Genomic DNA, 144179 nt, shown 5'->3' with positions numbered 1-144179 from the left:
CACGTAAGGTTTACACATTTATACAAGCATTATAACGGGATGCTGAGTGCATTTAAAAGGGTTTTGGTTTAAGAGGGTGGGTTGCCATACCGAACCATCAAACCCGAAGTCTGTGGAGAGGCTCGTGCCAAACAAGAGTAAGGCCGATTCCTAGTCCATTTCCTCAAGTAGTGAAGGCCCTTGATACAAACAAGAGTAAGCATCATGGTATGGATGACGTCAATCGCTATCCATCCTTAGGCCCAAATAAGAATTAGGACCGTTTAGACGGGACGATTGGTCGAATGGGTTGGGTTGGGCCTAGGAAGGCCGAATAAAACGGTCTAGGAAGACCGAGTTATGAAAACCGACAATTGTCTTGTACAAACTTATTCCCTAACCTTGTTCAAGTTTCACCCTAGCTACACGTAAGTGTAATATCCCCAGCGGAGTCGCCAAACTGTGGACAGCGGGCCGCCCACGGGGGCGCTTGGTGAGAAACGGGGACAAGCGTTTGCATTTGTATGGAGTCGCCACCAATTTTTATGGGAAATTGGAACCGTTCGAATACCTCGTGTCATGTCAAGACACAAAGTAGTGACATGAACACTAAGCAATCGTTGCCCTTAGCATTCTATATCTAGAATGACTCTCGTGGATGCCAATGAACACGGGTGCTCACGGAGATCTGGAGTAAGGGGTGAGGGTACGTATTAGGAAGCTCTTTTGATCGAACACCTAATCCCGCCCGCCTCGATAGCGGCCTCTACTAATGATTAGGGAAGTTATTCGTACTCGATATATCGTCGACTATATGCATGCAATGCAACATCCATAGATTAATCCTAGCATGTGAGAATTAGACTAAGTCGGTGAACAATCATTTAGACATACAATTAATGTCGAAGTTGGATTTAACGTTAATTGACATGTGAAAGCATACAAATGATAAAAGAAATACAAAAAATACAATAAAGAGAATTACAATAATAAATACAATAATTACAATGGAATAGGCGATTTATGTCAAAAATACCTTTAAAACGGATGATTTGAGAAAAGAAAGAAATAAAAGAATAAAATGAATACATGACGAACAGAAATCAGGTGATAATACGGATATTAGTTAATTAATTACGTAGACTAATTAAACTAGGTCAAAGCAGAAAGGAGTTCGTGAGAGACGAGCTCAACTCCTGAACAGCGCAGCAGATCGCGCCCTCGAAGAGGCGCAGCGATTCTTTGCGTTTCCCAAGGGTGAGTTCTGGCTGTGAAGCCGGAACTGCAAATTGTTAATGTTAATTGTTAATTTTAATGATTAATTAAATTATTTACTCGGATGAAAGTGGTTTAATGGATTATTTACATATGAATGGGTCGTAAAAACAGTAAAACATGGATGAGACGGAATTAAACGGATTAATTACATGAAGGGACGATGTTAATGAATGAGTCCTCTATTAAGATCAATTAATTAGGCTAAACATGATGAATATACAATGAATTAACAATGAATACGGATGCAAATATACCAACAATGAATTCCGAAACTCAATATGAATGAATTGAATCTCTAAAACCCGGATTGAATATTAATAACGAAAACCCGCAAATATTGATTATAAGGGATTTAAGTCGGATCAATGATGAATTAAAACATGTGAATTAATGATGATGAATATATACATGTGAATTATATGCTATTATTATGAACGAATGATTAAGGACAACATATGAAAACGAATAAGAAAGACGGAATTTACAGAGGATTTAAGAAGAAGAAAAGAAGCGAGAATCTGGCGGCCCTCAAGAGAAGAGGCGCAGCAGAACTCGCGCTCCTTCAAGAGGCGCAGCAGTTGCTGCGTCTTTTCTCGACGTCTGTCTACTGGAAATCCGCGAAAACAGGTTTTAACAAAGGGTTTTAGAAATCGATTTTAACGGTGTTTTCGACATAAACCTTACATTAGTGATACAAAAAAAAGATAAAAAATACAATAAATAAAAGAGGAATTATACACCCTCAGACTTACATGTTGACGGAACGAGATGAACTAAGTATCGACTAGTGAATGCTCGACGCGAATGCAATGAAAGAGTGCCCTCGTAAGAGGAAAACGATTGATTGATTAATGTTGATTAAGTGTAGTTGGTCAAATTGGTCGGTCATGCAACGGAGAGGCTGGTACCCGGAAAGATCCGAGCTTACGTGGTCGGAAGTCCAAGCACGTAGGCGCCAATTAGTAAGAACAAAGTCTAGAATGCAAAGGGAGAAGAGAAGGGCGGACACTCGCGTGAGAAATATGAGGAACGAAAGCTCCTATTTATACTAATCACGCGGAGGAATAGGGTTTCGGAGACTCTTTGGAAGTGAATCTCGGAAAGATATAAAAAAAAGATACGTAAATCATGCAAAGAAGGGCCTGGGAAGAGGCGCAGCAGCCACTGCGTCTCTTGGAAGAGGCGCAAGACTGGCTTGCGTCTGTTCCCGGAGGTTTCCTCCCCGTCAAGAAAGATTTCCGCGTTTGAGTTATGGTAGGACGGAAATAATCCGATTATCTTGTGAATATTACGGATATTATTTGCCAAAAGATAAAATTTGTGAAATATGGAATAGAAATATCCTAACATTCCAACATTCGACTCGGGATTTAACAAATGACTATCGAAAAATGGAGACGGTTTTTGACCCGACTCGAATGTACTCTAATTACTGCCAAAACGACCGTATCCGGACGTAGATGACAACTAAGAGGTTGACATTAATATTTGAGTAATCACTTGACGATAATCTTACGAACTGTCACAAATCGTTCCGCGAATCAAACATGCGGCCCAATCATCACCGGGTGGTTTGCGGGAGGTGCAGAAACGAGGTGTCTACAATTAGAGTAATAGAAATAGTCCAGACGACTGTTGCTTTCACAAGTAAACAGCTGCTTGGATTATTGCCACAACTCGTAAAACTTGAATTCCCTTTTTATCTTTCAAATGCTCTCACGTGACTCTTATTTTTCAAAGATAAAAATCAGATTTTTATTAAGAAGATGGTCTTCATTAAAGAGTGGTTTGAATTATTATTTTCAAAATGTTTCCTCTTTATGCAAATTCAACCCTTTGGCTCTTTAAGAAAACAAAGAATGCTTTTTGCCATTTTAGTGTTAACTTGTCATCATGTGACTTGTCTTTTCTCTCTTTGTTTTCTGAATTTGCATGAGCTTTTAAGGATATCTTTCAAACCATCTTTCTCTATTCTTACCTTTGCAAAAGAAGCCTTTTTGGTGCAAGTTTTGGGTGGTTGCAAATGCCCTTCACATGTGAGGTCTTTGACCCTTCAAAACCCTAGCAACCCCTTCACTCACCTCCTCTATATAAACCGTGCCCCTCCTTCACAAAACTTAAGACTTTTCTGAATTAATTCTTCCATCTTTGCAAATTGTTTTTAAAACTCAAAAATCGTGTTTATTTGCAAAAACCTTTAAAAGTCTTCAAGTGTCTTCAAGTTGTTACAGTCGTGGCTACTGTTACTTTTCTATACTAAACTCTCTTGCTTATGAATTGTTGATCTTGTAAAAGTTGTCCATCTCTATTCTTTGTTAAGAATGTGTTAGTGGAAACTTGATCCTATAACATTCTAAGTGTGTTAGTAGAGTTTAGGACGGAGTAGTCTTTAACTCTTGGAAACCGGAGTAGGTTGTGAGTTGGCAACCGGAGTAGGTTGCGAGTTAGCTTGTCATAAGAACGGAGTAGTTCTTGTACTAGCTTTACAACCGGAGTAGGTTGGTGTCTTTTATTATAAGGGTCTTTTAGTTATTGGAGTAGATCACTAAAAGAAAGCAATAAAATGGTAGATTGGACGTAGGCACTTGAGTTTCTTGCCGAACCAATTCAAAAATCTCGTGTTCAAGTGTTTACTTTATTTCCGCTGCAATTTACTTTGTTTGTTTGTTTTGCTTTGCTTAACCTTAGAAGTAACAGTTCATCATACTGTCGCATTTGGTCTGCAGTCATATTCCACAAACTGAGACAAATAGATACAGTCAGAACGATTGTTGCTTTCATACTTCAGCAAACATTCATCGTGATACTTGTTCAATCTTTCAATATTATTCAAAGTATCTTCTCATCTCTTTTGTCCTCGTAACTCACTTTAATTCAATAAAGTTGGAGTTATAAAATTTTTAAATAGTACCTAACTCACCCCCTCCCCCTCTTAGGTACTTGAATCCATAAACTCAACAGTAACAATATGAGAAATTGTGAAGCTTTATAATCCAAGTTATTTGATTTTTCATTTACCACATATAAGACCTTTTAGCTACTATCTTTATTACTAATGAGGAATTATATGGATAAATTTTACTATTGAAAATTTTAAATAATGAGAGTACATTCTTAATTTATTTTTGTAATTTAGTACATGATCTTATGGTTTCCACTAAAAAATATTATTAGTAGCTTTATAATCCAAATGATTAGACTTTTTATTTACTACATATAAGACCTTTCAACTACTATCTCTATGGTTAATGAAGAGTTAGATGGACACATTGTACGATTTAAATGATGAGAGTAAATTGTTAATTATTTTTTATAATTTAAATAATGATCGGTATTATGATTTCCATCAAAAAATATTAATAAATCTTATGAAGAATTTTAATAAATAAGTCTGATGTAGCTTTAATATTAACTAATATAAAAATGACATGTGAATTAAAATTAGATGTTTTAAGTAGCCTTTTAACTATATTGTATTTTTTTTTTTTACAAAAACAGAGTTATAAAAAAACCAATTTACTAAGATCCTCTAAATTCGAATTAAAAACTAAAAATGTTTTGTTTTTGTATCAAGTGAGACAATTACGTACCAAATAAGTTTTAATATCATTAGAACATGGTTCAAGGACGGATATCAAGTTTTTGTTCAACTAAATCCTTTTGTTGCCTACACATTTCCCATGTAGTTTTTTTTTTAACAACACTATGTTAATATTATGAGAAGACAAAGGAAGCATCACCTACAAAAATAGAATAAGAAACAAACATACATTTAACGATAATTCAATTAATCTTATAAGAGGTTTACATAAAGATAGTATAAAATAAATCTACCACAAAGCGATATTAGTGGATAAATTACAAAAGCTTATATAAATTACACAAACAAAACTCGTAGAACATACCTTATGTATAACGTAATTAACTGCACAATCCAACTTTGCAATAATAAGAAAATTGTACCATTCCATCTGCAAAAATAAATCAAGGTGAGAAATACAAATTGACATCAATAAAATTATTTAAACAATACCAAATAAAACACAAATCTTATGTATGATATAACTTTATTTTTTTCACAAATGCAAATGATTAATAAAAATTATATGCAATGGAAAGTTTCAATAACATATGAATATGCCAAAAGGTTAGAAAAAGAGGGTAAAAATTAAAAGTGCTTATTTTAAAGACTTTACTTATATTAACTTAGCATCAAATAAAGAGTTAGATTTTAGGGGGAGAAAAGAATCATCAAAAAGGAAAAGGAAGAGCTACAGAGAAAATGAAGAGTTAGGGATGAATAAGGGGTCATAAACGTGATAATAAATATTCTATCTTAATTCTATGAATGAATATTATTAATTAGTCACATATTATCAAATGAAAGTTTCTTAGTGATTCTACGATGTTGCATTTCTTATACATATGCTCAAGGTAGCCTTTTTATATTATTGTATAGATATGACATGTAGATTATGATATGTAATTTAGCATGCCTTTAAGTTAGATATATAGATTTTGTATTAGATTATAGAGTTATTGATTTTACATACATAAATATGGAGGAAGGAGAAATGTAATGTAAAAGGTTTCCATGTGAGTGGTTTATAAACTATCTTATAAAATTAAAATAAGACATATAGTTGATGGTTGATAGTTGGACTTACTTTTTAATTATATTTATAGAATATTATTATTATTAAGTCCACTTTGCATGAGAGTGATTTAAAAATTATTCTATGAAAAAAATTATCTAAATTTAATTTTTTACCATTAATTATGAGAGTAACTTTTAAATGTGGAATTGATAATTTTTTTTCATGTGTACTACTATGCTAGTATTTTCACGTGGACTATATTTTGCCACGTCACAATTAATAGTTGTCATGTCACATTTGTCTACGTGGCGTTTAATGTCTAGCCTTTTAATAATATTTATAGATTAGGTTGGATTAGTAAAGTGTGTTAATTAGCTTCTATAATGACTTTGGGTGGGTTCATCTCATCCCTCCATCTCCCTCCATCCAATGGCTCATAATAGGACTTATGGACTCAATACATATACATGGCCTTACATGATCTCTTCTATATATATATATATATATATATATATATATATATATATATATATATATATGGAGGAAGGAGAAATGTAATGTAAAAGGTTTCCATGTGAGTGGTTTATAAACTATCTTATAAAATTAAAATAAGACATATAGTTGATGGTTGATAGTTGGACTTACTTTTTAATTATATTTATAGAATATTATTATTATTAAGTCCACTTTGCATGAGAGTGATTTAAAAATTATTCTATGAAAAAAATTATCTAAATTTAATTTTTTACCATTAATTATGAGAGTAACTTTTAAATGTGGAATTGATAATTTTTTTTCATGTGTACTACTATGCTAGTATTTTCACGTGGACTATATTTTGCCACGTCACAATTAATAGTTGTCATGTCACATTTGTCTACGTGGCGTTTAATGTCTAGCCTTTTAATAATATTTATAGATTAGGTTGGATTAGTAAAGTGTGTTAATTAGCTTCTATAATGACTTTGGGTGGGTTCATCTCATCCCTCCATCTCCCTCCATCCAATGGCTCATAATAGGACTTATGGACTCAATACATATACATGGCCTTACATGATCTCTTCTATATATATATATATATATATATATATATATATATATATATATATATATATATATATATATATATATATATATATATATATATATATATATATATATATATATATATATATATATATATATATATATATAGAGAGAGAGAGAGAGAGAGGCGGGATCTCGTGAGTTTGGTTCTTACGGTGAGTTGTGAGTTTGAAAAATCTCAACCATTAGATGATAGCAAATAGATGGCTGAGATCTTATACCAACACAAAGAACATAAAAAGATCGACATCTGGTAAGTTTTCTGTAATCAAGCTTTTGTGAGATGATGGATTAGACCAACACCATGGATGCTAACCTCACTCTCCAAACTCCAAAACCACCATTACCATAACCACCCCATCAAACAACGTTGTTTCTCTCAAAACCGACCATGCACTACGCCATCACCACCGAAAGGTCCGCCATTGCTCCGACAACTTCCGACGCTTCATCGTCTGCTGCCTCGTTCGAGTTCTCCCCCCGAGTTGACTCATCTAACTCGCCATAAATCGGTGAGGCAATGTCTACCGCCGATGAGTTGTTCCTCAACGGTCAGATCCGTCAAGCTCTTCGCTCATCTTAGTACTAATCAAGACGATGTAATCAATTTCCTAGGGAATTGAGATTATGAAGCAAATCAGGACGGAGAACTCGATCAAATGTTTCTTTACTGTTGTTTCTGTACTCAATCGGACTCACATCTGCGTTTATCTTCCTCTCGACGCGGTCCTCGAGGCGTGGTTTCCATGGCTGCTTCTAGCAAGTTATAATATAATCATTTAATTTAACTAAATGTGATTATTTTATTCGAATTGTGGCTTAATGTTGAGTTCAAATTTGCCATTTCTCGTCTATATTTCAAAATTTACAAAGAAACAAGTGTTCAAATGTCTATCTTTGGATAACTGTTCCTCTGAGACGCACTTCCAGATTAGCTGCATAAGCAGCGCTTTTATGATGATGAGCAGTTCTGGTTTTACCTGATATGATGAGTCCCCTGCCCATGTTTAGCTCATGTTCAACTTTAAATCAAGGAGCCATGTCCTCGCCCAAGAATGTGAGATTTAAGCCAGCAGTTGTTCTGTTTTTCTTCAATATTTTGAGATTGGTTTCACCTCGGAGGATGTATGCAAGTTGATCAGAGATAGCTTGGACATCAAACCCGACTAAGCTAGAATTTGATTCTCCATGCTTTGCAGAAACAATGGTGGTGTTGGAGAAGCAATGGTGGTGTGGGATGACGGGCCTGATTTGTACTCGGTTTCAATGGAGCAGCGGGTTTGACCGGAGGAGAAGCAATGATGGATCATGCTGTTGTTGGTGTTGAGTTGGATAGTGATTAGTACTACTCCGTATCAGGTTGTGCTTGTGTTGATGACATCCCAGATTGGTGATGAATGGAGCAGCGGGTTTCGGGTTCAATTGCATGTGACAGTTGCAACAACGGCTTACTACTTTCTTTTTTTGGTATACAGCGCATCTTCAAATGGACTAAAAACTGTAATCGAGTGTCAAATTCTACATAGTTAAAATATTCAATCTATCGTTCTTACTACTTTCTTTTGGTATACAGACGACCACAAGGGTAACTCTGATGTTGATAAGGTCCGAATCTCAGACAGGAGTACCACCATTTATGCCTTTACTAGCTAAGCCAGACGACACGTGCATTCTGTTTATTCCGTCATAGCCTCATAATAGGTAAAATGGACACCACCAATGGTCCAAAGTTTATGCATTTTACTCGGCAGATTCAAGTATGTGGTGTCTGACGATAGCACAGCACAAGAGAGTTAGAATTTATAAGTCCGGCATAGTCCTACATTAAGCTACGAAACTTGGGTTTGAGTAATGCCCATCAATTTGTTTGTATAGCTTGGTGGCAAATTCATTATTATGTTTCAAGTATGATTCGCCTACACATTCTTAATCATGCGGTATAGCTTGGTGGCAAATTCATTAATAGCACAATAACACGAGAAAAAAAAGAGAAAAAAAAAATCAAAAGTAGTAAAAAAAAATTAAAGTGACACCGGAATAACATCACAATAACACCGGAATAACATCACAATAACACCAGAATAACAATACAACCAGAATAACAGCACAATAACACGTAGTAAAAAAAGAGAAAAAATTGATGTAGTAAAAAATCAAAGTGACACCGGAATAACATCACAATAACACCAGAATAACAGCACAATAACACGTGGTAAAAAAAGAGTAAAAAATCAAAAGTAGTAAAAAAAATCAAAGTGACACCGGAATAACATCACAATAAAACCAGAATAACAGCACAATAACACGTGATCGAAAAAAAAGTAAAAAAATCAAAAGTAGTAAAAAAAATCAAAGTGGCACCGGAATAATATCACAATAACACCAGAATAATAGCACAATAACATGCGGTAAAAAAAGAGTAAAAAAATCAAAGTAGTAAAAAAAATCAAAGTAGTACAAAAATATAAGTGGCACCGGAATAATATCACAATAACAGCAGAATAACACGTGGTAAAAAAAAATCAAAGTCGTAAAAAAAATCAAAGTGACACCGGAATAACAACACAATAACAGCAGAATAACAGTAGAATAACAGCACAATAACACGTGGTAAAAAAAAAAGAAAAAAAATCAAAGTCGTAAAAAAAATCAAAGTAACAGCAGAATAGCATCACAATAATAGCGGAATAACAATAACATCACAATAACATGTGGTAAAAAAAAAAAGAGAAAAAAAAAAATCAAAGTCGTTAAAAAATCAAGTTAAAAAAAAGCACAATAACAGCATAATAACATGAGGTAAAAAAAATAAGAGTGAAAAAAAATTCAAGCAAAAAAAAAATTGTTACAAAAAGAAAAAGAAAAAAAGGTAACATAATGAGAAAATTAGTTAAAAACATAAGAGAAAAAAAAAATCAAAGTTGTAAAAAAAAGCATAATAACACGAGGTAAAAAAAAACGAGATAAAAAAATTAAAGTAAAAAAAAAAAAGAGTAGCACTAGAAAAAAGAAAAAATAAACTAAATAACAATGCTTTTATCTGACAACTAAGATTAATCTTGACCACTCATCTCTAATTTAATCTAATGGTTGAGATTCCCCCAACTCACAACTCACTATAAGAACCAAAATCACCAAATCCAATCTATATATATATATATATATATATATATATATATATATATATATATATATATATATATATATATATATATATATATATATATATATATATATATATATATATATATATATATATATATATATATATATAGGCAAGATCCGGTAAGTCCACCTATATATTTGAGTCCATGAGTCCATAAAACAATATCACGCACTATACAAAACAATATCACGAATTTTTTTTTCAAATTTTTTTTCAAATTTTTTTTTTCAAATTTTTTTTTTTTATTTTTTTTTTCGGAAATTTTTTTTTTCAATTTTTTTTTTCAAAACGTTTTTTTTTTTTTTTTTTGATATTGTTTAGTATAACGTGTGATATTGTATTACAAAACAATATCACGATTTTTTTTTTCATTTTTTTTTCGAAAAAGATTTTTTTTTTTTTTTATGTAAGATGTGATATTGTTTAGTATAACGTGTGATATTGTATTACAAAACAATATCACGATTTTTTGTTTCAATTTTTTTTGTTTTGAAAGAGTTTTTTTTTTTTTTTTTTTTTTTTTTTTTTTGTAAGCTGTGATATTGTTTGGTGTAACGTGTGATATTGTATTACAAAACAATATCACGACTTTTTTTTTGAATTTTTTTTTTCAATTTTTTTTTTTTTTTTTTGAATATAAGCTGTGATATTGTTTAATATAAAGTGTGATATTGTATCATGGACTCACGGACTCAAAAAGATAGGGTGGACTCATGTGATATATATATATATATATATATATATATATATATATATATATATATAGAAGGGTTCTTATAAGGCCTTGATACCATATAAGGCCCTAAGTCCTTATAAGAACCCTTGGATGGAAGGAATGGAGGGGTGAGATTACATCTAAATTGGATGGCCACTAACCAATCTACCCTAATTTGCTCCTCATTGCAATTAAAGTTCTCACTAATCCACTCATCCTCCTCCCATAATCATAATCCCCTCCCTCTCTCTATATCTCATTTCCCTCACATTTCCTCTCATAATACCTGACAAAAAAAAAAAAAACCCAATTTCTCTCTAAAAATCCCAACAAAAAAAAACCAAAAAAAAAAAAACCTTTCTCTCCTCCTCACCCACTCACCAACCCAGCCACCCCACCACATCTCCTAACCCGGCTCACCAACCCAACCACCTCATGCCAACACCACCACTGACGACCTCCATCGACCCCACAACCTCCCTCCTCCTGCTGCCGCCACCACATGCCACGAACCACCCCACAACCGCACAACCAACCACCTACCTGCCTCGCACCATCCCCTGCTTCGTCTCCCACCACACCACAACAATAACACCGGTGACCCACAACACAAAAAACACCACCTAACCAGCCGGAGATCCCACCACACCAACCAACACAGCAAACCAGTGACCCACGACCACCACCCTTCCTCTTCTCCCGACTACCCGCCACGCTGCCACCTCCCTCCCCTTGTTTTTTGATATTCCAGATCTGAGAGTATAAGGGGTTTGTGTTGTTGGTTGTTGCGTTTTTGAGGTGGAGATTGAAAATGCGGTGGGTGTTGCGGTTGTTCGGTGGTGATGTTCCTTTTAGATTACATTTTTTTTTCAATTTTAAAAAAAAATATATTGTTCGGTGGTGGAGATAGAAAACACCGAATAAAATTTTGTTTCTCTTATTGAATCAAATAATATTTCCTTATTTTTTGGTTTGTTGGTTTGTGTGGTGAGTTACTGATTGATATTCCCCTTTTTAGTTTAGATTAACTTTTTGGTTTTATTTTTTTAGATCTCCTTTTTATCTAGTCTTTTTGTTTACGTATAATCTTATATTTACTAAATTATATTTATCGTTTTAGATGATATTTTAAAATTTCATTTTTGTTGTTCATTTTTTCAGATTTACCTTTTTGTTTTGTGTTTGTTTTTTGTTTTTTGTTTTTGTTATTTTTTTTTGTTATTTTGTTATTTTGTTGTTATTGTTATTTGGTTTTGTTATTGTTATTTGGTTGTTATTGTTATTTGATTTTTTGGACTAAAGTTATACATCTTGTCTATTAAAGTTATACACTTCGTGCATTAGAGTTATACACACGATATTTAAATTTGGTTTTTTTTTTATTGTTATTTGGTTTATTTTGGATTTCGGGTTTGGTTGGGTTGTTGGTTTTTTGGTTTTATTATTGTTATTTGGTTTTTTGTTTTGGTTATTATGAGTTTTTTTGGTTTTTGTTATTATTATTTTTTTTTCATATTTTTCATATTTATTGTTTGATTTTTTACTATTTACGACTAAAGTTATACATTTTATGACTAAAGTTATACATTTTATGACTAAAGTTATACATTTTATGACCAAAGTTATACAAAAAAAGACTAAAGTTATACAAAAATTGGACTAAAGTTATACAAAAAATTGACTAGAGTTATACAAACTGTGACTAGAGTTATACGTTGAATCACTAGAGTTATACAAACTGTGACTAGAGTTATACATTGTATGACAAGAGTTATACAAACTGTGACTAGAGTTATACATTGTATGACTAGAGTTATACAAACTGTGACTAGAGTTATACATTGTATGACTAGAGTTATACAAACTGTGACTAGAGTTATACATTGTATGACTAGAGTTATACATTTTATGACTGAAGTTATACTCTTATGGATTAAAGTTATACAATTTTGGACTAAAGTTATACTATTTTGGACTGAAGTTATACAAAAATAGACCAGATTTATACAAAAATGCACCAAAGTTATACAAAAAATGGACTAAAGTTATAAAAAAAATTGGACTAAAGTTATACAAAAATTGGACTAAAGTTATACAAAAATGAACCAAAGTTATACAAAAATAGACCAGAGTTATACAAAAATGCACCAAAGTTATACAAAAAATGGACTAAAGTTATACAAATATGGATTAAAGTTATACAAATATGGGCTAAAGTTATACAAATAAGGACTAAAGTTATACAAAAATGGACCAAAGTTATACAAAAATAGACCAGAGTTATACAAAAATGCACCACAGTTATACAAAAAATGGACTAAAGTTATACAAAAAATTGGACTAAAGTTCTACAAAAATTCGACTAAAGTTATACAAAAATGCACCGGAGTTATACAAACATGCACCAAAGTTGTACAAAAATGCACCAGAGTTATACAAACATGCACCAAAGTCCATTTTTGTATAACTTTAGTCCATTTTTTGTAGAACTTTGGTCCATTTTTTGTATAACTCTGGTGCATTTTTGTATAACTCTGGTGCATTTTTGTATAACTTTAGTCCATTTTTTGTATAACTTTGGTGCATTTTTTGTATAACTCTGGTGCATTTTTGTATAACTCTGGTGCATTTTTGTATAACTTTGGTCCATTTTTGTATAACTTTGGTCCATTTTTGTATAACTTTAGTCCTTATTTGTATAACTTTAGCCCATATTTGTATAACTTTAATCCATATTTGTATAACTTTAGTCCATTTTTGTATAACTTTGGTTCATTTTTGTATAACTTTGGTTCATTTTTGTATAACTTTGGTTCATTTTTTTAAAACTTTAGTCCAATTTTTTGTATAACTTTGGTATATTTTTGTATAACTTTGGTTCATTTTTGTATAACTTTACTCCATTTTTGTCTTAGATGAAAAAAAGTATCTCACAAAAAAAAAAAAAAAAAAACGAGATTTAAAACACGAAATCTTAAAAAAAAAAGTATAACAAGAAGAGATTTAAGAAAATGACTAAAAAATGATAACTAACAAAATAAAAGACAACTAAAATAAAATAAAAGACAAAAAAAATAATAAATGGAAAAAACAACTAAAAACATACAAATTAATACAAAACGAAAAAAAAAAAAAAAAAAAACGAGTTGAAAAAAAAAAAAAAAAAAAAAGTCAAAAAAAAAAGTCGGCGGTGGGGTGGCGGCGGCGGGGTGCTTTGGGTGGTTATTTGGTGTCGGGTGGGGTGGTGGTGGGTGGTGGTGAATGAGGAAGAGAGGAATGAATGATTTATTTGAGTTTTTTGATTTATTTGGATTTTTGGGTTTTTTATTTATTTGGATTTTTGGGTTTTTTTTATTTATTTGGGTTTTTTTTTTTTTAGAGTTTGAGAGAAGAGAGAAATGAAATGTGTAAGATGAAAGAGAAATGGATGAGTGGAAAAGAAATATAAAGTAAATTAGTGATTAATTAGAGTGGATTAGTGAAGGAGGAGAGAGATGGTGAGATTAGCTTTATAAACACACTTTTTGGGGTTGATCTCATCCCTCCATTTCCCTCCATCCAATGACTCATAATAGAACTTATGGACTCAAAATAAATGTGGACCTTAGTTGATCTCTTCTCTCTCTCTCTCTCTCTCTCTCTATATATATATATATATATATATATATATAGAGAGAGAGAGAGAGAGAGAGAGGTAAGATCTAATGAGTCCTCCTCTACCATTGAGTCCATAAGTCCCTCTAAGGGCCATTGGATGGACTAAATGGAAGGTTGAGATGAATTTGATTAAAGGCCAAGAAAAGAAAAGGAAAAAATGTGGATGGTTGGATTGAGATGGATGGTTGAGATTGAAAATTACCAAAAAAAATTACCACTAATCAAATTTCTACACACTAATTAATTTTTCTTTCTCTCTCTAGCCCCTAATTAATCAGTTTTGAGTTTTAGATTTCAGAAGTGTAAATGTAATGTTGTATGAGTTTTACAAGTGTAAATGTGACGGAAATATAATTTTAACATTTTACAAGTGTAAATGTGAGGTTTTACGAGTGTAAATGTAACATTTTAAAAGTGTAAATTTGATTTTTGGTGACGGAAATTTTGAATTTATATAATTTTAACATTTTACAAGTGTAAATGTGAGGTTTTACGAGTGTAAATGTAACATTTTAAGAGTGTAAATTTATTTTTTTGTGACGGAAATTTTGAATTTATATAATTTTAACATTTTACAAGTGTAAATGTGAAGTTTTACGAGTGTAAATGTAACATTTTAAGAGTGTAAATTTATTTTTTTGTGACGGAAATTTTGAATTTATAGAATTTTAACATTTTACAAGTGTAAATGTGAAGTTTTACGAGTGTAAATGTAACATTTTTAAGAGTGTAAATTTGATTTTTTGTGACGGAAATTTTGAATTTATAGAATTTTAACATTTTACAAGTGTAAATGTGAAGTTTTACGAGTGTAAATGTAACATTTTTAAGAGTGTAAATTTGATTTTTTGTGACGGAAATTTTGAATTTATAGAATTTTAACATTTTACAAGTGTAAATGTGAAGTTTTACGAGTGTAAATGTAACATTTTTAAGAGTGTAAATTTGATTTTTTGTGACGGAAATTTTGAATTTATATAATTTTAACATTTTACAAGTGTAAATGTGAGGTTTTACGAGTGTAAATGTAACATTTTAAGAGTGTAAATTTGATTTTTTTTGTGACGGAAATTTTGAATTTATATAATTTTAACATTTTACAAGTGTAAATGTGAGGTTTTACGAGTGTAAATGTAACATTTTAAGAGTGTAAATTTGATTTTTTAGTCAATTTGAAGGTTTTAGAGTGTAAATTTTGTCCTTTGAGTGTGAATTTGGTCCTTTATAAGTGTAAATTTGTCCTTTACGAGTAAAACATTAGTCCAACTACCAAAAAACGCCACCGTCAACTTTATCCTTTACGAGTAAAACTTTAGCCCGACTACCAAAAAATGCCACCATCATCGTCCTTCCCCACCAACTCATATCCACAAAAAATATGAGTGCAAATTTATATAATTTTAACGAGTGTAAATGTAAAGAAATACAAGTGTAAATGTAAAGAAATACGAGTGTAAATGTCAAGAAATACGACTGTAAATGTTAAGAAATATGAGTGTAAATTTATAGAAATACGAGTGTAAATGTGAGGAGATACAAGTGTAAATGTGAGGAGATACAAGTGCAAATTTAAATAAAAACGAGTGTAAATGTGAGGAGATACAAGTGTAAATTTAAGAGAAATACGAGTGTAAATGTGAGGAGATACAAGTGTAAATTTAAATAAAAACGAGTGTAAATGTAAGGAGATACAAGTGTAAATTTAAGAGAAATACGAGTGTAAATGTGAGGAGATACAAGTGTAAATTTAAATAAAAACGAGTGTAAATGTGAGGAAATACAAGTGTAAATTTAAAGAAATATAAGTGTAAATGTAAAGAAATATAAGTGTAAATGTAAAGAAATACGAGTGTAAATGTAAAGAAATACAAGTATAAATCTGAGAAATGTGTGTAAATGTAAAATAATATAAGTGTAAATGTAAAGAAATACAAGTGTAAATGTAAAGAAATATGAGTGTAAATGTGAGAAGATACAAGTGTAAATTTAAATAAAAATGAGTGTAAATGTGAGGAAATACAAGTGTAAATTTAAAGAAATATGAGTGTCAATCTGACAAAAATGTATAGAATACGAGTGTAAATATGAAAATAAATATATTTATTAGATCTAATAATAAAAATCATGACAATATGATTATTTTTCAATAATCTACTATATATTTTTTTAGATCTAAGAATAAAATATGGTAAGTGTCAACACAAATGAGAAAACAAACCAAAAAATATATAAAAAAAAACAAAAGAGAGAACGATGAAAATAGAACAACTATGAAAAGAGGAAGCGTTGAAATATGTACCAACAAAACAGAAAACACAAAAGGAAAACAAGAAAGAGAGAAAAGAGGAAGCGTTGAAAATAGGACGATAAACTCCGGCCAGATTCGTGTATATTTGAACAAATCTAAACAAAAGACAACGACGGTGAAGCCGTCGCCTGAACTACGGCCAGAACTCCGGCTAGGTTCGTTTTTTTTGGGTTAGTTATTCTCAGATCTCGTTTTGTTTAAGGTAATGATGTTGTCGGCGGTGGTGGTGCGGCAGAGGTGGGGTGGAAGGTGTTGTTGTTGACGGGGTTGGTGGTGGTGTCGTGGGTTGGTAAGTGAGGAAGAGGATGATGGTGTTGGAGCGTTAGTGGCGGCGCGATGCTGATGGTTGGTGGCTGTGAATGTGGGCGTCCGTGATGGTTGGTGGCTGTGGATGTGGGAGTGCGTGGTGGTTGGCGTATTTTAAGATCTGGCTTTTTTTTTTTTTTTTTTTTTTTTTTTTTTGGCGATGGCGGGATCTTTGGTGGTTGGTGGTCAGTGGATGTGGGGCCACAACGGACGAGGGGTGGTCGTGGGTGAATGTGGGCGTGCGTGGTGGTGGTCAAAGGGGTGGGTGATGGTGTCGGGGTAGGGTTGGTTGAAGGTGTATTGTTGTTGGTGGTAGTTGTGGTGGTGGCGGGAGAGGTGCCTCGTGGTGGTAGTGGCGGGTGGTGTATGGTGATGACGGATGAGGATAATGGGGGGAATTTTTTTTTTGATTTTTTTTGAATTATTTGGTTTTTGATTTTTGAGGGATTGTTGAGAGGAATTGAGTTGTTTTGATTTTTAGAGAGATGAGAGGAATGATAATTGTGTGAGATGAGAGAGAAGTGACTGAAAAATAAATGATATATAGTAAAATTAGTGGTTGATTAGTGAAGGTAGTGAGGGAAAGTATTTAATTAGCATTGATTACCTAATTTTTGCTCTAATCCCTCCCTTTTCCCCTTCAATCTCAACCCTCCATCCAATCTTTTCAATGGCCCTTATGAGAACTCATGGACTCAATGAAGGAAGGAGGACTCACTTGATCCTTCCTCTATATATATATATATATATCATTTGTGTGATGATTTAATTGGATGGTAGTGGAATTAATATGGTTATGTCAAAATTATAGAGGAGAATAAGTTCTCTTTGTAAATTGGTGACATATTGGCATATCTTTAGAAGAAAATAATATTTTGGTTATGTCTAAACCTACGATCAAGCGCAAGAAATGATTAGAGTATTATTTCTTGTTCTAGTGCAGTTGTTATTTTTGATGTGTGCCTTGTTTAGTACATGGTTGAACGTCAACTTTTGTGATTGATAAGTATTTTGTTACGAAATCGATCATATACACGTACAATGATATGTAATCAAGTGATTTTAACTCTTACCTTTGTGGTAAGAGTAGATTAGTTCTTGTGTAGGACTAAGTGTTGTCATCAAGTAAGATTAACTAACAAGATGGTTGGCGTTTTATTTTATAAGATGTGTTCTTAATTAGTTCATGTGTTGAGCTAATTATCTGAAATAGTCAACTTAAGTTTTAATCTTGTTGAGTTGTGGATGTGTTTGATAATGGACATTTTTGGATTAAGATTTTGTATCCTCTGGAAAATGTTCATCATATGTATTTGTTGCATGATAAGGCACATAAGATATCACCAAGCTTTTAGATTGCCTAGTCACACAGGTAATCGCCTTGACACTTATATAGTGGGCAAGATGAGACTGGGTCACTTAACACTTAGTAAGTGTTGAGATTATCTTTGTACATAAATTGTATGGAAAAGATATTGACTCGTTATAGAGTCGCCTTAGTAAGTCTAAGATGAGACTTTTGTAGTCGAAGTATGAGAAGACACCCTATTTTCATACTAAAGTTTTGAACCGAATCACAAGTGTCAGATTGAATATTGAGTATATCAATCTAGTGGCTTGGGTTAGATACTTGAGTAGTATCTAGACTTATGATTCGCACGACATAGAAGCGTGATATGCCCATCATAGTGGGAGCTATGTTGTGACTACTTGTGACACATTTATCATACTATGTGTGTTTTGTCGACCGTACGGAGTGACAGATGATTCCCTAATCTGTTGTTGTGTGAGCCCTTTTGGACTTATGTGTCCTATTTTGGTACGAATCGCTTTGACTTGGAGCTGTGAGATGAAATTGAGATTTGATGTTGCTACTTTAGCGTTATTTCGGAGAATCATAAAGTCGTTGGTTCAACGGGTCATGTTAGGAAAGCAGTCGAGTTGAGATGGATTTTCATTAGTGTGTAAGGAATGCTTCATTCAACTTGTAGACACCTCGTTTCTGCACCCCTCGCAAACCACCCGGTGATGATTGGGCCGCATGTTTGGTTCGCGGAACGATTTGTGACAGTTCGTAAGATTATCGTCAAGTGATTGCTCAAATATTAATGTCAACCTCTTAGTTGTCATCTACGTCCCGATATGGTCGTTTTGGCAGTAATTAGAGTACATTCGGAGTCCGGGTCAAAAACCGTCTCCATTTTCTCGATGGTTTAAATCCCGAGTCGAATGTTCGGAAGGTTCCGGATATTTCTATTCCATATTTCTCAAATGTTATCTTTTGGCAAATAATATCCCGTAATATTTACATAAGATATTAAAGATAATCGAATTAATTCCGTCCTACCATAACTTAAACACGGAAATCTTTCTTAAACAGGAGGAAACCTCCTGGGGAACAGACGCAAAGAGTCTTTGCGCCTCTTCCAAGAGACGCAGCTGCTGCTGCGCCTCTTTCCAGCCCTTCTTTGCATGATTTACGTATCTTTTTTTTATATCTTTCCGAGATTCACTTCCAAAGAGTCTCCGAAACCCTATTCCTCCGCGTGATTAGTATAAATAGGAGCTTTCGTTCCTCATATTTCTCACGCGAGTGTCCGCCCTTCTCTTCTCCCTTTGCATTCTAGACTTCGTTCTTACTAATTGGCGCCTACGTGCTTGGACTTCCGACCACGTAAGCTCGGATCTTTCCGGGTACCAGCCTCTCCGTTGCATGACCGACCAATTTGACCACTACACTCAATCAATCTAATTAATCAACTTGTTAAATCGTTTTCCTCTTTCGAGGGCACTCTTTCCTTGCGTTCGCGTCGAGCATCACTAATCGATCTTCTTAGTTCTTCTCGTTCCGTCAACATGTAAGTCTGAGGGTGTATTAATCTCTCTTTTATTTATTGTATTTTATTATTGTATAACAATTGTAAGGTTTATGTCGAAAGTACCCTATTAAAACCGATTTCTAAAACCGTCTTTAAAACCTGTTTTTACGGATTTCCAGTGAGATGAGGCGTCGAGAAAAGACGCAGCAACCGCTGCGCCTCTTGAAGGAGCGCAAAGCACTGCTGCGCCTCTTCGTGAGGCCGCCAGCCTTCTGCTTCTTTTCTTCTTCCTCCGTCCTCTGTACCTCGTATTTGTTTGTTTGTTTTCTCTTGCTTATTTCGTTAATTCTTCATCATGATAGTTTAATAATTCATATGTATATTAACCATCATCATTAACATGTTTTAATCGTCATAAATCCGACTCAAATCCCAAATAATCAATATTTGCGGGTTTTTCGTCATTAAATTCAATTCGAGTTTTAGAGATTCAATTCGTTCATGTTGAGTTTCTGGGATTCATTGTTGATATATTTACACCCGTTTAGTCATTAATCCGTCGTCAATTCATCATGTTTAGTTAATAATTCGTTTAGTTAGTAGTTTAATTAATCATTCATTAACATCGACCCTTCACATAATTAATCCGTTTATTTCCGTCTCATCCATGTTTTGCTGTTTTATGACCTCAATCATATGTAAATAATACATTAAATAACTTTCATCCGAGTCAAATAATCTAATCAATCCTTAAAATTAACAATTAACATTAACGGTTTGCAGTTCCGGCTTCACAGCCAGAACTCACCCTTGGAACAGACGCAGCAACTGCTGCGCCTCTTCCAAAGGGCGCAGTCTCTGCTGCGCCTGTTCCAGGATGAGTTCTGTCTCTGAACTCCTTTTCTGCCTTGACCTAGTTTAATTAGTTTACGTATTAATCAACTAATATTCGTATTATCACCTTCTGATCTGTCGTGTTTTATTCTTTTATTTCTTTTTTCCCAAATTATCTGTTTTAAAGGTATTTTCGACATAAATCGCCTATCCTAATGTAATTATTGTAATTTTCATTATTGTAATTCATAGTTTATTGTATTCCTTTTATTATTTGTATGCTTTCACATGTAAATTGAGCATTAAATCCTACTTCGACCCAATTGTATGATTAAATTACATGTTTCACCGACTTAGTCTTAATTCACATGTTAGGATTAATCTATTGGATGTTGCATTGCATGCATATAGCCGACAATATATCAAGTACGAATAACTTCCCTAATCATTAGTAGAGGCCGCTATCGAGGCGGGCGGGATTAGGTGTTCGATCAAAAGAGCTTCCTAATACGTACCCTCACCCCTTACTCCAGATCTCCGTGAGCACCCGTGTTCATTGGCATCCACGAGAGTCATTCTAGACATAGAATGCTAAGGGTAACGATTGCTTAGTGTTCATGTCACTACTTTGTGTCTTGACATGACACGAGGTATTCGAACGGTTCCAATTTCCCATAAAAATTGGTGGCGACTCCTTACAAAATGCAAACGCTTGTCCCTCGTTTCTCACCAAGCGCCCCCGTGGGCGGCCCGCTGTCCACAGTTTGGCGACTCCGCTGGGGATATACACTTACGTGTAGCAAGGGTGAAACTTGAACAAGGTTAGGGAATAAGTTTGTACAAGACAATTGTCGGTTCTCATAACTCGGTCTTCCTAGACCGTTTTATTCGGCCTTCCTAGGCCCAACCCAACCCATTCGACCAATCGTCCCGTCTAAACGGTCCTAATTCTTATTTGGGCCCAAGGATGGATAGCGATTGACGTCATCCATACCATGATGCTTACTCTTGTTTGTATCAAGGGCCTTCACTACTTGAGGAAATGGACTAGGAATCGGCCTTACTCTTGTTTGGCACGAGCCTCTCCACAGACTTAGGACCGTATGGCAACCCACCCTTTAAACCAAAACCCTTCTAAATGCACTCAGCATCCCGTTATAATGCTTGTATAAATATGTAAACCTTACGTGATCACCATTTCAAAACAAATCATGACGAATTTTCAAAAATCAAAACCCAATTTCAATCAAGAATTTCGAAATGGGGCCTTTAATTAGCACAAAATCCGGTCAAAACTCTGTCCGTTTGTCAAGTCAAAATTCGGGCCACAAGCCCATTTCAAACCTCACTTCGAGTCCACTCCTACAACTACACTACAGTTGACTAGGACACACATTTTCAAAGACCTTGTCTTTCTTCAAAACTCACTCAACACAAGTGGCACACACCCACTTCACGAGTCAAATCTTTTCCTCTTTTAGCAAGTGTGATAGAATGGTCGATCGTGTTTTGATTCGTCGCCGATCTCTTATCCAGTTTCCAAGATGCCTGGGTCAAGTGATGATACGAACCTCCAGCAAATTCAAGAAAGTAATGATCGAATCCTGGCCGCGATAACCCAAATGCAAATCACTCAAGAACAAACCTATGACCGCCTTGAGCTTATCGAAGGCCGTATCTTTGATGTAGAGGGGAAGCTACCTCCCCCTAAAAGTGGAGTGCTACAATTTTCCGATGACGAATCTAAAGATGAGAATCCTGTCCTAGGAACAACTGCAGCTGAGAAAAGACTCCAATACCTAGAGGAGCAATTGATGTACCTTAAGGGGGATGACATTTACAGGGAGAACAATCGCAAGTATGAAGCCGTCAATTCCAAATTGCCCACTAACTTTAGCATGACGGATATCCCTAAGTTTAAAGGACATGAGAACCCTTTGAACCACATCCGCGCCTTCAAGGACTACATGTCTATCAAAGGCATCAAACCCGAGATGTTCTTAAGGATCTTTCCTTCATCTCTTGACACCATCCCAAAGCAATGGTTCTATACTTTAGATCACAAAAAGGTCGCTACTTGGGAAGACGCCGCGATCGAGTTCTCGAAACAATACGCGGATAATGCCGAGATCCAAGTCAACATGCGTACTCTAGAGGTTCTTACCCAAAATGACAAAGAAGGATTCACCGACTTTCTAAGTAGGTGGAGGAAGACTAGTACCCAACTAGTTGAACGCCCGGATGAGGCCACCCTCGTGGAAAAGTTCGTGGATAATCTCAAACCCATATATGCCAACCATTTGAGATATCAAAACATCAAGACCTTCAAGGACTTAACTGTACTAGGAACACGAATCGAAGATGACATCCGTAAAGGGCTCTTGTCCAAAACGGTAGGTCGAGGATATCAAGGGTCCACGAGTCGTTCATATGGCTCTACTAGCAAGACCGACGAAGTTAACCTTCTCGAGCCATCCAAGAAGACTAGCCCACCAAGGAAGTTCACGAACCTTGGGGACACATACTCCAACGCGCTAAAAAGGCTAATGAAGCAAGGTAAACTCCAACCCATTGGACCTACTCCCGAACCCGAAAGAAAGTCCAAGTTCGGGATGAAAACTCCTCTTTCAGAATACCATAGGGGCAAAGGGCACGACACAGAAAAATGCTACAAGTTAAAACACGTGCTTCAGGATATGATTGAAGACGGTCGACTCCCAATTCCACCAGGAGGTAAGCCCAATAACACTCAGAATCCTCTTGGAGTTCTAGTGATTACAAGTGACGAATCTACCTTAGATTGCTCACATCTCATTTCTCCCACCGAAAATGAAATTCATGCAATTGAGAAAGAAAGACTCTACTCTACCATCTCCCCTACCATTTCCGACTTCATCGCATGGGCAAGGAGTGTAGATAGACAAGTGTGGGAACTAGAAAACATGGTAACGACCTTGCGCAATCCCAATGCAATGCCTAAAAAACGTGTACCATTGATCTTCTCTCAAAATGCTACTATGCAAGAGGTAGTCGCCGTGGTCGACAAGCTAGTCGATCAAATCATACAACAAGAAAGTGATATCATGAGGATGAAGGAACTAGCTGCAGTTAATGGGGTTTGGGCCGATGACGACGAGGACGAGTATCTCATCGAAAACTCCTTAGTCAAAGAAATAGTCCAAAATGGCGAAGACCAAGATGTGGATCACCTAACTCGCTCGGGTCGCCCATATCAAAGCACCACTCAAAACGGTCCAACCAATGTCATCACACCAAATGACAACGAAGACGACCCCACTGATCATTTGCTCAAGCAATTACAGAAAACCAAGGCTGATCTTTCAGTCTGGCAACTAGTGGCAAGCTCATTTCCGCATCGCCAAGCTTTACTGCAAGCTTTGGCCAAATTGAATGTAGCGCATAACTCTACTCCCGAAGATGTAGTCAACTTGGTCTTCCAAGAATCACCGAAGCTAAGTAATCCTATTACTTTCTCAGATGAAGACCTGCCACCTTTTGGCGCTAGTCACAACCTTGCTCTATACATCACCGTCATTTGTCTAAAGAAGAATGTGCCAATGACTTTGGTAGATGATGGCTCCGCGGTCAACGTCATACCCCTCAAAACGGCATACAAACTAGGCATGAAAGAGTCGGATTGGACTCCCACCAATCAAGGTGTACGCGCATATGACGGTACGCGACGAAAAGTGGTTGGACTAGCTAGCCTAACCATAGCCACGGGACCAATCGAGCGAAAAGTCAACTTCCAAATAGTAGACATCGAAGCTTCATTCAACATGCTCTGGGAAGGCCTTGGATTCATGCTTCCAAAGCGGTAACATCCACCCTTCACCAAAAGATCAAGATCCCACTCAATGGCAAAGTCGTGACAATCACTTCATCGCCTATCAAGGCAATAATTGAGAAGCAATCAAACAATCAAGTCCTTGTGGACCCCATATACGAACTTGGGGGCTTCCAAAGTGCAAATGTCATAGAAAGTGAATTGGCACCCTTATACTATAATCCCTACTCCAACTTGGTGGTCAACCACATACTCAAGAATCAAGGATACTTCCCTGGAATGCCTTTGAACCCGATTCGGAAGAACACCTTCGCGCCATACAAGAAAGGCAACTCATCAAGAACACCACTTGGACTAGGGTACAAACCCACAACAGAAGAAGTTCTCGAAATGCTTGCCCAAGTCCAAAATCGCAAGTATGTAGGAGTCCAAATGAGGCCATATCTCCCCACCTTAAATGGATACTTCGTTCAAGAAGGAAGTTCAGAACTCTTTCACGGGTTTCCCGAACCTTGGCATTACCTTGAGAGGAAGTTAGCCGGAATCGAGATCTTTCACGATTGCTACTTCATCCCTCCAGAAACGGTTCCTACCGTCAAAACCCGTCAAGCACCTTGCTTAGACGAGCAAGCTGTGAGCCTCCTGTTTGGAGAGGACCGATTTGTTAAGGCCGCGCAGGATGAGATCATTACTACGATACTCCAAGACGATCGCTTCAACCCCACCGCATTGATCACAGAAATCGACACAAAACAGCAGAAAGGATGGAGAAAATCAATCAAATGGACCAACAATCAAGGAAGACTCTTCAAGCTCACCACTGGAGAAGGAGAGATGTTCAAGGAAGAACCAGAAGACGACGAGTTCGAGTCGGAGTCGGAGTCGGAGTCAGAGTCGGAGTCTAGAGAAGTCATTAGAGAGTCTACTCCTGTCGTCATCCCCACTCCCTTCGTTTCTCCTAGCCTAGCATCGAGTAGTCACGGTAGTTCGGGGAATGCCCCAACTACTGTTCCTTTACCGCCACTGACCATGGATCAGTTGGCTTCTTTGTTTCAACTTTACTCAAATCTTAATATGAATAAATCAGGTTCTGCTTACTCTCTGTGTTCTTTCGAGTGCAATTCTGTTTATGATGATACTGAGGATGACCAAGACCCAGACTTGACCGAAATACCTCCCTATGTAGCCAAAGAAATATTACAGGAAGGGGAAGGGGGACCAGTAATAGAAGACACTGAACCCATCAACGTAGGAACCGAACTAGAACCCAAAGAACTTAGGATAGGGACAACCTTGAGCTCTACCGAAAGGGCCGATTTCATAGACCTCCTAAATGAATTCAAAGACGTTTTCGCTTGGTCCTACAAAGACATGCCAGGGATCGACAGGGATATCGCCGAACTTAGGATTCCGATCAAGCCGGGCTTCAAGCCTGTGAAACAAAAGCTTCGACGAATGAGAACGGAATGGGCTCTAAAGATTAAAGAAGAAGTTGACAAACAATTCAAAGCCGGGTTCATCAAAGTTTCCAAGTATTCTGACTGGGTAGCTAACGTAGTACCCGTACCCAAAAAGGATGGGAGAATCCGAGTTTGTGTTGACTTTAGGGATTTGAACAAAGCGAGTCCAAAAGATGACTTCCCTCTGCCTCACATCGACATATTAGTGGACAATACTGCAGACCACGCATTACTATCCTTCATGGATGGATATGCGGGTTATAACCAAATCAAAATGGCCATGGAAGACATGCATAAGACCGCGTTCGTCACCCAATGGGGAACCTATTGCTATACAGTAATGCCGTTCGGATTGATCAACGCCGGAGCTACATACCAACGCACCGCAACTACACTCTTACATGACATGATGCACAAAGAAGTTGAGGTATATGTAGATGACATGATCGTCAAATCCAAGGAGAGAGAGGGACATATTGCGAACCTTCGCAAGTTCTTCGCAAGGCTACGGAAGTACAACATGAGACTCAATCCTCAGAAATGCACATTTGGGGTAACGTCTGGCAAACTCCTAGGATACGTCGTTAGCCAACGAGGTATAGAAATAGATCCTTCCAAAATCAAAGCTCGATTGAAATGCCACAACCTCAAACAGAAAAAAAGAAGTCGAGGATTCCCAGGAAAAGTTCAATACATAAGTCGATTCATATCGAAACTTACGATGATTTGCGAGCCTATCTTCAAGAAACTCAAGAAAACAGACCACACCATGTGGGATGATGATTGTCAAAAGGCGTTCGACCGCATCAAAGAGATATTGGCTAAACCACCAGTGCTCATGCCACCACAACAAGATCAACCTCTTGGTTTGTATCTCACGGTAACCGAAACCGCCATGGGTGCCATGCTAGCTAAAACCGTAGGAAGTGAAGAAAGAGCTATTTACTATCTAAGTAAGAAGTTCTTGGAATACGAGTGCAAATACTCACAACTCGAAAAGACATGCCTCGCTCTTGTGTGGGCAACAAAGAAGCTACGTCACTACATGCTTAGTTACTCCGTCAAGATATTCTCCAAAATGGATCCAGTCAAATACCTCTTCGAGAAACCTGTCCTCAACGGACGCCTGGCAAGATGGACCATGATGCTCTCGGAATTTGACCTCAAATACGTGCCACTGAAAGTAATAAAGGGTCGCGCCGTCGCCGAATTCTTCGCAGAAAATCCCATCAACGACGCACAAACCATAGATACTTGGTCATTTCCCGACGAGGATATACTTCAAACAGACGTGGACTCCTGGGACCTATACTTTGATGGAGCATCAAACCTAAGAGGATTTGGGATAGGAGTGTTGCTCATTTCTCCTGAAGGTGAGCATACACCGATTCTTTGTCAAACTCGACTTCGAGGTGACAAACAACGCCGCAGAGTATGAGGCTTGTCTAATTGGACTACAAGCAGCAATAAGCTTAGGCATCAAAAACCTCCGAGTGCATGGAGATTCGTCACTAATCATCAACCAAGTTACGGGATCCTGGAAAATCCGAAGTGAAAGCCTAGCACCCTATCAGGCTAGGATAGACCAAGTCGCTCAATTCTTTGATCACGTAACCTACTTACACCTACCTCGAGAGGAAAATCAATTTGCAGACGCTCTTGCGAAACTTGCATCTTTGATAAACATGCCAGATTACGTGATGGAAATGCCTTTGTGTATCGAACGACGGTCGGAGCCGGCTTATGTCCATCAAATTACCGATGAAGAAGAAATCGCACAGGAACCCTGGTTCCAAGCAATCCTGAACTTCAAGCTTAATGGTACCTATCCACCAGATATGGACAAGAGGGGACAACGAGCTATACGCCTATTGTCTTCACAATATGTTCTCATGCAAGGAGAATTATACAAAAGAACACCTCTTGGTGTAGTCCTACGTTGCCTTGATCATTCACAGGCACGAAAGGTGATGGAAGAAGTCCACGACGGAGAATGCGGTCCTCATATGAGTGGACCTATGATGGCAAAGAAAATCACACGTCTAGGGTACTATTGGACCACAATGGAATCCGATTGCATCAAATATGTGAGACATTGCCACAATTGCCAAATCTTCGGGAAGGTACAACATGTCCCTCCTTCGTTGCTCTATACGATGACATCTCCTTGGCCATTCTCCGCATGGGGAATTGACATAATTGGGAAAATAACCCCAGCCGGAACAGGAGGTCACTGTTTCATCCTAGTAGCAATTGACTACTTCACCAAGTGGGTAGAAGCAGCTTCCTACACCGCTCTTACGGCCAAGAATGTAGCCAAATTCATACAAAATAACATCATCTGCCGATATAGTTGCCCGCATGAGATCATTAGCGATAATGGGTCCCACTTCCAAGCCGAAACCGAACAATTGCTAGCCAAGTACAAGATCAAGCATCATCACTCATCGCCCTATAGACCACAGACTAACGGCGCGGTAGAAGAGGCTAACAAGAATGTCGTCACAATCCTCAAGAAAATGACTGACAATTATAGAGATTGGCCAAGCAAGATACCCTTTGCTTTATGGGGATATCGTACATCGATGGGACGCCCACCGGGCTACTACTCCTTTCTATTTGACCTACGGCATAGAGGCCGTACAACCAGTCGAGCTAGAAATACCATCCTTGCGTATTCTACTCGAAAGTCAAATCCCTGAAGCCGATTGGAAGAGGGATAGATATGAAGAACTCATCCTCCTGGATGAACGTAGGCTACGTGCCTTACATAATGTCCAAACATATCAAGCACGTATCAAACGAGCTTTCAACAAAAGGGTTAGACCAAGAAACATCAAAGAAGGAGACTTAGTACTCAAATCGGTTAGAGCTCTTCTACCCGTCGACCCGAGGGGAAAATTCAAACCTAATTGGGCCGGACCATACCTAGTCAAATCCATACTTCCAGGAGGTGCGGTTAGAATCACAGACTTAGATGGGAATGAGTTTTCGAACCCCACAAACCTTGACCAACTGAAACGATACTATGCCTAGAATAGGACAAAAACGTGCCTCGCGTAAACCCATGTGTCGCTCTTGCGGCACTAAATAAGTGGCCCCTGGCCAAGCTGAAATAAGCTAAGTGTCACCATGCTCTTGCATCTTGACAAGATTGTCATCCTCATATCATCAAATAAACTAAATTCGCACCTTGAGAACAAAAGCTCATGCTTATTTTCTATGTTCATTACAAGCTCTTGCTTCGAACAATTATTCTTTTACATTTACTCGAACTACGCGCATGGGTTTGATTTCGCTTTTTTAAGTGAATACGTAGGCAATCCTTCACGGGATTCAACCCACCATTATATTTAAAATGTAAATAGAAGGACATTTGCATCGCATTTGAAATTCGACAAGAATAATTAAAGAAAATCACAACGGTTTCATAACCACTTAACCTTTTTATTTCATTCAATTTCTAATAATAATAATACGGCAAATAATAAAAATAGACTAGGCTAGGATTCTAAAAATCCCTCCTTTCTTATTACAACAATAATAATAATAATCAAATAATAAATAAGACTTGGGCTATTCCTCCATCTTTCCCTTGCCCTTGTCGTTCTTGTCATATTTCTTGTCACGACCTCGAGCCGGACGCTCTTGCACCACTTCGGACCTAATCACCAACGGTCTTTCTCGAGGCCCGACTCTTCCATTCTTGCCAACCACCATCTCTGCGACAGGGAGTAGTCTTCGATTTCTTCGAAGGATGAATGACTTGAACCCGGCTTCTTCTTCTCCTTCATCGGATGCTTCTCCTTCTCTTTCTCTCCCTCGCGCACCTTGTAGTCGACGGGCTCGCGCTTCCTCGGTCTTTCGCTCTTCCGAAGTTGCGGCCTTCCTCCACCTCAGATAAGAGTCCGACACCCACAAGGCATTGGAGGAGAAGTTCAAGAACCACATGTTTCTTTGGGCCCACTTCATAGCCCACTCTCTTCGACTCTCTGTAGCAAGCGCCATAGCGATCTGCATGGAAGTGTCAAGCCTAGGGATCATCTGCTTCAACCCGACTTGCCTCATCAATCTCTCGGGAAGATGCATACCATAAACTCCAATCCAGGAATGCGCACGGACCTAGTAGGATCCAAAGAAGACACTCCAAAGGACAGACTTGAGGTGCCACCACGGAACGACCCACCCGATCGGGCCATCATCATTCTTCACTTGTTCTTCCAATAATCGCAGACCGGGTGAAGTCCACCATGTACAAATAGTGTCCTCATCGAAATCATGCGGGCATGATAGGAAAGTGCATGAACTGGGGCTCGAGCGGTGGAGCCGTTCCATAAGCCAAACCTACCAAAAGCGGGTATTAGACACAAAAAAAAAAAAAAAAAAAAAAAAAAAAAAAAAAACGAAAAAAAAAAAAAAAAAAAAAAAAAAAAGCGAAAAAAAAAAAAAAAAAAGAGAAAAAAAAAGAAGGGTGTCTTTTACCTGTAGGATAACGGGAAGATCGCGGTTGGATTTCCTATTGTCCAAACCCAAGATAATCTCCCTAAGCATAGACAAGCAGGGCTCTGCGACTCCATTTGCTCAATAAGACCCAATAGACGGGGATCACCTCTCAAATCTTCATCAACATGTCCCCGAAAGACATAAACATGAAGCAAACGAAGCCAAATGCTCTCCTCCTAGCAACATAAGAGACAGTAGGGTCGGCCCTGTTGATGAATCGGTCTATAAAATCTAGCATCCTCACGCCCTTCGAGTAACGAGAGACGATCTACCTAAAGTCTAGTAAGTCCAAGCAAATCTCTAAACTTGCTCTTATACCCTTGAGCGGTAGAAGGGATGGCGGGTAAATGTTCGGGTCCCACCCGCCAATAGCGACAATTTCCTCCTAGGAAAGGACAAATATCACCTCCTGGGAACGCAAAAACATGATAATTTGGGTCCCAATAATCAAGGCAAGCATCCAAGAACGGTTTTACAACCTTAATGAGTTTCAAACTCAACAAAGACCCAAGGTTATAAGCACCCATGTCATGTTTCTCAATGTTCGAAAACTCATTAGTCCATTCCTTCAAGCGAATCTCTAAGGTATTCATGATGATAATTTTCTCTTGAAAATTTATTGGGAGTTTTTTTATGTGTGAATCGACGAAGAAGAGACGGAAGAATTATATGATTTAAAGCTTCGTCGACGCTTCTATTTATACTAATTCTTTGTTTCCAAAAATCCGTCGAACCGACTGCTTGGAACAGGCGCGGCACTGCTTTGCGCCTCTTCAAAGGGACGCGGCTCATGCTTTGCCTCTTCCCACCTCACTTCGTGATTTCCGCGTTTGGATCTTTCCTAATTCTATAAGCGAATAATTTCCTATTCCTACGGGATTTTATTTTGGTAAATCCGAGAAATTTACCATGCTTCAGGTTTCCTTAATCCGCAAACGCGCATTTCGAGGCGACATCGACATTTTCCGCCATTTTTCTCACACTTTTATATTTAGTTTTCATTTTAATTCTTTTTTTTATTTCAACATTTACTTAATTTCTATTTTTTTTTTTTCCATTTTCCAACTTATAGATTTCTCTTTTTCTTTTTTTTTCGGGGGTAACCCTCCCTACCGTCCGGTCATTTCCGACAAAATTTTTGCATTTTCACGTCCTTTCGAGTCTCATTTTGCACTAATTAAAGGCCTTATGTGTATATAAAAATGTATGTGTTACGTGTTTTTCTATGTAAATTTCGACAGCATGACGGTGTAAACCGTTGTCTACCAAACCTGTTCAAAAGCTAACTGCGGTACAAATAACACAACCCAACAAAAAAAAGGCACTCGGTAGTCGTATATACAAAAAAAAGCAAATATACAAGCAAGCGGGGCTTCGCCCCAAACAAGTCCAAATGTGCAAATCGGGGCTTCGCCCCAAACAAGTCAAACGTAATCGGGGCTTGCGCCCAAACAAATCCAAAAATGTTCAAAATCAAGTCTACAAAACCACGCAGACTCACTGGCACCCTCCAGCTCGGCAACCCTCGCCATAAGAGCGGCAATCTCGGCGTCCCGAAACTCGAGCTCCCTCGACAAACGAGCCGTCTCCTCCCGAGATCCGGGTCAACTCTCGCTCCGCTCACGATCGGCTGTGGACAACAAGAAATTGGCTCATGTCAATCAATTCAAACAAAACTGAGAAACCAAAGATCAAGAAAAAACAAATGAGGTTCATACCTGACGACCTCGACCGCCGACGAGTGCCTCGATGGCCGTAGCTCGTAGCCGGTTGGCCACCCTCCATAGTGCCACAAACCGAGATGGCGCGACTGCGTTTCAAAAGAATTCTCGATGGCGAACAAGTTCAATCAAATGTGTTCTTACACGAAAACTATGCAAAATAAGAACTCACCCTCCGAATCGAATCTTTTGATCATCTAGGCCAAGATCCGTCACGGCCACGTCAAAGTCACGCAGCTCGGAGATCGTCGTCCTCCCGGTAGCGTCGGTGTACTCGAGGGTCTCGGGGTACTCTGGGGGCTCGATGTCCGCCGCCTCAACCTCCTGCAAAGACAAATGGCTCTCGTTAATCGATGATCTTTCATCGCGATTCTCGAAAATCAAAATCCAACAAGAAATAAAAGATACTCACCACTACCGGCCAATACGCCAACCTCCCGTAAAGGAACGCCGAGTAATCCTCGTCAGGGAGAAGAAGGTCGTCGCCACTAGCACCGGCCAAGTCCGCCTCCTCTCGGCCTCGAAGGCTCCCTAAACATCGTCCTAGGAGGATCGACGGGAACCGTCAACGCGCCCCGAAAACACTGACGAGCTAACCGCTCGCCCAGATACCACACAGGACCCATCGACGTCCACAACAGCAGCCGACTCGAGCTCCTAGGTCGAAGGACCTCAGCGACAAAAGGAGGCGCTCCAGCGTACTCCGCCCAAGGTCTGGGCACCCACTGCGACAATATAAAGGCAAAGGTCATTCCTATGATCAATTTAAAACAAAGTATGGGAAGAATAAGTGCATACAAATAGGATACTCACGCTGCTTAGCTGAAGAGCGTTCACATCCCGCCGGTAGACATTGTGAGAAGAACGCTTGCTCTTCGTCCGGCACATGACCCAATCCCTCACCACGGGGTAGGCCCTCTCCAGCGGCTCCGTCCTCTTGGGCGCGAGGCCCGGAAAGTAAGAGTACACCCATGCCTGCAAAGCATAATAATCAATGACGATCTATCGGTCGTCGATAAAGAAAGAAATTGATTCTGGCCTAAAGGAAGGTTCATACCTCCAACAGTAGCCCAGGTCCGACGGCACCAGGAGAAGTCCCCTTCTCCATCAACTCCGGACGAACCATGGCCCTCATAAAGCGGATGAGGACCGCAAAACCAAAGATGACCCGGTCCCAACGCCCTAGGGAGCTCGGGTCGAAAAGAAAGGGGAGAAGCTTCGTCGACAACCTCTCACCCTTGTCTCCGAGGTAAATCGAAGACAAGAACCACCAAAGCCACGAGGCGAGCCCTCTCCGCTCGGTTGTACAAGGAGGGGGAGCCGTCTCCCTCCCATCGATCACCACCGATCCGGGTCTTCCCCAAAGTAATCTCGAACGTAGGTGCTGGGTACCAAACCCGGCACCGCAACAGGCCTTCGGCGACGGGTTCCGGCCGATCAACCTCCTCGCCTCGGCCGAATCCGCCCTCATGCCGGTCTCCGGCCACACCATCTCCTCGATCCCCGCACGGCGGACCAGAAATCATGCCGTAGTCCTCCAAGGTGACTCCCACCTCACCAAAAGGCAGGTGAAACGTGGAAGTCGTATCCCAAAATCGATCCAAGAAAGCGCGGACCAGGCTAAGGTTGGCCCGCAACTTCCTCTTCACGATATCCCTCCAGGACACGAACCCCGGAGGGACCGAACGCTCCACGCTCGATCATGGCTCTCTCCTCCGCCGACAGCCGCTCGTAGTGCTCCATCGCCGTTGTGTACCCCGAGAACGACCGGATGTTCCCAGCCTCCTATTATGATTCGAAATAAAGCTATCTTTAGTTTTGAGTAAATTTGAAAGGAAATTTGAACAAAAGTAGAAAGGGGTAGGTAATGAGTTAGGGAATTCCTATTTACCAAGCTCTTCACCGTCCTGTAGGACAAATGACCCTCTGCAGCCCACACAAGGTGCCTACTCTCCCAGGTCTCAGCCCACGCGGGAGCTCCTCTTAGCTGACGACCCCCTCGTCCGAGGTGGGCCCGTCTCGGAATCTCCTCCTCATCAGCGGCCTCCTCCTCATGTGCCCCGTCTCCAGTAGCCATCACCGCGTCGGTGAAAGCCTGCTCCAAAGCCTCCTCAACCGCACTGGCGTCTACCTCCATGGGAGTCCTCCCAGAAGTGGAAGCCCCTTCACCTGCAACATTGAAAGTAAATTTAGGCCGCGTCACATGACGGCGAGCCTTTGTTAAGGAGTTTTCGAGCCTCCGGAACCCTGAAAACTGTCCTTTCTGGCCATCTTTGGCCGTGTTCCCGCCAACCCGATCACTCATGTGATAAATTGGGTCAAGTCGAGTCCGAATCAAAGCCTAGTCCCGGGTTCGAGTCGAAAATTCGGCAGCATTTCGCTATAATGGCGGTTATGCCCTAGAAAGGTGCCCTGAAAAGTTGTCACAAACCAAAATTTCGAGATGACAGGAAGTTTACCCATCATCCAAGGATTCCAAATATCAAATTTCGTCGCCAATGGGCAATCCTAAGGCTGTTTTCGAAGCAATTTACGATCTAGCTGTGAAACCGTCTCAAAATTCGCTCAAGGGCTCAAAACTCGATGAAAATTCAAAGCAAATACATGGTTATGTTCCTAACATTACCTATTATCCATTTCTAACATCAATTTGGCAAGACAAATCCATTTGGGGGAAAAGCCCCAAATTTTCGATTAAAAGGGTCGAAAACCCTAATATTCGCGGCTCAAAATTCGACAAATATGGAAGATTAATGCAAGATTAAGACACATACCTCGATTAGTCATATTTAAAGCAAGCTTTTGAATCAAACCTTGACGAAAATGGTGAAGATTTGGGAGAGAAATTGAAGAATTTATGTTTCGAATAAAATGAAATAAACCTTCTGATTTCGCGTTTTTACGCGGAAAATTGCCAAATTGGGGAAAAGACGCAGCAGGCGCTGCGCCTCTTCCAAGAGACGCAGCTCTTACTGCGCCTCTTCCTTTTGTTCCCTCCATACGAATTTTCGAAAATTCGTTATGAGTTCGTTATTTGTGGGCCCATCTTTGGTGCGCCTCTTCTTCAATGCTATTATATCCTTTTGGTCCGTTTCGACGATTTTCCTTCGTTTCGGTCCGCATTTTATCCAAATAGCGACAGTTTTTGCGGTTGTCCAAACCCATTTTATCCCGCGCAGCAGTATTTTGCAGTATTGCTCAATTTGTTTTGCCCAGCGCCGTAGTATTTTGCAGTACTGCTCACGCAAGACTTCTCCCGACGATCAAGATGTTCCTAGTCGTCAATATATTCCCCAACAAGAGTTCGCTTGAGACCAACGCAAGCAGATTCAACCTCCAAATTTCGCCAGAGTTCGTTTGAGACCGACGCAAGCGGATTCCCCCAGCAGTTTCTACCGACGTCCTGCTGCTTTCAATATTTCTTGTTTCCCCGCGGAGTCCGACAGGGTGTCGTTCTCCGGAAGCTCCCAAGCTCAAACCTTAGCTCCTATGCACCTCCGAAAGCTTCTTGAGAAGAAGTCTCAGGTATGGTCTCTTCTTATGGCTGGCGAGCCTCCTTACGTAGTCTAATGGACTTTAAACGACCCTCCCCGATAGTCGACAGACTCTAAAATATTCCCGACGATAGGTCCTTGGCCCAGACCCCTTGAGCCGCCTCGCGTCGCCATAGTCGTCAGGTTGTAATCTTCGATTGACCTGATGGCTATACTTTGACTTTCGCCTTGTCCAAGCCTCAGTCAAAGTGGGGGCTCTGTAGACACCTCGTTTCTGCACCCCTCGCAAACCACCCGGTGATGATTGGGCCGCATGTTTGGTTCGCGGAACAATTTGTGACAGTTCGTAAGATTATCGTCAAGTGATTGCTCAAATATTAATGTCAACCTCTTAGTTGTCATCTACGTCCCGATATGGTCGTTTTGGCAGTAATTAGAGTACATTCGGAGTCCGGGTCAAAAACCGTCTCCATTTTCTGATGGCTGTTAAATCCCGAGTCAGAATGTTCTGGAAGGTTCCGGATATTTCTATTCCATATTTCTCAAATGTTATCTTTTGGCAAATAATATCCCGTAATATTTATATAAGATATTAAAGATAATCGAATTAATTCCGTCCTACCATAACTTAAACACGGAAATCTTTCTTAAACAGGAGGAAACCTCCTGGGAACAGACGCAGCAAGTGCTGCGCCTCTTCCAAGAGACGCAGTGGCTGCTGCGCCTCTTCCCAGGCCCTTCTTTGCATGATTTACGTATCTTTTTTTTATATCTTTCCGAGATTCACTTCCAAAGAGTCTCCGAAACCCTATTCCTCCGCGTGATTAGTATAAATAGGAGCTTTCGTTCCTCATATTTCTCACGCGAGTGTCCGCCCTTCTCTTCTCCCTTTGCATTCTAGACTTCGTTCTTACTAATTGGCGCCTACGTGCTTGGACTTCCGACCACGTAAGCTCGGATCTTTCCGGGTACCAGCCTCTCCGTTGCATGACCGACCAATTTGACCACTACACTCAATCAATCTAATTAATCAACTTGTTAAATCGTTTTCCTCTTTCGAGGGCACTCTTTCCTTGCGTTCGCGTCGAGCATCACTAATCGATCTTCTTAGTTCTTCTCGTTCCGTCAACATGTAAGTCTGAGGGTGTATTAATCTCTCTTTTATTTATTGTATTTTATTATTGTATAACAATTGTAAGGTTTATGTCGAAAGTACCCTATTAAAACCGATTTCTAAAACCGTCTTTAAAACCTGTTTTTACGGATTTCCAGTAGACAGACGTCGAGAAAAGACGCAGCAACCGCTGCGCCTCTTCGAAGGAGCGCAGCACCTGCTGCGCCTCTTCGTGAGGCTGCCGCAGTTCCTGCTTCTTTTCTTCTTCCTCCGTCCTCTGTAACTCGTATTTGTTTGTTTGTTTTCTCTTGCTTATTTCGTTAATTCTTCATCATGATAGTTTAATAATTCATATGTATATTAACCATCATCATTAACATGTTTTAATCGTCATAAATCCGACTCAAATCCCAAATAATCAATATTTGCGGGTTTTTCGTCATTAAATTCAATTCGAGTTTTAGAGATTCAATTCGTTCATGTTGAGTTTCTGGGATTCATTGTTGATATATTTACACCCGTTTAGTCATTAATCCGTCGTCAATTCATCATGTTTAGTTAATAATTCGTTTAGTTAGTAGTTTAATTAATCATTCATTAACATCGACCCTTCACATAATTAATCCGTTTATTTCCGTCTCATCCATGTTTTGCTGTTTTATGACCTCAATCATATGTAAATAATACATTAAATAACTTTCATCCGAGTCAAATAATCTAATCAATCCTTAAAATTAACAATTAACATTAACGGTTTTGCGATTCCCGGCTAAAACACCCCCGAACTCACCCTTGAACAGACGCAAAGAATCTGCTGCGCCTCTTCCAAAGGGCGCGATCTCTCTTGCGCTTTGTTCGAGATGAGTTCGTCTCGAACTCCTTTTACTCGCCTTGACCTAGTTTAATTAGTTTACGTATTAATCAACTAATATTCGTATTATCACCTTCGATCTGTCGTCGTGTTTTATTCTTTTATTTCTTTTTTCCCAAATTATCTGTTTTAAAGGTATTTTCGACATAAATCGCCTATCCTAATGTAATTATTGTAATTTTCATTATTGTAATTCATAGTTTATTGTATTCCTTTTATTATTTGTATGCTTTCACATGTAAATTGAGCATTAAATCCTACTTCGACCCAATTGTATGATTAAATTACATGTTTCACCGACTTAGTCTTAATTCACATGTTAGGATTAATCTATTGGATGTTGCATTGCATGCATATAGCCGACAATATATCAAGTACGAATAACTTCCCTAATCATTAGTAGAGGCCGCTATCGAGGCGGGCGGGATTAGGTGTTCGATCAAAAGAGCTTCCTAATACGTACCCTCACCCCTTACTCCAGATCTCCGTGAGCACCCGTGTTCATTGGCATCCACGAGAGTCATTCTAGACATAGAATGCTAAGGGTAACGATTGCTTAGTGTTCATGTCACTACTTTGTGTCTTGACATGACACGAGGTATTCGAACGGTTCCAATTTCCCATAAAAATTGGTGGCGACTCCTTACAAAATGCAAACGCTTGTCCCTCGTTTCTCACCAAGCGCCCCCGTGGGCGGCCCGCTGTCCACACAACTACACCATGTTAAGCCCGGCCGGCGGTTATATTGTATATATAACTACGTAACATGTTATAGCATAAAGGGACAGTGTATGCTGCGGTGTTGTTTGAATGACATGGGGAATCGTTATTGTGAAAATGTTATGTTAGTTTGATGCTGACTTAATATAACACTACTTGTTACATATTGGTCGCACGCCCCATTTTCCTGTATGAGATGTGATTGATAGTTTTGTTAAACTGTATTGTGATAAGCTTGGCTGTGTGACCAAGTGGGAGGATTGACTCGGTTGTGTGGCCGAGTGGGAGTATTGAATTTTGAGTTGAACGGCCACTTCATTGTGGCTATTACAAGGAGTCAATATTGTGTTATTATGGCTGTAAATAAGGTGAGATAATGAGCCATTAAATCAGTTTTAATGGTCATTATTTCTCCTCATTCATCTCCCCGTAACTCCTATTTTGAGTGCCTATAAATATGGTAATTCTGTGTGAATTATATACACAACATCAATAACACAAAACAGTAACAAACAATCACAACAAAGCCACCGTCATTTGTGCTTTTGGAACTTGGGGTGTGAATATATCCGGTGACTCTAGTAGCCACCGATCTCGGTTTCGGTTTCGTGAATAGAAAGCGGCACGTCGATCATCGTACCTATTCCGCTATTAAGGTACGCATATTTCTAACATATGCTATTATAATTTTTTGTAGGGGTTCAAAATACAGAATAAAAGATCCAACATTTTTTTAACAAGGACTTCTTCTACAAACTTCTTATTTTTTATGAGACATTCTTGAGTGCATCAAGCATACCACATCGTGGACTCATCGTATAATCTGTATACCAAACCAGTAATGATATTAGATTTCAGGACATCATAAGTAAATAATTAAGACGAATAATAAAAGAGAGTTTAATTGGTTGAGCTATCGAGTGTAGCTAAAAAATTTCTACATTTATTGGAAATTAACTACTTTGTTAAGATGTGTCCTTAACCGAGGTCTAAAGTTTGAACACAAATTCTTGTTTACATCCGTTATTATTTACAACAGAGGCATAAATTCAACCCAACCAACACCTTTTTTCCGGGTGATTATAACAGTTATAAGCAAGACTAATTTTTTTTTTTTTTTGACAGCTAGACTAATTGAATTTTGAATATTACCCCTTCACCTTCTCAACACAATAATTTTGAATATTACCCCTTCACCCCTTCAATTTATTTTTATTTTTACAAAAATGAACTATCTCACTTAGTTTATAAAACCGCAGTAAGTAAATTATGTACATAATACATTCGATATGCTATTACTAGTTGTATAGTTTTTAAGCATTATAATAAAGTTTTTGAGTTTTACTTTAAAAATTACGAGTTTTATTATAAAGTTTTTGAGTTCAATCACTAAAACATTAAGTTTTAAAAAATTACAATAAAATTCAAAAACATTATATAATTTGCGTTATAGTTATTCAATGTTGATCTATACCTCCTAATATTGCTCTCATCTCATGTACAACATTGTGCAATAATCTATGAAGTGCATCAACAGTAATTCAATGTTGATCTATACTTTATCGCAAATTCTTGTTTCAAATTCCGTCTGAAACAAATAAGACGGAATTTTGTGATTATTTTATGCACAAATGTAACATAATGATCTAACTAGTGTCACAACTTATATTAACTTGTTTTCCAAAAATGGTCACATTTACCTACTCCCTTCATTCAACAAATATCACCCCATTTTTTTAATTCGTATGAGGGGTATAATATTGAAGTGGGGGTGATAAAAGTTAAATTGAGGGAGTACATTTTAATGTACAAACCAGTCGGCAATCAGCATGATGAGAATTTTGTCATTCACATAGTTGATGATAAACTTTGATTTCCAAGAACAAGAGTTAACCCAAGTGATATGAGTCTCCCTTACCCGAGCAATAAAATTGAGGGTTCGATTCTTCTCATCCACGACAATTGCGACATAGTGCGTTCATTTAAACAACAACAACAACAACAACAACATCAGAGCCTTAATCCCAAAATGATTTGGGGTCGGCTGACATGAATCATCTTTTCGAACCGTCTATGGGTGAACGCACGCCTCAAAATGCGAATAAAAAAAGGGAAGATGAAAAACAAAAAGGAAGAACGAAAATGTAATGGAAAGTCAAGGTGAACTTAGGGGTTTTAAAATCGAATTCCGTCTTTCTTTTATAAAAAAACTTAAAATTTAAATCGAGAGAAAAGATTAAAACGATTTTTAAAAACCGAAATAGAGTTAAGGATCCGGAATGAACCAGGTAAAATCTATAAGAAAGTGGTTGGTGAAAAAGTGTAATAAAGGGGAGAAAAATAAATAAATTAATTTCTTTAAAAAAAAAAAAAACTAAATCTGTCAAAAAACATCAAATACTAAAAATCCACATGTATCCTTTCCCTCCATTGTGCCCTCTCCGTCACCATACTCTCCTCAAGCCCCAGAACTCTCATATCGTGCTCTATCACTCTCAACCATGTCTGTCTCGGTCTTCCTCTGCCTCTAGGGACCTTTTCTGTTCTCCAAGTCTCCAGCCTTCTAACTGGTGCGTCCATAGGTCTCCTTCTCACATGGCCAAACCATCTTAGTCGGTTTTCCATCATCTTGTCCTCTATTGGCGCCACTTTTACCTTTTCCCTAATCACCTCATTCCTTAACCGATCTTTCCTTGTATGTCCGCACATCCACCTCAACATGCGCATCTCCGCCACACTCATCTTTTGAATGTGACAATGCTTCACGGCCCAACACTCGGAGCCGTAAAGTAGGGCAGGCCTAATTGCCGTGCGATAAAATTTTCCCTTTAGTCTTTGGGGCATATCTTTATCGCATATAAACCCTGAAGCACTCTTCCATTTCAACCATCCCGCTTTAATTCTGTGAGCCACATCTCCGTCTAACTCCCCATCTTTTTGAATAATAGATCCTAGATATCTGAAGAAATCCGAACCCTCAACAACATTCCCATCGAAAATAATACTCCCCGCCTCTGTCGATCTCAACCCCGCCACCTTAGTGAACTGACACCTCAAATACTCAGTCTTACTCCTGCTCAGCCTGAACCCACGAGTCTCTAAAGTCTGCCTCCACAATTCCAACTTTCTCTCCACCCCCTCTTTTGTCTCATCAATCAACACAATATCATCAGCAAACATCATACACCAAGGGATGTCGTCCTGAATATCCCTTGTCAACTCATCCATAACTATAGCAAAGAGAAAAGGACTAAGTGCGGAACCTTGATGCACCCCGATGGTAATAGGAAATTCTTCCGTTCTCCCAACATTAGTGCGAACACTTGCACTAGCCCCCTCATACATGTCCTTTATGAGGTCAATATATTTTCGCGACACACCCTTTCTCGCCAAAGCCCACCAAAGTACTTCTCTTGGTACCCTATCATATGCCTTTTCCAAGTCAATAAAAACCATATGTAAGTCCTTCTTCTTGTCCCGATGGTATTCCATCAACTGTCTCATGATAAAAATCGCATCCATAGTCGATCTCCCGGGCATAAATCCAAATTGGTTTTCCGAGATGTCTACACATCTCCTAAGCCTTTGCTCGATTACCCGCTCCCATAACTTCATCGTATGACTCATAAGTTTAATTCCCCGATAATTGGAACACTCTTGAACATCACCTTTGTTCTTGTACAAAGGGACAAGAGTGCTTCTCCTCCAAGCCGATGGCATCTTGTTGCTCCTCCAAATCTTGTTGAAGAGCATGGTTACCCATTCGATCCCTTTCTCCCCGAAGCACCTCCAAACCTCTATGGGTATACCGTCCGGACCCTCTGCTTTCTTTGACCTCATCTTCCTTAACGCCTTTCTAACTTCACTCTTTTGTATTCTACGTACAAATTCCCGATTAACCATGCTTGGTGTTACCTCTACATCCCCAAAACCTTGTTCCTGGTGCCCATTGAATAAATTATCAAAGTAGGAACTCCATCTAGCCTTTATTTCGTTATCCTGAACCAGAACCTTGTCGTCCATATCTTTCACACACCAAACTCTCCCAATATCTCTCGTCTTTCGGTCTCTTATGCGAGCCAGTTTATAGATATCCTTCTCTCCTTCTCTCGTGTCCAACCTGGCATACACTTCTTGGTTAACTTTTGCCCTCGCCTCCCGTACGGCCTTTTTAGCGGCTCGTCTAGCCTCCTTGTACTTTTCAAAGTTCTCATCACTCATGCATTTCCCCAGAACCTTATAGCATTCACGTTTAGTCTTTATCGCTTGTCTCACCACATCGTTCCACCAAGATGTGTCCTTACTTGATGGTCTATTCCCTTTAGATTCCCCTAACACCTCCCTCGCCAAATCCTTTACAACATGCTCCAATTTATCCCACGTTGCATCAATATCTTTCTCCTCGCAATCCGACCAAATATCGTTACTTCCAACCTTATCCAAAAACGCTTGTTGGTTTCCCCCTTGTAGCTTCCACCACTTGATCCGTGCCTCACCGATTATCTTTCTCTTCCTCAAGTCTCTTTTACCCCGAAAATCAAGAACCACTAGTCTATGTTGTTTTGCGGCACTTTCCCCAGGTATGACCTTGCAATCAGTGTACTCTTTCCTCCACACATTCCTTACCAAAAGGAAGTCAATTTGACTAGCATTACCTCCACTTCTATAAGTCACCAAATGAGAATGTCTTTTCTCGAACCAAGTGTTCATTATACCCAAGTCATATGCCAAAGCAAAATCCAATATGTCACTTCCTGCTTCATTTCTCTCCCCGAACCCAAAACCCCCATGAATGTTCTCAAAGCCAACTCGACTAGTACCCACATGCCCATTGAGGTCACCACCAATGATCAATTTCTCTCCAATAGGGACTCGTTCTACAACCTCTTCCAAATCTTCCCAGAAGGCTCGTCGAAAAGAAGCATCCAAACCTACTTGAGGTGCGTAAGCACTTATAACCGTCACCACCTCATCCCCGACTACAAGCTTAATGCTCATAATCCTATCACTCTTTCTCGATACTTCTACCACATCATCAATGTAATCTTTATCAATGACAATACCCACTCCATTACGACTTTTGTCTTTACCCGTGTACCAAAGCTTATAACCCCAAGGCGCTATCACCCTTGCTTTATCTCCGACCCACTTTGTCTCTTGTAGACACATTATATGCACTCTCCTCCTTTTCATAACCTCCCCTACCTCAGCTAATCTCCCTGTCAAAGAGCCAACATTCCAAGTACCAAAACGTAACCTACTACCCTTCCTAAAGTCATGTCCTGATTTCTTTACCCGCTCTTGACCATGCTTCCTAGATCCAAACCTATTTGACACCACACCCATACTTCGAGGTGGCGCGCCGCTTTTGGGCGACGACCTAACAACCCTTGCATATTTTTCACTACACCCGGGTCTAGAAGATGTAGCGCACCCTTGCCTATTTGACACCACCCCCAGATGTAAAGATGGCGCGTCGCTTCCGGGCGACGACCTAGCAACCCTCACATACTTTTCATTACACCCGGGTCTAAGAAGTAATTTGTTAGAGACAATAGAATAGAGACAATAGAATCATCGGCTATAGACCGGAAAAAAAAAATTATTCTTGATTTCCACACCAAAAGGCAAAAAAATAGAGACAATAGAATCATCGGCTATTAAACTCAATTGGCAGTAATTTGTTAACTCTCGCCACACAAACACTATGACGAGTTCTATCTGGTAATTTAACAACAAATTCCTACTAGCAAATCGAGAAAGACTACAGAACCCTATCTAGCTGATTTAACTAACAATTCCCTATCGGTGAAGACCCAGTTTTTGAGTAGTCTCAAAAAAACCGAAAGCTTGATTGGTAGTGATATTCACATCCTAACGCTTCGCCCGTGGCTTGGGTTTAACCTCGGCCTCCTGTGTATACAAAGGGTAACAACAGAATTAAAATGGAGAAAAGACAAGATATTGGTAGCATTACATCTAAATGTTTTTGAAAAGAAAAAATGCAGATGAATCATTTTGGAGCAAATCAGATAACCAGAATGTACCTGAGTTGAGTGCAAAAGAATGTAACTCTTAGCAGTCGCTGGATTGTGATGTTCTGCGCCTTTACTCCAGTCATAACACACCTGCAATTCGTTATAAGCTCATCTTAGAAAAAGCTGTCATGGTGCATTAGTAACAATGTATTGTCATGGTGCATTAGTAGCAATGTATTTTTTATATACAAGTAAACGACAATTGCAAAAAAGGTTGTGATTGTGGGAGTAAAAGAGATAATCATGGTCCCAAGAGCACCCAAAATCCATCCATGGATGTGCATTAAGAAACAACTTGCAAAGAAGAAATCCTCATAGAGTCTATGTTACTCCGCGTCTTTACTTTTATGTCCGAGACGACAGTTGAAGATATGGGTATGGAATCTGTACTCAGTCAACAACACTCACAACACTTCTCCTGACAAAAGTGGAGAAAAGAAGGCCACATGACAAAAGCCTTATTTCTCAAACATCTCTTTATTTCACTAAAAACTTTGAGCTATACCAAATGTAACTGCATTTTTTGTCTGAAGGATGTTTTCCCATAATGTACTCTCATTACGGGCAAGGTCGCTTGTTCAAAAAGTTGAGTCATGCCGAGTCCAGCACATGCATATGTATCTGTGTTCAATACCGCTACCCTAGTCCGAGTACCATGGTAGATTATGACAAAAAAGTAAATGGAAATCATTTCATGCACGTGCCTTTTTTCTTTACATTTAACCAAATGCAACTTAAAGTCTTAAACAGCTCTCTAAAGATTCATCATATCCTTCAACCTCATCAGTTTTGTTGCTCTTGATGCTTTCTTGTCTCCCCCTCCCCCTCACTCTGCTCTCTCTTTCTTTTCTAGCAACAATCCATATGACGATTCATATTACTGAATAAATTAGTCTGTAATAAAATAGAAGTATGGTATATGCCTCAATGGAGTTAAAACCGCATCACTATGAAGTGAAGTACAGAAAACACACCGAATAAGCATATAGTGAGCCATCATTGTTAAAAGCACCGCACGGTATAGCTTGGTTGCATCTTGTCATGGCCTGAACAAAAAAGAGTTACGAAGTAAGGCACTCGAGCAAGATTTGGAACATTAATTGAACTTTGTGGCACCATAACGAACATAAGTTTTTTAAGGTTTAGTGGGGTATCTAACTTCTATTTTGAAGCAACAAATTTACAAGTCATTTTTTAGAGATACAAACGATACTGCAAAATGGCTTTCGGCACAGAAGAAGCTTCACAATCGAGGAAAAGCTAAAAAGCCTTGATGTCTCAGAAGGTGAGATAAGCAAGACAGATGCACATTGATGATTAAAATCATGGTCACAAGAAATTAGTCGGAATACGTTTAAAATAAACACGTTAAAACTCACCTTGAGACGCTGCTTGCTATCTTTGTCCCAAAAGTTGAATGCGCCATCAGATCCAGCGGTTGCAAACGTGTGGTGCACCTGAAGTGGACCAAAGTCAGACGTTTTTAGTTTGGACATCAATCAATATTAAAAAGAAACTACTTGAGATCCACAAAGCTAGAGGAAGGAAATGATATCTTTAATGAAAAGGTGCAGTTGCACATAATCACAGATGCTATATTCTGGTCGATTTAAATAAGATCATGCAAACATGGCCTTGGTTGCTAAACAAATGAGACGCACAGAGCAGAACGATTTCATTAAATAAAAAGTAATTTAAATTTACTACTTACGGGATGGAAGTCTATAGAGTTGACTGAAAATATATCATTGCCATCCCTATGGCATTTGAAAGTGAAATTCTTGGATTGCTGTGCATCATCCAGGTGATGTACACCCACTCTTCCTTCAATCGATCCAACCTAAGACCAAAAGTAAGGTGAACAGTTTGATAAAATAAAAGTTAGGCTTGCCAAACATTACTTGGTCAATTGGACCCCAAGCATCTACATAAAAGCTTCAAAGCGACCAAAATAACAACAGGAAACATGGATTAAAAGGGGACTTCATATCAGTCACTCCATAAGTAAATGCTAATGCATACCAAGAAGCCTTGCTTATCAGGAAAGGCAGCGACACATCTCGTCTGATGCTTCAAGGGTGATTGGATCCTTTTGAACTCGATCTGAAACAAGAGAGAATAAAATATTTAAATGTAAAACATGAAGGTAGTCTGCCTTCTGATGCACTACAAGAAATTGTCACATATTGTAAAGTTAAAAATGCTGAAACAAAGGTACCTGTGGTTTCTGCAAATCAAAGATAACAACGTTTCTGTCTGCTGTTCCCACAACCATTAAAGGATGCACCACGGAGAGAGAATAGCATCGATCAGGTAGTTGTTGAGTGTGCACTGGATTTGGCGTTCTTGTATCCCAGTACCTACCAGACAAGAGCAATTAAAACCCTCATTGAGATGAAAAGTAATCTAATGATAAGAAATTTGTACCAAAGTGAAAACCAAAAGGACATTTATTCTTAAGAATACTAAAACTATAAAAGCAACCATTCACTTACAAGCAGTTGAACCCCTTGATAACATCATGACATGCAACTTTAATTAATTGAGATAACAGATTAATAGTTTCTCCTCGGTAACACGAGATAATTTATCTTATATGATTGCTAATTTACATAAGGAGTGTTCAATTAGTTCTTCTGCATCAAAAGATAGTGAAACAAAAACTTCATCATAAAAAGAAACCCAGTGTCCTAATAATACTGCATCCTAAAATGTTATATAATCACGGAATATACAGCATCCATACAAGTTCCACGACAGAGAAGATCATCGGTCAGAGATAACCATATGCTTTAAAAAACCAGGTGACGTTAAGTAATTATCAAAAAGTTTATTCTCAGCAGAGCAACTCAAGGTTGAAATATGGTGTCAAATTGTAGTAAATTCTCGCAAGTGCTCAAAGCATGTTTACTTTCCTTATATAGTTCCAGAATAAAAATGGTTGGATTTCATACATGAAAACAAAACTACAATTTTCAAGGGAAACATCTTGTAAACTAATTTGGTGTATACCATATGTAAATCAAGTGCAATAGAAACTTAGAAAGCTTACTTGATGGTTTTGTCCCAGCTTCCTGTAGCTAAGAGGTTCAATTCAGGGATCCAAGCAACTTGGCTGACGGGTGCGTCATGCATAGCCACAGTGGATGGTTGGGAAGCAGACAAAGGCCACATCTTGACTTGTTTGTCACAGCCTCCAGAAAAGACTGTGGTTCCATCGTCTTTCCAAGCGGAGCACAATACCTTAATCAAATATAGAAAACATAGAGATATAAACATTATCAGTCTAACTGATTTATGAGATAGGTATAGAAATAAGTCGTGACGTGAAGCAGACAGCAACTTACAGGCTGTTCATGCGAGATTGCTGCTTTAGCAGCACTGCCAATAGCCATGCCGTTCTTGGTTACCTCCCAGCATCTTACCTGTATGTAGTGTATGTTGAATTAACAAGTTAGATACTTGTTATGTTGGTTTAAGTCGTGTTTACAAATAAAGGATTTGGTAATTAATTAGAGGAAACCTGGTTATCCCAAGAAGTAGCAATGAGATAATTGGCCTTAGGGCTAAAGCAAAGACTTGATACAGAGTCTCCTGGAGGACTAACAACCTGCGGCCGAATCCGTTCAAAAATCAGACAGTAATTATCTCCTTGATACAAATATATGAATTTGAGGGTAAACAGAATTCATATCAGACAAGTAGGCTTGGTAGCAACCTAAAAGCGAAGCGAGAATCAAGAAAGACAGTAGTCCCATACTAGAATAATGAATTCATAGATAGCATTGTTTAGGATTGAAACTTAAGCATTAATCTCTTACAAGAAACAACGAGTGAGAGTGTAAAAGCAGTAGTCTAACTATCATCCATCCATCCATATACACAAATTATAGAATAAGACGGTTTCACACTGTGACACAGACCTTTTGTAGCAAAAATCAGTCAATTATTACAATCAATTAAAGAGTGATTTGTATACATACCATTGGACTGTCTTACAAGGTGAGACCGTCTTATACAATACAATATATTTCAAGAAAAGTTATTATCTACGAGTATTCGTCTTAGAAGTAGCCGTGTTTATTATTACTCGTAATCGTACAAGATTAATGGGGATCGTCTGAATTGCATTAATTAATAATAATAAACAAAACAAAAAAGAGAAAAGGAAAGGTACCTCGGCAGATTTATTAGGGTTGTGAGAAGCATTAGAAGCAGGAGTAGTTGACCCAAATGCCGACATTATTACTCAAATTGAAGAAGAAGAAGAAGAAAGCAGTTTGATTATAATTGTAATTTGGGGGGAAATTATTATTATTAGAAGAAGAAATAAGAGGAATTGAAAGAGAAGAAGAGGAGGAGAAAAGGGGACAAGTTCAAAATTGGGAAGGAGGGAGGGAAGGTTTTTATATGGAAGTCTACCCCCTCCTCGGCTCCTCCTATCAAGCTCCACTTTAACGCTATTCACTTTTCAACTTAAGATAAACTGTGATGCTGCAATTTAACGCCAATTCTTCACCGCAGTACAACTCTTCCTCTTGACTTCAAAGATTTCCACAGTTTACACTACACTATTCATTAGTTCATTAAAATCCCAATTATTAAATGTCATGGCCAAATTTAGAACACGTCTTTCCCCATTTTTTTTATTAGGTAAAAAAAACTAGATTGATCATCTAAGGTAGGACCAACTTATCTCATCATTTCGAATGATATAGGTAAGTTGAAATCACCGGCTATCAAACTACCTCGAAAGAGGTGGACATGAATGCCCAATCGAAGCCATAAAGTCGTCAACTTTGTTGGCTTCACAATGTTTAATTATTACTGTAATACTCCGTATTTATGGTCTTGGGGGTACTCTATCGAGTAGCCCTTACTCTGTCGAGTAAGGGTATGTCGCAGAATAAAATAGTTTCTGACCTGTTGGGCACTCGATCGAGTAGCTGGGGCACTCGATCGAGTAGGGGTACTCGATCGAGTACCTTGGGTACTCGATCGAGTGTCCCAGGTTTATCGGGGTTTTTCTCGGGTTTTGTTAATTACGCGATTAAGGTATTTAAACATATTCGTCTTTATTCTAAATCACTTTTTACAAAACCTAAAACCTGTTTAAGAGAGAAAGCAACTGGTTCTTCTTCCTAATCGCGTTCTTGACAATTCCGAGATCGACGGTCGGTTTGCATCGTAGTTTGTGTCGTTGGATTCCTTGCGTCGAGGGTAAGCTTCTAGCATAATTTTTATAACGTTTTGTTAAGATTAGTGAAACCCTAATTTAGTAATTGGGGGTTTTTATGAATAGTGTTTGAATAGTAGTATCCGTGTGTTATATGTTAGGAGGAGAATTCATAGAAGAGGCGTTTTGAGACAAATTTGTAGATACCGTCTGCGTGTGTGCTTTCCGGGTAGGATTTCTACTCGGTATTAGTCCCATAATGGGATATTGGTGATGTCTTTGTAGTTAGTTAACTGATTTGATGATTGTAATTGCGTTTGTGATTGTGGTTGTGTTGTTGATGGTTCTCGAGATGCGTTCTCGGTGGGGGGGTCACTTGCGGGAGTGATCTCACGCCCTAGTTTCGCCCTTAGTGGAACCCGCCACGAAAGGGGATGTGCACATTAATGGACGGGGTTATCGCTCGTACGATGAGCGGGGCTTAGGTGGGAACGGCTGCGGTCCCCCATCGCGGGGCGGTCCAAAGGACGATCGATGATTGAGACGGTTGGTTGGATGTGTGTGTGTGTGGCGGTTCAAATTGTCTGTTTGTCTTATTGTTGTTATCTGTTTTGATTGTGTGATTAGTACGACCCGGTGTCGTTTTGTAAACTGCGGTGATCCATTCGGGGATGGTGAGCGGATATTGAGCGGTATAGAGATGATACGGGGATAGGCTGGATAGGCCACAACATGACGATAGAGTCTTCCGTTGTAGTTTAGCATTTATTTATATTTCGGTTTGAGTAGACATTTGGAATAATGTATCTTGCTTTCGATTTGGTTTCAAGGATTGTTTTCATTCATTAAAATATTAATAATAAATGTTGTTTCTTTATCGTTGTTGTTTGATTATCATACCTCGCAACCGAGATGGTGATGTCTCCATACCGAGTGGTCCCGGTAAGGCACTTGGAGTATGGGGGTGTTACAAATGGTATCAGAGCGACGATCCTGAAACCTGTAACCAATGAACTTAATGAACATAGGGAGTCAATTAAAATGAACCCGGGGTAAAAGTTGTAGGAGCTAGTGCAAAGGCTTGGGAGACGTCCTAAAGTCGCGGGGGTCGCCCTACAACTTTGAACCGGTCACATGGGAACGTGTTTGTTGAGTCGTCTGTGTGATTGTTTAACTTGTGCAACAAAGTGATGAAGTGTGTTGATTGTTTGGTGTTGAAATAGGAAGTTGAGCATGTGAAAGAAAATGATATGTGGAACATGTTAATGAGATGATAACATGTTGGATGTTTATAATGTGGCTTTAATAGCATGATGAGTTGATTTTGTTGATTAGTAGAATAGATGCGTAGCCTATTTGTTAGAATATAATGTGGTTTTATAAAGTTTGGCATGTTAGTATACGAAGTAACATGCGGGTAGCTCTTACGTATTGGGGTACTTGATCGAGTGAGACCGACTCGATCGGGTAGGTTTTTGCGATTTTGAGTTCGAATCGAGTTTTGGGCACTCGATCGAGTAACTAGGGGTACTCGATCGAGTAGAAAATCACTCGATCGAGTAGCCTAGATACTCGATCGAGTGGGTTAGAGATCGAAAGGTCATTTAGTTACGGGTTTGGGTACTCGATCGAGTACATAGTGGCACTCGATCGAGTAGCCCGTTACTCGATCGAGTGGGTTTGGATACTCGATCGAGTAGGTCTTTGGCAACGCGTGTTCGTGTTTTGAGGTTTAGTACGCGTGTTTATGTTTATCCCTTTCTTCTATAGCTTCAAGATGCCGCCCAAGAGAAATGCCTTGTACGCGAGAGCCGAGCTTATGACTACGGATGACATCGTTAAGATGTTGGAACACCAAGACGCTCTTACGGAGACCCCAAGAGAGTGAACGAGGACAAGGATAAGAGTAAGGAGAAGGAGGTTGACCATGCTAAAGTCAGCCTCTATATCGCGAGGTTTAACCCAAAGGAGTACAAGGGGGTTGAGGAGCCTAACCACCTTGATAGTTGGGTGAGGAGATGGAGAACATACTAGATTTAGTTCGTCGTCCGATGAGATGAGAGTGGATCAGCCGCATTCTATCCGAGGGAGGCGGTGGCAAGTGGTGGGACTCAGTGAAAGTGAGTGCCAAGGAGATATATACCAACCAGGGGTTACCTGCTATACCTTGGGAGGAGTTTCGTAGGGCTGTGAGGAAGGAGTTCGTGCCAGAACATGTGAGGAGTAAGTTGAGGGAGGAGTTCGACAAGTTTAAGATGACGGTGAGATGTCCGTGGGCTGAGTACTACAGCGGTTCAATGAGAAATCCAGATATGCAGAGGACATGGGTTTGAGTGAGGAGAATCTTGCTTTGAGGTTTGAGAGAGGGCTAACCACGACAATTATGGATAAGTTACCCGTGGGAGTCCTTACTGATGTGAAGGAAGCATATGAGAGGGCTGGGAGAGCTGAGAGGCTAGTGGAGATGGCTAAGGAGAGGTTAGGTGGAGAGAAGAGGAAGTCGGAGAGCGAGGGTGGTGGCCAATCTAATTTCAAGAAAGGCAACCACAATCAATCTAAGGGGTTTTCTTCTCGGGTCCGGTTCGATCTTTGGAACTTCCTTTGGGAGAGGTCGTGGGAGCGTGAGCAACACCGGGAGTGACTGCTTTGGATGTGGTGGCGTAGGCCACAAGAGAGACATGAGTGCACAAGTGCACCGGGATCTTTCCGAGACTGCGCGAGCTTCGCGAGCAACGGACCGGCGGGATCATGGCCAAACCGTGGAGGTCGAGCTACCAGAGTGGAGGCAACCGCAACGGCGGTAATTCTTATCCGAAGACGCCGATGAACAACAACAACAATCAAGGGTCGGTGCTAAGCCGACCGCATCGCCAAGATCTTGTCCGGGAGGTGGGCGGAAGACAAGTGGCAAGTCGTTCATGATGGACAAGAAAGCAAAGAGGAGGATGAGCACGTTATCACCGGTACATTTCTTGTTAATGGCGTTCCTACGTTTGTTTTGTTTGATTCGGGGGCTTCTCGGTCGTTTGTGTCTTGAGTCATGTAAAGCGATTGGGTTTGAGAGTATATGAGTCCGTTAGGGAGCAAGTTTTCATACCTTCGGGTGAGTCCGTATCGTGTGGGAGGTCATTTAGAGATGTGTCTTTGATAGTTGGGCAAGTCGATTTCCTGTAGACTTGCTTAGAGTTTCCTTTTAATGGTTTTGAGATGATAGTTGGGATGGATTGGTTAGGAAAGTATAAAGCTAAGATAGACTGTCATCAAAAGAAAGTGTCCCTAAGAGGTCCTAAGGGAGTTAGTGTGTCATACCGTGGGTTTCTAGTTAAACCCAAGGTTAAGTTGATTGCAGCTGTCACTTTGAAGTCGTATCTGAGGAAGGGATGTCCTCTGATTTTGTGCCACGTGAGAGATGACCGGATAGAGAGCCCGGCAGTTGAGGAGATACCAGTGGTGGGAGAGTATGCAGATGTCTTTCCGGAGGAGATTCCGGGGTTGCCACCGAAGAGGGAGATAGATTTCACCGTTGAGTTGAAGCCAGGAACGGGGCCAATCTCTAAGGCACCGTACCGTATGGGTCCTAAGGAGATGGAGGAGCTTAGGAAGCAGTTGGATGATTTGATAGAGAAGGGATACATTAGACCAAGTGTATCGCCTTGGGGAGCACCAGTTCTTTTCGTGAAGAAGAAGGATGGAACTTTGAGGTTATGCATAGATTACCGGAGTGAACCGTGTGACGATAAAGAACAAGTATCCTTTGCCAAGGATAGATGACCTGTTTGATCGGTTGAGTGGTGCAACGGTCTTTTCTAAGATCGATTTGAGGTCGGGGTACCATCAGGTGAAGATTAGAGATGTGGACATACCGAAGACAACCTTCACGTCGAGGTATGGCCATTATGAGTATGTGGTGATGCCGTTTGGGTTGTCAATGCGCCGGTGTTTATGGATTTGATGAATAGGATCTTTAGACAGTTCTTGGACCAATTCGTGGTGGTGTTTATCGATGACATCTTAGTCTACTCTAAGACTAAGGAGGAGCATGAGGAGCATCCGAGGATCGTGTTGCAGACTTTGAGGGATCATGAGTTGTATGCTAAGTTGTCCAAGTGTGAGTTTTGGTTGGAGAAAGTTGCTTTTCCTGGGGCATGTAATCTCTAAAGATGGGGTAGTCAGTGGATCCGGCGAAGATAGAGGCGGTGACAAAGTGGGAAGCACCAAGAATGTTCTTGAGGTAAGGAGTTTCTTGGGTTTAGCCGGATACTACAAAGCGGTTCGTGAAAGATTTATCCAAGATAGCTAGACCGATGACGGCGTTGATGAGGAAAGAGAACAGGTTTCGTTGGGATGAGAGTTGTGAGAAGGCGTTCCAAACATTAAAGGAGCGTTTGACCACGCTCCGTCCTAGCGTTACTGAAGGAAGCGAGAATTTCGAGGTGTTTACGGATGCCTCGAAGAATGGGTTGGGATGTGTGTTGATGCAGAATGGTAAAGTGATCGCCTATGCTTCTAGGCAATTGAAGCCTTATGAGGAGAATTACCCTACTCATGACCTGGAGTTGGGTGCAGTGGTGTTTGCTCTCAAGATCTGGAGGCACTACCTTTATGGAGCAATCTTTAAGGTATTTTCCGATCACAAGAGTCTCAAGTACATCTTCACGCAGAAGGAGTTGAACATGAGACAGAGGAGGTGGATGGAGCTGATTGGTGATTACGACATGGAAATCATCTACCATGAAGGAAAGGCCAACGTTGTAGCCGATGCTCGAGTAGGAAGAGTGTACATTCTTTGTGTACACTCTATCTTTGATGAGGCCGAGGATGAGGTAGCGAGCTTTGGAATTCATATGTTGCGAAAGGAGATGCCATGGGTGATATGACAAAGACATATGGAGTTTTATGATGATATTCGAGGTAAACAGGCTTTGGATCCTAAGATAGTGGAGTGGAGAGCTGGAGTAGAGAAGGGGACGGTGTCCGGTTTTCCATTCATACGAGATGGTAGTTTGAGGTTTGATGGTAGGTGGTGTGTTCCTAATGACGAGGAGTTGAAAAAGACAATCATGACAGAAGCGCATTGCACACCATATTCGGTTCATCCGGTGGAGACAAGCTATACAAAGATTTGAAGAAAACGTTTTGGTGGCCTGGGATGAAGAAAGAGACACAGTTGAGTTTGTGTCCCGTTGTTTGACATGCCGTAGAGTAAAAGGGGAACAGAGAAGACCACAAGGTAAGGTTCGGTCTTTGGAGGTGCCTGAGTGGAAGTGGGAATCCATTTCCATGGATTTCATTGTGGGTTTACCTAAGAGTCAACAAGGTAACAATATGATTTGGGTGATAGTGGATCGTCGACCAAGTCACTCACTTTGTTCCAATGAAAGATACATGGACTAAGGCACAATTGGCTATGGCCTATCGAAAGAACGTGCTTAAGTTACATGGAGTCCCTAAGGACATAGTGTCCGATAGAGATGCGAGGTTTATATCAAGGTTTTGGAAGGAGTTGCAGGAATCGTTGGGAACTACTTTGAAGATGAGTACAGCATTTCATCCTGCGACAGATGGGCAGACTGAGAGAACAATCAAGACCTTGGAAGATATGTTGAGAGCGTGTGTGATGGATTTCGGTGGTAGCTGGGAGCAGAGGTTGGACTTGATAGAGTTTTCTTACAACAACAACTATCACACTAGTATTGGTATGGCACCGTTTGAGGCTTTGTATGGAAGGAGATGTAGGAGTCCGATCTGTTGGGACGATAGTCTTGAGGCGGTGGTTTTAGGACCAGAGATGGTACATGAGATGGTGGAACAGTTTAAGATGATCGGGGAACGGATGAGAGCACTCGGGATCGACAAAAGAGTTATGCGGATCTACATCGTCGGGATATAGAGTTTCGGGTTGGGGACAAGGTTCTTCCAAAGTGTCTCCTATGCGCGGAGTCATGAGATTCGGGAAGAAAGGCAAGCTAAGTCAGAAGTTTATAGGACCTTATGAGATCTTAGAGCGAGTTGGGGAAGTGGCTTATCGTTTGGCGTTACTGCATTTGCTTTGGAGAGAGTGCATAATGTGTTTCATGTATCGCAGCTGCGGAAGTATGTGAGTGACCCGTCACATGTGTTGGAGGCCGAGAGCTTAGAACTGGATGAGTCTTTATCATATCTTGAGGTGCCTAAGCGATCCTAGACCGAAAAGTTAGAAAGACCGGGAGGGTGAGACAGTTTTGCTTAAGATCCTTTGGTTTAACCATGAGACCGAGGAAGCTACATGGGAGGCGGAGGATATCATGAAAGAGCGTTACCCTTTCCTTTTTGATCGGGTATGTATGGTTACGGGGACGTAACCTTGTTTCTTTTAGGGGGTAGGAGATGATCGCGAGAGTTTTTAAGAGTTTTACACCTCTTGTATATGTTGTGTCGGTATGTTTGTCGGGATAAGTTGGGTTAGTGGCATGTTTTACGTTGTGTTTATTTTTGACCTTCGAGTCGGGAAGCGTATGGGAGTACCTTTGTTTGGTAGTGGTTTGAACTTCGGGGACGAAGTTCCTTTTAAGGAGGGAAGACTGTAATACTCCGTATTTATGGTCTTGGGGGTACTCTATCGAGTAGCCCTTACTCTGTCGAGTAAGGGTATGTCGCGAGAATAAAATAGTTTCGACTGTTGGGCACTCGATCGAGTGGTCAGGGCACTCGATCGAGTAGGGGGGTACTCGATCGAGTACCTTGGGTACTCGATCGAGTGTCCTGTTTTATCGGGGTTTTTCTCGGGTTTTGTTAATTACGCGATTAAGGTATTTAAACATATTCGTCTTTATTCTAAATCACTTTTTACAAAACCTAAAACCTGTTTAAGAGAGAAAGCAACTGGTTCTTCTTCCTAATCGCGTTCTTGACAATTCCCGGAGATCAGACGGTCGGTTTGCATCGTAGTTTGTGTCGTTGGATTCCTTGCGTCGAGGGTAAGCTTCTAGCATAATTTTTATAACGTTTTGTTAAGATTAGTGAAACCCTAATTTAGTAATTGGGGGTTTTTATGAATAGTGTTTGAATAGTAGTATCCGTGTGTTATATGTTAGGAGGAGAATTCATAGAAGAGGCGTTTTGAGACAGCTGTAGATACCGTCTGCGTGTGTGCTTTCCAGGTAGGATTTCCTACTCAGTATTAGTCCCATAATGGGATATTGGTGATGTGCTGTAGTTAGTTAACTGATTTGATGATTGTAATTGCGTTTGTGATTGTGGTTGTGTTGTTGATGGTTCTCGAGATGCGTTCTCGGCTGAGTGGGGTCACTTGCGGGAGTGATCTCACGCCCTAGTTTCGCCCTTAGTGGAACCCGCCACGAAAGGGGATGTGCACATTAATGGACAGGGTTATCGCTCGTACGATGAGCGGGGCTTAGGTGGGAACGGCTGCGGTCCCCCAGCTGCGGGCCGGTCCCAGGTGGACGATCGATGATTGAGACGGTTGGTTGGATGTGTGTGTGTGTGGCGGTTCAATTTGTCTGTTTGTCTTATTGTTGTTATCTGTTTTGATTGTGTGATTAGTACGACCCGGTGTTGTTTTGTAAACTGCGGTGATCCATTCGGGGATGGTGAGCGGATATTGAGCGGTATAGAGATGATACGGGGATAGGCGGGATGGCCACAACATGACGATAGAGTCTTCCGCTGTAGTTTAGCATTTATTTATATTTCAGTTTGAGTAGACAGTTTGGAATAATGTATCTTGCTTTCAGTTTGGTTTCAAGGATTGTTTTCATTCATTAAAATATTAATAATAAATGTTGTTTCTTTATCGTTGTTGTTTGATTATCATACCTCGGGCAACCGAGATGGTGATGTCTCCATACCTGAGTGGTCCTGGTAAGGCACTCGGAGTATGGGGGTGTTACAATTACTTCATCAAATGCTTAAGATCTAATTTAACATCCTTGATAATACTAGAAATTTCCCAAGTACTACGGATTGAGTTGATAAGTTTATCCCAAATAATTCATTTCTACTCTTAATTAGGAAGGTTTTTATATGGATTCCAAGCCCTCTTTAGGGGGCGTTTGTTTCGTGCATTGGTATGAGTTTGGAATCAGGAATCATACCTGTGTGAAATGGGATTGGAATTTCATTTTCATACATTGTGTTTGTTTCAGTTGTAAGCGGTATGGGTATCAATCTCATACACGCCCCCTCCATGGGTATGAGAAACACATACCTCATGGGTTTGGGGTATGGATATAAAACCTCCAAATTTGTGAAACAAACACTTAATATGAGTTTTGCTCATTTCAAACTCATACCTCATACTTTTTTTGTGAATTAATCAAACACCCCCGTTATTTAGCTCTACTTTAACGCTATACACTTTAGAACTTAATAAAATAAATTAATCTATCTGTATCTAGTCTATACTGTAATGCTTCAATTTAACGCTGCACAAGCACAACTCTTCTTCCTGACGTACAAGATTTTCACAGTTTACACTATACTACTCCCTTCAAATATATATGTTCTTCTCATTTCTCTATTTTATGTGAGTAGTATTTTAATGAAATGAGAAAAACATATGAATTTGGAGAGAGTAATTTTTTTCTTTCTATTTTTTTATTTTCCATTATTTCATAGCTCATCAAAAATCTCAATTATAAAATGATGTGGCCAAATCTTTTAAAACATCTCTTTCACCATTAAACAAGTGTGTTTATATTTGCCTGAATTTGTTTTACATTTCCTTAATCATAAATTCTTATTATAGACGGACACTATCCGTCTATACGTATAGACGGATACCATTTTACCTCACAAAATACCCATTTGCCATAAAGTGGGAAGCACATGGGGGGTGCCCCACCTTGTCCCCCCTACCCATTTGATTAGAGGTCTTTACCCGTCTGTTCGCCCCACCCGTTTATATCAAGACCTATTGTTCCTTAATTTGATCGTTTTATCCAAAATAATTTACTTCTACTCTTAATCTTATTGATGGGTCCGTATCAAATGTGATGCAACTTGGAAATCAAACTACAAAGCTACATGGGGTTGGTACTTTCAAGATAACTCAGATTTTATCCTTCACTTTGGTCATTCTTCCTTTTGGGCGAAATCCTCAATCGAAGCTGAAGCGATGGCACTTAAAGTTGCTATTATGGATGTTTGGGCCAAAATCCACTTATTAACCTAATACGTAATCAGCCCTAGTGGATCCATCTAACAAGTTGGGCCGGGAAGCACACAACAATTGGGAAGCCCACTGGTGAAGGAAGCCCGCGTGCTTAAGAGTTGTTAGGGAGATTTCAGAGAGATCTTAGGGAGATTAGGGAGAATAAAACAGGAAGACCCGTTTATGGAAAGAGTTGTGATCAGACTAATATTCCCTACCATAAACGGGGTAGGACACATTTAAGGTTCTTACCCTATAAATAGCCAAGGAGGCAAACAAGAAAAGACATTAAAAAAATCTCACGCATACACACGACATATTGTGCTAGCTAGATTTACATACCGTCTCCATTGTACTCATTCTCATATTATCAAGCTAGTGCAGTCCTTGGAAGGGTACCTTCCCTTCCCGCGGTCGTTTCCCACATTGAGTTTTCCGCGTCACCAAATCTCACATGTCAACCTCTATTTTCGTACTTAATTCCTTTATTTTACGTTGAACACAAAGATACATTCAATACGTAACGAGTAAGACCGCATTGACCTCGCATAACCTAATTCGGTAGAAAATTACCAAAATAATGGATGCTACTTCAGAGGGTTTTCGGCATTTGAGCGTAGCTTCCGACTGTTTGAATCGAGTCCTACAAGTGAATGAGTTCGCGAAAGCTAGTCAAGAAGCAAAATCGTCCATTCGTTGTATTTCTATGATTGTCTTATCATGTCACTGTTTTTCTCTTAGTCACTACCCTAGGAACCTAAATAGAATTGCTCATGCTATAGCTAAGCCTATAACATAGTTGCTAATCTTTTCACTCTGACAAAAAAAAATAAAAAATAAAAAATTATTGATGGGTCAACAGGCTCCAATCCCATTAAAGGAATACACGGTTTAACGCCCACTAGAGGTCTAATTCAAACAAATGTCTAAGGATCCCCCGTCAACATAAGAACCCAGTCGGACCGATAACTTCCACTGGATGGCCAACACGTGAGCTATTGTTGATCAGCCAAAAACGAGATCATGATTAAGATTAAGTCTGAACCGATCAAGCCATGCATATAGAAGAAACCTTCGAGCACCAGACAACCTGTCAAACAAAGTCATGTGCCTGAATCATGACCGCAAGCATGCATCATCCTCAGATATTTGACCGACAATATCATCCACGTGAATTACCTAGCCGTCAGTCAGCCTTCGCATGACCACACCCTTAACACAAGATCGCAACTAAGATAAAAGATCTATAACACTATCAACAATAGATTTAATATTCTTTTACTTTCTCTCTCTACATTAAAACCTTAAAAATTATTATGTATGATTCTAGACACCTTTCATCCGGCTTGAATGAAATGCCTCCTTATATATAGGCATCTCCCAACTTCTTGGAAACTACTCCTTAGTGGGAGGCGGTTGTTAAACCGCCGAGTCTTCTTGAAGGTTCATATGGGCGCTTATCATGCCCCTTAGCCCAACGTTCCTCCTCTTAAACTTCTTGGTTTTCTTGGATTCCGTTTGTCTTCAACTTGGATTGACATAATTTAACCCAATAACCTTATTCTTTAGTTTTCAGGCCCACATACCCTTAAAATAATAAATCTAGTACCTTAACTAAATTAGGCCCCAACACTCGTCTATTTTTTTTTCCCAAAAAAGGATATAAGTGAGAAAATTAATTAATTAAAGGATACACATGAAAAAATGCCAAATTCCAATATTTTTTTGTTTTTTTTTTACATGAATTACCTTAAATTAAAATCGTTCAATTAACTTGTCAAAATAAAAAAATAAAAAATCGTTCAATTAAAAAACAGGCAGGTGCAATTTGGCCGGGGTTACCATATACTACTCCGTATATCAGTATATATAAGAATCGTAATTGGGTCATTGTTTCTCTCTTGATCCTCTTCTCTGCTCTTCTCGTCTTCAACTTTTGAACAAGGGTTTATACAATCTCCATTAAAACTCCATCAAAAGATGCCTCGAGCTTCATCTAAAAAGAATGCTCTTTCAAATTCTACCGCTGTTAATGCCTCTGGTAACTGCTAACCCCTCCTTATTTTTGATAATCTGTTTATTCTTCTTTAGGGTTTATCTTCTCTGTTGAATATTCCTTTACTCATTAGTTAATTTGAAAAAAAGATTATATCTTTTCTGTAATTATGTATGAAAAGGTGTTTTCGCAGTCGAAATCTTTTTTTTTTTTTTTTTTTTTTTTGTAGCAGAATCAGTAATTAATAGATATAATACTCAATAGATATGCTGTTGGGAATAAATCATCACAGGGGTGGGAATGTGATACAAAGATGTCGCCGTGTCTTGTTGTTACTCGAGAAACGAATTCACCCCGACTATTGTGCGACTTCATTGTGAGCGTTGTCCCCATGGTTGTACAATACTCTTTAGGTTGTAATTGTAATTGAAGCTGGATATCATGTCGGATTAGAAGAGAAAAATGCCACAATGAAGAGGGAAACCAAATGATCAAACCGTTATCTTTGAATAAATAGCTATGATCACCTTAATAAAGGGGAGTCGTAAACATGATATAATGCTCATTCTCTTACGAGGCTGTGGAAGGCTTTTTCTGATGCAATGAACCACACTAAACTGTTAGCCTTTACATTGCGGCTAACTAATGCCATCTCAAAGAGGATTGTGATCTTTTTCCTTTAGCATAGATGGACGATGAGGGAATAGTTAGATCCATAATGCCTGTATGCTATTGATCTTTAGCATGTTGCAATTTTACGTTAGTAATTCATTGTAGCAAAGTTTGAAGGTGTATTACTAGTAAAGAAACAAGAATTAGTTGTTAAAAAGTACTCTTCTTTTTCAATACTTATACCATATAAATTTTCTTTCATACTCATACGGTATACGAACGAACATTACTTTCACATCTCCTATCTAAGCCAATATCAATACAAAAAAGACGATTTTAGTGAAAATCAATCATGGGTAATCTTTATTTTTGCCAAAACTTACATTTGGTAGTGGGGGAAGACCACTAATTATCAATATTTGCTATTTAGTGACTCATTATTGTCATGTAACTAGGAGTTTTTGAATTAAATTAATGCAAGCTTTGCGTTTTGAAAAGTGGTATAGAGAAGGTTTTATTATTATTTTTTTTTTTCCAGTTACCCTAAGAAGCAATTATCAAACATTTGCCTGTACTGACTTATCTTAGAACTATCCAGTACTTTTTTAAATGATTTTCGTGTCTATTGTATACAGCTTCACACAAAGCCAGTTCCAAGGAGTCAGAGAGGATTGATCAGTTCTTTTATAATTATGCCAACAAATCGTCGCGTATGATTGAGTAAGTTTCCTCTCAATTTGTTTGAGGGTTCTTTATGTTGGTATTAATGATAATTAATTATCTTTGTTATTTATGAGTTTAAAGCTGTTTTGAACAAGTGCCATGGCTGTTTCATTTTGATTCATGCTACAAACGATTTGCTGTTGAGTGTCTAATATTTGCTGGATTGTGGATGCTTGGCTGAGATATCATGCTAGAAACATCTGCTAGAAACATCAAACATGAGCACCAGAGTGATGAGATTTTTGTGGTGTATCTTACCCTGCCTTGATACATAATATAAGTAGTGATGTTTGTGGTAGGTTTATAGCTTGTAGCCTATGAGAAACAACATGTGCTTGTTAATGGAGAGTACAGGCTGCCTGTCAGTGATCAAGGGTATAAGAAAAGTTATGTAATTTATAAGTTGACTACGAGTACAAAGTTTTGGCCCACTCAAGCCTTCTTCCCAAGGGAAACGTTATTATTGCTTTTGCTTGTAAAACATTTAGGTTTATACAGTAGTTTCTTCAATGTTTTACTGAAATGTGGATGTATAGTATCTTGCAATGTGAAATCTGTACTTATGCCTTATGGTTTCGACTTGGGGTAGCCCGGTGCACGATGGCATCCCCGCAAGGCGAGGGTCCGGGGAAGGGTTCCACCATATGGGTGTAATAGGGGAAAACCTTCCCTTATGGTTTCGACTTATGAGAAAAAAAATGCAAATATTGTGAACGGGAATCATAATAATTAAAGACGCAACTAAGGAAAGAAATGTAAATGTCTCCATGTCATTATGGCTTGGTGTATGTATTACATTATAAAGTTCAAGTCAAAGTGTCTTTGGTTTCTTGCAAAATGCTTTCAAGACACTTACATTGTTGCCATCGGATGGAGAATGTATTACTTGTTCATGACTTTCTTGACGAATTAACCTCATTGTGACTGCATGATTGAACTTTGTATCTTCCTTCTCTGTTTTCCTCTATCACCTGGCATGTTCTCTGATGCACAAACTACGTAGCCACATTTTTTCATGTGCTGTTTTCATATGAGATTTTCCATATTTCCAATGGAGCCAAAGATTCATTACTCTTTGGTTCTGGATTATGATGGAATAAAGCAAAATGGCTCATTAAAGTGGCTACGCTTCTTTCTCTTGTGATGTAGTGGTCCTTCGATGCAGTTTTCGACGCAATTTTCATCTTGGGTCATTCGGAAACAGCCTCTTTGTGTTGCTAACACAAGGGTAAGGCCGTGTTCATCCGACCCCCCCTTACCCCGCAATTTGCGGGAGCCATTGAGGCACTGGGGTAATGTTGTTGTTGTTGTTGTTGTTGTTGCTGTTTTCATATGAGAAATGGCGTGAAATTAAAGTACATAAAATGTTCAAAAGCACCTTAAAAGTAAACACCATGTGCAACCACTTTCAAAGTATATTGTTCGCTGTTCATGTTGACATTCTGCTGCCAATAGTCTTCTGCATTGATTTTGTAACAGGTGCTATTAAAGTATCTTGATTGAGATTTTCGCAGTTAAAAAGTAATTTGTATCTGTTTCAAGTTCTTTGCTTGTTAGTTTTGTTGTGAGAATACTTCTTTTTCATGTTGTAATCATATCAATGTGTTATTTTTTTGGTTTGCAAACAGTCCAGAGGGTATAGAGGCACTATGCTCAGACATGGAAATGGATCATACAGATGTCAGAATACTGATTCTTGCATGGTAAGCATTATTTCCACAGTTACCTCTCTTCTTCTTGTTTCGAAAGCTTTGGCATTCATGTAAGTTTTGGTATTCAATTTCTGACAGGAAAATGCAAGCCGAGAAACAGGGTTACTTCACTTTGGTAAGCTAAGTAGTTGTCTCACGAACATGTCTTCTAATTGATATGCCATTCATGTTAACTATGTTAATTCGAGACTTCATATTAGGACTTTACCGTGTCATAACACGACTCGGATATGGTTATGGATTCTGTACCCCACACTTATTAGTCCGGCACTTCTCTAGGATAGCTAAACTAGCGAGGTTCGCGCCACAAAAGTAGGGGAAGAGAGTCCATAGTGCATTTAGTAGCTGTTACATTTAATGATTTCAATTTTCAAGTCTTATTTTGTCAACCTTCTTTCCATTGTACTTGAAAAAGTTTAAAAAAAATTTCGAGTTCAGAAGTGTATTTTGCATTGAGGTTGTGTTTCTGCATCCATATCCTCATTTTAAGGACACGGTCCCCGTGTCTGAAAATTTTAGTCTGCCAAGTCCAACACCTGTATCCAACTCTTGGATATGTACCTGTACTGGACACTCGTACCCAAGTAAGAATAACATGGCATGTCAAAGCTGAAGTTTAAAATCCCTTCTGCTACGCCTTCTCTTGGTTGGGCAATTGCCAACCTCTTTCCTCTACCGCCTCTTCACCCACATGAGGTTGATTGATGAATCCTTTGGTTTCTTCCCTCTTGATGAGGTTCATGCTATTTTCTTACAACTTCTCTTATTTATGTTTGAAGATCCTTGTATGTGTAAAGTGAAGAAAAGATCCATATTTTTCAATTATTAGGTTCCTCCTCTTTCTTTAAACTGAAATTGTGGTAGTCTTACCAGGTTGTTAGATTTCGATGACCGGGACGTCATATATGGTGCTATATGCTAGTCTTAATGGGTTGATGTAGTATGTACTCTTTAAGATTTTGTTGTTGTGCCTGCATAATCAAACTGGTCATAGCTTTGCAAGTTAAATTTAAGTGATCATACAATTTGTGTGCCTCTATTGTCTGTATTGTATATGTGCTATTACAACCATTAAATTTAGCATGTTTTTCAATGTCTAAGTGCTCTATTGTACTTGTCATGCATATCTAGCCCACTGCTTTATATACCAGTAATACGACTAATGAATGAAAGCGGTGCAGGAAGAATGGCGGAAAGGCCTGAAAGCTCTGCGGGCTGACACTATAACAAAGTTGAAGAAGGCACTCCCTGGGCTTGAGAACGAGGCATGTTTTTTTAATTGTCTTTTTTGGTTAGAAAATTCCGGTAGTCAGGTTAGGTGTCTGTACTCATTTAACCTTTTTTTTTTATAGGCTAGAAGGACTGCAAATTTTGTGGACTTTTATCAGTATGCATTTCGTTACTGTCTGACAGGTATACTGGCTTTGTTGTCTGTGAACCCTTTATTTGTCCAAAAGAAATATTAGGTGTTTCTACCATTTATGCGGTTGCCTTTCTTTTTATGTTGTCAGAGGAGAAACAGAAGAGTGTCGATATTGAAAGCATCTGCCAGTTGTTGGATCTTGTGCTGGGATCACAATTTCGAGCGCAAGTTGATTACTTCATTGAATACTTAAATGTAAGTAGTTTTTCTTTGTCATCTTGAATGAAAGTAATTGAAAATTCTCTGATTTTGTACATAGTCAAATATAAATGCTGTTTCTTTGATATTTTGTAGCAACCAAGTAATGTGAACGAGTAGGATGATTTACGTTGCTTATGCGATTTTTAAGAGAAAAAGTAACATACATCGGATGTACTACCTCCAACTTTTTTGTTTTTTGAGCATATATGTATTTTTTTTGAGTTTATTATCTCAAACTTTATTTATTTTTGAGCATGTGTATTTTTTTTTGAGCATATTCAAGTTTGTAAGTTAGATTTTAATATTTTTTCCGTCAAAACTCAAATTTAACTAAACTTTTTTTTTTTTTTTGATAAAATGTAAGAATATATTATCAAAAATAGAGTAACCATACATTTGAGAATGGATCAGCCAAAACAGGCCACCTCCCAACTCAATACACAGCTCGAGCCCATCCACTTAAGCCCACAACAAAGCACAACATGATCAAATAGGGAAAAAACAATTCCAGATAAATCAAATCCCTAAATCAGACAACATAACCCAGGCAACTTCATCTTCTTCGAACCAAATCACCTCCACTGTCCATTTTTCTCTCGCACCTTCAATTCAGATCTAAGAGACCTTGAATAAAATTTAACTAAACTTGTATGTAATGTTTTTTGAGTTTTATTGTAATTTTTTAGAGCTTAATGTTGAAGTGAATAAACTCAAAAATTTCATAGTGAAACTCGGAAACTTTAAAACAAAACTCAAAAACTTTATTGTAATGCTCAAAAACTATAAAATTGGAGGTAGTACCTCGGATGTATAATCCAACTACTGGATTTTTAACGACAGTAGCATTGTAGAAATTATTTTGAAAACTGAGAAATGTTACTATGAGTGGTGTTTGTGAAATTCGGAAACCAAAAGTGGACTCAAGTTTCTGATGGTGTATTACTACAAGTCTACAACACCAAATAGAGAGCCTTAAATCTCAAATTGATCTCTGGTGTTAACATGAAAAATAATTTAAAATCGTCAATTAGAGGCAAAATAATGAGAAGAAAATACAAAGGTGGAAAATAAAAAGAAAGGAAAACATGATACTCCGTATATTATCTTCAGTTATTAGAAATCTGTCATCTGTTTCGACTCTTTTCTCCCGACAATCCTCCCAAATGCTATATTATCTTCAGTTATTAGAAAGTTCATACAGTATCTTCTTCCATCACCTATATTCATGTTTTCTTCATGGGCAATTTTGTGTGTTTTTCAGGCGCAGACTGATTACAAGGTCATGAACATGGACCAGTGGATGGGTTTTTACCGTTTCTGCAATGAGGTATGAATGACAACAATTCCTCCCTAGTCTGACTGATCATAAGCGAGACGAGATGGTTTCTGTTGTGGATCTGAGTTTTATTTTGCATTTTCACTAAACATAGTTTCAGTTAAACTGGTTTCCTCGCATTGTATTGATAGGAGGAACTTGTAATTTTTTTTTCTGACATTTATGCCCTATTTCAGATAAGTTTCCCAGACTTCAGCAACTACGATGCGGACCATGCGTGGCCTTTAATCCTCGACAATTTTGTTGATTGGGTGAAGGCAAAGCAAACCTAAATAACATGATTGATTTTATTCATCCAAACCTAGAATGATCGAAGCTGGGGATTTGCGTAATGGTGCATTGACCCTATTTTGCTGTACATTACTTCTATATGGAATTCCAGGATTGTGATATGTTCCCTATTTTTAGATCACAAAAGAATAATAACAAAATCGAATTGTCTAGTATTCAACTTCCCTTGAATTTGTGAATTTATTTTAATGTACTTTTTTCCAGTCAAATTCAGCATACCCTTGTTTTTTCATCAATATGGTCATTATTTACTGTATTCCTGTGACTTGTTTTAATTGACTTTGCATCGTATTCATCTGATCTCATCATAGATGGGAATTGAAGAACCATTGGGATTCGAAATAAAAATCGAAAACATAAGGAGTATCATTTATCTCCAACCTTGTCCATTTGAGGTAAAATTTTCTTTAATTTGAAGAAAATCTGGTTGGTAAAGTTTAAATGACAGTGTGCCTTTGAGAGAGACGTCAATTTTCCATGCGGCATGGAAATATCACGTAAACCACGTAAGTATAATTTTATTTTTAACACTCAACACATTAAACGCCTGTATCGGTGCGAGTTGTAGCCAAACAAATCTCCGGGTCCTAGATTTAGGATTGACTAAATTGTAGATATATCAAAAAAAAAAAATATTGAATCCCTAAAATATTATAGAATCCTAAGATTAAATAAAAACAAAATAAAAAAGACGGGATTTTTCTATTTCATATACTATTTAGGAGTTGAAAGAGCCCTATAAGAAAGGTGAGGTTGATGCTGAACTCGATCTTCGACTATTTGTAATAGTACTTGTAGCATCGGAAGGCGATGCGAATTCTGTAGATGATGGCGCATTCTTGTTTGGAAAAATACTCTTGATTTTCTTGGCTTCTTTTACCTTCTCGTTTTTATCGTCATTCACCTTGGGTATTATACAATTGCATAGAAACCCTGTACATGTTTTTTAAATTCCATAACGTAATTTAAATATCAGTAGATCATTTTTTGTGAAATCAACGCAATTAATTACACATATATTAAACGAGTAACATATTGCATCGAATATGTATGAATATTACCGCATGAATTTTGCGTTTACCATTATAGATGAAGTAACGATTTCTCTCTCTAGAATTTCTCTCTCTAGAATTTCTCTCCAAATGCAAAATTCAAGCACTGGTCTCCCTCCGGAGACTGGCGCTAAAAGTGTCTCCAACCCACATTTCGAATTCTCTGCTGAAACTACATCTATCGTATCAAATGTGAAGAACTCTAAAAGGAAGAAGATGCACATTAGCGAATTCCAAGCACAAGACCTGTCTAATACAGATCAGGACATGGAAATGAGGAATGCGGATTCGCATATCCCCGCTTCTCACCAAGTGCAACCTGCACAAAAATCTTATAAACAAATGGTTCAAGGGAGCGATTCTGTTGTGGAAATTGACGATATGGAATCATTAGAGGTCCTCGCTCTGGACTCAGAAGACGAGTTCTCTTCGGACTCAGAAGATGAAGATGACATGTGCCCTAAAATAAGACTTTCAAAGGAGGAGAAAGCTGCTCTGAGGAGACCATGGCGGCATGCCCTCATTATCAAGATGTTTGACAAGCAGATAGGATATCTATCTTTGATGCGAAAGCTTCAAGCCAAGTGGTCCATACAAGGTAAACTAACACTTACGGATTTGGGATGCTCGTATTATGTAGCACGGTTCTCTTCAAGGAAAGACCATGAACATGTCCTAACCCAGGGACCATGGATGATCGATGATCACTACCTTACAATCAGACAATGGATCCCAAATTTCGTCCCCTCCGAGGACAAAATCAAGTTCCTGACGGCTTGGGTGCGTATCCCAAATTTGCCTGTCGAGTATTTCAACAAAGATTTTCTCACAAAAATAGGTGAGAAAATTGGTACGGTCATTCGTATAGACAAGAATACTGAAATGGCGGAGATGGGACAATTTACACGAATGAGTATTCAAGTTAATATCGAAAGACCACTGTTATCGAAATTCATTTTAAACAAAAAGGTGTATCATATTCAATATGAAGGGTTAAGAATGATTTGCTTCAATTGTGGGAAACTAGGCCATCTCAAAGACGATTGTGCAAAAATGGCACAAACTGTGCTCGACCCTGAAACCATAGTCCAAACAGAGGATTTAACAGTCCACGATATGAGCAAAGATGAGTCAAGCGCAATTCCCAGAGATAAGGAATCTCGGTTCGGGACTGGATGTTAGTGAAAAAGCCTCCGAGAAGGAAATCTCCGGCGAGTAACCAGAACTCCTACCAACCGAATACCAATATTCCAACATCCAAATTTGGTAAAGATTTCACAAAGAATAGTGGGTCAAGATTCAATCTTTTGCAGAGACAGAATCATGGCAAGGATTTTGATATTGGGATGGAAAATTTGGCAAACTTTCCTATTATTACTCCATCAATTGTGCAACCAAATATTCCATCAACATCGAAAAATATTCCTTCCAAAAATTCCCTCCACATTCCAATTTCTAATTCATTCAAAAATAAAAATATTGCCAAATCAATCTACTCCCCAAAATAGAGCCCCTGTAAGATCAACCAAATTTGTTTCACGCAAATCTACCACCAACCCTATTCCTACACCAATTCAAACTAATACTCTAGCGACATTACCAACACTTTGTTTCTTCTCGTGCAAACTCTAAATCCAACCCCCCTGTTCTCAGCACCCTGTCATCTAATGATGCCGCTTCAAGACATCACAACCCTACCAATACTGAACCCACACATATCAGTCCTATACCCACCACTACCCCAACTCTCTTACCTCCCATAGCCCCCTCGGTTCACAATGTTACCGCCATCCCACACGTGCACAGCGAGCCTCTTGAAGGAGATGCGCGTTCCCTTTATGGTGGGGATGGTACGGGAAAGCCCGATCATGAACATCAAAATTCAATCAATCCCGGAGGACCTGTCGAATCTCCAACTGGAGATGTCGATACCATGGAATGTTAATCAAATTCTCTCGCTAGTAAGTCGAGCTTATCTATCATATTTATCTTATGTACCAGTTTATATGTCGGATAGAATCCCACCGTTAATGCATAATACTACCCCCATCACCTGTATGGTGTGGAATGTTCAGGGGACCGGGAATAAGAATAAAATTAGCGCTATTAAAGAAGTAGTCAGAACATATAGGCCTACTGTTCTCGCCCTTCTTGAGACCCATAAGGATGGGGTCCATGCTGAGAATGTTAGGAAAATTCTGGGATATACGGGACATGCTCGAGTAGATGCCATTGGTTTTAGTGGCGGTATTTGGTTATATTGGCACCCCGAAGTAGTATCCGTTTCACCAATTACTCACCATAATCAGTTCATCACGGTTGAGATTGCTCGTCATGGAAGCCCTCCATGGTTCTTTTCAGCGGTTTATGCTAGTCCTAACCCCCATAACCGGCTCGAACTTTGGTCTGAATTGGAAAAATACGCTCATTCTCATAACCTCCCTTGGATGTTAGCGGGGGATTTTAATGAAACAAGATCAGTTCAAGAACGGCATGGCGGAGACCAGAACATGATCCGTCGTTGTAATGCGTTCAATAATTGGATCGATGACTGTGAATTGATTGAATTGGAGTTCTCTGGTCCTCTACACACGTGGGCAAGAGGTAATTCAATTGAGACCAGACAGAGTGCGAGGTTAGATCGTGCCCTATGTAATAGTGAATGGAGTTCCCTCTTTGGTGACGCCTCAGTTAAACATCTTCCGGCATACCAATCTGATCATTGTCCCCTCCTGATTTCGCCAAACGGGTTTGCTCCCCTACATTCTGTCCAAAAACCTTTCCGATTCCAAGCTGCTTGGTTAACCCACGAAAATTTTTCTGAATTCGTGAATGAGAAATGGGCTAGAGGAGATGACCTAGTAAAGCAACTATCCAATCTATCCTCTGACTTACAGAGGTGGAATAAAGAGGTATTCGGCAATATATTTCGAAAAAAGCGCGAACTCTACGCTCGTATTGAAGGTTGTCAAAGGCATCTCTCCATTGCAAGAACTAGCAATATTATCAAATTAGAAGCAAAGTTAAGAAGGGAGTTAGATGAAGTGCTAGAAAGGGAAGAGCTTCTATGGTATCAAAAATCTCGAGTCGATTTTATTCGGGACGGGGACCGCAACACTTCTTACTTCCATGTTAGCACTTTAGTCCGAAGATGGAGGAACCGCATTACAGCCTTGAAGAACGAACAAGGGGATTGGGTTGAGGACAGTAATGAGGTGAAGAATCTCATTATAGAATATTACAAAAAACTTTATACTGAAGAGGGTGTCGATGATAGTTTAGCTGATATCCCCTATAATATTTTCCAAGAATTCAGCAATGAGCATTGGGACTGGCTTAATAAGAGTTATTCACAGGCGGAAATAGAGAGAGCAATCTTTGATATGGGCTCCCTAAAAGCACCAGGTCCGGACGGCTTTCAAGCTTTATTTTATCAAAAACATTGGCCCGTTGTCAAAGACGATGTTTGCGCAATGGTAATAACGGCTCTAGAAGGCAAAGGATTACCAGAGGGAATGAATGATACAAATCTTGTTCTTATTCCCAAAGTAACCGGCCCAGAATGTGTGTCTCAATTTCGACCCATAAGTCTTTGTAATGTCGCATACAAGATTGTAAGCAAGGTCTTAGCGAATAGAATTAAAAAGGTGCTGCCACGCCTCATCTCAGAAAACCAGAGCGGTTTCGTCCCCGGCCGTCAAATATCCGACAACATTATTGTTTTCCAAGAAACAATACACACCATGAGGAGAAAGAAAGGGAAGAAGGCGTATATGGCAATTAAAATTGATTTAGAGAAAGCCTACGATCGACTCAGGTGGAGTTTCATCGAAGACACATTAAAGGACATGTATTTCCCCCAACTCTTAGTCGACACCATCATGAACTGCGTAACATCTACAAGGATGCAAGTCCTTTGGAATGGAGAGCCAACCGAAATATTTACTCCTTCAAGGGGAGTAAGACAAGGTGATCCGATATCCTCTTATTTATTCGTGATGTGCTTAGAAAAGCTCCAACAAGCTATAGACGAGAAAGTGCGAAATCTGGACTGGTTACCTATTCCCATTTGTAAAGGTGGGCCAAAAATTTCTAATCTTTTTTTCGCTGATGATATGGTCCTTTTTGCTGAAGCTAGGCCCGATCAAGCTCATGTTATTAAACATGTCCTCGACAATTTTTGCCTCGCCTCAGGGGAGAAAGTAAGCATCAATAAGTCAAAAATTTTCTTCTCGGATAATACTCAAGAAACCGACCGTGAGGCTATCACGACTATTCTGGGGTTCGAAACTACACACGATTTGGGTGTATATTTGGGCATGCCTTCCATTAATGGTCGAGTCACGAAAGAAACCTTTGCCCATCTCGAGGAAAAATTCAACAAAAGACTATCGGGATGGCAAACAAAGCACTTATCATTGGCTGGAAGAAGCACCTTAGTTCAATCTACACTCTCAACCTTGGCTAACTATAGTATGCAGACGGCCAAAATCCCGAAGTCTATTTGTGATACTCTAGACAAAAAGACGCGTAAATTCATCTGGGGTGGCAATGACGAACAAAGAAAGATTCATCTTATTTCATGGGAGAATATTCAAAAACCAAAATCCATTGGAGGTCTTGGAATTCGGTCTACCCGTCAATCCAACGCAGCTTTTCTCACAAAATTGGGATATCGTCTTCTAGCTGAACCTTCTCGGTTATGGGCACGGGTCTTAAGAAGCAAATACTGTAATGGACGGTGTGACGTGGATATGTTCGTCCCTAAAGCAAACATGTCGAATGTTTGGGCAGGCATTTCGTCTCAAGCGAAGACTATTAATTGCGGGACTTCAGTAGCTATTGGTAACGGTCGGAGAACCCTATTCTGGGATCATTCTTGGGTCGATAAGGGCTGCTTGTCTGATAAGGCAATAGCTCCAATTCCCGACTCCATCCTCGGGGCCACTGTGGCCGAGATGTGGGAAGAAGGGTCGGGTTGGAAATGGGATGATTTCTCGAATTATTTACCACAGGAAGAATTACAAAAAATTGCAGCATACACGCTATCTCCGGAGCCTTATATGGAAGACACCCTCCATTGGAATGGTACCACTCATGGGCGATTCTCGATAAAGTCCGCTCTCGCAATTATACGGTCTCACGATGACATTCCGGGTTCCAATTTTACAGCTTGGCACCTAATTTGGAAATTACCGGTACAACAACGCATTCGATTCTTTATATGGCTATCAGCTCATGACCGAGTTATGACAAATTATAATCGAGTTCGTCGAGGACTTTCTGATGACCCAATATGCCCAAGGTGTAATGAAGAAGATGAAACGATTGAGCACCTCCTCCGCAACTGTCCGGTATCATCTGATATTTGGAATTTACTCGGAGATGGTGCCTCTTCTAGCGAGTTTTATACCGACCAATTCCATCAATGGGTTGCCAAAAACGCCAGCAATGGCTCTTCAATTTCATCCTCGACTTGGTCAATGAAGTTCGCTATTACCTGTTGGTGGCTATGGCGTTGGAGGAACAATTTGGTTTTTGGGAGAGCTAATGAAAATCCAATAGACCCACTGGGATTTCTACTCCATCAATTCGAAACTTCATTGAAAGCATTCGACCCCCATTCACTTTTCTTACCATCGCCTGGTACGTCTCGAATCGAACGGTTTATTAGGTGGTCTCCTCCTCCCTTTGGCTGGTTTCTACTTAGTACTGATGAAGCTTCACAAGGCAATCCAGGCCCGGCTGGTTGTGGCGGTATAATTCGTGACGATACCGGTAACTTTATTACTGCCTTTGCCTTTTCTTGTGGAATTTGCACTTCGATGCGGGCCGAAATGCGTGCGGTAGTGGAAGGACTTACTAGGGCTCGAAATCTAGGCTTCACCAAAGTCATTGTTAACATGGATAATTTACCATGTACCAAGCTTATTAATGAAGATGGTCTTATCAGTGGAAGCCTTCGCCCTCTGGTTTTAAGGTGCAAGGAGCTGGTGAGTTTGTCGGGTTGGACTGTCAAAGTCGAGCATGTGTTTCGAGAAGCCAATCGCGCAGCTGATTGGCTCGCTAACGCTGGGGTTCACTCTTCGACCTCCTCTACAGTGTTTGATTCACCGCCCTCTGAACTCCGTACAATTCTTCGTGAAGATGTGCTAGGAGTCGCCTTTCCTCGTCTAGTTTTGTCCTAGTTTTCTCTTGTTTTTCGGGCCTAGCCCCTCATATGTACCAAAAAAAAAAAAAAAAAAATTATAGATGAATCCGAAATAAATGGAATAATATTCATTTTTTTTCCGCTTTAGCTATATATCTTACCAATTTTGGAGAGACGATTTACCCAACTGGGGATTGGATTTCCAGTAAGTTGAATGCAGACATCATTGCAGAAATGGTTACAATTCTTAGTAACAAGATGATACGAATTTCCTTTGTATTCCTTTGCTAATTCCTCCACAACTTTCCTCACTTCTTCTTCTCCTAACTCTGTCCACCCTATCAAAATCGTTCTTCTGAACGTAAATCCTTTGCATTTCCTTGGCTCCACTCGAAAAATTCCTGTTGTTGGGTTTTCGTGCGCTCCAAATGCATACTCGACTCCATGAACTGAAAAAGGTTGATAATTTTCATTTTGGATCATTTGGAAACAACTTTAAATTTTTCTTAACAGGTGGGAAATAAACGGGAGTCGACAACTTTGAGATTCGAAATAAAAATCGAAATATATGTTTCATTGTTTGATTTTAGTTACCTTCAACTCCAGAGTGGTGAGCCCCTAGGCCAATCCAATACGCGTAACCATGGACCGGTGTAACATCGTAGACATTGAGATAAACCGGAATCGAACCAGAAACCTTATAAGAAGAATTGCTCCAACAAATCATTATAAATTTGTAACTTAGTTAATTGTCCTGATCTTGAATTTCAAATAAACTTTTGGTTTCTTGATTTGCATTTTTTGTTGGCTTATTTGATTTATATTTATACAAATATTATATTAGAAGGATACATGCACTTAACCTTATCATGGTGAATCCGTGAGTTCTATAAGTGTTTGTTTTTTTTTTTTTGGAAAAAAAAAGGAATAATATCAATGAAATCAGGAGGAAGGAAATGTAAACAGTGTTGTGTGAGTTCTAACGCATGGATAAATGGACAAAATTTATGAATTGGGCAAGTAATAATATCAATGAAATCAGGAGGAAGGAAATGTAAACAGTGTTGTGTGAGGTCTAACGCATGGATATGGAAAACCACATGTTCATCGTTCTTTAGTACTTTCTCCGTATGTATAAGTTATAACCTTTTCTTACAAAGAAAATTATAGGCTAAGGCTCCGTTTGGTAAAACTAGCTGAAAAACTACCTGAAACCTGAAAAGCTATCTAAAACCTCAAAAGGTAGCTGAAATCTGAAAAGTTAACTGAAAAGGTAGCTGAAATCTGAAAAGTTAACTGAAAAGGTAGCTGAAAATTACGACCTGAAAAGGTACCTGATTTTTATTAAAAGTGTTTGGAAGACTAGCTGAAAAGGTAGCTGATATTTGGTCAAATGACCTAAAAGGACATGATTATTGTTATTATAATTGCACTATAATTAGAAAAAAATGTAATTTTTTTCACTATAATTGCACAAGTCTTCAACATGTTTCAAAACGACGAAAACAATAATTAAAATATCACGATAACGTAAAAAAAAAAATATCAAACAATATATCATCAAAAAATGTATTTTATGGATACGAAGTAAGTTTTCTATTAAACCATACATAAAAATAGTTAATTAAATTGCACCCTGAATTAAAGTATTGATATTATCATGGACGCTTTTCATTTCCGTAGAAACTCTTTTCATAATTAATTAAATTGCACCCTGAATTAAAGTATTGATAATTAAAGTTGAAGGGTAAAAAAGTAAGCAAAATATAATCAGGTATCTGAAATCTCAAATGCTACCCTATGTAGCATTTTATTTCAGGTACCTTTTTTGCTATAAAATGCTACTTGCCAAACGCGTTCAAGAAAATAAGCTATCTGAAATTTTTGTCAAACAAGCTACTTTGATGAAAAAAAGTACCTGAAATGCGTTAACAAACAGAATCTAAGGGGTTTTCTATATTTTTAGGATTCTTATGAATTTTTGTCAAAATCACACACGATGATACCCTTAAACTCAATAAATTATCTTATAAATATTTCTAATGCTAAAATTTTACAACGTTAAATATATTAGCCGAATTCGATATTGAATTGACGTGACCCAAACTCGACCCCTAACCAGAGACCAATATGTCAGCATCAATTTAGAGCCTAACCGGAGACCAAATGTCTACTTTGCAAAACTTGCACAATCAGCAGCAACAATGGCGGAAAACTAAACTCGGAGAAAGAAACCTTCTATATGTCGAATACAAAAACGTCATCGCATCATTACTCGGAGCACGACGAATAGTATCGCCGATTGAGCAAAAGGATAAAGTACTAAAGAACGATGAACATGTGGCGCCTGTTCGTGATTATGGAGGTAAGATTGAAGGAAAATGGAGGGATCATTCACAATTTCACACTCAACTCTATCAAAACGAGCAGCCTAGAAAAGTAGAAATAATACTCCCTCTGTGTTCCGGTTAATTGTCGTCCTTTCTATTTTAAGAATGAACTTGATGAAAAATTTGATCATTCACACTCAATTTGTTATACTTGTCATTTAGTAATTGGCTCATTCTCTTTCCTTGGTCTTTGTGCCAAAATCACAAAATCAAAGGACAATAATTGATCGGAGGGAATAATACCCTAATGATTAGCTAAAAATGAATGAAATACAAGAAGGATAACAGTATACGGGAAGAGGGTTGAAAATGCAGAGGAATTAGAATTGCGGGGTCTAAATGGTTCTCCCTTTGTCCCGGTCATTTGTTTTTTGCCTATTCTATTTTTTGATGTCTCAATCAATTGTTTGCTTTTCTATTATAGGAATGCCAATGACAATTGGATCATCCATCCTCAATTTAGTAACTTGTTATCTATTAATTGACCTGTTGGAATAATGGCTCAAAAAGTCTTTTGCCTTACTTTGAAAAAACTAGCTAAGTTTTTTTCTCTTGTCCCACATTGGAAAAATGAAACAAGTTTGATGGGTTTATAATGTTCTTCTCTACCTTCTTGTTTGAACTTGTGATTAGACCTTTTGTGGAGGTTGACAAGTTTGGGCTGGGCCACACACGCGCGCGCGCACGCCTCGCCGGGCCCGGGCTCTGGGTAGAGCACCTGCGTATTTTTCTGTTTAAAGGCTCCATTCCCAAGACTGATTGGAACAGTCTACGAAATTGACTGCTACGGTCTACCAAACTGATAGTCGTTAATTCTTATGCTTTTATAGTTTCGGAAAATCTTATGCACTTTTCTCCCCTATATAAACCGCCTTTCACTCTTAGTTTGTGCATCATAAATTTTCTCTCTTCTCTCTTTCTTATACTATTCAATCTCTTTATCTTAAAATATTTCCTTGAGGTTATTATTGGCAACGTTCTTGGCTGCTCTCATCTGCCTCTTTGTCTACACCAAAGTTGCAGCGGTTGTGTTAATCCTGGGGGTCAAGTGCTACTGAGGCCGTGTGTAGTACGGGGCATTTTTGACTTTAGGACAGTGGCTTCTCGTCACGTCACAACCATCAGTTTCTCCAGATAAGATCTTTCTTACTTTTTTTGCAGTACGTGTATAACAATCTAAAGTCAAAAAATTTTTTTACAATTTTTTTTTTCTCGCACTACAATATGACGGGAGGAATTCCAATCTCTGTTGCGTCCTTTTCTGCTCCTTCACCTATCATTCCTGACATGTCTAAATTCGAGCTTTTCAACGGAAAAAACTATAGAATGTGGTCTGATAGAATCGAATTCTTCCTTGGTCAAATTAAAGTAGACTATACACTTACTGGTAATGTCCCGCCTGAAAATTCCGGGAGGGATTATGTAGAAGACAACAAAACCTGTAGAGGAATGCTTCTGCATTACATGAGTCCTGCTTTATATACAATTTATGGTAAGTATAAAACAACAAAAGAAATCTGGGAAGCTTTACAAACTATGGATCAGATGATTTTGGAAATAAAAAATATGTTTGTAGCCGTTGGTTGAGTTTCAAAATGGCTAACAATTCACCTGTTCTGGATCAAGTTCATGAGTACGAAAACTTGTGCGCGGAAATCACTGCTGAAGGTATGAATATCTGTGAAATTTTTCAAGCAAACTGTTTACTTGACAAGTTACCTCCTTCTTGGCAAAACTATGTCTCTAGCATGAAACATAAGCAAAAAGATTTTACTCTTTTGGAACTTATTTCTCATATCAAAGTTGAGGAGCAAAACCGTATTCAAACAAAAGGAAAATATGTTTTCGAACCCTCCTCTTCAAACGCAAACTTGGTTGAAACCAAAAAGAATTTTTCTAAAAATTCAAAGCATTTCTCAAAGGGTTCTAATCAAGTTCACGGGACAAGAAATAATGCAAATTTTAAAAGAGAATCCAAAAGGGAATTCAAAGGCGATTGTTATACTTGTGGGAAGCCAGGTCACTCATCAAAATATTGTCCACAAGGTTTTTCACCAAATGGTAAGCGTAAATTTGTTAAATCTCAAGCACATCTGGTTGAATCTGACGATATCATTGCCGCTGTCGTATCTGAGATTAATCTGGTAAGCAACATATCTGAATGGGTTGTTGATACTGGAGCAACACGACACATATGCTCCAGTAAAGAGATGTTCAAAGACTACCTTGCCGTATCCACAGGTGAATGTGTTTTTATGGGAAATTCTAGCACCGTGAAAGTCCTAGGAAAGGGTAAGATCTTTCTTAAATTAACTGTAATACTCCGTGTTTATATGTCTTGGGGTACTCTATCGAGTAGCCCTTACTCTGTCGAGTAAGGGCAAGTTGCGAAGATAAATAGTTTCTGACCTGTTGGGCACTCGATCGAGTAGCTGGGGCACTCGATCGAGTAGAAGGTACTCGATCGAGTACCTTGGGTACTCGATCGAGTGTCCCGGTTTATCGGGGTTTTTCTCGGGTTTTGTTAATTACGCGATTAAGGTATTTAAACATATTCGTCTTTATTCTAAATCACTTTTTACAAAACCTAAAACCTGTTTAAGAGAGAAAGCAACTAGTCTTCTTCCTAATCGCGTTCTTGACAATTCCCGGAGTTCAGACGGTCAGTTTGTATCGTAGTTCGCGTCGTTGGATTCCTTGCGTCGAGGGTAAGCTTCTAGCATAATTTTCATAATGTTTTGCTAGGTTTGGTCAAACCCTAATTTAGGGTTTGGGGGTTTTATGAGTAGTAAGTAATTGGTAGTCTTTATGTGTTATGTATGATAGGAGGAGAATTCGTAGAGGAGCCGTTTTGATACAAAATTGTAGATACCGTCTGCGTGTTGTGCTTTCCAGGTAGGATTTCCTACTCAGTATTAGTCCCATAATGGGATATTGGTGATGTGCTGTAGTTAGTTGTTTAACATGATGATTGTGATTGTGATTGGTTTCTTTGGCTCTCGAGATGCGTTCTCGGCTGAGTGGGGTCACTTGCGGGAGTGATCTCACGCCCTAGTTTCGCCCTTCGTGGAACCCGCCACGAAAGGGGATGTGCACATTAATGGACAGGGTTATCGCTCGGTATGATGAGCGGGGCTTAGGTGGGAACGGCTGCGGTCCCCCATCGCGCGGCTGTCCAAAGGTGGACGATCGGTGATTGAGATTGTTGGGATTGGTGTGGTTGTGTGTGTGTGTGACGGTTAAGTTGTCTGTTTATCTTATTGTTGATATATTGAATTGTGTGATTAGTATCGACCCGTTTAAATGTTTTAAAACCTGTGGTGATCCATTCGGGGTGGTGAGCGATTATTGAGCGGTATGATATGACGCGTATGGGATAGGCCGGATGAGTCATCACGTGGCGATTAGAAGTCTTCCACATTGTGTCGACGGTGTCTTATAGCTTTGATAGTATTAGCAGTAGACCGTTTGAGAATGTTGTATTTCAGTTTATTAGTTTTGGTTTTGGTCATGTAATCACTTAAACTATTTACTTTTAAATATGTTTCTTTATTGTCTTATGAATATCATTGCCTCGGGTAACCGAGATGGTGACATCCTTATACCTGAGTGGTCCTGGTAAGGCACTTGGAGTATGGGGGTGTTACAAATGGTATCAGAGCGACGATCCTGAAACCTGTAACCAATGAACCTAATGAATATAGGAGTCAAATTAAAATGAACCCGGGGTAAAAGTTGTAGGAGCTAATGCAAAGACTTGGGAGACGTCCTAAAGTCGCGAACTCGCCCTACAATTTTGAACCGGTCACCATGGGATATGTGTCGGGATCGTTATGTCTTGATTGTGTCTTTGTGTGTATCTATGTAGTAGTATGTTGTATGAATTGATGGATGCATGTATGTGGAGGATGGGGGATCTGAATTGAAAGATTGATGAGATATATAGAATTGTTGTTGGAATAGAAAAGCATGTTGGATGATTACTATGTGGCATTTGATAATATGACGTCACTGTTTCGTTGATTATATGAAAAGCTTGATAAAATTTCATGCTTAGCTATATCACATGTTGCGTTTATAATGTTGCTTAGTATGTTGGGAGATGTGAGATAACATGTGGGTAATATGTGATTGGTAAGTTGAATAATATATGTGCATGATGGATGATGTTGCTTGATTTTTGAAGATGGTAACATGAGATTAGCAATATTGGTTTTATGAGTACTGGGTCGTTTTGTCTACCTTGTTGTTGTTTAAGTCGTTTGGGAAGTAAAAATCAATAGTTGTGTTTTTCGATGATAAAGAAGTTGTCTTTAAACTGTTATAACTTGAGATGCATAAATGATTTTGATGTGATTCCAATTGGAGGTGATAGCTTGTCCTTTTACGATTCTAACGATAGGTCACACGCCCAAAATGATCAAGTAATGAGTGAGTTATGACTGTTTTACGAAAACTGGACAGTGCTGAGAATTGGGGTACTCGATCGAGTATCCTTGGTACTCGATCGAGTAAAGGGGCACTCGATCGAGTACCTTAGTTACTCGATCGAGTAGCCCTGGTGATTTGTTTTACGTGCTTCTGATCTTGACCTACTCGATCGAGTAAGTCCCTTACTCGATCGAGTGGCCTGTACTCGATCTAGTGACCCCTGTTTTGGGTCATATGCTTATCTTTTGACTTCGTTGCATATTATGTTTAATTCAAAGGCGTCATTTTGCTTCTTTATGCATTGTTTTACATGTATGTTGGTCTTGACGCGTAACTTACCCAATTTTGTGGTGTAAAGAGTGGCACCTATGATGAGTATGAGTTCGGTGGGGAGGACATGATTTATATGTGTTGGGATTGGTAAGACTTAATTGAGGTATAGAGCATGTTGTGTGAGACGAGATGAGTGACATGATTGTATGTTGAGTAATGAAAATGTAAGTGAATGTGAGCAAGGCATGATGTAAGTTTAAGGAACGTGAGAATGAAAAGAGTGAAAGAAAGGATGTGGATAGTAGCAACCTGAGATGTATAATAAATTATGGAGGGAGATGGTTAGAAATAGTGTTGAGTAAGAACATATGTAATGAAAGGTCGTTTGGAAATAGTGGTATATAGCGAACTTAATGGAGGCATGTCGCGATGTAGATTTGCGGATAGTGAGTGAGATTGGGAGATTTGGTTCATTAAGAGGTGAAACTAATGTGTGACTTCCTTGGGCAATTAATGGTATGAAATAAATTTGGATTTCTAGAGTGGTACAAAGGAGATGCAATTGTTTGAACAGTGAACGTTGATTTTATGGATAAATTAGTGGCAAGGGTGAGTGATAGCATAATAAGAGGATATCTATGGTAAGGAAGAGGGAGATGATATCGATATAAAATAATGACATGTGAGTTCTTGAACAATGAGAAGGTAACCGGAGCACTAGAGAGTTAGATAGAAATAATGAAGAGTTGAGTTAATAAGGGATTTTGTCAAGGGCAAAAGAAAAGAATGAGGGGAATAAAACTAAGGAAATGTCCACCGAGGTCATGTGATATAAAAGTAAGGAATCGTCGAGATGTATGATACTATCATGAGGATTTGAGTTTACAGATTATATAGAAGTTCCAACACAACATGATTAGTTTTGAGTTTTGAGGAATTAAGGAAAGCAAGAAGTTGGTAGAATACCTGCATGATATGAGATTTTGGTGGAGAGTTAGATGACAATACAAATAAGATAGTATTGGGAATAATGTTGAGGTAATTTTGTTGATGGGTTTGTTGTTCGTTGTTTGGGATGTTAACCAAAGATAGGAAAGAAATCGTGATGTTTAGAGATGAGTGAAGAGGTTTGATGTCCGGACAGTGGTAGTGTTATGGTTTTGATTAATGGTTAAGAGTGACGGTATGTTAGAGAGATGGTAATTCTAAAGAGGCTGATTTTGTAGAGACTAAATTGATAAGTATGGTTGTGAGGAAGTATAAGACATAGTCTTAGGAGGCGGTTTCTCATAATGAGTGTTAGCTGTACGGTTATGTATGACAGAAGGTGTTGGGCATGCGAATGGAAGAATGTGATGAGGGGCATGCGAGTTAAGCTCGGGTGGCAGGTAACCTTGGTTGAGTGGTAACTTACGTGATCAAGATTGATTGGTTGGATGCGATTATGAGTCTATGTTATATATAAATGTTTGTGTGAGGTTCTGACCTCACAAGAAGTGGTATGGTGTGATAATTATAAAGTTGTTATATGATTGTTTTGTAATTTATGTTGGGTACGGTATACTAATTGAATGATATCCAAAAGGGTAATAATTTGATTAATTTAACATGGCTAGTTATAATTTTGTGTGTATTAATAACACGCGTGTATACCGTGAAATAGTAGAGATGATGTTCATGAGATGCTTATCTGTTTATCCATATCATATGTTGCGTGGTGAATTAATAAGTGGATTTGAGTAAGTTTTTCTTGTCTGAAAAGTTATGCTGAGTCAGTGTTTATGGGAATTGTATGCAGTTGTGATGTCTATCGGTGTATGTGGTTGTGATGCCTCGGATGGTGATCCGGGCACGGTACATAGTGTTGTGATGCGGGTATTTTCGCACTACGGTGTGGCTGTTGGTGGCGGTGTTGTGATGCCGTCACCGGTTGTGGTGGAGTAGGCGGGATGATTATGATTCGAGTTTCGAAAGTACATACAAGTTATACATAGATTGTTGCTTTGTTTGATGTTGCCCCCTGCGAGTTTCAGTTTGTGCAGATAGACAGTTGTCTTGCTTATTGATGTTTTCTTTACCAGGTTAAGTTAAGAATGAGGTAGAGTATGATATGAAATAGAGTTGAAAATATTTTCGTTGTTGTCATGGTATAGTGATGTTCTATTGATGGGACACGGTTGTGAGAGGTTGTTACAGTAATTTTGATCCTGTTCTAGTTAAGGTTTCAGTAGACATGGTAATGGCAAGTGAGTCGTAGAACATGTGTGGTAATGATCCGAAAGATGCAGGTGGTTCATAATCCTTTATTGAAGACAGTGAGTGTAGGGTGTTGGGGAATTAGTGCCATGTTGAGTTATGCATGAGTTTTGCGGTAATGGAAGAAAGAACTTGAAGATCTAGTGTGAGTGTACGTAACAAGTGTGGATCGTGAGTTATGCTTTTGGCAATGAGAGTTTCATATAGTTTATATAGAGAGGTATGTCGTGTTGCGGTAATGTGGAAGAGTTGAAGTTTTGGGTTAAGCTAAAGATTTTGAGGTATAAGTTAGGTGGTTTGATGAGTGAATTAAAGTATGAGAATTGTTTAAGTAAGAGAGCCTTAAATATATGCATGGTGAGTGTTTGGTTTATAAACGGTTGTCTTGCACATGTGGTGGTAAAGAGGGTAATGAGATGTATCTAGGATTTAGTATTAGTGAGTTACGAGGACGTAACATTTATCTTAAGAGGAGTAGGATGTGATAAAAGAGATTTTGATGGGTGTGCATATGGTAATATATTTGGAAGTTTGAGTCTTGATGTCGAATAAAAGGTTGATTCGTGTTGTGGTTAATTTTGTTAAAGGTCATGACCGGACTGGTAGTAGTTCGATGTTTAGGAGTGTGAGAATATTTGGATAGTGTTGACATTGGATGATGATGGTTATGAGTTCGATAGTCTTGGCAGTTGAACGAGGATGTTTATGAGTGTGAGTAAACTTCGAGGACGAAGTTCCTTTTAAGGGTGGTAGAATGTAACATTCCGTTTGATGTCTATGAGTGTCTTGATTTTAGATTTGATAGTTGATGATATTATGGAGCTAGCAGCATTAGAGGATGGTAATTGATTATGTATGGAGTTGGTGTCGTGAGAAATATATATATGTGGTAGATACGATATAGTGATCATGTTGTGGAAGTAAACATAGTTGGTAGAGTGAGGGTTAAGAGTTCATGTTCTATGTTCGGTCGAGTTCTTGAGTCCTTAGCTAAGTTGTTGTGTCTTGGTCGAGTCAGTATGGTTGTTTTTATGTATGGGTTGAACTTCGGGGACGAAGTTCTTTTAAGGAGGGAAGACTGTAATACTCCGTGTTTATATGTCTTGGGGTACTCTATCGAGTAGCCCTTACTCTGTCGAGTAAGGGCAAGTTGCGAAGATAAATAGTTTCTGACCTGTTGGGCACTCGATCGAGTAGTCAGGCACTCGATCGAGTAGAGGGGTACTCGATCGAGTACCTTGGGTACTCGATCGAGTGTCCGGTTTATCGGGGGTTTTTCTCGGGTTTTGTTAATTACGCGATTAAGGTATTTAAACATATTCGTCTTTATTCTAAATCACTTTTTACAAAACCTAAAACCTGTTTAAGAGAGAAAGCAACTAGTCTTCTTCCTAATCGCGTTCTTGACAATTCCCGGAGTTCAGACGGTCAGTTTGTATCGTAGTTCGCGTCGTTGGATTCCTTGCGTCGAGGGTAAGCTTCTAGCATAATTTTCATAATGTTTTGCTAGGTTTGGTCAAACCCTAATTTAGGGTTTGGGGGTTTTATGAGTAGTAAGTAATTGGTAGTCTTTATGTGTTATGTATGATAGGAGGAGAATTCGTAGAGGAGCCGTTTTGATACAAATTGTAGATACCGTCTGCGTGTTGTGCTTTCCAGGTAGGATTTCCTACTCGGTATTAGTCCCATAATGGGATATTGGTGATGTCTTTGTAGTTAGTTGTTTAACATGATGATTGTGATTGTGATTGTGATTGTGATTGGTTTCTTTGGCTCTCGAGATGCGTTCTCGGCTGAGTGGGGTCACTTGCGGGAGTGATCTCACGCCCTAGTTTCGCCCTTCGTGGAACCCGCCACGAAAGGGGATGTGCACATTAATGGACAGGGTTATCGCTCGGTATGATGAGCGGGGCTTAGGTGGGAACGGCTGCGGTCCCCATCAGCGGCGTGGGTCCAAAGTGGACGATCGGTGATTGAGATTGTTGGGATTGGTGTGGTTGTGTGTGTGTGTGACGGTTAAGTTTGTCTTTTATCTTATTGTTGATATATGTATTGAATTGTGTGATTAGTACTGACCCGTTTAAATGTTTTAAAAACTGTGGTGATCCATTCGGGGTGGTGAGCGATTATTGAGCGGTATGATATGACGCGTATGGGATAGCTGGGATGAGTCATCACGTGGCAGTTAGAAGTCTTCCGCTGTGTCAGACGGTGTCTTATAGCTTTGATAGTTTTAGTAGTAGACCGTTTGAGAATGTTGTATTTCAGTTTATTAGTTTTGGTTTTGGTCATGTAATCACTTAAACTATTTACTTTTAAATATGTTTCTTTATTGTCTTATGAATATCATTGCCTCGGGTAACCGAGATGGTGACATCCTTATACCTGAGTGGTCCTGGTAAGGCACTTGGAGTATGGGGGTGTTACATTAACTTCAGGCAAAACCATTGAATTAAACAATGTTTTACATGTTCCTGATATTCGGAGGAATCTGATCTCGGGTTCCTTTCTCAACAAAGCTGGGATCAAGCTGACTTTCGAATCTGATAAACTTGTGTTTACAAAAAATGGAAATTTTATTGGAAAAGGCTTTTGTAATAGCGGTTTGTTTGTATTAGATCTTGAAACTATTAATAAGAATTCTGCTTCTGTTTATATTGCTGAGTCTGTTTCTTTGTGGCATGCTAGACTTGGACATTTGAATGTCGCATCGATTAAAAGACTGAAACAGCAAAATATAATTCCTCAGTTCAGTAGCACCAGTTTTGACATGTGTGAGGTATGTGTTGAGGCAAAACATGCAAAAACAACCTTCAACAAATGTGTTGACCGCTCTAGCTCTCTTCTTGAGCTAATTCACTCTGACTTCGGTGATTTCAAGTCCATCATGAGTAGAGGAGGTAAGCATTACTATATTACCTTTGTCGATGATTTTTCTAGATATACTAGAGTTTACTTGCTAAGCTCTAAAGATGAAGCCGAGGATAAATTTGTGATATTTAAAACTGAAGTTGAAAATCAGTTAGACCGGAAAATTAAAAGAGTCAGATCTGATAGAGGCGGAGAATATGAAGGTAATCCTCTGAAAAAATATTGTGAGCTTAACAAAGATTATCCATGAGTATACCGCTCCTTTTTCACCCCAACAAAATGGCGTCGCCGAAAGGAAAAACCGATCACTTAAAAATATGATGAACGCCATGCTGATCAGTTCAGGTATGCCTAATAATTTTTGGGGTGAAGCTATTTTATATGCGTGTCATGTCCTAAATCGCGTGCCTCACAAGAAAACTGGTAAGACCCCTTATGAATTATGGAAAGGCTATGTACCTAATCTGAATTATCTCAAAGTGTGGGGGTGTTTAGGGAAAATTGGGATTCCAAATATTCAAATGACTAAAATCGGACCTAAGACCACGGATGGAATTTTTATTGGTCGTGCTGCAAACAGCGCTGCTTATCGTTTTGTCTTAAAAGACTCATCTGGTTTTGGTCCAATTAAAGAGTCTAGGGATGTTGAGTTTTTTGAGCATATTTTTCCTATGAAAGTGAATTTATCACATGTGTCTATCGCATCTCCCTCTCTTGTATCTTTGGGTAATTCTGATATTGCAGATAAAATTGCTGAGCCTAGAAGAGGTAAACGCGTGAGAACTCCGACGAGTTTTGGACCGAATTTCGCTACTACATGGCTCGTACAACATGGACCTTTGAGTGAACACGAGGTATGTGCTTATTTACTCGAAGAAGACCCCAGAAATTACAAGGAAGCCATGAAATCTATCGATTCTACCTTCTGGTTAGAGGCCATTAATAGCGAGATTGATTCTATCATGAGTAACAATACCTGGATTCTGACTGATTTGCCGAGAGGTTGCAAACCTTTGAGCAACAAATGGGTGTTCAAAAAGAAAATGAAATCCGACGGTTCGATCGATAAATATAAAGCCAGGTTGGTAGTTTGTGGAAATCGCCAAACAAAAGGTATTGATTTTTTTGATACTTACTCACCTGTTACAAAAGTGGCTACCATTAGGGCTTTGATTGCACTTGCATCTATTCATAATCTTTTTGTCCATCAAATGGATGTTAAAACTGCCTTTTTAAATGGTGACTTACATGAAGAAATTTACATGAGTCAACCTGAGGGATGTGTGGTTCCCGGACAGGAAGACAAAGTGTGTAAACTAATTCGATCTTTATATGGCTTAAAACAAGCACCAAAACAATGGTATGACAAATTTCATAAAACAATAACATCTGATGGATTTATGGTTAACGATTCTGATGCTTGTGTATATTCTAAGCATAATGGGAATGATTGCATAATTATATGTTTGTATGTGGACGACATGCTTATTTTTGGTACAAATATGGATGTTGTCAACATTACCAAAAATTTCTTACATTCTCGGTTTGACATGAAAGATTTGGGAGAGGCTGATATAATTCTTGGGATCAAGGTCACAAGGACTCCAACAGGTATGTGTTTGAGTCAGTCTCATTACGTTGAGAAGATTCTAAGAAGGTTCAATCAATTTGATAGCACGCCTCTTCATACTCCTTACGATTCAGGTGTCCATTTGTGTAAAAATCCAGGTAATAGTGTATCTCAAGAGGAATATGCTAAAATCATTGGTAGTGTTATGTTTTTGATGAATTGCACTAGACCTGACATCGCATATACCGTTAGTATATTGAGTCGATATACTCATAATCCTGGTAAGGACCACTGGAATGCCTTGATTCGTTTATTGAGATATTTGAAAGGTACCATGGATTGGGGTCTACACTATTCTAGGACACCTAGTGTCCTAGAAGGGTATTGTGATGCTAATTGGGTGTCGGGAAATGATGAGATTCACTCTACTAGCGGTTATATCTTTACTCTAGCTGTAATACTACGGTTTTATGAGTCTCTGGGTACTCTATCGAGTAGGCCTTACTCTGTCGAGTAAGGATGTGTTGCGTTTTAAAATAGTTTCTGACCTGTTGGGTACTCGATCGAGTAACCTTGATACTCGATCGAGTAAGGGGGCACTCGATCGAGTACTTCAGCTACTCGATCGAGTAGCTCGGTTAGCGGGTGATAATTCGACGGGTTTTGTTAATAACACGGATTAATATATAAATCTTTCCGTCACTTTCATAATACACCTTTACAAACCTAATAACATTAAAAAGGGAGATTCAAGTTACGTTCTTCGCATTCATCCGTGTTGTTGACAAATCCCGGAGCTTGAGAGGTCGGATTCCATCGTTCTTTATACCTTTGTGATCCTTGCGTCGAGGGTAAGATCTACATACCAATTTTATAGTATTTCGTTAAGTTTCGTTAAACCCTAATTTTCGGATTTGGGGTTTTTGTTATGTTTCTTGATTGGTAGCAATTGCATGATTATATGTTAGGAGGAGGATTCGTAGGAGAGGAATTTTGATACAGCTGTTGAGACCGTCTGATTGTGTTGCTGTTCCAGGTAGGGTTTCCCTACTCAGTATTACTTACATAATGTGTGGTGATTGTCTTTGTAATTAGTGTAATTGGTTGATTCGCATTTATTGTTGATATTGTGATTGTGATTGTTTGTCTGTGGTTCTCGAGATGCGTTCTCGGCTGAGTGGAGTCACTTGCGGGAGTGGCTTCACGCCCTAGTTTCGCCCTCCGTGGAACCCGCCACGGGAGGGGATGTGCACATTAATGGAACAGGGTTATCGTTCGGTATGATGAGCGGGGCTTAGGTGGGAACGGTTGCGGTCCCCCACTGGCAGGGCTGGTCCAGTGGACAGTCGGTGACGGAGATGGAGTGGAGTGCCTGATTATGTATGATTGCTTGAGCTGTGTTGGTTCTTTATCTTTGTTGATTATATAACTTGTGTAAATAGTATCGACCCCGGTTTAAATGTTTTAAAAACTGTGGTGATCCATTCGGGGGTGGTGAGCAGTTATTGAGCAGGTATGATATGACGCGTATGGGATAGCTGGGATGAGTCATCACGTGGCAGTTAGAAGTCTTCCGCTGTATCAGACGGTGTTTTATAGCTTTGATAGTTTTAGCAGTAGACCGTCTGATAATCTTGTAATTCCTTTTATCAGTTTTGGTTTTGAATGTGTAATCACTCAAACTATAGTCACTTTTAAAGTACGTTTCTTTATTGTCTTATGATATTCATTGCCTCGAGAAACCGAGATGGTAATCTCCTTATACCTGGGTGGTCCTGGTAAGGCACTTGGAGTATGGGGGTGTTACAAAATGGTATCAGAGAGACGATCCTGAAACCTGTAACCAATGAACCGAATAAACATAGGGAGTCAAATAAAATGAACCCGGGGTAAAAGTTGTAGAAGCTAATGCAAAGACTTGGGAGACGTCCTAAAGTCGCGAACTCGCCCTACAATTTTGAACCGGTCACTATGGGATATGAGTCGGGATCGCTATGTGTTTACCTTGTGTATTGTGTACCTATGTAGTGATGTGTGGCATGAATCAGTGGATGTATGTATGTTGAGAATGGGGAATGTGTAGAAAAGATGGTGATGATGTGATTTCGTAAGTTATTGATTGAAAGCATGATAGTTGTTTTACGATATGACATTATAGAAATACGGAAAGAAAATTTGTTTGATTTGAGTTATACATAGAGTTATGTATACATATATGTTGTTGGTAGTGTTGTACGAGTTTATATAGCTGAAAGTTTGAGTAAGAGCATGAATAATTGGTGGAAAAAGATGATAATTGTTGCATTATAATATGATTTTTTTTTTTATAACGCATGTTGTATGACGGAAGAGATTTTATAAGGTTGTTATACTAGTAACATGTGAATATGATACTTGATGTCATATAATTGTGATTTTGCTTACGTAAAGTTATATAATAAAAACATGTGGGTAATATGTGATTGGTAAGTTGAATGATATATGTGCATCGAGTTATTTGTTGCTTGGCTTTTGAAGTTAGTAACATGTGGTTAGGGATACTGGTTTTATGAGCATCGAGTTGTCCTTGTTTACCATGTTGTCGTTTAAGTTGTTGGGAAGTAAAATCAAGTAGTTGTGTTTTCGATTATAGGGAGGTTGTCTTTAAACTGTTATAACTTGAGATTCATAAATGATTTTAATGTGATTCCAATTGGAGGTGATAACTTGTTCTTTTACGATTCTAACGATAGGTCATACGCCCAAAACGACCAAGAAATGAGTGAGTTATGACTGTTTTACGAAAACTGGACAGTGCTGAGAAATGCGTAGGTACTCGATCGAGTAGCCTTGGTACTCGATCGAGTAGGGGGGAACTCGATCGAGTACGCCAGTTACTCGATCGAGTAACCCTGGTAATTTGTTTTACGTGCTTCTGATCTTCACCTACTCGATCGAGTAAGTCACTTACTCGATCGAGTGTCCTGTACTCGATCTAGTGACCCCTATTTTGGGTCATATGCTTATCTTTTGAATTCGTTGCATATTTTATTTAATTCAAAGTTGTTATTTTGCTTCTTTATGCATTGTTTTACATGTACGTTGGTCTTGACGCGTAAGTTACCCAATCTTATGGTGTAGTGAGTGACACCTGTGGTGAGTATGAGTTCGGTGGGAGGACATGAGTTATATATGGTTGTGATAGATAGTGGAAAAAGAAAAGGAAGATCGTTATGGCTTAATTGAGACATAGAGCATGTTTTCTGAGATGAAATGAGGGGAGTGATATGATTGTGGGTTGAGTAACGTAAAAGTAAGTGAATGTGGGCAGGGGATGATGTGAGTCTAAGGAACGTGAGAATGAAAGGATTGAGAGTAAGGATGTGGATAGTGGCAACTTGAGATGTGTAAAGAATTATGAAGGGAGATGTGTTGGGTTCCTTATGTTGATGATAACATGCCCATTTAATTTGTGTTATCTTAGTTTACCTTTTCAGGATTAATGATGTAATCAAGCTTGGATTAAGAAGTCTTGAAGTTGTTATTAATCCCATTGTATTTAGTCGAGTGTCATCTAATGTACAAGCAAGAAAGTAGAGTATTCTAGAGTAATAGAAACAGTCCAGACGACTGTTGCTTTCACACGAAAACAGCTGTTTGGATTATGCCACAACTCGTAAAAACTTGAAGCTCCCTTTTATCTTTCAAAAGCTTTCACGTGACTTTTATTTTCAAAGATAAAAATTCAGATTTTTATTAAGGAGTAGTCTTCATTAAAGAGTGGTTTGAATTATTCAAAATGTTTCCTCTTTGTGCAAATTCAATCCTTTGGTCTTTAAGAAAACAAGAAATACTTTTTGCCATATTTGTGTTAACTTGTCATCATGTGACTTGTCTCACATCCTTTGTTTTCTGATTTTGCATGAGCATTTAAGGTTATCTTTCAAACCTTCTTTCTCTATTCTTACCTTTGCAAAAGACCCCTTTTTGGTGCAAGCTTTGGGTGGTTGCTATTGCCCTTCACATGTGAGGTCTTTGACTCTTCAAAACCCTAGCAACCCCCTCACTCACCTCCTCTATATAAACCGTGTCCCTCTTCATTAAATCCTCAAGACTTTTCTGAATTAATTCTTCCATCTTTGCAAATTATTTTTAAAGCTTAAAAACGTGTTTGTTTGCAAAATCCTTTAAAAGTCTTCAAGTGTTTTCAGTTTCTACAGTCGTGGCTACTGTTGCTTTTCTATACTAAACTCTCTTGCTTATGAATTGTTAATCTTGTAAAAGTTGTCCACCTCTATTCTTTGTTAAGAATGTGTTAGTGGAAACTTGATCCTATAACATTCTAAGTGTGTTAGTAGAGTTTAGGACGGGGTAGTCTTTAACTCTTGACAACCGGAGTAGGTTGTGAGTTGTTGAGTTTTAGGACGGAGTAGTCCTTTAGCTCTTGGCAATCGGAGTAGATTGCGAGTTAGCTTGTCATAAGAACGGAGTAGTTCTTGTACTAGCTTTGCAACCGGAGTAGGTTGGCGTCTTTTATTACAAGGGTCTTTTAGTTTTCGGAGTAGATCACTAAAGAAAAGTAATAAAAAGGTAGATTGGACGTAGGCACTTGAGTTTCTTGCCGAACCAATTCAAAAATCTCGTGTTCAAGTGCTTACTTTATTTCCGCTGCTTTATTCTTTGTTTGTTTGTTTTGTTTCGCTTAAACTTAGAAGTAACAGTTCATCATACTGTCGCATTTGGTCTTCAGTCACATTTCACAAACTGAGACAAATAGATACAGTCAGAACGATTGTTGCTTTCATACTTCAGCAAACATTCTAGTGATACTTGTTCAATCTTTCAATATTATTCAAAGTATCCTCTCATCTCTTTTGCTCTTATAACTTACTTTAATTCAATATAGTTGAAGTTATAAAATTTTAAAATAGTACCTAATTCACCCCCTCCCCCTCTTAGGTACTCGAATCCATAAACTCAACAATTGGTATCAGAGCCTCGTGCTCTTGATCGAGGCTAACCGCCTTAGAGTTTGATTCGTGGGTAATGGATTCCGAGAAACACTCCAAGATCCCGGTCTTTACCGGTTCGAATTTTGGATGGTGGAAACTCAAAATGGAACATTACATCAAAAGTATCGATTATCAATGTTGGAACATCATCCAAAATGGACCTCTTTCCATTGAGGAAACCGATATTCTTAACGGTTTCACCAAGACAAAAGAGGAAAGAAATTACAATGAGAACGACTTCAAGCTTGCCGAAAAGAATTCCAAAGCAATGTCGATTCTTCAACGTTGTGTTGGTGAGGGGGAAGTTAGTCGAATCTCCGGGTGTCCTACGGCAAAATCTATTTGGGATTCCCTTGTACTTGCATATGAAGGGACGTCCCAAGTAAGAAAACACCGTATTGACCTTCTCATGCAACAATATGAAATGTTTAGAATGTCAAAGGACGAGTCTTTAAATAGTTTCTCTTCTCGTTTTTCTTGTATTATTAATGAGCTTCAAAGTCTAGGAAGGAATTTCGAGTCCGAGGACATCATTCGAAAAATCCTTCGTAGTCTAACCCCTAAATGGCAACCTAAAGTCACCGCCATAGAGGAAGCTAAAGACTTGTCAACCCTATCTCTTCATGAACTAATGGGATCACTAATGGCTCACGAGTTTAATCTCGATAAGCATTCTAGTGAGTCATCAAAGGGAAAGAGTCTCGCCCTCACATCTTCTCCAAGTGATGAAGAAGATGAGGAGGAAGACGAGTTTGCTATGTTCACAAGGAACTTAGCCGGGTTGGTCAATGGACAAGGTAACAAAAGGTTCACCAATAATTACTCGAAAAAACGCTTTCCTAAGAGACGACCTACTTCCACCGTGGGATGCTTTAAATGTGGTGATAAAACTCATCAAATTAAAGAATGTCCCAAGTGGGAAGAAATCAAATCTAAGGAAATAAGAGAAAAGGTTAAAAAGGACTATAAACATAGAGTCATGAGTGCTATATGGGGAATGTCCGACTCCGAGGAAGATGAGGAACTCATCGAGGAGGAACTTGAGGCTAAAATGTGTCTTGCAAATCATGGTAAAGAAAAAGTCTCAAAAACCTCAAAACTTGAACACTTAAGATGCCTCATGGCTAACCCCGACGATTCCGACTCCGATTCCGACAACGAGGTAAATCATCTAAAGGCCAAGGCTAGAACTTACTCCAAAGAGAAAGTATGTAAGCTTCTTGACCAACTTTTTGATAAGTGTCGGTCTCAAACTAATAAACTTGATATAATGCAAAATGAGATTGAGGAAATTGCTCAAGAGAACTTTAATCTGAAAAATGAACTAAAAGCAACAGACTGTGTCACTGTCACTTCTGAGGCATATAATGAAGTTAAAAGAGTCAACAAGTTAAACAAACATTTGACTAAAGAGCTTGAGCGTCTTAGGTTGACCCCCACGGATGTCTCTGACCTTGAAAATGTCAACACTACCTTGGTGTTGCAAGTTTCCTCTCTAACCAAGGAACGTGATGATCTTTTGAAGGACAAAGATGATCTTGAAAATGAGATCTATGACCTTGTAGTTGAAATTGTAGACTTAAAAGAAACAGTGTCTAAGACTGTTGCTTCTGACCACGATTTAGACAAGTTCAAAAGAAAGAGTGAATGGTTGGAAAATGAAAACGAGTGTCTTAAGAGTGAGGTTGTTTGTCTCAAGAACGAAATAGAAGATCTCCATGATAGGCTTACCTTCTTTCAAAAGGGTATGCCCGAATGTAGCACTTCTAGCTCTTCTCCTCATCATAGATCCGATAAAATCGTTGATCTAAACCAAAGACTTGACAAGATGACATCTAAGTATGAAGAGTCCAAAGAAAGAATCATTTATCTCGTGTCTAAACTCAACAATCACACCCATGACTTCATCGTTGAGAAAAGATTGTCCATAGAAAGTGTCAACAATGATGAACTTAAAAGAGAAAAGGAAAAGAATTTGCATCTTCTTTCACGTGTCCATGACTTGACCAATGAACTTGTTAATGCTAAGAACATCACTGAAAAATGGGAAGGAAGTCAAACCGTGTTAAACTTCCTCACGAATCAAACCGAGAAATGTGATAAAACTGCTGGTTTGGGGTTCAAATGGAACAGTCAGACTGACTGTTGCATCCAGAAGCCTAAAAACGATTTTAGAGGAAGGAAGTATGTAGGTCTTCCCGAATACATCATTTGCAATTATTGTGGTGACAATGGTCATGTTTTTAATGGATGTACAAAACGATTTGATGACATTGACAAGAACACCAAAGCCTTAAATGAAATGAACATTAAAAAGGACGCCACAAGTTATGTTGATCACAAAAAGGGACCCAAATTCATTTGGGTTCCTAAACTCAAAAACTAATCTTGTGTAGGGCTTGGTGAGAGGCGGCCGCAATTGGTACTTGGATAGTGGATGCTCTCGTCACATGACGGGTGATAGAAGCCAATTCCTCTCACTTAAAGCGTATGATGGTGGCACGGTAAGGTTTGGTGACAACAAGAAAGGTGAAGTAATTGGTATTGGAAAAGTTGGTAAGTCATCCTTACTTTGTGTCGACAATGTGCGGCTTGTCAAAGGTTTGAAACATAATCTCCTTAGCATTTCTCAACTTTGTGATAAGGGTAATGTTGTTGAATTTCGTGCCAATATGTGTCGAATTTTTGATGCCTCTACTAATGAACTAATACTCGAAGGAAGACGTGTCAAAGATGTTTACTTAACTAATTTGAACTCTCTATCCGGTCACACCATGTCTTGCATGAGTGTAATGAACAATGATCCTTGGTTATGGCATAAAAGGTTTGGTCATGTTAGTACAAAAACTCTTAATACCCTTAAAAGACTTGACTTAGTTGAAGGCATTCCTAATATAAAATTTGATTTTGATAAAGTATGTGATGAATGTGCTAGAGGTAAACATGTTAAAAGTTCCTTTAAATCCAAAAGAATTATGAGTACATCTCAACCTTTGCAACTTTTACATATCGACTTATGTGGTCCAATGAGAACTAGAAGTAGAGGTGGTAGTCGTTATGTGTGTGTCATTGTTGATGATTACTCTAGGTTTGTTTGGGCACTCTTCCTAAGCTCTAAGGATGAGACATTTGATGAGTTTCTAATTTGGTTAAAGAAGATTCAAAATAAACTTGGTTTAAAACTTGTTTCAATGAGAACCGATCATGGAACCGAATTCGAAAACTCATCATTTGGTGCTTATTGTGATGACAATGGTGTAGATCATAACTTCTCGGCTCCTAGAACCCCACAACAAAATGGTGTGGTTGAAAGGATGAATAGAACCCTTGAAGGAATGGCTAGAACAATGTTATTAACTAGTAAGTTGCCTAAGAACTTTTGGGCCGAAGCGGTAAATACCGCTTGCTACATTCATAATCGTGTCATGATAAGGAGTATTTTAAATAAAACTCCCTATGAATCATTACGTGGAAGAAAACCCAACATTTCATATTTTAGATGTTTTGGAAGCAAATATTTTGTTCACAACAATGGTAAAAACAACTTGGGTAAGTTCGATCCACGTAGTGATGAAGGAGTACTTATTGGGTACTCCGATCATAGCAAGGCCTATAAAGTTTACAATAAACGAACCTTGTTAATTGAGGAAAGCATCCATGTCATTTTTGATGAATCTAGTGTGCTTGGACAGGTACAAAACATGGATGATGATGATGAGGACGAGGATGATGAGTTTGAGATTGGTCTTGTTCGAAAAGACTTCGTGTTCACGGATGAAGAAGCTCCCAAAGACTGAATTGCAACAGACACGAGACTCACACCTTCAAAGGAGAGCAACAACTCAGGGGAACACGTAGTACTTCGATTCCTCTCTGGAAGCAACAGACCCAACGATCGTTGCATCCACCTCCGAATCAAGTAACCCAAAACAGTGAGGATGAAGAACCTTCCAGGCCAATAGAAACAGATCACCGTGATCGATCTTTGTTGAGGGGGAACAAGAAACCATTGTTCCAAAGAAGTGGAAACATCAAAGCTCTCATCCACTCACCAATCTCACAAGTGATCTTAACTCGGGAATTCGAACAAGATCATCCGTCAACAATCTCGCTCACCTCAATGAGTATTGTGCCCATAATGCCTTCCTATCTCAAATTGAGCCTTCAAATGTAACAGTCGCCTTGACTGATGCAGATTGGGTGCTTGCCATGCAAGATGAGCTCAATCAATTCAAAAGAAATGAGGTATGGCACCTAGTCCCTAGACCGCCTAATCGTACCGTCATTGGTACTAGGTGGGTCTTTCGCAACAAGCTTGATGACTCGGGAGAAATTGTAAGGAACAAGGCTAGACTAGTGGTGCAAGGTTATAACCAACAAGAGGGTATTGATTACGATGAAACCTATGCACCGGTAGCTAGACTTGAGGCCATACGATTGCTTATAGCTTTTGCGGCTCACAAAGGCATTAAACTCTTCCAAATGGATGTCAAAACCGCTTTCTTAAATGGATATTTGGAAGAAGATGTCTTTGTAGAGCAACCACCGGGTTTTGAGAACAATGATTTGCCTAACCATGTTTTCAAATTAGACAAAGCTCTTTATGGTTTAAAACAAGCACCAAGATGTTGGTATGATAGATTGTCTAAATTTCTTATTTAAAATGGTTTTAAAAGAGGCTCCGTTGACAAAACATTGTTCTTGAAGCAACAGTCAGACGAACTGTTGGTTGTACAAGTATATGTTGATGACATTATATTTGGTGCAACAAATGAACTCCTTTACTTATACTTTTCGGAACTAATGAAATCGGAGTTTGAAATGAGCATGATGGGTGAGCTAGAATTCTTCCTTGGGCTCCAAATTAAGCAATCAAAGGATGGAATCATGATCCATCAACAAAAGTATATTAAGGAAATGTTTAAGAAATTTGGGATGACTAATGGTAAGCCTCATGATACACCTATGGTAGCCGGGTCCAAATTGGACAAAGATGAACTCGGTAAGAATGTTAGTGATAAGGTGTATAGAGGTATGATAGGCTCACTTCTTTACTTGACCGCAAGTCGTCCCGACATTCTCTTTAGTGTTTGTTTATGTGCTAGGTTCCAAGCAAATCCGAAAGAATCACATTTCAAAGCCGTTAAACGAATTCTTCGGTATTTGATTGGAACACAAAATCTTTACTTATGGTATCCCTTATATTGTCCCTTTGATCTCACAGGCTATTCGGATGCGGACTATGCGGGATGCACGGTGGATAGAAAGAGTACCTCCGGAATTGCAACGTTCTTGGGTCCTTACTTGACTTCTTGGGGCTCAAAGAAACAAAACACGGTAGCTCTTTCTACGGCCGAAAGTGAGTACGTTAGCGCGGCACATTGTTGTTCTCAACTCCTTTGGGTGAAACAACAACTCTTGGATTTTGGTATAATTTTTGACTCCATTCCTTTAATGTGTGATAATACGAGTGCAATAAATATTTCCAAAAATCCTATTCAACACTCTAAAACCAAACATATTGATATTCGTCACCATTTTATTCGTGATCATGTGGAAAAAGGACATATTAAACTTATCTTTTGCAAGACCGAAAATCAAATTGCCGATATTTTTACTAAGCCACTTGCAAGAGAACATTTTGAGAAATTTAGACTAGAAATTGGGTTAATTAATAGCTTGTGATTTTTAGTGTGAGTTTTACAAAATTCCTTAATTGATTAAATTAAAGTTGGATATATGTTATTAAGTGTTCTAAGTGCATTGACATCATGTTTAGACCAAAAATTGACACCGTATTTGTGAGTCGGTAATCACTCAACCTCATATCTAAATTTACGTTTATTATATGCTACCTTGCGTTCTTATTTCGAGTGATTAAATTTGTCTAGTTGGGCCAACTACTTCACTTACCTCATTAAATGGGCCATTAACTACCCCAACACACCTTCCACTCCTACCCGTCCAAACTCCTATCCAAAGTCCATCTCTTCATCTCCCTAAACTCACCACATCACCTACCCTAACCCACCATGGTAAAAACATCATTTAACACACCCATACCCATTAAACCCACAAAAGTTACCTCACCACCTGTCACATCCAACCCACCGACATCAACAACTCCAACCATGACTCCAGTTAAAACATCCTATGCATTCCCACCTCAAACCTCAAACTCGACCCCTTCATCAAACCCAGATACACCAAACCCTCAACCATCACCGAACCCCACTGACCCTCCATCATCCGACGACATTCCCATCTCCACAATGGTAGGACGACGCACACGTGGTGGTAGGAAGAAAAGCTCCACTGTTCCGAGCTCCTCCTCTGAACCGGTTACTGTAGTGGTTGAAGATGTTGAAGATGAAACCGAATTTGATCTAAATGAAAATCCGTCGAAGTCCGGCGAGTCTGACTCGACTCCGGCGAAAAAGAACAACAAAAGAAAGGAAAAAGCCTCTTCATCCCAATTACCCCCAATTTCCGAAAATATCGAGCAAAGTAATGTCGATAACCCCATTGTTGATACCCCAATTGAAAATCCTAGTGAACCTCCCCAGAAAAAATCAAAACCTTCAAAGAAAAAGCTTGTATACCTTTCTCCTTCTGATCCGGTCTCCCTAACCTCGAAATGGGACTTGGCCATTGTTTGGGATCACCTTGAGAGTATTGACCTCCCTACTTCCATTTATAAAAATTGTGAGCGGTTAATGAACATCAAAGCAATTCACTCCCCTCGGGTTTACAATCAAACTTGGTTTGAGCCGCCTGCTTTTCATCCTGTTCGAGACATGGTCTTAGCTCAAGGTTGGGAAAAATTATTGGAAAAGCGTGAGCCGGTCTTTGTGAGCGAAGTGATTTAGTTCTTTGCAACGGTACGTGTTGATAAATCTGGTGAATTTCTTACGGCTAAGGTGAATGGTAAGCCTCTTAAACTATCTCAATCTGATTTCGCTACCGCCCTTGATATTCCAGTCGGAGGTTATGACAAACTCCCTTCCGAAACTTGGGTTGCTTTACCTTATGCCTCACCCCTTAATATTGCTCAAACCGTGTGTCCCAAAACGGTTTCTCCTGGACCCGTGAGCAACACCCAATTACCCCCTCCTCTCCGCATCATTTTTAATATGCTTTGTCGCTCTATTTATCCCTCGGGTGATAGGGGGAAACTCACCATAGCCCAACAATACTTAATCTATCATGTTGCTACCCATAAGAAGGTGAACCTAGTCGGGTTAATGTTTAAACGTTTTCAACTAATTTCGACCAAGCTTCGTCGACCTTCTTCTAGCTTGATTCACTTACCCTATGGAATGTGGTTATCGGTTGTGCTCAAGGCACAAGGGGTGTTAGTGAATACTAGCTTGGGTTCGTTGGATATGTGTGATGTTATGAGTGATGGGCAAATGGGGAAGATGTTGATCAAAATTGAAAATGACGAATTGATCTCTGAAAATTAAGAAGGACCCTAAGTTGGGTCAACAAGTCAAGTGAATACGGGTGGTATGCGGGAAGTGCTTAATGCCGTGGCTGAGTTGGGTGCGTGGATTAGGGAAGATGCTCGTCAAAAGGACATGGCAATTTCGGCCCTTGCTTCTACTTTGGACCTCATTCGTGGTGAGGTGGATATCATTTCCACCCTTGTGTCAACAAAAGAAGTTGGTGATGATCATGTGGATGATGACCCGTTGGGTAGTGGCTCGGATGGTGAACAAGCCTCCTCTCCTTAGCCTTTCCCTTTCCTCTCGGCCTATTAACCCTTACCCGTACCCCTTCATGTTGTTCCACCTTGGTTGTGCCTTTCTAAGACTTATTTTCCTTGCTTGTTATTTTGAACAATTGGTGGTGTATTTTAAACTGTGTTTAGCTATGTTGAACTTTGGTTAGCTTATGCCTAATCCTTGTTTATGTTGACTTTGTTACCTTGTCACACTTCCATGTGTCTTTTTTGTGTTTTCTTATGAAATATCTGCACTCTAATGCTTGTGACATCCCTATCCTTTTGATGATGTCAAGAGGGGGAAAAGGTAAACTCATGCTTTAAATCTCCTTGCTTATTGATTAAACTAATGGCTTGTCTAAACCTTCTTAGCTTGATTCTTGTTTGGGGAAATGTAAAATTGTCATGATAGTTTGATTCTAGCTTTTGCCTTGGTAAGGTAATATTGTCCTTTCTCTATCATTTGATCTTGCTTGTTTAAAAATCTTGAATCAAGGTGTTTACATTGCTTATACATTCGTTTGGGGCTTGTCATCATCAAAGGGGGAATTTGTTGGGTTCCTTATGTTGATGATAACATGCCCATTTGATTTGTGTTATCTTAGTTTACCTTTTCAGGATTAATGATGTAATCAAGCTTGGATTAAGAAGTGTTGAAGTTGTTATTAATCCCATTGTATTTAGTCGAGTGTCATCTAATGTACAAGCAAGAAAGTAGAGTATTCTAGAGTAATAGAAACAGTCCAGACGACTGTTGCTTTCACACGCAAACAGCTGTTTGGATTATGCCACAACTCGTAAAAACTTGAAGCTCCCTTTTATCTTTCAAAAGCTTTCACGTGACTTTTATTTTCAAAGTTAAAAATTCAGATTTTTATTAAGGAGTAGTCTTCATTAAAGAGTGGTTTGAATTATTCAAAATGTTTCCTCTTTGTGCAAATTCAATCCTTTGGTCTTTAAGAAAACAAGAAATACTTTTTGCCATATTTGTGTTAACTTGTCATCATGTGACTTGTCTCACATCCTTTGTTTTCTGATTTTGCATGAGCATTTAAGGTTATCTTTCAAACCTTCTTTCTCTATTCTTACCTTTGCAAAAGACCCCTTTTTGGTGCAAGCTTTGGGTGGTTGCTATTGCCCTTCACATGTGAGGTCTTTGACTCTTCAAAACCCTAGCAACCCCCTCACTCACCTCCTCTATATAAACCGTGTCCCTCTTCATTAAATCCTCAAGACTTTTCTGAATTAATTCTTCCATCTTTGCAAATTATTTTTAAAGCTTAAAAACGTGTTTGTTTGCAAAATCCTTTAAAAGTCTTCAAGTGTTTTCAGTTTCTACAGTCGTGGCTACTGTTGCTTTTCTATACTAAGCTCTCTTGCTTATGAATTATTGATCTTGTAAAAGTTGTCCACCTCTATTCTTTGTTAAGAATGTGTTAGTGGAAACTTGATCCTATAACATTCTAAGTGTGTTAGTAGAGTTTAGGACGGAGTAGTCTTTAACTCTTGACAACCGGAGTAGGTTGTGAGTTGTTGAGTTTTAGGACGGAGTAGTCCTTTAGCTCTTGGCAATCGGAGTAGATTGCGAGTTAGCTTGTCATAAGAACGGAGTAGTTCTTGTACTAGCTTTGCAACCGGAGTAGGTTGGCGTCTTTTATTACAAGGGTCTTTTAGTTTTCGGAGTAGATCACTAAAGAAAAGTAATAAAAAGGTAGATTGGACGTAGGCACTTGAGTTTCTTGCCGAACCAATTCAAAAATCTCGTGTTCAAGTGCTTACTTTATTTCCGCTGCTTTATTCTTTGTTTGTTTGTTTTGTTTCGCTTAAACTTAGAAGTAACAGTTCATCATACTGTCGCATTTGGTCTTCAGTCACATTTCACAAACTGAGACAAATAGATACAGTCAGAACGATTGTTGCTTTCATACTTCAGCAAACATTCTAGTGATACTTGTTCAATCATTCAATATTATTCAAAGTATCCTCTCATCTCTTTTGCTCTTATAACTTACTTTAATTCAATATAGTTGAAGTTATAAAATTTTAAAATAGTACCTAATTCACCCCTCCCCCTCTTAGGTACTCGAATCCATAAACTCAATAAGATGGTTAGGAGTCATGCGGGTTAAGAATATATAGTGAGAGTTCGTTTTAAAGGGGTTGAGAAGAGTAGTATATAGTGAACTTTGTGGAGACATGTCGCGAGGTGGATTTGTAGACAGTGAGTGAGTTTGGGAGATTTGGTTTATTAAGAGGTGAAACTAATGTGTGATTCCCTTGGGCATTTAACGGCATGCAATGAAATTGTTTGAACGGTGAACGTTGATTTTATGGATAGATTAGTGGCAAGTTTGAGTGATAGCATAATAAGAGAAGATCCATGGTAGGAAAGAGTGAGATGATATCGATATAAAATAATGAGATGTGAGTCTTGGAGCAATGAGAAAGTAACCGGAACACTAAAGAGTTAGGTAGAAGTGATAAGGAGTTGAATGGTTAATTGATTTTGTCGAGTGTACAAGAAAAGAATGAGGGGAGTAAAACTAGGAAGATGTTGACCGGAGTTATGCGACATAAAAGTAAGGAATCGTCGAGATGTATGATACAATCAAGAGTAAGTAAGTTAATGGTTATACAGAAGTTTCAGGACAACATGATTAATCATGAGTTTCGAGGAATTAATGGAGTAAGAAGTTGGTGGAGAATTTGCACGATAATAGATAATTGGTGGAGAGTTAGATGAAAATACGAGTAAGATAGTATTGGGAATGATGTTGATGTAATTTTGTTGGTGAATTTGATGATAGTTATTTGGAATGTTAACCGAATATAGGAAAGAAATCGTGATGTTTAGAGATGAGTGAAAGAGGTTTGATATCCGGACAGTGGTTGTGTTATGGTTTGTGACTAACGGTTAAGAGTGACGGTATATTAGAAAGGTAGTAATTCAAAAGAGGTTGATTTGGTAGGGACCTGATTATTGTGTATAATTGTGAGAGGGTATAAGATGTGGTTAGATGAGGCGGATGCTAATAGTTGAATAGTAATGGTATGGTTATACTTGGCAGGAAGTGATGGTTGTGCGACTGGAGGAAAATGTTATGAGGGGCATATGAGTTAAGCTCGGGCGGCAGGTAACCTATGTTGAGTGGTAACTTACGTGATCAGGATTGACTGGTTGGATGTGATTACGGGTCTGTGATATATATAAATGTTTGTGTGAGGTTTTGACCTCACAAGTCGTGATATGGTGTGATTATCATAAAGTTGTTATTTGAATGTTCTGTAATGCATGTTGGGTACGCTAATCTAATTGAATGATGATTAAAAAGGTAATAATTTGAGTGATCTGGCATGACTGGTTATACTTGTATGTATTCATGATACATGTCAATTTGTGATATGGTAAGGGGATAATATTCATGAGGTTATTATCTGTTTAATTCATAAAATATGTTGCGTTGTGATTTAGTAAAGTGGATTTGAGTAAGTTTTTCTTGTCTGATAAGTTATTCTGAGTCAGTGTTTATGGGAATTGTATGTAGTTGTGATGTCTATCGATGTGGTTGTTGTGCCTCGGGTAGTGATCCGAGCACGGTACATAGTGTTGTGATGCGGGTATTTTCGCACCGCGGTGTGGCTGTTGGTGGCGGTGTTGCGATGCCGCCACCGGTTGTAATGGAGTAGGCGGGATGATTATGATACGAGTTTTCAAAAGTACATACCAGTCATACATAGATTGTTGTTTTGTTTGATGTTGCTTCCTGTGAGTTTCAGTTTGTACAGATAGACAGTTGTTTTATTTATTGATGTTTCTTACCAGTTAAGCTTTGGTATGAGGGTAGAGTATGATATGAAAGAGAGTTGTATATGTTTTCGTTGTTGTCATGATATAGTGACATTCTGTTAATGGGACACGGTTGTGAGAGGTTGTTACAATAATTTTGATCTGGTTCTAGTTAAGGTTTCAGTAGACATGGTAATGGCAAGTGAGTCGTAGAACATGTGTGGTAATGACCCGAAAGATGCAGGTGGTTCATAATCCTTTGTTGAAGACAGTGAGTGTAGGGTGTTGGGAATTAGTGTCATGTTAAGTTTCGTATGAGTTTTGCGGTAATAAAGAAAAGAACTTGAGGATCTAGTGTGAGTGTACGTAACGAGTGTAGATCGTGAGTTATGCTTTTTGGGAGATAGGTGCTTTACATAGAGAGGTATGTTGTCTTGCAGTAAGAATGGAGAGTTAGTATGGTGATTTTGCTACGAGTTTTATGGTATAGGTTAGGTGGTGTGCTGTATGAGTTGAGGTATGCGAAATGTTTAAGTAAGAGAGCCTTGGATATATGCATGACGATGTTTAGAGTATAGGTGGCTTTTTATGACATGCGGTGGTGATGAGGATAATGAGAAGATATAGCTAGGATTTAGTACTAGTAAGTTACGAGGACGTAACATTTATCTTAAGAGGAGTAGGATGCGACAAAGAGAGTTTAATGGTTGTATAGGTTATAGTCGATTTGGAAGTTTGAGTCTTGATGTAGAATAAAAGATGGATTCGTGTTGTGGTTGATTTTGTTAAAGGCCATGGCCGTAATTGTAGTAGTGTGATGTTAGGAATGCGAGAATACTTCGATAGTGTTGACAGTTGGATGATGAGGTTATGAGTGTGAGTAAACTTCGAGGACGAACTTCCTTTTAAGGGTGGTAGAATGTAACATTCCGTTTGATGTTTATGAAGTTGGTTATGTATGGAGTTAGTGTCGGGAGAGTTTATGATGTAGTTGATACGACATCGTGAGCGAGGTGTGGAGGTAGGAATAGTTGGTAGAGTTGGTGTTAAGAGTTCATGGGTTCATGTTTTGTAAGTTGGGGTTTTGTTTTGAGTTCTTAGTAGCTTTGTTGCGTCTTGACCGAGTTAGTATGTTTGTTTTTATGTATGGGTTGAACTTCGGGGACGAAGTTCTTTTTAAGGAGGGAAGACTGTAATACTACGGTTTTATGAGTCTCTGGGTACTCTATCGAGTAGGCCTTACTCTGTCGAGTAAGGGTGTGTTGCATTTTAAAATAGTTTCTGACCTGTTGGGTACTCGATCGAGTAACCTTGATACTCGATCAAGTAAGGGGGTACTCGACCGAGTACCTCAGCTACTCGATCGAGTAGCTCGGTTAGCGGGTGATAATTCGACGGGTTTTGTTAATAACACGGATTAATATATAAATCTTTCCGTCACTTTCATAATACACCTTTACAAACCTAATAACATTAAAAGGGAGATTCAAGTTACGTTCTTCGCATTCATCCGTGTTGTTGACAAATCCCGGAGCTTGAGAGGTCGGATTCCATCGTTCTTTATACCTTTGTGATCCTTGCGTCGAGGGTAAGATCTACATACCAATTTTATAGTATTTCGTTAAGTTTCGTTAAACCCTAATTTTGGGATTTGGGGTTTTTGTTATGTTTCTTGATTGGTAGCAATTGCATGATTATATGTTAGGAGGAGGATTCGTAGGAGAGGAATTTTGATACAGCTGTTGAGACCGTCTGATTGTGTTGCTGTTCCAGGTAGGGTTTCCCTACTCAGTATTACTTACATAATGTGTGGTGATTGTGCTGTAATTAGTGTAATTGGTTGATTCAGACGATTGTTGATATTGTGATTGTGATTGTTTGTCTGTGGTTCTCGAGATGCGTTCTCGGCTGAGTGGAGTCACTTGCGGAAGTGGCTTCACGCCCTAGTTTCGCCCTCCGTGGAACCCGCCACGGGAGGGGATGTGCACATTAATGGGACAGGGTTATCGTTCGGTATGATGAGCGGGGCTTAGGTGGGAACGGTTGCGGTCCCCCACTGGCAGGGCTGGTCCAGTGGACAGTCGGTGACGGAGATGAAGTGGAGTGCCTGATTGTGTATGATTGCTTGAGCTGTGTTGGTTCTTTATCTTTTTGATTATATAACTTGTGTAAATAGTACTCGACCGGTTTAAATGTTTTAAAAACGTGGTGATCCATTCGGGGTGGTGAGCAGTTATTGAGCAGGTATGATATGACGCGTATGGGATAGCTGGGATGAGTCATCACGTGGCAGTTAGAAGTCTTCCGCTGTGTCAGACGGTGTTTTATAGCTTTGATAGTTTTAGCAGTAGACCGTCTGAAAATCTTGTAATTCCTTTTATCAGTTTTGGTTTTGAATGTGTAATCACTCAAACTATAGTCAATTTTAAAGTACGTTTCTTTATTGTCTTATGATATTCATTGCCTCGGAAAACCGAGATGGTAATCTCCTTATACCTGGGTGGTCCTGGTAAGGCACTTGGAGTATGGGGATGTTACACTAGCCTCTGGAGCCATATCATGGAAGTCATGTAAACAAACATGTTTTGCTAAATCCACCATGGAATCTGAATTTATTGCTTTAACTTTGGCAGGAGAGGAAGCTGAATGGCTGAGAAGTCTTTTGGCGGATATTCCGTTGTGGGGGAAACCGACTCCGTCAGTATCCATGCACTGCGATTCACAAGCTGCTATAGGAGTAGCCAACAATCAAGCCTACAATGGAAAGAAAAGGCATATTCGTCTAAGACATGGAATTGTGAGAAACCTGATCAGAGACAATATGATTTCATTGGAATACGTACGTTCAGAGAGGAATATTGCGGATCCTCTCACCAAAGGCTTTTGTAAAAAATTAGTGCTGGAGTCGGCACTAGGAATGGGTTTAAAACCTGTAAAGGGGTGAATTGTGATGGATACCCGTCTTAGTTCATCTAAGTTCAACGGGTGAAACTAAGTCACAAGGAACTCGAGATGTAATACTACTACCATTCCTATTTAATAAAGTGATGTGGTATTATTTTATATGTACATTTATTGTACTCACGGATATATTATCATTGTGGAAGGTTGAGCATTAGCTCTTAATGAGTTCATAGTCCTTATGGATGGTTTGCGACAAACCTGATGAACTCACCTATGTGAATGTGGGGGTTCTCGCCCTAACCCTAAAAGGTTCTTCAGGTTTTGAACTTTTTTGAGGCATTCATCAAAATAACCAGGAACTATGTGAGGGGCACTTGACAAGCTCAAGTAACATTTGTTCTTAAATCTTAAAGTTCATGATGAGTTCATGGATTATGCGAGTTCTAGCCCTGATTTGGGATTAGCAAGTGCGCAAAAATTCTCTTACCAACTCCATGTACTGGTTAAAGGCTTAGTCCACCAAAATGGCGGTTTGAGAAAATTTGTATGACACTGGATGTTGGTTAAAGTCCACAAGACACCAACATATAACGTTAAATCCCCGTTGCCTGTATTACCTCAATCTTCTTTTTCTCCTTCTTTCTTTTTATCGCCATTGTGGGGGATTGTTGGAATAATGGCTCAAAAAGTCTTTTGCCTTACTTTGAAAAAACTAGCTAAGTTTTTTTCTCTTGTCCCACATTGGAAAAATGAAACAAGTTTGATGGGTTTATAATGTTCTTCTCTACCTTCTTGTTTGAACTTGTGATTAGACCTTTTGTGGAGATTGACAAGTTTGGGCTGGGCCACACACGCGCGCGCGCGCGCCTCGCCTCGCCACGCCGGGCCGGGATCGGGCTCTAGGTAGAGCACCTGCGTATTTTTCTGTTTAAAGGCTCAATTCCCAAGACTGATTGGAACAGTCTACGGAATTGACTGCTACGGAGTTTGTGCATCAGAAATTTTCTCTCTCTTCTCTTTTCTTATACTATTTAGACAAAGTTGCAGCGGTTGTGTTAATCCTGGGGGTCAAGTGCTACTGAGGCCGTGTGTAGTACGGGGCATTTTTGACTTTAGGACAGTGGCTTCTCGTCACGTCACAACCATCAGTTTCTCCAGATAAGATCTTTCTTACTTTTTTTGCAGTACGTGTATAACATGACCCTCTCCAATTTCCTCGTTCTTTGTGCCAAACCAAATTCAAACAAATGACTGAGACGGAGGTAGTAATAATTGTAAGTTTGGTTAGTGGTAAAATTTGGTCCGTTAATTATGTGTCCCAAATCGTAATCGCGTGTGTTAAGATGGCAATGGTGGGATGTTGCCTGTTAGTGATGACAACCATGGAAGACTGGGTAGGCTGGCTGTTTGAAGTATGCAAAAAAAGAGAGCAAAAATAAAAATCCATCATCACCCTTTATAGGGATTATTTGGGCGGTAGACTGGACGGGATTGCGTCAGGAAATTATGTTGGTACTGGACCCTGCAGTTCTAAAAACTGGAGAGAATCCGGACGCAATCCCAACATCCAACACTTAAACAGAAAAGCTTAACCACAAATGATGAGATCAGAAAGCTTAATCCCTAGTTACTGAAATATCATTTGGCCTTAAATCCTATTTCAGTAGCAAAACTTACAAGAATCATCTAATCTCGTTCTATAAACGATTACTTGCATAGTTGCATTTGTTACCCTGCTTGCTTACACATGGAGGAACATTCAAAGATGAACCCCCTTTTGGTGTTTGATCGTGAAAGAGGCATCTTCGGAATTCACTCTTCACCTTTCAGTAAGCATGCTTGCTTATTCATCAGTTGGGAGATTATCACTCTTGTGTTTTCAAGGCCAAGGTAAAGATCAGTACTGGACATGGATTTTTTATACGATTTTATTGACTCGACAGATTCTTTTTGTTTGACACAAATTCTCATTTAAGATGGGTCACGTAAAATCCCACCTTGTAAAGATAGGACAAATGTCTTGTTATTCTCTAGGCCTTTCACTTGTCTTATTTATCATATTTGTTCCGTTTTAAACTTAAGACAGTGAAACCCCTTCTCCCCAAGTGCTAGAAAATACATTTTTTGCAGGATCATAGGTAGTCAGAGTTTTCTTTTCTTTTCTTTTGTTTGTTTGTTTGTTTGTTTGTTTGTTTGTTTGTTTGTTTGTTTGTTTGTTTGTTTGTTTGTGTTTGTTATTAACTGCCGAGCTAATGGAGAAAAAGGTTAGAAATTGAGTACTGTTATACTCACCATCAAATTCGCCAAACGATCTTCTGTATAAGTCCATAAGTAGAACAATCATTGACTGTCTTAATCCTTCAACTACCTACAATTATCAACACTTAAAGTCATATGAAAGGTACTCTTGTATGAGGACTAAGGAAAATTATAAGTCTTCTCAGTTTTTTTTCTAAGATGGCGACTGAGAAATATGTATGCTTGATTATTGAGCTTTGAAGTTTGAACTAATCAGCGAACTAGATCCATAGTGAATAAGATAACATGGTCACTCTTTATGATGGAGTCAACGGCGATGTGTCCCACAATCTGAGAGCTATATGCTGAGAATGGGAGATGCTTGCTACTTATAGAGTTCAGCGTTATAATCATTTGACATGTCCGGGAACAAACCCCTTCCTGTTATCAATTTAAATATTAATATTAATATTGTTATTATTATGATTTTTAAAACGATTTTATTAATGTTTTCCTGCAACTCCTCCCTGCATTTCTTACCAATCACTGCTTTCATAATCTGTCTTGTATTGCCTTCCTTCATCAACTGGTGCTGATGACAGGTATACGACATGCTCTTCTTCAACGTTTTCATGTGGAAATAAATTTTCTAATATTTGGTACCCATTTTGGGGAAAAGGAAGGCCGCAATATTGCGGCCACCCATCCTTGCAGGTCCAATGCCTTCACAATGAAACAGGAGACCATGTTAATCTGATACTAGGCAAAGAAGATGCGCCTTACAGTGTTGTAACCATGAAAGTTTCTCACCTTAATATTACCGTTGAGCTCCATGCGTCTCAAAACATATCTTGTACTTCCTTCATGAAGGAATATAGTGATGTTTTTAAGTTGAGCCCAAGTGTTGAGAGCATTCTGTTTGTCTACAATTGCCCAAAAGACTTAGCACCACATAATGTTCAGGATTCAGTACAATGCTTTGCAGCTCCAACCACATATCAGGCTGATAATATGTATAACATGTCAGATCGTAACAGATTTACATCTTGTGCCTCATTTGACGTCCCTGTGTTTAAAAAGCAGTTGGAGCGTTATGACACAGGACTTGAGCCAATTTCTGATGTTATTAAACAAGGGTTTGAGGTGAATTACGAGTATTCCTCAGAATGTATTAAATGTAATAATTCTGGTGGTACGTGTGGGTCATCATCTGAATCAGATTTTCTGTGCTTGTGTGTGGGTGGAGCTTTTGCTGATCGGTGCCAAAAGTCAGCAGGTATATACCTCTTATCTATTACTCTGAATCTCTGATTCAGATGTGTCTGACGTTATACTGCAGTGATTGCCTGACATAAAATGTTGGAAGTAGGAGTGTTATATCGTGTTAGAAGGCTAGCCTGCTGGACACATGGCCAAAGTGAAATGTTGAAATAACATAGCTTCTTGCTCTGTAAGATTTTCGCATATAGAGAATTGGAAATTTTGCAGGTTGTAGCAGACTAAAATTTAGAGTATCTGCTAATACATTGTAACAGAGAAACTGAACCTATGTTTTACGGAGTATTTCTTTTTTTTCCCATTAGAACAGTGAGACGAAACTAAGTTCTGTGTCTAAGCTACTACACAATTATCTGTTTAATGAGTTATTCGGTTGCCTTTTCCTCAATTTTCCGTGTCATTCTCATATCTGATATGATAATTGGAAGTAGAGTCCAATAGTCCATGGCTATTGTTTGCATAACATTTATACTGTTACATTCTGATTTTCCATCCTTTGCAGCATCAAGCAAACCAAGAAGACTCATCATTTTTGTTGGATCAGGTAAACTAGATTCTGATTTTCCATCCTTTGCAGTATCATTCTCATATTGCACTGTACTATTCATGCACCAGTTCCTACATAAATTTACCTGATATTTTCAATGCAAATTCATTTTGTGCAGCCGCTTTAGTTGTGGGCATAGGCACGTTGATTCTTATGCTGTGGTGCTTCAAAAAACGGAGATCAACCCTTAAATTTGCTATTTTCTGGAGGTCAAAGGCAGCAAAATACCCTAATGTTGATGCCTTCTTACAGATTTATGGTTCCTTTGCTATAACTAGGCACACACATGCGAATTTAAAGAAAATGACCAATGGTTTCAAAGACAAACTTGGTGAAGGTGGCTATGCTATTGTGTACAAAGGCAAGTTATTGACTGGCCGCCTTGTGGCAGTAAAGGTGTTGAAACAATCCAAGGGAGACGGGGAAGATTTCCTCAATGAGGTAGCTAGCATTAGTAGAACTAACCATATCAATATTGTTGCTCTTTTGGGTTTTTGCTTTGAGGGTAACAAAAGAGCCTTGATATATGAATATTTGCCAAATGGGTCTCTTGAAAAGTTCACATTTCATGGTTCTAGCCTTTCTAGCAATCAATCCTTACCGTGGGGAACACTTTTAAAGATCGCCATAGGTATTGCAAGAGGACTCGACTACTTACACCGAGGTTGTAATGCTCGGATTTTGCACTTTGACATCAAGCCTCACAATATTCTACTGGATGAAGAATTCTGCCCAAAAATTTCGGACTTTGGTTTAGCCAGGTTGTGTCCCTTACAAGTAAGTACCATATCAATGATGGAAGCAAGAGGAACTATAGGCTATATAACTCCGGAAGTATTTTGCAGAACTATTGGTGGAGTTTCTCATAAATCTGATGTTTATAGCTTTGGAATGATGGTTTTAGATATGGTCTGCGGTCGAAATAACTTGGCAGCTGATCGGCAAAGAAGCAGTGAACTGTATTTCCCACAGTGGATATACAATCGTCTTGAACTTGAGAAAGAAGCTCCGTTTGAAGGAAGTGGAAGTATTGAAGAAAAGGCAGTTCAAAGAAAGATGATTTTAGTAAGCTTGTGGTGCATTCAGACTTATCCATCAAATCGACCACCGATGAGTCAGGTGGTAGATATGCTACAAGGGTGCCTTGAATCAATAGAGATGCCGCCCAATCCAAATCTTTCTTCTCCTCCAAGAATGATTTTTGATTCTACAACAACACTCACAGAGCCAACGATCGAAACTTGGGAGTGAGAGTGTAAAACTCATAAGTTTATTACTCCTTTATTATTGATCTTACATAATTACATGCATTATACGCAGATTATGGGACTCTAGAATGTCAATTGTCCCATTTATGGAAGTGTAAATTAAATCTCTACTTCTTTTTTTTTTTTTTTTTTTTTTTTTTTTTTTGGCAGCCGTAAAGAAAGGTTTTACATTTTTATGGCTTGTCTAGCCAAGCCATGCGCCATACTATTAAGAGTTCTAGGAATAAAACTGAAACACAAACAATGAAAACAACTTGCGGTTTTATGTATGTCCTCCAAGATGCCTGCAATCAAATGATCGACTTTGCCGATTCCTGCCAGCTCATTTATAAGTTGTAGACAATCAGACGATATATCCAAATGCAGCCAGCCCTCCGCACTCGCCCACAACAACACATCCCTAACACCCAGAGCCTCAGCCTGCAAAGCTGTTTCAGCTTTAGTCTTTACCTGACGTCGCATACGTTCTTGTCCCTGCCTGTCATAGGCCACCCACCCAAACGCTGCCACGTAATTTCGTTCCCATCCGGCGTCAACTTTTACCCTGATGACATTACACCGATCCGGACATCCAATCAGCTGGACAGGAACCCCCGATCGTATATCCATCCTTCGTTGATCCAGGAACTCTTCTCCATCCCCTTCTAGTCTTTTTATCATACCCTTTCCCTCTAGTTGATCCTTTAAGATGCATACCTTATCCTTAATCGAGCCAAACAAAACATCAGCAAGAACATGAGGATTATTAGTCATACCATCAAACTTGACCTTGTTGCGAATAGTCCATAATCCCCATAGAATTGCGATGAAGTTTATGACACGTATCCGCCCTTCCTTCTGCTTCCAAAGATACCGAATCCAATCAATTATCCAATCCGCCATTCCGATCAACTCCGCACCACCCACTCTAATACCAAGCGAAGATCCCGCCCAGATCCTAGCGGAGACCTCACAATCCCTAAACAGGTGTTCGAGAGTTTCCATGCAGCCGTGACTCTCTCCACACAGACTACACAGAACATCGACCGCCAATTGTCTGCGATGAAACTCTTTACCGACGGAGAGTGTGTTCGTAATGATCCTCCAGACCAGTATCTTCCAGGAGTTTGGGACCGGGAGCGTCCATAGTTGTTTTTGACAGAAGGTCCTTTCCCGCTCACCGATCCTAGTTTTATCTCTAGTAGTGCCCTTCCTATTCATATACTCCTCAAAAATCAATCCATAGCCACTCTTGACCGTGTACACCCCGTCCTTTGTAAACGGCCAGAATAACACATCGGCTATGTTCATATCCCGCACCCTGATTGCCAGAATCCTCGCCGCGTACTCCTCTCTAATAAGTGCCCTGATGGAGAGCTCATTCCACTCACCATTAGGAAGCAAAAGATCCCTCACCTGCAGATTCGCCAAATGCATATCCCCAGCCCCCAACCACTGGTCCCTTGGTTCCGGGCATGCACCCCCCACCCATCGTGTAACCCATATATTCAGTCTTGAGTCACGACCCGGCTTCCAACCCAGGTAATCCTTAATTGCCTGAAAACCATGAAGAATACTACGGACTCCCCACGAGCAGTTGGTTACCTTTTTTGCTAATCTATTCGGATCGGCCATATCATCCCCGAATACTTTCTGTCTAAAGATCCTACTAAATAGAGAATTTTCTCCCGAGACCAGCCGCCACCCATGCTTTGCCAAAAGCGCTTGATTCAGGCATTCGATATTACGAATCCCGAGTCCTCCCATCCCTTTTGGAAGACTTAAGAAATTCTTACTACACCAGTGAACAGTCGTTCCCAATTTACATCCCGTCCACCAAAATTGTGTCAAAAGAGAATTTATCTTTTTTGCCACACTTACCGGAATTTTGAAAACCGATAGAAAGTAATTAGAGAGATTGGATAAGACAGAAGAAATTAGAGTTAACCGCCCCGCTGGAGACAGAAAGATGCCGTTCCATGAAGAGATCCGCTTCGTAATCTGATCAATTAAGGACTGAAAAATACCCTTCTTCGACTCCTGAAACTCTGCTGGTATTCCTAGATATTTCCCAATACCCCTATTAGCTCTAACATTGAAAACCTTAAGTATTTGTTGTGCCTTTGCAAGAGTTGTATTCGGACTGAAAATGAGACCTGATTTCGTCGGGTTTAAAATTTGGCCTGACGCCTCGCAGTAACCATCTATGATGCTCTTGAGATGATCAGCTGTTTTGCCTTTATCCTTGAAGAAGAAGACCGCATCATCAGCAAAAAACAGATGTGTCATTGGTCGTACGCCTCTGCATAACTTAAAACCTTCCAGACGACCAGAGTCCCGAGCCTGATCAATATTTGCCGAAAGTACCTCCATACAAAGTAAAAAGAGATACGGGGACAGAGGATCCCCCTGTCTCAGGCCACACTGTGGTCGGAACTGCGGTAATGGTTTCCCATTGTAAAGGATTTCATAGCTTACAGAGTTGACACAGTTCATAATGAGTTGTACCAGCTTGAAAGGAAAACCAAATTTTACCAATGTCATTTCCAAAAATTCCCATTTTATCCGGTCATATGCTTTGCTCATATCTGCTTTAAAAGCACATCGTCCATGAACTCCTTTTTTGTGTCGTGTGATATGATGTATTGCCTCATGAGCCAAGAGTATATTGTCACTAATGCTTCGACCCGGGAGAAAAGCATTTTGTGACTCACTGACAAGTGAACCCATCACCTTACCAAGTCTGTTTGCAATGCATTTAGTTACAACACGCATGAGCACATTACAAAGACTAATGGGTCGGTAATCAGAAACATCTTCCGGAGCCTCAGTCTTTGGTATAAGCGCAATAAAAGTCCTATTAAGCTCCTTTAGAACCCTCCCCGAATTTAGAATAGAGAGAACTCCAGTAGTAAAATCATGCTTAACCAGAGACCAACACTTTTGATAGAAACACGCAGGAATACCATCCGGTCCTGGAGCTTTGAGAGCCCCCATTTGAAAAACAGCAGTACGTACCTCTTTGGCCGTAAAAGGTCTACTCAACCGGTCCGCCTCATCATGAGCCACCCGTCTCTGCACATGACTTAAGGCGTACTCAATTCCCGTAGTATCCCTAGGGGCCCCACCATTCCTGGAAGACTGATACAAATTCATGTAGAATCGCTGAAATTCACTACCCACTAACTCATCATCATACCTCCATTGCCCATCTTCCCCTCTTAACCCATGAATAAGATTTCTGCCCGCCCTGCCTTTGACCCAATTAAAAAAGAATTTTGTACACGTATCCCCTTCCACCGTCCATTTCACCTTTGCTCGCTGTTTCCAGTAAACCGCTGCAGCCGCGGCAAAAGCTTGGAGCTCCTCATGCACTCGAGTGTACTCTTCCTCACCCCCTCCCATACAAGCAGTGTTGATCCCCTGCTCTAACTTCCGATCAAACTCATCCCACTTTTCCTGCCACTCGGCCTTTTTATCCAAAGTCCATTTTTTAACACTGCCCCTCACTCTAGCCAGTTTCCTAGCCACGCGAAAAGCCGGCGATCCAGAATCCACAGCAGTCCAAGCACTCCTATCTGCTTAATTATTTGAATAATGGTAGTTATTCCCAAACAAGTTTAAAGTTTTACATATCCTATCTGCTTTGTGTGGGACTCGATCCCTTATGGCAGGATCTGTTTTCTGGTCGGATCATATATTTGAGATACGATGCATTTACGGTCAAGTCATTTTAATTTGAGCTTTGTTTAAGTGTGATATTATCGAGTTGTTTCTTGTTTGTGTCAATGTATGTCCGGTTGTGGTGTAGTAGGGAATTTGCTTTGGCTCTTTGGACAACAGTTGAATACCAACCAACCTTTGGTGCACATTGATGACTACCTTCTATTAATGATAGCCTGCGAATCACGTCCACTGGACGAACGTGTTTTTAAGTTGCAGAGATTGACGCAAGAAATCACCATCATGATATCCTAGCTAGCTTAGCCAGCTAGGGTATGAACTTCAGATCCCTGAATTATTTATAGTCATGTTGTAAGACTTTTAACCACTTGAGTTAAACCATTAGTAATGAGGTGGCCTATTTTTGGCACTAGGAACTCGAGCTGAAAAAGAAAAGTGAGGAAGAAGTGAAGGCAAAATTCTTGGGTTTTTGAAGATTCGGGTTCTTTTTCCTACCCCTCCTTTTCTTCTGATATGCCTGATGCTTTATTTAACCAATTCCGAATGCTTTATCATTTAGCATGATTTCTAGTGAAGAATGAGGTGCCAAGAGACCAAGAGAAGCATCAAAGGAAGGGTGAAGAACAAGCATTGAAGAAACATCATGAGAAAGCCTTCCAAGGATCCAGCAAAGAACGATTGAAAAGCGCACTCCAGTCCAAAACTCGCACAGTGCGAGTTTCCAGACCCCAGAACTCGCACGGTGCGAGTTTTCTGGGTTTGTTTCGTTTTGTGTTACGAGCTTTTCCTGTGTTAAGCCCATGATTATTAGGTTACGTTTGACTATATATGGGATGTTTTCCTCTAGGTTAAGACATCTTATGCACACTTTTAATTAATCAAGTTGTAATTTGGGAATTATTTCATCTTTTTGATTGGATTTAGATCTACTATGGAGAACTAATCTCCTATTCTTAATCCGGCTCAAAGGTGTAATCTTTGGTTGTAAGACTCCTTAATCTTTCCTTAATCATTATTATCATTGTTAATCCTTTGTGTTTATTGTTTGAATTTTGGAAACCTTGTTTATATTGAGTAATTAAGTGTGATTTCCTTGTTGCTTAATTAATCAAGTTCCTTAATTTATTGTTGTTGGGATTATTAAGTGTGATTTCCTTGTAATCTCATCTTATCAACACCTTGTTATTATGCTAATGAATGTGATTTCTTCTTGGCTTAATTAGCAAGTAAAGGATTAACTTGTAATTAGGCATTAATCGTGATTTCATTGTGTCTAATTACCCCTATTGAATCTCTAGTGCTCTTATCTTCTTGTTAATTTGACCAATGTATGTGATTTCTACTTGGTAGAATTGATAAGTTGGGTTATTTGATTAAGTGTGATTTCCTTGTCATTTGGCCATTATTAAGGAGATTTAGAAGATTAATCTTCACAATAGGGTGATAATATAATTAAAGAATTGATCTTGTGGTTTTATTAACTAAAGTGTCTCACTTAATTGAGTCGGATTAAGTCTCTCTCAAATTTGATAAATTTCCATCTTAAAACTCACTTGTTTGATTACTTGTTGCTTACCCTTGTTTGAATTTAGCCTTGCTCTTGTTACAATTGAAACCCCAACCAAACCCCTCCCCCCCCTTTTACATACTTGTTTGTTGTCTAAATTGTCACAATTGTTCTACTTGCTCTATTGAATACACCATTGCAAAACCCCCCTTCTCTTGGGTTCGATCCCTTGCTTACTACCTTACTAGTTTAGAATTAGTATTAATTAGTACGTATTGTGGTATAATAAATTGTTAATTTGGCCGTCTTAAATAGCGACGTTTTAGGCGTGTCAAATTTTGGCGCCGTTGCCGGGGAAGGTAACTGTTTTGCTAGTGTTTTTGTTGGTGTTTTTAGAATAGTTGTGTTAGTTAACCTTTGTTCATTGTTGTTAGTGTCTTTTTCATTACTTGTGTGAACCTTTTTGATTGTGTGCTCTTGTGTAGAATTGTTTATGGTCAATACTAGGAATTCAAGTGAACCACTTCTTCCATTCAACCCGGAGATTCAAAGATCACTTGCTTGGATAGGAGGAGGTATTAGAAGAGACACCCCGGTTATTGAAGAAATTAATCCCGTGACTCAACAAGACCAAGAGGAAGATAACATCATTTCTTTTGAACCCGAGCCACAACCCGTAAGAATCATCATGGGTGATCGTGATGACGAGAATCCACACCATGACGGCAAGAGAGAGAATCCACCAAGGCCTAGAACCATCAAAGAACTTACCGCCCCGGACCTTACACAAGTCCCCTTGTGTATCTCATTTCCGGCCTTGGCGGAAAATGCCACCTTTGAACTTAACTCCGGGCTAATTCACCAATTGCCCCAATTCCATGGACTTAGTACGGAGGATCCCAATAAGCATCTAAACCAATTCCATGTGGTTTGCTCAAGTATGAAGCCTAATGGGGTTACCGATGAGCAACTTCAACTAAGGGCTTTCCCTTTCTCACTCAAGGATGCGGCCAACGATTGGCTTTACTATCTCCCCACCGGGAGCATCACTACTTGGAACCACATGAAAAAGGCCTTTCTAGAGAAGTATTTTCCCGCTAGTCTCTCCTCTCAATTGAAGAAAGAAATAAGTAATGTTGAACAAATAGATGGAGAGAACTTGTATGAATATTGGGAGAGGTTTAAACAACTTCTTGCTAGTTGTCCATATCATGGATATACCGACTATGACCTACTCTTGAACTTTTGTGGTGGTCTCCTTGAGGATGATGCTAGGATGATTAAGGTCGCCACACAAGGAGGGATTGAGTACATGTCGGTCCAAGAGGCAAATGATTTGATTGAAAGATTGGTGGGAAGTTCTAGGAATTTCGGGAGGAGAATTAGGAAGACAAGTGGGCAAGGCTCCAACCATATGGAGGACAAAGTTGATTTTATTACCAACTTGGTTAAGGAGCTTGCAAAAGGGAATGGTAGTATATCTCATGTGAAATTTTGTGGTCTTTGTAATGATCAAACCCATCCCACCGATGGGTGTCCATCTTTGTAAACGGAGGAAGCAATTGAAGCGGTAAAGGCTCTTGGGTTTAGGAAGTTTGACCCCTATTCCAATACATACAACGAAGGGTAGAAGTCTCATCCAAATATGGGTTGGGGTGGAAATCAAAATCAAAATCAAAATCAAAAGTGGCCCTCAAACTCCTCATTCCAAAAGCCTAATCAAAATAAAAACCAATCACAAAATTCCTTGGAAGAGATGATGAAGACACTTGCCATGAATCAAATGGCAATGCAAAAAGAAAGTCAAGCCTTGCTAAATAATACCAAGGAATTTCAAACCGCCGTGCTTCAACAAAATCGGCTCACCGACTCTAGGTTTGTTAACCTTGAGACCCAAGTTGGTCAAATTCTCAATACCCTCAATTCTCAACCCACTAAAGGAGGGAGCCTCCCTTCTCACACAATTCCTCCACCCACCAAAGAACAAGCAAAAGCGGTCTCATTGAGGAATGGTAGGGAATTGGAAGAGGCACCCAAGGCTCCTAAGAAATCAAGGCCACCTCCTATTGTTCATGAAGTGGAGGATGTGATTGAAGATAAAATTGAAGTGGTAGTGGAACATGGAGAAGCATCTACACCCGAACAAGTGAGGATCAATTCACCTCTTCCGGAATATGAGCCACAAGCTCCATTTCCAAGTGCTTTGAATGATACAAGGATAATTGACAAGAAAACTTCAAGCCTTTACGATATCTTTCGTAAAGTGGAGGTAAACATTCCTCTTCTTGACCTTCTTAGTAGTGTGCCCAAGCATGCAAAGTTTTTGAAAGAATTGTGCACTACTAAGAGGACCAATAAGGCAAAAAGCATGAAAAAGGTAAGGGCTAGTGAACATGTGTCGGCTATGTTTCAAAAACGTTTGCCACGAAAATGTAGTGATCCGAGCATGTTCACCATTCCTTGCAAAATTGGTAACTTGGATTGTCAACATGTTATGCTTGATTTAGGTGCATCTATTAATGTCTTGCCCACTTACCTTTATAAGTCTCTTAAGTTGGGACCCTTGAAACCGACTCGTACGGTCATCTCTTTGGCCGATAGATCTAATATCTACCCTAAGGGAATTGTTGAAGATGTCTTGGTCAAGGTGGGGGATATGCTTTTCTCCGCCGACTTTTATGTGATTGAAATGGAACCCGAGAAAGGCTTCACCCCCATTTTGTTGGGAAGGCCTTTCATTAGAACTTCCAACACCAAGATAGATGTGTCTAGTGGACGCCTTACAATGGAATTTGAAGGGCAAAAGATTGAGTATAACATACATGAGGCAATGAAATACCCAACCGAGACCTCCTCTTTGTGTTTTCTTGAGATTTTCGGACTAATTGTTCAAACCGTGTATGAATTGCGTAAAATTGACACATTAGATGTTGCTTTAACTAATGGATTGGTTTAAAGGATATGGGGTATGCTTTGTCTTGTAATTTGCAGGAAACAATCAAAGAATTAGAGGAAAATCCGCCAATGGAAGAGTGGGAAGAAAAGGAAGAAATCCGGAAGGCAGCAAGGAACTCGCACCGTGCGAGTTTACAGAACCCAGAACTCGCACCATGCGAGTTTGCCCCTGTCCAGGAATTTTGCTTCCTTTCTTCCAATTTGTTAGAAGAGCTACCGAAGGAGAAACCCGTTCCTTCTATTTTCAAGGCTCCTATTGTTGAAATGAAGCCCCTACCAAGCCACTTGAAGTACGCTTTTTTAGGAGATGAAAAACTTTACCGGTAATTATTTCAAGCAAGCTTTCTAGGGAGCAAGAAGAGGCTCTCATCCGAGTTCTTAAGCAACACAAGGAAGCAATTGGGTGGACAATGGCCGACATCAAAGGCATTAGTCCCACTTTATCCATGCACCAGATTCTTTTGGAGGATGAAGCCAAGCCCATTCGCCAACCACAAAGGCGTTTGAACCCTCCAATGATGGATGTTGTAAAGAAGGAGGTACTCAAACTCCTTCATGTAGGTATGATCTATCCTATCTCCGATAGTCAATGGGTTAGTCCAACCCAAGTTGTCCCAAAGAAATCCGGGCTAACGGTAGTCGAGAATCATGAAGGTGTTTTGATTCCCACTCGAGTTCAAAATGGGTGGCGAGTATGTATCGACTACCGTAGGCTCAATGTCGTGACACGAAAAGATCACTTCCCGCTTCCCTTTATGGATCAAATGTTGGAGAGGTTAGCGGGAAAAGCTTTTTATTATTTTTTGGATGGCTACTCGGGTTACTTTCAAATTCCAATTGCACCCGAGGACCAAACAAAAACCACTTTCACGTGTCCTTTTGGAACGTTTTCCTATAGAAAGATGCCTTTCGGCCTTTGTAACGCACCAGGAATGTTTCAAAGGTGCATGATGAGTATCTTTTCGAATCATGTAGAGGATTTTATTGAAGTATTTAGGGATGATTTTACCGTTCATGGCCAATCATTTGAGGATTGTTTAAGTCACCTTTCTTGGGTCCTCCAACGTTGCATTGACTTAACCATGAGAAATGTCATTTTATGGTTGAGGAAGGAATAGTGTTGGGACATGTTGTGTCCTCTAGAGGAATTGAGGTCGATAAGGCCAAGGTCGATACCATTCGCACCTTGCCTTATCCTACTAATGTGCGTGAAGTGAGATCTTTCTTAGGTCATGCCGGTTTCTATCGGCGTTTCATCAAGGACTTCTCCAAGATTGCCGCTCCTTTGTGCAAACTTCTTCAAAAGGAAAGTGAATTTATTATGAGTGAGGAATGTAAGAAAGCTTTTGATACATTCAAAGAGAAGTTGGTCACGGCTCCCATTATTCAAGCACCCAATTGGAATGAGCCATTTGAAATAATGGCGGATGCAAGCAATTATGCCCTTGGCGCGGTTTTAGGCCAAAGGGTAGGGAAGCTACCTCATGTCATTCAATATGCTTCCACCATGATGAATGAAGCTCAACGAAATTATACCACCACCGAAAAAGAATTCCTTGCGGTAGTGTTTGCTCTTGAGAAGTTCCGCTTTTATATCCTAGGAGCTAAAACCATCATCTTCACCGACCATATGGCCTTGAGGCACCTTGCCTCTAAGAGGGAATCTAAGCCTCGATTGATGCGGTGGATGTGGCTTTTGAGTGAATTTGATATTGAGATCAAAGATAAGAAAGGCTCCACCAACACGGTGGCGGATCACCTTAGTAGAATCATCCAAGAAGACTCCTTAGTACCACAAGTTTAAATCAAGGAGACCTTCCCGGATGAAGCCCTTCTTGCCTTGATGTCTACCGAACCTTGGTATGCACATATAGTGAATTACTTGGTCTTGAACAAGTTTCCTTCGAGTTTTACTCGACATCAAAAAGACAAAGTCAAGAGTGATTCCAAGTACTATGTGTGGGATCATCCTTACTTGTGGAAATTTTGTGCCGATCAAGTAGTAAGGAGGTGTGTGCCGGATACCGAAATCATGTCAATTCTCCGATTTTGCCACGAGTATGCTTGTGGGGGTCATTTTGGAGCCAAAAAGACGACTAGGAAGGTCTTAGAAAGCGGCTTCTTTTGGCCCACACTCTTCCGGGATGCCCATGCTATAGTGAAGACATGTGATAGATGCCAAAGAGTTGGCAATATTTCAAGAAGAGGAGAAATGCCACAAACCCCAATGATTTATTGTGAAATATTTGATGTGTGGGGTATTGACTTCATGGGGCCATTTCCCGCATCTTGTGGTAACATTTATATACTTTTGGCGGTGGATTATGTCTCTAAATGGGTGGAGGCTAAAGCCACCAAGACCGATGATGCCAAGGTAGTTGGGGAATTCATCAAGACCAACATTTTCTCTCGGTTTAGCTTCCCTAAGGCATTGATAAGCGACCGCGGAACTCATTTTTGCAACAAAGCCATTGGTGCCCTTCTCAAAAAGTATGAGGTAATTCACAAGGTTTCCACGGCCTATCACCCTCAAACCAACGGTCAAGCCGAGGTTTCTAATAGGGAGATCAAGGCTATCCTTAAGAAGACGGTGAATCCCGATCGCAAGTATTGGAGCTTGAGGTTGGATGATGCTTTGTGAGCATATCGCACGGCCTACAAAACACCAATCGGGATGTCACCTTACCGTTTACTTTTTGGAAAACCATGTCATCTACCCGTGGAGGTTGAGCATAGGGCCTACTGGGCGGTTAAATCCTTCAATTTGCAAATGAGTGAAGCGAGGCTTCATAGAAAACTCCAACTTCAAGAATTGGAAGAGATTCGGAATGATGCATATGAAAATGCTTCCATTTATAAGGCAAGGACAAGAGCATGGCATGATAACATGATTTCGAGAAGAGTATTTCAAGTGGGAGAGAAAGTCTTACTTTTTCAAAAGAGGCTTAGACTTTTCTCCGGGAAATTGAGGTCTAGATGGATGGGACCATATGAGGTGGTTCGTGTTTTTCCACATGGGGCAATTGAGGTGAAGTGCTTAAAGTCCGGGAAAGTTTTGAAAGTGAACGGTCAAAGACTTAAGCACTATCATGAAGGAATTGAAATGGGTGAAGTGGGAACACTACACCTTGTTGACCCAATCTATTCAAATTAATGAAGATGCAACTTTGTCGAGCCATCGACGTTAAATAAACGGCAAACGTTTGTAAATATTTCTTCCCTTGCATATTTAATTTCCGCATTTCATTGTTTTTATTGCATTTTTGCATGTTTAATTTAATTGCATCATTTAATTCTCGCATTATAAATTAATTCATTTGCATTTTTATTAATGTTTTAGCATGTTAGGATGTTTTAATGTGTGTAATAGTGTATAGGTTACCAACTCAAGGGCGTGTGTGAAGAAAGGAAGGAAGAAATATGTGTACAAGAATTGGCTAGATTGAAGAATTAAGCAACAAAGAGTGCGAGTCCAGCAACGAACTCGCACCGTGCGAGTTTTCCAAGACCCATTCTCGCACCGTGCGAGAAATCACAAATGACCATTTTCAGCGAGAGTTTTCTTTCGAGATTGTTCATTGTTCTTCCCCAATTCTTTTAACATTCAACCTCCTTCTTCCTCCTAACCCTAACCCACCCAAAATCTACCTTCAAATCCTTCACCAAACATCAAATTCAAGCATTCAATTGCAAAGAATCATCAACCTTCATTACCCAACATCAATTTTGGACGGAAATTTGCAGCAAAATCGCCCCATTTCAGTCAAGGAAATCGTCCTAGGGTTTGGTTGATTCAAGATTTGGAGATTTTGGGTTTGCAAATTGGATTTAAGGGACGAATTGAAGCATTCTTGGGTAATATTCATCATCCAAAAACACAACAAGAATCAAAAGAGAGGTATAAACCTTATTCTTATTATTGTCATTCAAAGTTGACTTAATTTCGAAATTTGCTTAGTTCAAGTCGAAATTTGGTTGTTTAATTGTGTTGTATTTCGTCCCTAAGCACTTTCTAAACTTGTGAGGTGTTTTACATTCAACAAGCAACTAATTAGCATATCATCCTTTTAGTGCATATTAGGTGTTTTTTCGTATTTTTGTCATTCAAAGTTGACTTAATTTCGAAATTTGCTTAGTTCAAGTCGAAATTTGGTTGTTTAATTGTGTTGTATTTCATCCCTAAACACTTTCTAAACTTGTGAGGTGTTTTACATTCAACAAACAACTAATTAGCACATCATCCTTTTAGTACATATTAGGTGTTTGTTCTTTTGCCTCAACCAAAAAATCCTTTTCAAATTGTGTCTTTTCTGAAAAAATTGTTGTACCATGGGAAAAGGTAAAGCTTCCGAGGCTTCCTCCTCACAAGGACCCAAGGGAGCCTCGGCTTTTGACGACAATGAGTACTCGGGAATGGAGGGCCTCCGAGACAAAGCCCTCCAAAATTGGAAAAAGTTTGCATCGGTGTCAACCGTATCACAAACCAAATTTCTTGATCAAAATGTTCTTATCGGGTTGGGAATGCTTCCCATGGCCCGAATGCTCCTAGAGAAGGTCGGGCTAAAATCTTTAATTGGACAAGCCGCTCACACCCGAAGAGGTGTTACCTTTGAATTTCTCTCCTCCTTAGAGAAAGTAAAGTTGGGAAGGGATAAAACCCCGGGGATCAAATTCCGGGCATGCCGACTTACCCACACATTGACTTATGACCAAGTAAGAGAGGCCCTCCACATTACTAAAGCCCCCATAAAAGAACCCCTTGACAAGAAAAAAATGAGTGCATTTTTGAATGACATCACGGGGGATGTGAGACATGGAAATTCAAAAAACACAACCCTTCCTCACCCCATTTTGTGCATCTTGAGCCGTCATATAAACATAAACTTTTTGGTCATGATCGAACCCACCAAGATGAACTACCTCCAAATACAATGCCTATGGTCCATGACCCCGGAGGGGAGGGGAATACCAGATTGGGTGGATTTGTTTGTGAGCGGTTGCCTTGAGTTACAAAAAGAACCAAAAGGGACCATTTTCATTGGGGGTATGATTGAGATGATTGTGGCAAAAACGGGTGTACCATTTCCACCTAATGCTTATGAACTTGAAGGTAGTTGCCTCATGGACTACAAATTCTTAGGAAAAGCAAACATGCTTGAGGTTATAGACCGAATCACCCCCTTGGTGATTTGGTGCATGGGTGGCAAGAACTACAAATATTACATGTACTTTCCCCGTCCTCCCAACTCACCCTTGGGTTGGGGGAATGCACAAGACTTTTACATGCCTCCCGATGACGAGTTTGTGGACCTTTGGGTTGATAGAGCCCATGTAGTTGAACCCGACAATGAGGAAGGTGGAGAGCAACCATAATGGGGGGGGGGGAGCTCTAACTTATGGTGACATGCCACATGATGATGCACCTTTTGATGAACCAATGCCAAATGCTCCTTTTGATGAACCCCACTTCACTCCACCTCAAATGCCACAAGCACAACAACAACAACATCCTTTCATGGCACCTCAATTCAACTACCCGGCTTTCCAAACATGGCAATCGGATATCACGAACCATGTAACAAACCTTGAGTCCACCCTCTCTCAAATGCAACTCACGGAGAATGCCCGGTGGGGAATCACCGAGAACCGCTACCACCACTACCAAGAGGACATGGAGGAAGTGCGTTATGTCCAAAACGCAACTTTTGACATGGTGGTAGCCATGAATACTCAACACATGCAACAATTCCCCACCCAATACCAAGGTTATGGTGAGACTCAAGTGAATGAAGCAAGAGCCGAAATGGCAATATTTCGAAGAAGAAGAGAATCAAGAAGAAGGGGAGGACCTCCGGGACATGGAGGTGCCTCAAGCTCACACTCTTGAGTGAGTTTAGGGTGTTCACCTCACACTTTGAGGACAAAGTGAAGAATTAAGTGTGGGGTGGACATGAGTTGGTAACGTCATGTATATATTGTAATATATTCATTTCATGCATCGTATTTCAATTCGAGTAAAAAAAAGAAAAAAAAAAAAAACGAAAAAAGAAAAAAAAAAGAAAAAAAAAAAGAAAAGAAAGAAAAAGAAAAACCCGGCTAGGATGAAAACCCGAAAGGGCATCCTAGGCAAAAATGGGAAAGTGGCCGAGGCCGGAGTGAAAACCCGAAAGGGCACTCCGGGCAAAATGGAAAAAAGAGTGCGAGCCACGAGAGTAGAGGTGAGGAAAAGAGCTAAACCGAAAACCCGAGAGGGCGGTTTAGGCAAAATAAGAGAATTAGAAAAAAAATTGAAAAACCTTTTTGACTCTTTGAAGCGTTGAAATCATGTCACATACATGACTACTTCCATTTGGTGTTGGTGACATAAGTGGTGGAGCTCTAGAAGGCCGGAAGGGTAGGCTAGTAGTGTGCCAAGACTAGGAGGGGGATTTGGAAGCTCACTTTGATACTAGTGCTTGGCATACTTGTTGTTGGGAGTTGGATTGTTTTGACTTGTCTTATGCATTGATAGTTGGTTGTTTTTGTTGAGGAAGTGTTGTTGTTGATATGTTGTCAATTGAGAATAGTGGTAATGTGATCTTGGAGGAATTTGAGGTTGCCTAATTGATAGGTTAGGAGATGCTTTGATGACTATGGTGACCTTGTGTTGAACCAAGCGGAGTGATAAGGGGGAGTAATAAGGAGAATGTTGATGAGTTGTGAGTGAAAAGTGAAGGTTGAATTGGTAGATTCAGGATCATCTTAGAAGAGGGATGGCATAAGGAGGGCGAGTGAGGGAAGAGAGGTTAGTATTGGAGGATTTTGGGTAATTTACTCACTTGTTGGAGCTTTGAAGAAAAGTGACCATGTGTTTTAGAAGAGGGATGATATAAGAAGGAAGTGTGAGATAAAGAGAGGGGAATTAGGAGCATGCCCATACGGTTTTCTTAGCGTAAGTGGTGATTAGATTTACTTTAGTTTGCTCGGGACGAGCAAAGGGCTAAGTGTGGGGTGTTTGATGAGCTCCTATTTCTACATTGGTTTGGCATCATTTGGAGCTCATTTGGTAACGGTTTTTGACGATTTTAACGTTATTTAACCAATTCCGAATGCTTTATCATTTAGCATGATTTCTAGTGAAGAATGAGGTGCCAAGAGACCAAGAGAAGCATCAAAGGAAGGGTGAAGAACAAGCATTGAAGAAACATCATGAGAAAGCCTTCCAAGGATCCAGCAAAGAACGATTGAAAAGCGCACTCCAGTCCAAAACTCGCACGGTGCGAGTTTCTAGACCCCAGAACTCGCACGGTGCGAGTTTTCTGGGTTTGTTCCGTTTTGTGTTACGGGCTTTTCCTGTGTTAAGCCCATGATTATTAGGTTACGTTAAACTATATATAGGATGTTTTCCTCTAGGTTAAGACATCTTATGCACACTTTTAATTAATCAAGTTGTAATTTGGGAATTATTTCATCTTTTTGATTGGATTTAGATCTACTATGGAGAACTAATCTCCTATTCTTAATCCGGCTCAAAGGTGTAATCTTTGGTTGTAAGACTCCTTAATCTTTCCTTAATTATTATTATCATTGTTAATCCTTTGTGTTTATTGTTTGAATTTTGGAAACCTTGTTTATATTGAGTAATTAAGTGTGATTTCCTTGTTGCTTAATTAATCAAGTTCCTTAATTTATTGTTGTTGGGATTATTAAGTGTGATTTCCTTGTAATCTCATCTTATCAACACCTTGTTATTATGCTAATGAATGTGATTTCTTCTTGGCTTAATTAGCAAGTAAAGGATTAACTTGTAATTAGGCATTAATCGTGATTTCATTGTGTCTAATTACCCCTATTGAATCTCTAGTGCTCTTATCTTCTTGTTAATTTGACCAATGTATGTGATTTCTACTTGGTAGAATTGATAAGTTGGGTTATTTGATTAAATGTGATTTCCTTGTCATTTGGCCATTATTAAGGAGATTTAGAAGATTAATCTTCACAATAGGGTGATAATATAATTAAAGGATTGATCTTGTGGTTTTATTAACTAAAGTGTCTCACTTAATTGAGTCCGATTAAGTCTCTCTCAAATTTGATAAATTTGCATCTTAAAACTCACTTGTTTGATTACTTGTTGCTTACTCTTATTTGAATTTAGCCTTGCTCTTGTTACAATTGAAACCCCAACCTAAACCCCCCCCCCTTTTTACATACTTATTTGTTGTCTAAATTGTCACAATTGTTCTACTTGCTCTATTGAATACACCATTGCAAAACCCCCCTTCTCTTGGGTTCGATCCCTTGCTTGCTACCTTACTAGTTTAGAATTAGTATTAATTAGTACGTATTGTGGTATAATAAATTGTTAATTTGGCCGTCTTAAATAGAGGCGTTTTAGGCGTGTTAATGCCTTTCTCTCAAGTGGCAGATGATTGAAATTACGTGGATACGGTTTGTTGTCACAAAGTAACGAACAGTTACACCAGTTTGTACGCAGGTACCTAACAAAACTTTTTATTCGGTCCTAAAGTACTTCAAAATTTATTTTTTTCACTGCTGAAAAATGAAGCAGAATGTCAGAAACTAAGAACACTATTTGCTGACTTCATGACGGCCTTCATCTAATACGGTCAATTATCCTGTTAAGACTAAAATTTGAAAATGAAGGATAATTATATTTTCGACGACCAAGGAAAAGTATGAAAGCTTAGACTATTGAATCTTTGACCAGATGAGATGCATTGTAAGACCATTCCTGGTCTAATACAGTATTATAATCATCTGAAATGTCGACGAGAAAAAATCCTTCTTGCTGTTGCTGTTCTCATCATATCACCCTTAGTACTTTGTATTATTGCTATTGTTTTAGTAATAATATTATATTCCAAATGTTTTCTTTTAACTCTTCCATGCACTCCATTTCCATTGCCATCTTCACTGTTTTTCTTGTATTGCCTTCCTCGACCGGTCTCTCTGATAGTTATAACACATGCACATATGCATTCTTTTCATGCGGCAAAAACATTTCAAATGTTGGGTACCCATTTTGGGGAGGTGGAAGGCCACAATATTGCGGCCATCCATCCTTGCAGCTTCAATGCCTTTCTAGTGATACAAGAGACCAAGTTCGTCTAACAATCGACCAAGATAAATACCCACCATACTATGTTGTCAGCTTGAAAACTAATCACCATAACGTTAGCCTTGAGCTCCAAGGGTTTCAAGTCATCCCTTGCACGTTCAACATCACGAGATTTAGCAAGCTCTTCAAGTTTACCTCAAGTGATGACAACATGACATTGGTCTACAATTGCCTAAAAAACATATCACTGGATAATCTTCATGCTTCAGTTCCATGTTTCGCATCTCCAGCAGTAAATCAGGCTTATTACTTGCATAACATGTCAGCTAGAAAGGAATATGCGTCTTGTAGCTCATTTGAGTTCCCAGTTTTTAAGAAGTAGTTGGATCTTTATAATCAAGGAAAACTAGGAGAACTTTCTCAAGTCTTGAAGCAGGGATTTGAGGTGAATTATGAGTATTCATCAGAATGTATCAAATGTAATAATTCGGGTGGTACATGTGGGTCATCATTTGATTCGGAGTTGTAAAGAATGTAAAGTTGTATAAATTGAATTGTGAATTACATTGAGAGGAGTACAACATTATATACTGATAACAAGATATCTAGTTGCCTAGAATTAGAGAGTTAGTTTCCTAGGATTAAGCTAGTAATAAATAGGAAAAGAATAAGGTACAATCTTTGACTAGAAGAAAACTAATAACAAAAATATCTACGTGAATAATTATGCTAATTATTCTCTAACATCCCCCCGTAAGACGGACGGTCGGAACGAGAGATCGATCTTGGACATTAGCATATTAAAGCGGGGCCGAGGAAGAGCCTTAGTGAGTGCGTCGGCGAGTTGATCATCATTTGCAATAGGAACCACACGCATTAGGCCGGCTTGAACTTTCTCTCGAATAAAGTGGTAATCGAGGGAAACATGCTTCATCCGGGAATGAAACACGGGATTTGTACTGAGATTGATTGCTCCTAGATTATCACAGTAAATAGTGGGAGCCGAAGGAAGCACAATATGGAGCTCGGTTAGTAAGTGACTAAGCCAAGTAAGTTCAGCTATAGCATTAGCAACAGAGCAATATTCGGCTTCCGTGGAAGAGCGAGCGACAGTCCGGTGCTTTTTAGAACTCCAAGAAATAGGTGTGCGACCAAGATAGTCCATATAAGCACCGGTAGAAGTGAGGTCATCGGGAACATCTCCCCAAGTAGAATCGGAGTAGGTATGAAGCGTTAAGGGGTTGTCACGATGGATTAAGATACCATTGGAGGCCGTGCCAGCCAGATACCGAAGAAGGCGCTTTAAAGCAAACCAGTGGCAGACGGTAGGCTGGTGCATGAATTGCGACAACGTGCTTACACCAAATGCAATATCGGGATGAGTGAGGGATAAGTACTGAAGATTTCCTACAAGAGCCCGAAATTCTGTTGGATTATCAAACAGTGGTCCATCACGAAGGCTGAGTTTAGACGAGGAATCCATGGGTAGTGTGGAGCACGGTTTGGCATCAGTCATCTTTGCTTTGGCGAGAAGATCAATAGTATATTTGTGTTGAGTGAGAAATAAACCAGTGGTACATGGCTGAACTTCTACGCCCAAGAAATAAGCAAGAGGGTCGAGGTCCTTGAGAGAAAATCTGGTTGTAAGAGCTTGTATAAAAGAGTTAACTCGGGAATGACAAGCACCTGTCATAATTATATCATCAACATAGACAAGAACATATAAATCATAAGTGTCCTTAATAATGAATAGAGAAGTGTCAGATACGGAGTTGTGAAATCCCGAGGCAAGAAGATATGAGCGAAGCTCGGTATACCAGGCTCGAGGGGCCTGCTTGAGACCATATAAAGCTTTATTTAGATGACAAACATGAGTCGGGTTATGAGCATCAACAAAGCCCGGAGGTTGAGCCATGTAAACCGTATCAGATAAAGTGCCTTGTAGAAGTGCGTCATTAATGTCAAGCTGACGGAGTGACCAACCTTTGGTGACGGCAAGACTTAACAATAGACAGACTCTGGTAGGTTTGATAACTGGACTAAAGGTTTCATGGTAGTCTAATCCAGGTCTTTGGTGAAAGCCTTTGGCAATGAGACGGGCCTTGTGTTTGTGGACGGTTCCATCGGGATTGTATTTGGTGCGAAACACCCATTTACAACCAACGATGTTTTGGTCAGGTGAGGAGGGTACACGTTCCCAGGTTCCATTGGTTTGGAGGGCATTGAACTAGACCTCCGTAGCAGCACGCCATGTGGGGTCGAGGAGGGCCTGTTTCGTGGTCTTTGGTTCAATGGGGTGCAACTCGGCATTGAGGTTGAGCTTATCAATGGGTTTGAAAATATTATGAGATGCCCGAGTAACACGTTTGGGGTTGGGAGGTGGGGTTGGGGGGGGAGATAAAGAAGAGGGGGAGGCGTCGACAGGAGAACCAGCAGCTGCTGCTGCCGGGTTTTCAGGGGAGGCAGGGGAGGGGATGGGACGACGAGTATAGACTTTGGAGATGGTACGGTGAGTGCGAGGGGTGGCAGGTGATACGGTCGTTTTGTACCAAAAATAAATACCTAAGTTACTACTAACAGAAGTCAGCGGTAAGTAGGGTCGATCTCCACAGGGAGGATAAATTGCTATCTATCTGTTAAACTCAGTCTGTTAGGGTGTCACAGAAATGGGGGTTTTTAAATGTGATTTTCTAAACTAATAAGAGTAAGGAAAAGAGAATAAGAGAAAGGGATTAAACAGATATAGAGAAACAGCTAAGACAAACGGTTCACCATAATCATCCGGTCAAGTAATCTAGGTCTGAGGTCAATGCAAATACGGTCTAAGGGGTAACGAACGTCACCTTTCGGTCCTTAATTCACCCTAAAGTGTAAACAGCTTAACTTTCGCCCTCACTGCAATACTCTATTGTTCGCTACTAGTCTCGCCTTTTCCAACCTTTCGGTCCAGGTCGAGGATCACTAAGAATTATAGGTCTAATTGCGTCGACTCAATCGACGGATACAATTAACTCGCACATTTAACCAACAAAAACAATACCAAAGATTAACCCAATAAATCAATTACTCTCCCTTCATAATTATGGATCCCCTATGGTCTTAGCATAATGAAAATTAGCTACTCATGGCCAACGAATTAACAATAACAGTCATATACGAATAAACTAGATCAAGAGGCATAATAAGGGAATTAATGAGATCTACTAGCATAAGAGAAATAAATAACAGTAGAGAAATTAAGGGCAATAAGAAGGGAATTGAGAATAAAACTAAATAGAATTAAAGTCTAAGAGAAGAGAAGAAGTTACAAAGGGATCCGACGGAGAAGCGAAGAACGCCGCCCAAAACGTTGTAACGTGATACTTGAGTAACAGAATTATATTTGATGTTCTCTTAGGTCTAGGTAATCTCTTATTTATAATCAGAGAACTTATTATTTAAGATAAAATAAATATAACATAACATAAATAAAGTCTCGACATAAGCCTTCTCGATCGAGTGACAATGGGCTCTCGATCGAGCTTCCTTGCGTTAATTCTTCTCGATCGAATGATAGGAGACTGCTTCGATCGAACATCTCCGTTAGAAGCTCCTTTGATCGAACAGACAGGAGACTGTTCGATCGAGCATTCCAAAGATGTGACTTCCTTTCGATCGACCTGTTTGAACACTCAATCGAACATACTCTTCAACGCAGCTACTAGATTGACTTTAACGCCTTAAGTACAACTTCACGCACTCCAATGCAAATGACATTTCCACTTCAAATCTACTCTTTCTCCAAATGCATGCAAAACGAGCGGTAAAAGGCTTGATTTCACTACTTTATGGCTCATTCCTGCAAATAAGACAAAATAACCCAAAGTAGCATATTCGGGGCATTTCGTAGCATAAAACCACGATAAAAGCATAGAAATACGTGCATAAAATAGGCAAAAAAGACTTTACATTAGGCACATATCAAATCTCCCCAAACCAAACCTTTGCTTGTCCCCAAGCAAATATGAATGCAACTAAGAAACAACAGTGGAACGGGATCAACGCATCAGCTACAAATCATCCACGAAAACCGATTTAATGCAACAAAATGACAAAGTGGCAAATGAGAAGTACAAACGAGTTAAATCAATGTTTCAAACTTACTGAACCGTCGACCTTGCAAGATTCAAAAGATATCGGACTCTCACGGGTCGCTCGTCACTCAAAATTAGGCACAAGGTGAGTATATATGTGAAAGATAGGAAGAAGTAAGACACTCACCTAACTCGACCAATAAGAACATGCATGCAGTTAACATGAATAAAGTCTCTACAACCGTACATATGCATTCCAACCATACTAATGACCAAGACACATGCCGAGGACTTACATTTAGGTAAGTGAGGTAATGGGTAAGAAGGGGCTAAAATGAATTTGGATATGTGGGGTTAATAGCCAGGCTAGCAACAACGAATCCAAATATAAACTGCATCCCAACTTCGTACTCAATATAGCAAGATGAAACGGTGCAAAATCATGCACTAAACTCACAAAACACCAAGAATCGTCAACTCCCCATAAGATATAGATAAGACTTGGGAGTGAAAATCATAACCAGTTTCTTTTCACAAACGATTTTTTTTTCTTTCTTTTTTCTTCTTTTCTTCTTTTCTTGTTTCTTTTTTTTTTCTTTCATTTTTCGTTTCATTTATCTCAACAATTCTTTTATTTCATTCCCTTTGATTCTTCCACCATCCTCTGAAATCAGATAAAATAACCCTATTGCAATAAAACATTCCAATAATTACTCGTCACTAGCTCGGCTAGGGTAGGAAGTATTATAGAAAGTAGTTAATAGGACAAAAAGGCAATTTGGCTATGTGAGGCTCATGGGTAGAATGAAATAAGGGAACTGCCTCTCCTAACATGTGTCACCATCCACAGACCGAATGCATACAGGTATTAAGAAGACTAGACTCATGCTTATGCAAATTAATGTTACATGCCTTAAAGAGAGCACTACTCACATCCTAAATGAAACCGGTCATGAATGTCACTAGTTTATAAAGCTCTAACCTCAGAATGTAATGTAGCTTGCCAACATAATGAATCAAGTCTATTCGTTCAGATAAGAGAGAAACAAAAACTCGTAGATTATGCACATAATCATGCCAACTAAATGTCAAGAATATGCAGGGCTCAAGTAAGGATTCAAAGTCAATGTTCAAACGTTCCGACTCAATTTAAACATGAAATTTTTGAAATTTTTTTGAATTTTATGATTTTTATATGATTTTTTTGAATTAATTAAAACAACAATGCATGCGAGAATAAATAAACGTGCAAGCAAAAATGCAAGAAACATGCAGACACAGATATGGATGCATACCTCCCCAAACCAAACCGTACAATGCCCTCATTGTACCAAAAATAGGGAAAGAAATGCAAACAGAAGAGGAGAGGGTGAATGGAGTTGGAAAACTTACAAAACGTCATATAGGGGGACCTCCCCAAACCGACCATGAACATGGGAGGTCAAAGAAAGTCAAACAGTAGCTCCATAGACGGAAAACAGCAGCTGGGAGTCAAAACTACTCGATCGAGCACTTGGAACAGCTCGATCGAGTGAACTGGTGCATTGGAAGGACTCGATCGAGTATAAAACCACTCGATCGAGTAAGCATGATTTTGGTTTTGGTCGATCGAGGACAATATCACTCGATCGAGTGAAAACTGCCTCAAAAAAGTGCTCGATCGAGCACAACACCATTCGATCGAGTACTTTGACCTGCAAAACACGCATTTAAAGCAAGGAAATACATGGGAAGTTCGTAAAACAGTGTATAAAGTTCAACAATAAGCTAAGGAAAAATAAATAGTTCAACAAAAGTACAATAAAACAGTCCGGGCTGCCTCCCGGATCATCCAACAAAGACAAATCGATTGCCTACTACTAGGCCTCTGATCGTCTGTGCGAGCTTCAAAGAATCGTCAAGCGGACATCCGCCTCCACACTTGGCTATGTAAGAACAAAGAGATTCCCACAAAGATCCGGTCCCAATCTATCACCTCATCACGCAGCTTTTTCCTAGACGGTGTAGCTTTATCAACACCTCCTCCTGGGTCGTCTATCCAGCGCTTCCCGACTTCATGCTAAGAGCACCCATCTCACCTCCCGGGTCTTTGAACTTGTCAAGACCTGTAGAAAGAGAAACAAAGACATGTTCCTCCAATTCGCTCCCGAGAATGGGGCGGAGGCGTCATAAAAGCGGCAATAATATGTGACTCGGAAGGGCTACCAGGACGGTGTATCAAAGGACTCTTCATGAGGGACATCATCACATGGCGTGATGTGCATGGGTTCCCTAGGGTCAACAGACTTAGTAAAACCAAGTCCTCCCCTCCGACCACGAAAGGTAAGTGTCCCAACCCCGACATCGATAATTGCGCCAGATGATGCAAAAAATGGTCGTCCCAAAATAATGGGAACATTGCGGTCTTCGGGTATGTTTAAGACAATGAATTCTGCGGGAATATAGAAATTCCCGATCCTAATAGGTACGTCATGTAAAGATCCTTTGACCCGTACATAGGAGTAATCAGCCAACTGGACAGTCGTTCTAGCGCGCGTAAACTTAGTCAGTCCCAATTTCAACGCCAGCGACAAAGGTAAAATGTTGACACTAGAATCGAGGTCACATAAAGCATTATCAAACGAATGGGTCCCTATAGAACATGGTATAGAAAAACGAACTGGGTCAGACATTTTGGGCGGGGTCCCATTTCAAAGAAGTGCGCTGCACTCTTCAGTCATAGCAACATTCATTACCGCCTTAACATCACTAATATCCTTCTTAGACCAATTAATTTGACCAATAAATTCAGAATAAGAGGGTACCTGGGCAATCATCGCTTTGTAGTGATCAGCGACATTGAGATCTCGGATACGGTCCAGGAATGCACGGTGTGGTAGCAATTGTTGTGGATAAGGCACTTGAACAGAATAGGAGTTGACTATATGTTCCTTTTTATCGTCATTAGAAATAGGCATTATTGACGTATCAGTATTGTCCATAGCAAGGCAATTCGATCGAGGTATCACAGTACTCAATCGAGAGCTTTCTTCACTCATATTGCTCGATCGAACAGATCCAGACTGTTCGATCCAGATCTTGTTCTTCAGCCGTGCTCGATCGAACAGGCTTTGTGACTGTTCGATCGAGGTTCTCCTTCTCGTGAGATCGATCGAACAAGATTCGAGTCTGTTCGATCGTGGTGATCCCTTCCAGCTTCGTTCGATCGAGTGATGGGATGAAGAAGTTCACTCGATCGAGGTGATTTTTCACTCGATCGAGTGTCTGCATTGCACGCAGCAAGTATTAATTCCAAAAACTCGTCTAAATCATCCTCCGGGGTATCTTCATGAAACGGAATGGTGTCGGTGTTGATAGCATACACCGTCTCACATTGCTCTTGCTCGGTAATTAATTGATCACACCGAGCCTCTAGCTTCTTCATACGGCTATCAAATTCCGCACTAGAATTATGACACTGTAGTGCAAGTGCCAATATCAGTGACTTAACTTCTTCAGCCTCATCATTCCTAGCAAGTGGGGGAATTGGTTGCGGTGAGAAAGAATAACAAGGTGGTGAGTAGCCTTGTTGCAGCAACGGTTGTGGTCTAGGCCTCGGTGGAGGAGTAGCGTCGTAATGATTACCACAACCCCAAGATTCTTTCCTCTCCCAATTAGTAGATCTTTCAGTTTGAGCTTCAAACTGAGAAATAAGTCGAGAGACGGACGTCATCTTGGCAAAAGAATCGAAGGTACTCAAGCCTTCCCTTCGACAATCTCTTTCTAAAATCACAAATAGACCTGTAGGACCTATCAAAACAAAGACTAAAGAAAAAGATAAGAACGGCCTCAAGGTACTTAGTCTTCCCTTGAGGTGAAAAACAAACAAAATAAAACAGATAAAAAGCGTCGCCTCCCAAGAACGGCGCCAAAATTTGATACGGTCGTTTTGTACCAAAAATAAATACCTAAGTTACTACTAACAATGAAGTCGCGGTAAGTAGGGTCGATCTCCACAGGGGAGGATAAATTGCTATCTATCTCATTAAACTCGATCTGTTAGGGTGTCACGAAAATGGGGTTTTTAAATGTGATTTTCTAAACTAATAAGAGTAAGGAAAAGAGAATAAGAGAAAGGGATTAAACAGATATAGAGAAACAAATTAAGACAAACGGTTCACCATAATCATCCGGTCAAGTAATCTAGGTCTGAGGTCAATGCAAATACGGTCTAAGGGGTAACGAACGTCACCTTTCGGTCCTTAATTCACCCTAAAGTGTAAACAGCTTAACTTTCGCCCTCACTGCAATACTCTATTGTTCGCTACTAGTCTCGCCTTTTCCAACCTTTCGGTCCAGGTCGAGGATCACTAAGAATTATAGGTCTAATTGCGTCGACTCAATCAAATGGATACAATTAACTGCAGCATTTAACCAACAAAAACAATACCAAACCCAACCCAATAAATCAATTACTCTCCCTTCATAATTATGGATCCCCTATGGTCTTAGCATAATGAAAATTAGCTACTCATGGCCAACGAATTAACAATAACAGTCATATACGAATAAACTAGATCAAGAGGCATAATAAGGGAATTAATGAAATATACTAGCATAAGAGAAATAAATAACAGTAGAGAAATTAAGGGCAATAAGAAGGGAATTGAGAATAAAACTAAATAGAATTAAAGTCTAAGAGAAGAGAAGAAGTTACAAAGGGATCCGACGGAGAAGCGAAGAACGCCGCCCAAAACGTTGTAACGTGATACTGAGTAACAGGAATTATATTTGATGTTCTCTTAGGTCTAGGTAATCTCTTATTTATAATCAGAGAACTTATTATTTAAGATAAAATAAATATAACATAACATAAATAAAGTCTCGACATAAGCCTTCTCGATCGAGTGACAATGGGCTCTCGATCGAGCTTCCTTGCGTTAATTCTTCTCGATCGAACAGACAGGGAGACTGTTTGATCGAACATCTCCGTTAGAAGCTCCTTCGATCGAACAGACAGGGAGACTGTTCGATCGAGCATTCCAGTAGCAGCTTCCTTTCGATCGACCTGTTTGAACACTCAATCGAACATACTCTTCAACGCAGCTACTAGATTGACTTTAACGCCTTAAGTACAACTTCACGCACTCCAATGCAGCGACATTTCCACTTCAAATCTACTCTTTCTCCAAATGCATGCAAAACGAGCGGTAAAAGGCTTGATTTCACTACTTTATGGCTCATTCCTACTGTTGTGCGGAAGCGTGAATATCCCGTGTTGGGCCTCTGCTGCATCTGTGTCCACAATCCATAATAGTACGATATTGTCCGCTTTGGGCCAAGCCCTCACGGATTTACTCTTGGGCTCCTTCCCAAAAGGCCTCGTACTATTATATTTTCTAGACAATTATAAAGATGATCTTCTATCTTTATTCTACCGATGTGGGACATGGGTTTGCACCCTAACAATCCTCCCCTCAAACCAAGGACCATCATCTTGACTCGGACCTTGACCACCTAGGAGAACCTCCCACACCATACAACCCCAACTTCTAGACACTCGCATCACCAAGTCTTGATAACCTCCCCTTAAACGACACACCAAGTGTCTCATGGGGCTAGTGCTACACTTGCGTACCAAACTCCTCTGCATCCAATATACCCTGGACTGGGTCCGTATCTAGTGCCTCAGTGCGTCGCCCCGGAACCGTCATTGGACTTACCATGGACCGCTTTTGTTGCCTCCATTAAGCCTCAGCCCACCACACATCGGGTCGCTGACGGTCTTCTCTTGGACGGCCCTGTCTCAACGCCGTGAGACCATGTCGCTTCTCGCAAACATATTAACTCTCCCTCGAGCTATAGGAGTTTCACGTCTTATAGTGTACGTCCACCTTCAAGTCTTGGCCTGATGAATCTCTGTGTCTAGCCCAAGTCAAACCTTGGGCTCTGATACCACTTGTTGTGCGGAAGCGTGAATATCCCGTGTTGGGCCTCTGCTGTACCGGTGTCCACAGTCCATAATAGTACGATATTGTCCACTTTGGGCCAAGCCCTCACGGATTTACTCTTGGTCTCTTTCCCAAAAGGCCTCGTACTATTATATTTTCTAGACAATTATAAAGATGATCTTCTATCTTTATTCTACCGATGTGGGACATGGGTTTGCACCCTAACAATCCTCCCCTCAAACCAAGGACCATCATCTTGACTCGGACCTTGACCACCTAGGAGAACCTCCCACACCATACAACCCCAACTTCTAGACACTCGCATCACCAAGTCTTGATAACCTCCCCTTAAACGACACACCAAGTGTCTCATGGGGCTAGTGCTACACTTGCGTACCAAACTCCTCTGCATCCAATATACCCTGGACTGGGTCCGTATCTAGTGCCTCAGTGCGTCGCCCCGGAACCGTCATTGGACTTACCATGGACCGCTTTTGTTGCCTCCATTAAGCCTCAGCCCACCACACATCGGGTCGCTGACGGTCTTCTCTTGGACGGCCCTGTCTCAACGCCGTGAGACCATGTCGCTTCTCGCGAACATATTAACTCTCCCTCGAGCTATAGGAGTTTCACGTCTTATAGTGTACGTCCACCTTCAAGTCTTGGCCTGATGAATCTCTGTGTCTAGCCCAAGTCAAACCTTGGGCTCTGATACCACTTGTTGTGCGGAAGCGTGAATATCCCGTGTTGGGCCTCTGCTGTACCGGTGTCCACAGTCCATAATAGTACGATATTGTCCACTTTGGGCCAAGCCCTCACGGATTTACTCTTGGGCTCTTTCCCAAAAGGCCTCGTACTATTATATTTTCTAGACAATTATAAAGATGATCTTCTATCTTTATTCTACCGATGTGAGACATGGGTTTGCACCCTAACACCTGCAAATAAGACAAAATAACCCAAAGTAGCATATTCGGGGCATTTTGTAGCATAAAACCACGATAAAAGCATAGAAATACGTGCATAAAATAGGCTAAAAAGACTATACATTAGGCACATATCAGCAGGTTCAAGTCCGGGTTCGGCAGTGGGTTGACTAGGGGGGGTTGAGGAGGCAGGAGGTGGGGTTGTGAGGAGAGGAAGTGGGAGTTGACACCAGGTATCATAGGTAGGGAGAGGGGCAGACACGGGTTGGGTTGCAAAGGGATAGGTATCCTCAGCGAATTTAACATGACGAGAGACGTAAATCCGATGAGTGGTAGGGTCAAGGCACATATAGGCGTGTTGGGTGGGTGAGTACCCAACAAACACACAAGCGATTGAGCGAGGATTGAGTTTATGATGGGTGTAAGAACGGAGCCAAGGGTAGCAAAGGCTGCCGAAGTTATGGAGGTTGTGGTACTTGGGTGCGGTATGAAAAATGCGGATGTATGGGGACTGATGAGCAAGGGTAGATGTGGGCATGCGGTTGATGAGGTAAACCTCAGTTTGAAAGGCAAGAGACCAGTAGCGGATGGGCATGGAGGCATGTGATAAGAGTGCGAGACCGGTATCAACTATATGGCGATGGCGTCGTTCCGCAAAACCGTTATGTTCAGGTGTGTGAGGGGGGGGGGGGGAGGTGTTGAACTTCGTTTTTGGCGAGGTCAGGTTTGAGTTTTTCGAACTAACCTCCATTGTCAGAGTAAAGAGTGAGTAAGGGACGGGAAAATTGTTTTTCAACGAAAGCTTTAAAATTGAGAAATATACGATGAGTGTCCGATTTTTTCTTGAGTGGAAACAACCATGTAAATTTCGTAAAATGATCGACGAAGATTACATAGTATTTATAGTCATCAAAGGAGTGGATGGGTGAGGTCCATAAATCGCTAAAAACTACCTCTAACGGAAATTGGGTGGTCAACAAAGAAACAGTAAAAGGCAATTTATGACTTTTGTAAATGGAGCAAGCATGGCAATTATTATTCAAAGATAAATGTTTAACATTCAATGCGGAAACAATTTGATTAAAAACTAATGAATGGGGATGACCAAAACGGTGATGAAGATCGACATGGTGAACAGTCACGGTGTGGGCTTGCGGGAACGATTGCGTTGGCCAATAGTAGACGCCATCTTTGCCGGAGCCGGTAAATAGCCGAGCACCAGTATCATATGCCTTCACAATAAAAGATGTTGTAACACTACGGATTTTCTTTGGTGACTACTCGACCGAGTAGAGCCTACTCGGCCGAGTAGTGCTGTTATTGTGAGTTGTTTTGGTTCTGCCGATAAATACTCGGCCGAGTATAGTGAATACTCGACCGAGTAGAGGATACTCGGTCGAGTATAACTTTACTCGACCGAGTATTCGGTCTGGCGAAGTATTATTTTGACGGTTTGATTAGGGAGTGTTTAAGATTATTTTATATCTCGCGTCAGTTTTCAAAACATCATTTCAACTTCATCATTTCTACGTTAACCCTAATCTCCCCCTAATCACTCCCTAATCATCCCATAGCCTTGTTGTTTGTTAAATCTTCGGAGTCCTTCCGTATAATTCCTTATCCTACTGTTGGTAAGTTCTAATTATATGTTATTCGTATTCGTTGGGGTTACTGTACATTTACGGAATTGGGAATACGGGGGTTGTGCAAAGTGTAATGGTGTGATATGATTATGGTATAGGAGAAGACTTCGTAGAGGAGCCTTTCTGATTGTTCGAGTTCATTCCACTGTTGATTGCTAAGGTAGGGTTTCCCTACTCAGTTTACTGTTCTTTGTAAGACATGTTTGTTGTGATTATTGTTATCTGTTGATCATCGGAGTATGGAGAGTGTTGTGACGATGTTGGTATGAGGGGATTGAGATGGCTGTGATGTCATGTGATTGTGATTATGGTGGAGTCACTTGCGGGAGTTGCTTCACACCCTAGTTCGCCCTCCGTGGAACCCGCCACGGGAGGGGATGTGCACATTAAGGGACAGGGATTGTTGTCGCTCGTTGAGGAGCTGGACTAGGTGGGATCGACTGCGGTCACCCACTGGCGGCGAGGATTACCTGTTGCGATGGATAATCTGGCAGGGCTACACACTTCGGTGTGTAGTCGGTTACTGTGTGAGATTGGATGATTGGGAATTGGTGATGATCAATTGATTTCTCCGTTTGGTTGTCTTAATATTTGAGTAATACTGACCCCGTTGTTGTTTTTGGAATCTGCGGTGATCCATTCGGGGATGGTGAGCAGGCTTGACAGGTATTGCTAGTGTGAGCTTGGGGACTGTCTTGGGAGAATTGCCATCACGAGTCATAGCATCACCGTCTGAGTCTTAGTTGGATTTTCTTTTATTGTAAGACTTGGAAGTTGTATTTTGTTAAAACAATATTTGGGTTTGGATGTTGTAAACTTTATACTTTACAGTACTTTAATAAATGTGCTCAGTTCAGACGCTTTTGATATGTACTAACCTCGGGCAACCGAGATGGTAACACACTTTCATGGTAGGGTGGTCCTGGTAAGGCACCTTGGTATGAGGGGGTGTTACAAAGTGGTATCAGAGCCGAAGATTCCGGCACCTAAACAAATGAATTTAATGAACCTAGGGAGTCTAAATAAAATGAACCCGGGGAGAGTTGTTTGGAGCTACCGCAAAGACTCGGGAGACGTCCCGGAGTCGCAAATTGGCCCTCACAAACTCGAGCCGGTAACATGGGAAGTGTGATGAGAGTTAGGTTTTGTATACACATGTATGTGAAGATGCATGTTGGTAATGTGGTGATGGGAGAAATGGAGGATCTGACGGGTGTGTGAATGTTTGTCATGTTGGATTTAGCGTATGCATGACTTGTATGCTTATATGATTATAACGTGGCATTAAATTTCTTGATATTTGAATCGTATGCTGATGTGATTTTAACGTGGCATTAAAGTCCTTGATGTTATGTGTTCGTTGCGGGAATAGTGAGCATGATAGAGAACTTTATACTGTATACCCGTCTATTCTGTGACTCGGCCGAGCGGGCGGTCTCGGCCGAGTAGGGAGCACTCGGCCGAGTAACCAAGCACTCGACCGAGTATTGATTGGCAGTGAGTAGCAGTAGCTACTGTATGTGATAACTCGACCGAGTAAGAAGGTATACTCGACCGAGTAGGGTCTACTCGGCCGAGTGTTGTTTTACTCG

At 39.6% G+C, this 144179-nt stretch overlaps 6 protein-coding genes across 6 annotated transcripts; 3 read left to right on the top strand and 3 right to left on the bottom strand.

Moving 5' to 3' along the window:
* Window positions 1-44064: 44064 nt before the first annotated feature.
* Window positions 44065-48948, bottom strand: LOC141599685 (protein RAE1-like). Its single transcript, XM_074419777.1, has 11 exons — window positions 48653-48948; window positions 47999-48085; window positions 47823-47900; window positions 47528-47718; window positions 46694-46835; window positions 46498-46578; window positions 46187-46315; window positions 45855-45932; window positions 45450-45521; window positions 44485-44565; window positions 44065-44350 (listed from the first exon to the last, which is right to left on the bottom strand). The coding sequence occupies exons 1-11, from the start codon at window positions 48716-48718 to the stop codon at window positions 44312-44314; spliced, it is 1044 nt and encodes a 347-aa protein (XP_074275878.1). The 5' UTR covers window positions 48719-48948; the 3' UTR covers window positions 44065-44311.
* Window positions 48949-60678: 11730 nt separating this feature from the next.
* Window positions 60679-67311, top strand: LOC141599684 (uncharacterized). The gene is made up of 9 exons (XM_074419776.1): window positions 60679-60843; window positions 62046-62130; window positions 63762-63836; window positions 63924-63960; window positions 65027-65110; window positions 65198-65258; window positions 65357-65463; window positions 66731-66796; window positions 66982-67311. Exons 1-9 carry the CDS (start codon window positions 60783-60785, stop codon window positions 67075-67077), a joined length of 672 nt encoding a protein of 223 aa, XP_074275877.1. The 5' UTR covers window positions 60679-60782; the 3' UTR covers window positions 67078-67311.
* Window positions 67312-67832: 521 nt separating this feature from the next.
* Window positions 67833-75156, bottom strand: LOC141600967 (deSI-like protein At4g17486). Its single transcript, XM_074421226.1, has 3 exons — window positions 74894-75156; window positions 74461-74748; window positions 67833-68029 (listed from the first exon to the last, which is right to left on the bottom strand). The coding sequence occupies exons 1-3, from the start codon at window positions 75024-75026 to the stop codon at window positions 67833-67835; spliced, it is 618 nt and encodes a 205-aa protein (XP_074277327.1). The 5' UTR covers window positions 75027-75156.
* A 36043-nt stretch (window positions 75157-111199) lies between these two features.
* LOC141602649 (PR5-like receptor kinase) lies at window positions 111200-112923 on the top strand. The gene is made up of 2 exons (XM_074422819.1): window positions 111200-111558; window positions 111680-112923. Exons 1-2 carry the CDS (start codon window positions 111459-111461, stop codon window positions 112810-112812), a joined length of 1233 nt encoding a protein of 410 aa, XP_074278920.1. The 5' UTR covers window positions 111200-111458; the 3' UTR covers window positions 112813-112923.
* A 71-nt stretch (window positions 112924-112994) lies between these two features.
* On the bottom strand, window positions 112995-117294 carry LOC141600966 (uncharacterized). The gene is made up of 2 exons (XM_074421224.1): window positions 117027-117294; window positions 112995-116386 (listed from the first exon to the last, which is right to left on the bottom strand). The coding sequence occupies exons 1-2, from the start codon at window positions 117292-117294 to the stop codon at window positions 112995-112997; spliced, it is 3660 nt and encodes a 1219-aa protein (XP_074277325.1).
* A 6334-nt stretch (window positions 117295-123628) lies between these two features.
* On the top strand, window positions 123629-124108 carry LOC141600965 (uncharacterized). Its single transcript, XM_074421223.1, has one exon. It carries the CDS (start codon window positions 123629-123631, stop codon window positions 124106-124108), a length of 480 nt encoding a protein of 159 aa, XP_074277324.1.
* The last annotated feature ends 20071 nt before the right edge of the window (window positions 124109-144179 follow it).

This window comes from Silene latifolia, chromosome 9 (genome assembly GCF_048544455.1).
Source record: "Silene latifolia isolate original U9 population chromosome 9, ASM4854445v1, whole genome shotgun sequence".
Taxonomy (NCBI): Eukaryota; Viridiplantae; Streptophyta; class Magnoliopsida; order Caryophyllales; family Caryophyllaceae; genus Silene; species Silene latifolia.
The sequence above is the reverse complement of the archived record's forward strand: the minus strand, read 5'-3'. Positions and strand labels throughout refer to the sequence as shown.

What these genes read in the sequence shown, in the direction of transcription:
- LOC141600967 (XM_074421226.1), bottom strand. Translation starts at nt 75,026, where the DNA reads ATGATTTGTTGGAGCAATTCTTCTTATAAGGTTTCTGGTTCGATTCCG. An exon ending in TCACCACTCTGGAGTTGAAG is followed by an intron (nt 74,749 to 74,893) that starts GTAACTAAAATC and finishes AACCTTTTTCAG; the next exon opens with TTCATGGAGTCGAGTATGCA. An exon ending in AAATCGTCTCTCCAAAATTG is followed by an intron (nt 68,030 to 74,460) that starts GTAAGATATATA and finishes AAACATGTACAG; the next exon opens with GGTTTCTATGCAATTGTATA.
- LOC141599685 (XM_074419777.1), bottom strand. Translation starts at nt 48,718, where the DNA reads ATGTCGGCATTTGGGTCAACTACTCCTGCTTCTAATGCTTCTCACAAC. An exon ending in ACCCTAATAAATCTGCCGAG is followed by an intron (nt 48,086 to 48,652) that starts GTACCTTTCCTT and finishes ATTCGGCCGCAG; the next exon opens with GTTGTTAGTCCTCCAGGAGA. An exon ending in CTACTTCTTGGGATAACCAG is followed by an intron (nt 47,901 to 47,998) that starts GTTTCCTCTAAT and finishes CACTACATACAG; the next exon opens with GTAAGATGCTGGGAGGTAAC.
- LOC141599684 (XM_074419776.1), top strand. Translation starts at nt 60,783, where the DNA reads ATGCCTCGAGCTTCATCTAAAAAGAATGCTCTTTCAAATTCTACCGCT. An exon ending in TACCGCTGTTAATGCCTCTG is followed by an intron (nt 60,844 to 62,045) that starts GTAACTGCTAAC and finishes TATTGTATACAG; the next exon opens with CTTCACACAAAGCCAGTTCC. An exon ending in AAATCGTCGCGTATGATTGA is followed by an intron (nt 62,131 to 63,761) that starts GTAAGTTTCCTC and finishes GTTTGCAAACAG; the next exon opens with TCCAGAGGGTATAGAGGCAC.
- LOC141600965 (XM_074421223.1), top strand. Translation starts at nt 123,629, where the DNA reads ATGTCACCTTACCGTTTACTTTTTGGAAAACCATGTCATCTACCCGTG.
- LOC141600966 (XM_074421224.1), bottom strand. Translation starts at nt 117,294, where the DNA reads ATGGGCTTAACACAGGAAAAGCTCGTAACACAAAACGAAACAAACCCA. An exon ending in TGATAAAGCATTCGGAATTG is followed by an intron (nt 116,387 to 117,026) that starts GTTAAATAAAGC and finishes ATAATTAAGCAG; the next exon opens with ATAGGAGTGCTTGGACTGCT.
- LOC141602649 (XM_074422819.1), top strand. Translation starts at nt 111,459, where the DNA reads ATGGCTATTGTTTGCATAACATTTATACTGTTACATTCTGATTTTCCA. An exon ending in CATCATTTTTGTTGGATCAG is followed by an intron (nt 111,559 to 111,679) that starts GTAAACTAGATT and finishes CATTTTGTGCAG; the next exon opens with CCGCTTTAGTTGTGGGCATA.